This window comes from Oncorhynchus masou, chromosome 29 (assembly GCF_036934945.1).
Source record: "Oncorhynchus masou masou isolate Uvic2021 chromosome 29, UVic_Omas_1.1, whole genome shotgun sequence".
NCBI lineage: Eukaryota > Metazoa > Chordata > Actinopteri > Salmoniformes > Salmonidae > Oncorhynchus > Oncorhynchus masou.
In genome coordinates, this window is record NC_088240.1 from 72,293,794 (window position 1) to 72,436,765 (window position 142,972).

The following is a 142,972-nucleotide window of genomic DNA, read 5'->3' on the forward strand; positions in this document are numbered from 1 at the left end:
TTAAGCAGGTTGTGTCTGGAATCCAAGAGAGTACGATCGGTCCGCCAAACGGTCCTGATGGAATTTGAAGACCATCAAACATGAAACGATTCAACAACAATTCTAGGGCACCTTTCATGCCGTTCCATGTTCTACCCCGCCGCCATGTCACATTCCAACAGTGAATCGTCTGTGGCAATATGCTTGTCTTTTTTCATTCAGAAGCCAGCGCCCCGGGGATGATAAACAAGCAGGAATTATTGAACTGGAAAATTGTGTCACTGACCTGTTTACATACACTTAGGTTGGAGTCATTAAAACTCGTTTTGTTTTTCAACCACTCCACAAATTTCTTGTTAACAAACTAAAGTTTTGGCAAGTCAGGTAGGATATCTACTTTGTGCATGACACAAGTAAGTTTTCCAACAATTGTTTACAGACAGATTATTTCACTTATAATTCACTGTATCACAATTCCAGTGGGTCAAAAGTTTAAACACACGAAGTTGACTGCCTTTAAAAAGCTTGGAAAATTCCAGAAAATGATGTCATGGCTTTAGAAGCTTCTGATAGGTTAATTAACATAATTTGAGTCAAATTGAGGTGCACCTGTGGATGTATTTCAAGGCCTACCTTCAAACTCACTGCCTCTTTGCTTGACATCATAGGAACATCAAAAGAATTCAGCCAAGACCTCAGAATTTTCTTTGTAGACCCCCACAAATCTGGTTCATCGTTAGGAGCAATTTCCAAATGACTGAAGCTACCACGTTCATCTGTACAAACAATAGCACGCAAGTATAAACACCATGGGACCACGCAGCCGCCATACTGCTCAGGAAGGAGACGCGTTCTGTCTCCTCGAGATGAATGTACTTTGATACGAAAACTGCAAATCAATGCCCGAACAACAACAAAGGACCTTGTGAAGATGCTGGAGGAAAAAGGTACACATATCTATAGCCACAGTAAAACGAGTCCTATATCGACATAAACTGAAAGGCCGCTCAGCAAGGAAGAAGCCACTGTTCCAAAACCGCCATAAAAAAAACAGACTATGGTTTGCAACTGCACATGGGGACAAAGATCGTACTTTTTGGAGAAATGTCCTCTGGTCTGATGAAACAAAAATAGAACTGTTTGGCCATAATGACCATCGTTATGTTTGGAGGAAAAAGGGGGAGGCTTGCAAGTCGAAGAACATCATCCCAACCGTGAAGCACGGAGGTTTCAGCATCATGTTGTGGGTGTGCTTTTCTGCTGGAGGGACTGGTGCACTTTACAAAATAGATGGCATCATGAGGGTGGAAAATTATATGGATATATTGAAGCAACATCTCAAGACATCAGTCAGGAAGTTAAAGTTTGGTCACAAATGGGTCTTCCAAATGGACAATGACCCCAAGCATACTTCCGAAGTTGTGGCAAAATGGCTTAAGGACAACAAAGTCAAGGTATTGGAGTGGACATCACAAAGCCCTGACTTCAATCCTATAGAAAATATGTGGGCAGAACTGAAAAAGTGTGTGCAAGCAAGATGGCCTTCAAACCTGACTCAGTTACACCAGCTCTGTCAGGAGGAATGGGACAAAATTCACACAACGTATTGTGGGAAGCTTGTGGAAGGCTACCAGAAACGTTTCACCCAAGTTAAACAATTTAAAGGAAATGCTACAAAATACTAATTGAATGTATGTAAACTTATGATCCACTGGGAATGTGTTGAAAGAAATAAAAGCTGAAATAAATAATTCTCAACTATTATTCTGACATTTCACATTCTTAAAATAAAGTGGTGATCCTAACTGACCTAAGACAGGAAATTTGTACTAGGATTAAATGTCAGGAATTGTGAAAAAAAATAGTTTAAATCTATTTGGCTACGGTGTATGTAAACTTCTGACTTCAACTGTATATATACACACACAAGTATGTGGACACCCCTTCAAATTAGTAAATTTGGGTATGACAGGTGTATAAAATTGAGCATAAAGCCATGCGATCTCCATAGACAAACACTGGCAAAAGAATGACCTTACTGAAGAGCTGTGACTTTCAACGTGGCACCGTCATACAACAGGATGCCACCTTTCCAACAAGTCAGTTCATCAATTTTCTGCCCTACTAGAGCTGCCCCGGTCAACTGTAAATGCTGTTCTTGTGAAGTGGAAACGTCTAGGTGCAACGTCATCTTACCTGCAAAGTGGTAAGCTACACAAGCTCACAGAACGGGACCCCCGAGTGCTGAAGCTCGTAAAAATCGTTTGTCTTTGGTTGCAACACTCACTATCGAGTTTCAAACTGCCTCTGGAAGCTACCTGCCCCAATGCAGTGCCAACTGTAACATTTGGTGGAGGAGGAATAATGGTCTAGGGCTGTTTTTCACAGTTCGGGCAAGGCCCCTTAGTTCCAGTGAAGAGAAATATTAACGCTACAGCATACAATGACATTCTAGACGATTCTGTGGTTCCAATTTTGTTGCATGGCAATGCCCTCATGCCCAGAGCGAGGTCCAAATGGAAATGGTTTGTCATGATCGGTGAGGAAGAACTTGAATGACCTGCACTGAGCCCTGACCTAAACTCCATCGAACACCTTTGGGATGAATTGGAACGCCAACTGCGAGCCAAGCATAATCGCCCAACAGCAGTACCCGACCTCACTAATGCTCTTGTGGATGAATGGAATCAAGTCCCTGCAGCAATATTTCAACATCTAGTGGAAAGCCTTCCCGGAAGAGTTTGGCTGTTATAGCAAAGGCCTTCCATCACCCAATTATCAATAATCATCAAATACAATAATTTAAATGGCATTATTAAAATGCATTATTACTGCTACAGGAAGAACACTCATATATCATTGTTGTTCAACAAAGTAGAATTGGAAGAATAATGACTTGAGTACAATAAATACTGATTCATTGGGGCATCAGCCTCGACACACCAATAGCGTTTGCTGGCCGAGAGTACTTAGCATCTCAGGATGTAATTTGAGCACTGATTTTTTACATAGAATCGCGTGAAAAATGTTAGCATTCAGACGTCTACAGCGCGCTGAACGATCGGCAGACGAACGCTAGATCCACATTCGGTGCGATGTGATTGGCCTTGGTGAGAAAGATCGAAAGGTGAAAACTCGATTAAAAAAACGAAGTCAAATCATGACGTTAGTTATCTTCGGGTCGAAATGTCTTGAGTTGTAGAAAGACGCCAGAGTTTCCGAAATGATTTTCCAAGTCGGAGCCCGGCTTTTTTTGGGGGGGTTCACAATTGACTTGAGCGCACTGAAGTCGGAAGTCAGATATTTCCGACTTCCCAATAGTTTAGAACCACACCCACAACGGGAAAAGAAGAATGGTCTTGGATTCGCAGGTGGAGGACTTCTGTGAGAGGCCACTGTTATGCCTGAATTCGACCCCAAACCAACGAGGAAGTCTGTTCCAGTGTTGAAAGCGGTTGTATAAAACCAATTGGTATGTCAAGCAAAGCTCTTCACCGTGCCAGGCCGCTCTTAATTTCTATTCAGTTCGACTCGCCATAAATTTGGCGTCTAAACTGTCCGTAAGATAGCTTTAAGGAGAGGCAGCAGTGAGAAAAGCTCTCTCTCTCCTGCTTGCTCTCTCGTTTATGCGACTGACTTTCAAGGCCTCAAGTTGCTTTCTTATTTAATTCTGTGAAGTAGATCACAGAGGGAAGTGACTTGAGGCCTAAATCTGTCATCAGCTCACTGTGGTAAAGCTGTTTCTCTGCAGGATCATTCCTCTGGCTAGGGGCAGTAAAATATATTGGTATTCAATGTCAGTTGAAAAGGACCTGAAGCAAGTCAAAAAATATGTATTTTTTAACAAACACTTTGACCTTCACTAAGACATAGACAACAAGATGATAAAGCATCATATTTATTGCTCTGCAACATTCTCCAAATAATAAAGTTTCATTTAACAAATGTGTATAAAAATACATTATCAAGCCATCCACTTGCCACTGTACATGCACTCTATAAATTAAAAGTTTCCATTATCGTAATTAGATTCCAAATACATGATAGATCACCATATCGAGATCATCACATCAGTGTGTGTGGTTCCGTTACCACGGTTATGAAACATCAGCGCACATACTACCATAATATTAATAATAGATTTGTCTGCTATATTCAGAGAGGATAGGGTAAAAAAAATAGATGGCTGCAAAGTACAGTTAGAGTAGGGATATACACACCACTGATTATCACATCATGTACATGTCTCCCACATCAAATATGCCTGTACATTCATGAAGGGGCGGTGATTTCTGTTAGCAAAAAGGCACCATAACTAAAAGATGAAATCTCATCCTGAATTTAAAATGTTACCTGTTCTGTGGGTTACTTGTGATTTCCAGGCTCGTGGTGATGTCTCAGACAGACTATTGTTTCTGATATAATCATCTCGAGGTTCAAGCTGTACTTTGTCGAAATGAGACAGAAATGTAAAACTTCATAAATATGCTGCTTATAAATCAAGAATATTGCGTGAAAATGACATCCCTTTGCAGAGGGCTTAAATGCAGAGGGTGACTAGTAAGTTGTATGTACATTTTATTAGTATTTTTATTTAACTAGGCTAAGTCAGTTAAGAACAAATGCTTATTTACAATGACGGCCAAACCCGGACGACGCTGGGTCAATTGTGCGCCGCCCTATGGGACTCCCTATCATGGCCGGTTGTGATACAGTTGTGTAAAAGCAAAACTAAATGTAGAACGCAATGCGATTGAAAAAACAAAACCTCTTAACAATATAAGCTTATATCCATGGTTGGAACCTGAACGTCTGGTTAGACTTTTCCCACAAGGCCCTCTGCTGCCACCCGTCCACTGAAGATGACATCATTGACCGAGACGCCATCATAAGAGGACCCAGCCAGACTAAGGGGTAGATTGTGGTCTTTGATGTACTGTCTCATATTTTCTGTTGATAGAAAAACCATGCCCAAATCAACAGATATTCACAGTAGATAGGTATATTAAAAAAACTACACCTATTTTTCGATACAGGTCACAGAGATCAGAGATACCCAGCACAAAAGCAAAAGTCAAATCTATTAAATGAAGACTGTCCTCATCTTACCAAGTCGTTTCCAGTGTCCAAGGTAATATTGAGGAATGCAGTCCTAGAGAAGACAAATTACATATTAGCTGTCCTGATCCCAGACCTGTATGAGCTAAAGCCGTCGCTTAACTATCATCGTAATGCCAAGGAGTTAGCTAAGCACATACAGACCTGGAACCAGACGACAAATGGTGGGGGACGTTAAAACTAAGTGTGACTGGACAGGAAAGCAGGCACTCAGATCACATTTATGGAAGATAGCAGTGAAAGATGAATCCATCCTGTCAACAAATTTAAAAAATAGGACATTTGTTCCTCTACAGTGTCAGTTCGGAAGTGATTATCGCGTCATCTATCTATACAGACCATACCATTTAAATCCAACTCTTTTTCTTGCTCAAAACTTCCTGCTATTTCTGCTGCTTGGTTGTTGGTTGACATGAGAGTGCAGAGAGATAACACAAATGGAAAAGGATTTGTTGGTGCTGATGAAATAAATGACAAGACCATCTGAGCATACAACAGGGTGTATGACTTGGTGCAAGGGAAACATCAGGATTTGAGCTAGAATCAGGGAGACGCAACACTATGAATACTGATGTAGCTGACTTGGGGTAGTGTGTGTCTGTGAAGATGTGTGTGTAGGAGTAGGGGAAGAGGATCTAACATCCTAGTGCCTCTCTCCATCCTGCCTATCTAGTTCCATAGAAGGAAAGAGGGAGAAAGACCAATATAGAAACAGAGAGGAGCCATCTATCTGGTGAGATGGTGATCATCAACAGGCTTGTTGATCTGTTTGCTCCAGTCTTGCTCCCCTGGCACAGGGGTAAGTTATGACATAGTGGAGCTCAACTGAATACATCGGTGGTTGGTTCGAATACTAACTGAATCCAGGGCCCAATGAGGACCTCTGTTGACACATAGTGGTTAATAAATGAAATTGAACAAGAAGAGGCCTTTGATTCAAGTCTCTTGAAACAAACACACACACACACACACACACCACACACCACACACCACACACCTTACCTTGAGTAATGCAACGTTGCTCCAGATAGGTGGTTTGGTAACGCCCAGGTGTGATGTCACGGCCTGGGTAGCCCTATCCAGGAGGAGCTGCTCAGTCACTTTCTCTGGATTCCCAAACACTTCCTGGAACCAGGCCCCGCCCATCATCACCTAGGGAACACAGACAGTACACACACAGCGGATTAAAATCATCAAAGCTTGATGATGAGTTGGTTATTTTAATCAGCTGTGTACTGCTAGGACAAAACCAAAGCGTACACCCAGGGGAGGCCCCAGGACTGGGTTTGGGAAACCCTGATTTAGAAAACTGTCTGTCTGCCTGCCAGCCAGCTTAATAATAAATGAATCATCAAACATCCTTTGTCCTAAAGGACCTATAAGACCATCAGTGAAGAAACGGAACTACATTCCAACAACAGCCTTGTTCAGGGCTACTGAGTTGAGGTCCCACAGATGGCTGCACCATATTTGCCTTGGCCAGCAGCTTGTCTGTTTGCATAAACTGACGTGTCTAGAGAAACAGGCATCTGCCCAGTAAACAAATAATGTCTTAAGAAGGTGAGGAGGAACATCAATAATGGAGTGACATATGTTGTAGAAGTCAAGTCACATGGCACCAGAGGCTATTTGCAGTTAGTTATACAACATATCTTCCACACCAGGGTATTCCAAACAGAAACTCCCTCCACAACCTCCCTGTGACATGACCCAATAAGCCTAAATGAGGATGGGGCTGGACTGTGTAAGGGACATGGGGATCTGTCATCCTCACGTCTAATGCATGAATCATATACGCTGAGCGTAATCCTGTATATCTTGATGGGTTCCACTTTGGTTTATACATTGAAGGTTGGTCCCTGCCATGCTGTGCATTATTAACATAGGAAAGTATTATTGCAGGGCCTATAACACACACATTATGTAATTGTTTGTGTATGAGAGAGAATATAGTACATATATATATTGTGTGTCTCTTACTGTTAGTCTGGTGGTGTGTCCTCCAGTGCGGTTGTGCTGGGGGAAAGGCACAGAGTCATAGACCACCCCTAGGAGACCTCTGTCTTCTGAGGATGGCACCAGGTGGCCAAAGCCCTGAGGCCACACAAGACAACACTCATATTAGATACACACACATTCTGAAACACGCATACCCATACAAAATAACAGAGAATCTTCTAAAACAAATTGCTTCATTCTCATTGAGTGTTCTCACAGTGACAGGCAGGATGGAACCTTCATACTCCAGGTTTACCACGGCAACGGTCACTGTGGCGATCTCCAGTAGCTGCTGTGACAGGGGCTGTGCAGCAGAGGGCAGTGCTGAGGCCAGAGCTAAAACAACACACACTCACAACTGAAGACCAACACCACACAGGCTTCCAGGTCCACAGGCAGAACGGCAGGGACTGAATTTAGAATCACTGTTTGAAGTTAAAAGATGTAGGTTCAGAGGTCAAGTTTAGTAAAAGTTAATTTACCTTTTGCGGGTAGAGCAGAAATTATATGATCAGCTTTGATGGTGCCGACCTCCAGTTGAATCTTGGTTAAAAAATAAATTCCACGGACATCAGTTGATTAATTTACTCAATTTAATAAACAACTTAAAAATGCATATACAGTGGGGCAAAAAAGTATTTAGTCAGCCACCAATTGTGCAAGTTCTCCCACTTAAAAAGATGAGAGGCCTGTAATTTTCATCATAGGTACACTTCAACTATGACAGACAAAATGAGAAAAGAAATCCAGAAAATCACATTGTAGTATTTTTAATTTATTTTTTTGCAAATTATGGTGGAAAATAAGTATTTGGTCAATAACAAAAGTTTATCTCAATACTTTGTTATATACCCTTTGTTGGCAATGACAGAGGTCAAACGTTTTCTGTAAGTCTTCACAAGGTTTTCACACACTGTTGCTGGTATTTTGGCCCATTACTCCATGCAGATCTCCTCTAGAGCAGTGATGTATTGGGGCTGTTGCTGGGCAATGCGGACTTTCAACTCCCTCCAAAGATTTTCTATGGGGTTGAGATCTGGAGACTGGCTAGGCCACTCCAGGCCCTTGAAATGCTTCTTACGAAGCCACTCCTTCGTTGCCCGGGCGGTGTGTTTGGGATCATTGTCATGCTGAAAGACCAAGCCACGTTTCATCTTCAATGCCCTTGCTGATGGAAGGTTTTCACTCAAAATCTCACGATACATGGCCCCATTAATTCTTTCCTTTACACGGATCAGTCGTCCTGGACCCTTTCAAGAAAAACAGCCCCAAAGCATGATGTTTTCACCCCCATGCTTCACAGTAGGTATGGTGTTCTTTGGATGCAACTCAGCATTCTTTGTCCTCCAAACACGACGAGTTGAGTGTTACCAAAAAGTTATATTTTGGTTTCATCTGACCATATGACATTCTCCCAATCTTCTTCTGGATCATCCAAATGCTCTCTAGCAAACTTCAGACAGGTCTGGACATGTACTGGCTTAAGCAGGGGGACACGTCTGGCACTGCAGGATTTGAGTCCCTGGCGGCGTAGTGTGTTACTGATGGTAGGCTTTGTTACTTTGGTCCCAGCTCTCTGCAGGTCATTCACTAGGTCCCCCCGTGTGGTTCTGGGATTTTTGCTCACCGTTCTGGTGATCATTTTGACCCCACGGGGTGAGATCTTGCGTGGAGTCCCAGATCGAGGGAGACTATCAGTGGTCTTGTATGTCTTCCATTTCCTAATAATTGCTCCCACAGTTGATTTCTTCAAACCAAGCTGCTTACCTATTGCAGATTCAGTCTTCCCAGCCTGGTGCAGGTCTACAATTTTGTTTCTGGTGTCCTTTGACAGCTCTTTCGTCTTGGCCATAGTGGAGTTTGGAGTGTGACTGAGGTTGTGGACAGATGTCTTTTATACTGATAACAAGTTCAAACAGGTGCCATTAATACAGGTAACGAGTGGAGGACAGTGGAGCCTCTTAAAGAAGAAGTTACAAGTCTGTGAGAGCCAGAAATATTGCTTGTTTGTAGGTGACCAAATACTTATTTTCCACCATAATTTGCAAATAAATAAATTAAAAATCCTATAATGTGATTTTTCTGGTTTTTTTCCCCTCATTTTGTCTATCATAGTTGAAGTGTACCTGTGATGAAAATTACAGGCCTCATCTTTTTAAGTGGGAGAACTTGCACAATTGGTGGCTGACTAAATACTTTTTTGCCCCACTGTACCACCACAACTCCAGTGCAATGGCAGTACACATCCATGTGTCCCAACCCCCAGGTCTCACCTTCCAGCCGGTGCCATTAGTACTTAGCCCCATCACAGGGGTGTCTTTGTGCACCTCTACACGCCCCCCATTCCTCATCCTCTCCTCCAGGGCTTCTGGAAGGTTCTGTAAGCCCCTCTTCAGTGACCACTGGGCCCAGTTCTCCTGAGCGGCCCTCTTGGCAAGGGTAGAGGGGGATACTTCTGGTTCAGGGCCTGGGGTGACAGTCACACTTGTTATTCATCTACTCATTTAGACAGGTCAGCAATAGGACTGTTATGGGGACCTTTTAGACTCTCAGAATTCCTATGTAGCTTCGGTGTGGTGGCGGACTCTCTCTCACCTGAGCCCAGCAACATCCCCAGGACGATGGAACCTCTGGCCTTCTCTGCGTTGTAGAGTGGCGGGAGACAAGAGCGCACACTCAGCTTCCTGCAGTCCCCTGCAAACACTCCCCTGCACAGGCTGTCGATGGCAATGTCTGCAAGCTGCAGAGGGAAGAGGAGCATACAGTCACTCTGAACTGATGTGGAAGTTGTGTGGACATCATTTAGGGTCTTTTTTTAAACACAATCACACCTCAGTGCCCAGCCTTCTCGACACGAAGGAATGAACAGACTCATCCTCCTCCTTTCCTCTGCTGATCAATATCTCCTTCAGTACGCTCTGGACCAGAGGACGAGAGAATGGAGGGACTGTACGCACTACTCCACTGGATGGAGGGAGAGAGAGGGACAGAGGGTGAATGACTACCTACAGTTGATTCATTTCACCATGTTGTAAATGCATGAACATAGCTGTTTGTGTCTAACATGGTACTATTTTATCACTCATCCTTACCCCACCTTACCCTAAGCCAGAAGGCATCTTGTGTAGCTGGCCTCCCACGTAGAGGTAACGGTTCTTAGAGGCCACGTGATCATAGGTGACTGGCAGGACCTCGCTCTCCAGCCCCAACTCTTCCACCTGTAGAAAACAGACTTTGATTTTTACCTACTCTCTCTCTCACACACACACACACACACACACACACACACACACACACACACACACACACACACACACACACACCATGTTGAGTGTGTTTCGTCCCACGGCTCCTGCAGGTCGAATCCCTCTGGGTCCATGTTCAAACACAGCTCCATCCTCCCTACGAGTTGAGCTTAGCCAGCCTCCGAACCGTCCAGCCCTCTCCAGCAGCACTATCTACACAGACAGACAATGTTGAACCTGTGCAGGGCCTAGTGGGCATCTCATAATAGTGTAATAACAGCTTAATTACAGTATGTTTGGCCTTACAGTAGAGATGTAGTCTACCTGCATGCAGCATATGTGGAGATAGTTGTGGTAATGATATTTACCTTGGAGACCTGGGGGCTCTTGCTGAGGTGGAAGCAGGCTGACAGGCCCCCGATCCCCCCTCCCAGGACAGCCACTGTCTTCTGCATTTAGCCCTACGATGCCCAGCTCTGTGCAATGGGACAGAACAGGGCTGTAGTGTCTATTCTGTACCAGGCAAATGGCATTAAGAGCAACTGAGCAAGCCAAGTCATGTTAGTAGAAACTTCGGTGAAGGGACCAAGCTTGGCTTTGGTTAACGAGGGGGGAAACAAGGACAGCTGCACACTATCAGACCTGTAACTGTCAAGTGGCCTGGCCAAGCCTTCTTGACCCCATGAGGAAGTGTTTTTGAAGATGAGCTTCCCCACAGGGTGATGCAGTGAAAAGGATTTGTGAAATTCAGCTATGACTACATCGATTCACTCAAGGTCAATACTTCTAAAAAGTGTCATTGTTAAACACTTACCTTGTACCTATGTTTGTCCTCTGTAGTTCTGTGCCTGTTCGCTGAAATCCATACTTTTTAATAAAACGTTCATTAAATACAACCACCAACCGTTTCCTATTTTCTGTTGCTCTAAAATGGTATGTCATGTGCCAATTGAATCTCAGATTAGGCAGGATAATGTACGTTTTAGAGCAAGCTTTGAACAATATAACATGTGGAAATGTTCAGTGGTTGTATTTGAAAAAGTGTTTGGGTAAAAAGTATGGACAAAGGCACCCAACTACAGAGGACAAACATAGGTACAAGGTAAGTGTTTCATAATTTTAATTTTTGGCTGAATCGATGTAGTCAGTGACGGACTTCCACAAAGCCTGGTCCCTGCTCAACTCCATTGGTGGAGATATTCAGAAACTTCCTTCACCACGGATTTGAGTTTAGTTAGCTACAAGGGCCCGTTACTAAAACAATATGACGGTGTCTCTCACTCATTAATCAGATGACTGACAGAGAGTTGTAGCCTATGTCTCCCACTAATCTGAGTGGAGAAGGAGGGTTGGGTCTGGGTGGTGGCCCCTGATAAGATGACATAATGACAGTCCCTTTTAATCTGCTGTCTGGAGACTCAGTGAGACAAGAGAAATGTCCTATTGAAATAAATACGTTCTTGTACAGTCAGTGACAGTTTTCACTCGGGAAACAGTTGAGCATATGTCTAGCAGTGGCTGGATACAGCAATAGCCTAAATACAGCTAGCTTGAAAATTATATTTTTATTGTTAACACTTTTTAAAATAATGTTTTACTTTAGTTTATTTGGTAAACAATTTTTTTAAACTCTTCTTGAACTGCACTGCTTGTAAGTAAGCATTTCACGGTAAGGTCTACACTTGTATTCGGCGTATGTGACAAAGTTTAATTTGCTAGCTATTTATCTATTTTGATAAGTAAGGCCAGTGAACGTGCAAAGGCATGATGCCAAATTACACTAGGGGCCACAGGCAGTCATTCGGTTGTGTGCAGTTTTACTGTAAATGACAATACACCGGCAATATATCTAATTCAACAAAGTAACGTTAGTTGTTTTGAAGGAGTCTTCGCTCACAACACCTGTTGTCAGGTGTTATCCAATGCATTCAAAATAACCGTAAACGTTAGCCGGTTAGCAAGCAACACAACTGGGGAAAAGTGTAGCATACGATGCAAAGGAAGGCACAACTTCACGAGTGGTAAACATACATATCGATTTGCTTATTGGAATAAATGTAGAAATGTCTAGAATTTACCTTTTTCGGTCTAAAGTTGGAGTCACTACTCATATGAACCTCCGTGACATAACGTTGATGACAGAGGACTTCGTCGCTGCTTTGAACAACCAATTACAATCACCGATTTCGTCTTTTTTGCTGGAAATCCTTTGCTTGTTCTTTCTGTTTTCTGTATGGCTGCCATCTAGTGTATGGGAAAGCACTTACAACATGGCTGCTTTCTTTTATTGCTATGTGGAGTTCATAACCGTCCATAAATACAATGACTCATTTGAAAACCGGTAATTGTATTTAATGTATTTATTTTTATTTGCTTAAAACCACAATGACCCATAACTTCATAAACTGGATACAACTTTACCATACAATGATTATTTGTACATTTGTATTGTATTTGGGAGACATTCGAATGCACTGTTGGAGATAGTAACATAAGTGTTTTGCTGCACCTGCCAAAACACATGCAGATCTTGTAAGTAAGCATTTCACTGTAAGGTTGTATTTGGCATATGTGATAAATACAATTTGATTCAATTTTAAAATTCATGTACACTACCAATAAACTTAGATTTGATTTCGATTTTAATATAGAACATGGACCCAGTCATTCAGATTATCCAGAGCCTCTGACGTCTCACATCATGGCTTTGATACAACAGGAGACAGATAACAAAAATAATGTACCTAGCTATATAGCTAGTTAATTAAAGGTTAAATAAAACAAAACAAATTCAGTTTGTTGAAATTACATGTCACTGAAGCTTACAAGGGTCTGCCTGGTCCTTTCCCCCCCACACCTCTGATTCCAAAAGTTCTACAACATAATGAACAAGGGCAGCCTTTCTGTGGGAAGTCAGTGCACTACACAACAGCTCCTGCAGCCTGGGGAAGTCCAGCTCCCCTGGGTGGAGAGCTGACACCAGGAAAGTGGTATGTTTGAGGCCTAGTCGACCTAGGGCCTCCTCACTCCACCTTCTAACCTCTTCAACAGCTCCTTCCCCCATTAGGTCAGCCTTGGAGAGGACCAGGTAGCACATCCTCCCCTGAGCTGACAGACTCTGCAGCAGCTGGACACAGACCTGGCTAAGCCTGAGAGGCGAGACCAGGATGTAAACATCACATAGTGGGTGCAGAGGAGTCAGCGACATCGGAGGGAATGGAGATGGAGGTTGCGGAGAAGATGAAAGAGCCTTCTGATCTGTCTTGGTCGATGAGGGAGCCAGTTCCCCCACCCTGCCCATGCCTGGTAGATCCCACAGCCAGACATTAGGCAGCTCAGGGTGTGGGAACCCCAGAGCCTCCATGGTGGTTTCAGTGACTCCAGTGGGAGACGCCCTCTCGTCCTGGTTCTTCAAGCCCAGGAGGGAGTTGACTAGGCTGGAGCTTCCGCAACCCGTCTGCCCCAGGACCCCCAGGTCCAGTCGGAGGTGCTCCAAGGCCGTGAGGGCGGAGAGAAGTCTGGATGGGGGGTTGGTCAGATCTCTGGACTGGAACAGGTGTCCATTCCGATCAATGTCCCCCGGACGCACCTTATCCATTCTCAGTCCAGCTGACAGCAGAGACCTGCAGGGAAGGATACGAGCAAAAGGATGCAATGATACAAAGAAGTGTGATTTGGGTAAAAAATAATAATTATGGTTTGTTTTACAGTATCTCCTCAAGGTACAAACTTGATTATTTACTCTGAATCTGGAAAATTGCCATGTAGCTTCATTAATATGAATTATCTGTACACACACTGTTTGCACAATTAACCATAACATGAGACTAAACACACACTCACTGTTCGTCATTCCTCAGCAGTTTTGGAACTCTGTTTTCTCTGAAAACATCCACCATGAACTGACAGAAGGCTTTCTTTCTCAGCTCAGGCAGAGCTGTAGTCATGGTCGCTCCAATTTCCCTTAACTCTAGTAACGTTTGCTTCACATCCTCTGGGACTTCAGCATCTCCAGCTGTGGCTGCCAGCCTCTTCCTCTCAATCTCCATCTGACGGGCTCTCATTCTCTCCCAGGCACAGGTCTTACAGGGTCCTGTGAGCTTCTCCTGGACCAGGTCCCACTCCTGTTCAGCTCTGACTAAGAACAGCGGTTGGTCTCTGTCGCGGAGCTCCATGATAGGCCCTGGGAGGTTGTCCTGGTGCTGCACTGAGGTGAGGACCACCAACACATCAAAGTGTTCAATAGGGTGGTTTTGGCCATCGAGGCTTGGAATTGTCCAAATCCGAATGTTGGGGATTTTAGGGTGCAGGACCATTGGTGATTTGGGGTGCAGGACGATCGGTTGGTTCTCAGTGGGAGGGTCATCTCTCTTGTTGTCGTCCTGCTCACTTTCCTTAACCTGTCCTTTTCCTTCTCTCTCAAACACTTTAGTCAGAGTCCCCAAAATCTCAATTTCATCATCATCACTAGCTTCCTCATCCTCACTTTTCTCCTCCTCCTCTTCCTCCTCCTCCTCCTCATTTCCTAACCCACACAGTGCTCTGGTCAGTTGAGTGTTGGCCTCCTGGGTTCCCCCAGTAACAGCCACATCTAAAGGGAAGTGGTCATACAGTTCCAACGCCGCCACCAGCTTGCCCTCCAGTCCCATCGCCCGTGGAGACGATCGCCATGGTGCAAGCAGTAGCTCCACCATTTCTTCACTCAGTTTCCCAGTCATCATGAGCTCAGTTCATCTCCCTGAGACAAAACAAATGAGTATAAAGGTATTTGTCACAATTATGTGTTCCTAAGACTTGATATTGTACAAGATGCTCTTGTTACAAAACCAATAACGAGCCTACGAATATTGTTGCACTCTCTTTGTCTAGGGGTCCTAGGCTCTTGACCTCTTGGTCAGCCAGTCCAAGTGTATTATATATTTTTTCAGTTGGTGACTAAACATAAAATGTACCAAAAGGAAAAATACCAAAGGCATGCCCAAACTAAAGGCTAAAAACAAACAAAAGGCCTCATGGCCACCAAACAAAACCCACAGCCTTTATGGCTTGCTAGCTGGGATACTGACTGACAATCACCTTCTTCATATTCTTCTTCTTCTTCAATGAGGTTTAACAGCGGTTGCAATACCACCAACATAAACTATCAAAATAAAGAAAGTTGCACACTCCATACATAAACTCCCAGTAATTGAATGGGTATTTGCACACTCCATATATAAACTCCCAGCAATTTGTGTGTGACTTTCTTTATTTTGATAGTTTATAGTTTATTCGCCATTAGTCAGCACCTCCACACAAACTTTTTTTCTGGGTGTGCGCCAGCTCATGTTTTTTAATCTAGCATTACCACCACCAACAACAATACTTTTTTGGCGGTTGGCATCCAACTTTATGTTCCATTCCTGACACCGACTGAACTGACTATCACCTTCATTGACAGCACCTGCTGCCTCCTGGGGAAATGGAGTTTGGAAGTGTATTCTGTCAATGTGTTGCCTAACTGTGTGCTTACACTACACTACCTACTACATAACACTATGGAGTAAGAAATAATCAGATTTGAGGGTTGCATTTTACATTACAGCACTTTATTCCGTCTACTGTAATGTAAAGAGATACTGATTTAGTTGGATGGAGGATGGAGAATACTTAAGCATAAATGACAGACTACTTACCTTGCAGAGATAAAATAAAATTATTTGCAGACTTGATTTTAAGGCTAATATCACAGTTTTTTCCTCTTGTATTGAGTAATCCTTGTCTTCTGGAGGTTTGCCGAGGTGGTAAGTTCTTTAGGAATAACATCTGAACCCCATTCACTTCAATGTTGACCAAGTCAGTCACATGCTGCATTGCAAATAAACCACAGAACCTGCTTCCAGGATATAGATTTTTTTTCAGGTGGAGCAAGGTGTGTGTAGTCTGGCTGGCCACGACCCACGGGACAACACAACGAGCTAGAGAGGCTGCTGTTAGCAAGACTACGGTGTGTGAATACAGAGAGACAAACTGGTGACTTATTGGAAAACACAAGAACTGGCTTCTTTTATGACATGAATATTACTTGGTATGAAACAAGATTCAGATCATAATTATTACAATACAATTACAAATGCCACTTATTTCACTGTACGTTTAAGACAATAACCTACGAGTTCCTTCATAGGCCAAATGTAATGTAGAGCCAAACAAAATCATTATTATGACATGTGTGCAATGAAATGACTTTCTAGAGGTTTTTAATGATCCATTCATGAGAAACACCATTCTCAACAATGTAGCCTACTACCTAATAAAATTGTCCTGTATCCTGTTTGAGTGTGAACAGTTAAGAAGAGCAATGGCACTTCTCCCCAGCAGATGTCCGCATTGCTTTTCATTTCAACCTACTATTTTTTATTTTTTATTTTTTTATTTCACCTTTATTTAACCAGGTAGGCTAGTTGAGAACAAGTTCTCATTTACAACTGCGACCTGGCCAAGATAAAGCATAGCAGTGTGAACAGACAACAACACAGAGTTACACATGGAGTAAACAATAAACAAGTCAATAACACAGTAGAAAAATAAAAAAGTCTACATACATTGTGTGCAAAAGGCATGAGGAGGTAGGCGAATAATTACAATTTAGCAGATTAACACTGGAGTGAAATTATAAAATGGTCATGTTCAGGTACAGATACTGGTGTGCAAAAGAGCAGACAAGTAAATAAATAAAAACAGTATGGGGATGAGGTAGGTCAATTGGGTGGGCTATTTACCAATGGACTATGTACAGCTGCAGCGATCGGTTAGCTGCCCAGATAGCAAATGTTTAAAGTTGGTGAGGGAGATAAAAGTCTCCAACTTCAGCGATTTTTGCAATTCGTTCCAGTCACAGGCAGCAGAGAACTGGAAGGAAAGGCAGCCAAATGAGGTGTTAGCTTTAGGGATGGTCAGTGAGATATACCTGCTGGAGCGCGTGCTACGGGTGGGTGTTGCCATCGTGACCAGTGTACTGAGATAAGGTGGAGCTTTACCTAGCATGGACTTGTAGATGACCTGGAGCCAGTGGGTCTGGCGACGAATATGTAGCGAGGACCAGCCGACTAGAGCATACAGATCGCAGTGGTGGGTGGTATAAGGCGCTTTAGTAACAAAATGGATGGCACTGTGATAAACTGCATCCAGTTTGCTGAGTAGAGTATTGGAAGCTATTTTGTAGATGACATCGCCGAAGTCGAGGATCGGTAGGATAGTCAGTTTTACTAGGGTAAGTTTGGCGGCGTGAGTGAAGGAGGCTTTGTTGCGGAATAGAAAGCCGACTCTAGATTTGATTTTAGATTGGAGATGTTTGATATGAGTCTGGAAGGAGAGTTTACAGTCTTGCCAGACAACTAGGTACTTATAGATGTCCACATATTCTTGGTCGGCACCACCCAGGGTGGTGATGCTAGTCGGGCGTGCGGGTGCAGGCAGCGAACAGTTGAAAAGCATGCATTTGGTTTTACTGGCGTTTAAGAGCAGTTGGAGGCCACGGAAGGAGTGTTGTATGGCATTGAAGCTCGTTTGGAGGTTAGATAGCACAGTGTCCAAGGAAGGGCCAGAAGTATACAGAATGGTGTCGTCTGCGTAGAGGTGGATCAGGGAATCGCCCGCAGCAAGAGCAACATCATTGATATATACAGAGAAAAGTGTCGGCCCGAGAATTGAACCCTGTGGCACCCCAATAGAGACTGCGAGAGGACTAATAGTAACGCCACTCAGTCCATTCAGTCCACTGGAATAGTGTATTATTGAGCTATGTCAAATAGGCCTGTTGACAATAAATTCAATGTTGGAAACACCCCAATTAGTCAATATACAGTACACATATACAAAACAATGAAGATGCATGTAAACATACTATACAAAGATTTGTATTAATTATTTTTTTTAGGAACTTGGGATCAAGACATGTGCAGACATGCCCCATGACATCATTGAAGTAGACTACATTTAACAGCAAGCTGAGAGGTACTGAGCACAGCAGGCACAACAGAACTACAGCTGTTTGGTCAACAGAAAAAGATGCTCAGGGCCTGACATCACTGCAGGGGAGGTAATGTTTGTTGTGTGAAAAAATATATGATGTGGGGATTGCTCTAACTCTGACAGTCTTTAAACCTGCTAATTTAAGAGACTGCTGTAACCGAAAAAGGTCAAGAATGGTTAAATACCAGTTGCTATAGGTGTAACATTATACAGCCTAGGGGTAGACTGAAGATTGATGGCTTCATACAGAACTGCTCACTTTCTGTCTGGGCCAGATGTAGTCTAAGTTGATCATGAATTCATTTCTTTTGTCATATTTTGTAGGCAATATCTCAGTGTTTCCATTCAAAAGGACCACAATGCATTTTTTGCTGAGCCTAACTGGTTGGACCACTTCTGTTGCTGCTAGTATGAATAAGATCAAGCCCCTCCCTGGACACATTCCCATGTCAACAATACATTACATCCAGCCAGACCCTACATTCTCTTGGATCTGTTAGGAACACTTGTACTTGGGTCTGTTATTTCTTCACTGTCTTCTTCTCTGCTCAGGAGCAGTGGGTTTAGAAGGAGCTGACAGAAGGACTGCTACCATGGCTGATGGAAAGGGATTCACCTGTCTTATGGTCATTCTCATCCTGGGGAATATATTTGGAGCTGTAAGAGTTGCACTTGATTTGATTCCTATAGTAGCTGTATTTTGAAAGTATTTGTTTAATCATATGTAATCATATAGTAGACAAATGGTTAAATTAAAATCCAGAAGTTTACTACAGTACATTAGATTTCTGGTCCTTTTCAGCACTACACTGTACGGGTTATTGACACTTTCAATTGTAATGTAGGATCCTGTTATAATAATGTTTACAATTTGTTATAACAACTTTTAATATACATGTTATTACCTTATTATAGGCAGCAGGTCTTGCCCTTTGCGCTCTGGCCATCTGGGTTGCAGTAGATCAGTTCAAGCTCTACCCTATATCTGGTGTGTCGGGGAAAGATGACATCTTTGCCGGGGCCTGGATTGCCATTTTCACAGGCTTTGCCTTCTTCTGCATGTGTGTCTTTGGTATCTTGGCTGCTGCGAAGAAGAGCCGTGCCTTAATGCTAACAGTAAGACTTTGATACTAAATTCATCACAATCTCTTTGGTCACCGAAGTTCTTCATTTGTTCATCTGAACACTGATTCAAAATATATAATTCAAGTGGAATATATGGTATGTCTATATCTCTTTCCCTGTTGTTCTTTTCAAGTAAAGGATAATATTTATTTTGGAATTTTGACAGTATCTGATCCTGATGTTGATTATCTACATATTTGAGTGTGCCTCGTGTATCACTGCAGTCACCCACAGAGACTATGTGAGTACATGGGAAATGGGCAACTTGGGATACCTTCAGATCTTCACATTGCAGCACCATTCTAGAAACTCCACTTTGAAACGTATTCTCCTGTTTTGTCTCATCCTCTCCTATGTGCTGTTTGTAGCTGGTTGGAAACAGTAATCTGGTGAAGGAGCAGATGCTGAAGTACTATGCAGCCGACGGTGACTCTGGCAGTCGGATCACACTGACATGGAACAAAGTGATGAAAGAGGTGACTGGTCACCAAATCAAAGGAATCTGTCATAGGATAATCTGACTAATCAGAGCCACACCACACATTCCAAACAGACGACTAGCACGAAGACCGACTAAATCTAGGTTATTGTGTGGAGTATCTGTTCGGGAAAGGTATCACATTCCACTAACACACACACACACGGCAGGGAAGCCTAGTGGTTAGAGCGTTGGACTAGTAACCGGAAGGTTGCGAGTTCAAACCCCCGAACTGACAAGGTACAAATCTGTCGTTCTGCCCCTGAACAGGCAGTTAACCCACTGTTCCCAGGCCGTCATTGAAAATAAGAATTTGTTCTTAACTGACTTGCCTGGTTAAATAAAGGTAAAAAAAACAAAAAAAACACACGCGCACACACACACACCCTTGGGAGTAGCAGATGAGTTGTCAGCTCTGACATGACATAGCATGTCCCTCTCTCCATCATCGATGCCAGAGTCCCGATGTGTCTCTGCTGGGTGAACCGGTTTGGACAGCCCCATAGTGTGTGAAAGACAAGGGATGGGATCAGTTTGCTGCAGAAACAACCTCTGCAGGCTATGCTGATGTAGCTACAAATACTTATACAGTAGCTCGCTCAGTTTGAGTGAAGTGAGTTCAGTCTGTCACAACATCAGTTTGTCCACTGACTAACTAAACTATTCCTGTTTGATTGAAGAATATTCCTCACCCATGTATTGTTTCTACAACATCCTCTCCTCTCCTATTTCAGGTGGAGTGTTGTGGAACGGATGGCCCAGTGGACTGGATAGAGTACAACTCCACCTTCAGGGAGAAGTTTGGTACAGACTACCCCTGGCCCACCCACTGCTGCAAGAGGAAGAACAACTACGAGGTGGTGAATGTGGAGGCCTGCAAGAACGGCCAGAACACCACCGTGTTCACTAAGGTGAGAAAACACATTCCCATTGCCTAAAACTTAAGAGATTCTCTGGTTCTCTGATTCTCACTTGAAGGCTCAAGATTTAAGTAGCTCATATCCACAGATTTAGGATCTGATTATACAGTACCTGCCATGAATTATAACTGTACTGTAACTAATAACAGTATGGAAAATATCTGACCCTGTACAGTATCAGTGGTTAGGGGTCATTTATACCTCCCACTTGAAGTAAGCACATTGTTGCTTGTCCTTGAACCACCTTGGCACAGGCTATCCTGATTATACCATCTATCTTTCGACCCAGGGCTGCTTCAACCACATTGAGTCTGTGTTCAGTCGATATACATGGGCTATCAGCTGGTATGGTTTCGCTGTGCTAATGTTTATGGTGAGTTTTCAGTTGGTCTACTTAGGTTGGTAAATAGTTATGTATTCAGTTGCAAGATTTATTACCCGAAAACAATTTATCGGACACTTTTGTATACTCCACAACATACAGTAGAGACATTATCAGAACATAAAGTCCAACAACACTTGCACTTTCTTGCTGTAAGTCTAACGTTCCCTTGTCTTTATTTGATTCAGTTCTGGCTGTTGATCCTGGCCATGGTGTACTACCTGATGCTGTGAGAAGGTTATTGACACTTTCAATTGTAATGTAGGATCCTGTTATAATAATGTTTACAATTTGTTATAACAACTTTTAATATACATGTTATTACCTTATTATAGGCAGCAGGTCTTGCCCTTTGCCAGAAAGTCTGGAGGAGTGTCTCTAAACATGTTTTATACTTTCTGCTGAAGCAACACCAACCCTCACTTCAGCAACTACCTCATTTCTTAAATAACAAATGACTGTGGGAAGGATAACAGAAAAGTTTTCTGATATATAGAGAATGAACACTGTGTAGGGATTCAAGTGTGTGTATATATATATATATATATATATATATATATATATATATATATATTTAATGGGTTTATTGTACTGTAAATGCTAGATGAACAAATATGGATTGGCCTGAGAATTTCAATGTCCTAACTGCTTTGGTAATGGGATATATATATAGTTCTTGTCATTAATTGTACAGTACCACTCACACCTACTGATTCCAGGCTGTTTCTTTATTTGTACTATTTTCTACATTGTAGAATAATAGTGAAGACATCAAAACTATGAAATAACACATATGTATAAAAAAACAACACTTTTTTGGTTACTACATGATTCTATATGTTGTATGTAGTGTTGTATGTCTAGGGTTTTGTATTGCCTAGGGTTTTGTATGTCTAGGGTTGTTGTAGGTCTAGGGGTTTTTGCATTTCTATGTTGGCCTGATATGGTTCTCAATCAGAGACAGCTGTTTATCGTTCTCTCTGATTGGGGATCATATTTAGGCAGCCCTGTTTCCCACTTCCTGGTGTGGGATTTTGTCTATGTGTAGTTTCCTGTCAGCACTCGTTTGTATAGCTTCACGGTTAGTTTTATAATTTTGTTCAGTGTTCATTTTTTAAATAAATAAGAATGTACGCATACCACGCTGCGCCTTGGTCTCCTTCATACGACGAACGTGACAGAAGATCACACCAACAAAGGACCAAGCAGCGTGTTCAGGAGTAATGGACCTGGGAGGAGATTCTGGATGAAGCAGGACCCTGGACGCAGGAGGGGGAGTATTGCCGTCCGAAGGAGGAGATAGAAGCAGCGAAAGCGGAACGGCGATATTACGAGGAGTTGTACCAACGAGACAAGCATGAGGCAGCACACAGGGAGATTGGCTGAGTCAGGTTGGAGACTTGAGTCAACTCCTCGTGCTTACCGTGGGGAGCGTGTGACTGGTCAGACACTGTGGTATGCAGTGACACGCACGGTGTCTCCATTTCGCATTCATAGCCCGGTGCGTTCTATTCCAACTCCTCGCATTTGCCGGGCTAGAGGGGGTATCCAGCCAGGACGGATGGTGCCGGCTCAGCACTCCTGGTCTCCAGTACACCTCCTTGGACCAGGATATCCTGCGCCGGCTCTGCGTACCGTCTCCGGTGCGTCTGCACAGCCCAGCCCAGGCTCATTTGAGCATCCAGCCAGGACGCATTGTGCCAGCTCTACGCTTCAGATCTCAAGTGCGCCTCCACAGTCCAGTACGTCCTGTGCCTCCTCTCCACACTCGCCCTGAGGTGCATGTCATCAGCCCGGTGCCACCTGTACCGGTCCCACGCATCAGATCTCAGATCAACTTTGCCAGAGTGCTGAAAGATCTGATAGAACAGTTGTTTTTATTGGGGAATTTCTAATATATTATTTAGAGAATGTTTGTATTGATCTTCAAACAATTCTTAGTTTAGTATTCTATTCAATTACAAAATCTGCAGTTTAGGAGAAAAACAAGGACAAATTGTTTCATCTGTGATGTAACCATCAGGCTTTTAATTCACACCTTGGAAAATATTACAAAATAAGATTAACTGCCTTTGCCAAGTGCTATAAGGCTGAAAGGGATCGTATTGGACTGAAAATTCAGGTTACACCCACACACACCTGTAATACACACATAGGTAGTATAGCCATTTTAAGTATTTCCAACTTATATGGACTTCAATGTACTTGGTCACTGCATAGATATAGAAGAGGGAGGGAGGGAGGGAGGGAGGGATGCATGCTTGCTCACACAACAGGACCATACTCACACACACCCACACAGTAACAGAGAACACACATGCGTTCACACAAACAATTATCCTTCAAAAAGCCCAAGTCCAGAGTCATTAGGGAGTTCAATGAAAAATGTGCAATTTTCTTTAATCTAAGGAGTTTAGGGACACAAAGAGTACCAGGTCCTGTATGCTGCTTTGTACTGTCATAGTAAAGAGCTATAGTGCACGTGGCAAGATACCATTCACAATGTTTCCAGCCCGGACTTAAAGAGAGAAAGATACCGCCTTAACATGCTTTATGGAACCAAATGATTGTTCATCAAAAAGGCACATCAAACAAAAACCAAAGTACATCTCAGCAGTGGCACCATTTTTCACATTCTCACCCCCGTTACAAAACAGCTCTTCCTTCCCTCGCACTTCACTACAGTGGTATCACAGCATTAAAAACACAGTTGAGGAAACACCCCTGAAAGATGTATAGTTCCCAATGTTCAATGGACAGCACTGCTAAACTAGCCTAATAGAACCTTGTCCTTTGTTTAGCTCTCCTACAATACAACTACACTGGGACATTTGTCTATCTGTGATGGAAAAGTATCCACAAAGACATTAGTGAGACATACCAACGACTGGGAAAGGATTGAACCAGTTTTGTAACCGACAGTCATAGGGACAGAAGGGAAGTGATATACATGTGCGCACACCCAGTTCAATATAGTGGAAGTCTGTGCAAAAACCATTACAGTATAGGTAATGATCTACAGAGACGAAGTGTCTCCCCCTGTTGTCCAATAACAGTATTGCAGTCCCAACACCAGAATGGGGGAGATACATGAATTAAGACATGGTGGTTTGTTAATGGAATGAAATTGGTTTCTGCCTCCACTGAATCATCACATCACACCTTTAGTAATGTGTTGTACGTGTCAGGTATATGTTGCATAGGGGCAGGCAGTGAGTATAACTCCCAAAATGGAGGTAAGGACATCTGGGGTGCTTCTGTTGTATTCAACCAACACAGATACAGAAAAACAACCGAGGACCAGTGTGAGTGGTATTGTATTATCAGCGCAGTACATTGCTTTGGATAAAAGCATCTGTTCGACTTAACATGTACAAAAACATCCTTCAAGGATAAGTACATTAGATAAGACACACAGTACAAACTTTCTGCAGTCAGACAGGCAGACAGAGAGACACACACACAGCATTCAGAATGAAAGCACAAACTAGTGTAGTACCACTAATCCTAAAACGACAAAGTACTGTCTGTAAAAACAGATTCCCTAAAACAGAAGGCAATGTTTTGATTCAGTTTTTCATTTGCTGAATTATGTGCTTTTTTAGCTCACCATAAGAGACACTCGTCATTGGTTACATGGACACATTTAGACATGCGTACATACATTCACACACTCACATTCTGTCCAGGGATAAAAATTAAAACAATCAAATTCTACTTGGGTCGTTCCACGAAATAAGTGCCTTTTGCGTCCTTTTGATATTTTAAGTACAAAATTGTGCACCAATACTGAATTTTAAAAGCGTTATATTTAATGAAGTGGCCTTTAATATAGACCACATGGAGAATTCAATAAATATATTTTTTTATATGAATAAAGACTTGCTAAAGTGCCAAAATTCTGCATTTGATATGTCCCTCTGTGACTTCCAAGAAGATGAACATTTCTCCATCATTGTAAAGCCCTAGTCATTCTGTTGCTTTGACAGTCATGTATGATTAATATTCATTTAAAAATGTGATTAGTCATTCATTTAAGAAAAATATAAACCTTTCCCTAATTTTAAGCGCAACCCGGTTATGTGAACTGAACTCGTTTTAATATGGTGAAACTTAAAATAATATTCCTTTTTAAATAATAATAAACATTGAACATCTACTAGTCCAAATAATTGATTAAGAGCAGTTGAGCTGGTTCTTCTGAAAACATTTCTGGTGTTTTGTGGTGGAAAACTGAGCGGGCCGAGCAGAACCCTGTTAACTAGGCTAGATAATTGTATTATTTTGTGAAGTGTGCATTCAATTGCCCCTCCCTGTTGCACACAACAAGCTTACATTTCCTCTGCCACTAGGGGATTTATGGCCGATTTAAGATGAACTTGTCAACCATGTTACTATATTTGGCACTTGCTAGTCATTTAAAAAATATTTAACCTTGAGATGGGAAAGTTGAACATGTGCTCTTTATGACTATGTCTAAAGTAGGTGAAATCAACAAATAATACACATCTCAAAAGGCACCGAATTGGTGGAACGACAGACTTCTTATTTGAAACAAATTATTTATATTACATGCATTCCTCGAAACTAAAAATAAAATAAATATAACATGTAAAATCAAGCTTCTGAAAACCACTAAACCAACTCAGCAGCTTTTGAGGTTCTTCTTTTTAAAAAAGGAGACAGACTGAGGTTATTTCCCTGTGTAGTCCTTTTTCAGTACTACAACATTGTAAAAAATAAAGGCAAACCCAATCAAACCTGACCCACAGCCAGTCTAACAGCCACTGTGCAGAATACCTAATACTCTGTTAAAAAGTACAGCAGCCAGGGTTTTTTTCTGCATAGAAAAGACTTGGGCGGTCTGCCTAAGTGCTTTTCCAGGCCGCTTATGTAAAAAAAGACTCAAAATTATGATATATCCAGTCAAAAGTTTGGACACACCTACTCATTCAAGGGTTTTTCTTTATTTTTACTATTTTCTACATTGTAGAATAATAGTGAAGACATCAGAACTATGAAATAACACATATGGAATCATGAAGTAACCAAAAAAGTGTTAATCAAATCAAAATATTTTAGATTCTTCAAAGTATCCACCCTTTGCCTTGATGACAGCATTCTATCAACCAGCTTCATGAGGTCGTCACCTGGAATGCATTTCAATTAACAGGTGTGCCTTGTTAAAATGTTAATTTGCGGAATTTATTTTCTTCTTAATGCATTTGAGCCAATCAGTTGTGTTGTGACAAGGCAGGGGTGGTATACAGAAGATATGCCTATTTAGTAAAAGACCATATTATGGCAAGAACAGTTCAAATAAGCAAAGAGAAACAACAGTCCATTATTACTTTCAGACATGAAGGTCAGTCAATCCGTAAAATGTCAAGAACTTTCAAAGTTTCTTCAAGCTCTTAGTGGGACTATCTGTTGTTTTTCAACAGGACAAGGACCCAATACACCTCCAGGCTGTATAAGGGCTATTTGACCAAGAAGGAGAGTGATGCATCAGATGACCTGGCCTCCACAATCACCTGACCTCAACCCAATTGAGATGGTTTGGGATGAGTTGGACTGCAGAGTGAAGGAAAAGCAGCCAACAAGTGCTCAGCATATGTTGGAACTCCTTCAAGACTGTTGGAAAAGCATTCCAGGTGAGAGAATGCCAAAGCTGTCATCAAGGCAAAGGGTGGTTACTTTGAAATAACACATGGAATAATGTAGGAACCAAAAAATGTTAAAGAGATTTAAGATTCTTCAATGTTTCGATGTCTTCACTATTATTCTACAATGTAGAAAATAAGAAAAACCCTTGAATGAGTAGCTGTGTCAAAACTTTTGACTGATATATATACAATAAATAATTTTCGGAATGGAAAACATTTTCAATTTGTAAACTTAAATTACTAAAATGAGATGTGAAGTACGTAGAAAAGATAATGAACCTATATATATATATTTTAAATAAGATCATCTTTGAGAACTAAGCATCACCTAAATAAAAGCTAGACAATCAGGGAGAATCTAAAATTCCCAAAATGATGCATTCAGGAATTTTTGTCATAGCATGGGGACCACCAGATTTTTTTGAATTGGAGAAAATATGCTTTAAAACTGTCAGATTGTATCTCCGTCACATGGCAAAATGAGTAGAATTGCACAACATTTGCTTGAAAACCACTACATTTTGTCACTGCGGCCAACAGAAGGGCCTCTAAAATTGTCACTCGGCCACCGCACCATTGGCCACGCCCACCACTTAAGCCCCATGTTGATCCAGAAAAGACCCTGGCAGCTATTCGCCATTCTTTCTCAATGTTCACAACAACAGTCTGCTCTGGAATGTTTTCAAATCTAAGCCACTTTTCGGTTCATCTCTTTATCGCCTTCCATCATTGTTCCCTTCTTTCTCATTGGTCCAGTGGTTGCAGATGGGAAGTGGTGATAGGCCCCAGGGAATGTTCAAACAAGAAACTGGACTGTATGTCTAGCTACCCCAGAATGCCTTGCCCTTGGTTCCATTTCTAGACATGACCTGTTGTCTCACGTTTCCAGGAGGACTTTCTATCGTCCTGTTCCTTTCTCTGTGGACCATGAGAGTTTTACATGGTCTCTTTCTAGCTCTTTCTCTCTATTTCACATTCAGTCTGATAGGGTACCGTGTGTAAAAGACTACTTTGTGCTCCTCCTCAGCAGTAGCTGCGTGTCTGACCCTCAGTATGGATGGTCCAGTTGGGTGATGGTCCAGGTAAGCTGCCCTGCCGTGCCAGCCCTCTCGGGTTCCTCAGACCCTGCGGCCGCAGGACCGGCTCGTGGACCACATCTCTGCGGGGGGGAGGGTTGGGGTATTGGCCCAGCATCGGGCCAGGATGGAATGGGTACCGGCTGTACTGGAGGCCTCCTGGCTGGCCGGGGTAGGGCCTGGGGGCCCCCAGCGTCAGGTTGGAGAAGGCTGCAGACGGGGAGTCTGAGGGCTCCAAGAGGGGCTGGCTGGGGTAGCTGGAGGAGCAGGGGTCCTGGGGGCTCTGGATGGGGTAGGGGGGCTCCTGGTAGTGCTGCCATGGGGGGTAGGGGTTAGCGCCAGAGCTCTGGTGCTCTCCCTGGGTAAAGTCTTGGGTCCGGTAGTATTTGAGCACCTGATCGCCTGAGGGCATGACGTCAAAGGCCTGCCTGTACTGGCCCCCGGGCGAGGACCTCCGGAGCGGGTCTTGGCGTTGGAAGCCCCCTGCCCCAGCCCTCTGAGGAGCCCTGATCCGTGAGGGGCCCGGGGTGTAGACATTATAGGCAGGCGGGGACTGGTTGTGCTGCTGGCTGGGGTAGGGGTTGGCAGGGTGCTCCATGGCAGGGGAGGAGCTGGTGGAGGCAGAGGAGGAGGTGACTGTGGAGGGACCCTCAGCCCTCTCCTCCTCAGCCAGCTTCTCTATCAGCAGGGAGGCAATCTCCTTCCCCGACAGGCCTTGGATGGGCTCCGTACTACAGCTGGAGCTCTGGGGGTCTGAGCGGCTGCGGCAGTGGATGCCTATCGATGTAGACGCTGTGGGCGCTGGGAGGAAGTCGCTCTCCTGGATGCTCCCTGGGGTCGTTGCTGCCGAGTCATTGTGGGCGGCTGGGCTGTCTGGAGTGGAGGGGGTGAGGCTGACGCTGGTGGAGCCTGCCTGGTCAGGGGCCAGGTGGGGGGAGGACTGTCTCTGGTCCTCTGGGGGAGGGGGGTCGTTTGGCAAGGCAAGAGGTTCAAAATCGTGTGGAGAGTCTCCATCCAGGTCTGTGCTGGTCCAGCTCTTTTGGGCCCCAGTAGAGGGGCTGGGGAAAGGGAAGTTGACGTAGATGGGCTCAGACAGGTCCTTGGAGGTCGGTCTGTGGGCATGGGGAGGAGAGGGCTGGGATGGCTGGCCCTGGAGAGACTTGCCCTGGGGAGGCTGGCTCAGACTCAGAGGAGCCTCCTCTGGCTTACGATAGCACACCTTCCCGTTTTCAAAATAGGGGTGTAGCTGGGAGGCGGTGAGGTCTGTAGAGGCTGACCTGTTGGAGCGGTGGAGGTTGCGTTGGTGCTGGTGGAGCGCCAGGGGAACCATGGAGGAGGAGGGGAGGGGGTGCATCTCACTACGGGCCAGCCGGACTGAGGAGGAGGTCTGGCGCTGGGGCCGGGGGTGAGAAGGGTGACGGTGGTGGGTGGAGCCGTCCTGGGAGTGGTGGTGAGAGTGAGAGTGTCCGTGGGAGAATGAATGGGACTGGGAGTGGGCGGCTGCCCAAGCCCGCGTGGCTTCTTTGGACCAGAGTTGGGGCCCACTCTCCCTGGGTCCACCCTGGTTGTGGTGGAGAGGCTGGGGTTGGTGATGCCCCCGAGAGATGGGCCTTTTGTTGGCCTCTGGGTGGGGGGCTGGGCGGAAGTTACCCTCCAGGTCCAGCCTCATGTTCTGGTAGCTGTGGCGGGCGTAGCTGGGGGGGCCCTGCGGGTTCTCAGGCCCGGCAATCTCGTAGTAGAAGTTTTCCATCCTTCCCTGGTCCTCTGAGGTGGAGGAGAGGGGCACGGGCCGGATCTGGGCCTGCTGAGGCGGCTGCTGACCCGGGGATGGTTGGCTGGCTGCGAGGTAGCGGGTGAGGTGGTCTGGAGCTCCACTCAGACGCTCTGAGAAGGCCCTGGCCAGAGGAGGGTTCCCCTGCTGACCAAAGATCCGCCTGATGCGCTCTGAGTCCAGGGAGCGACGCATCTCAGTCTGGGCCAGTGGTGCTCTATGGGGACGCTCCAGATCCAGGGGCTTAGGGGGTACTTTGGGGCGGGTGGGCTGGAAGGCACGGACCTGAGTCAGAGGGGACTCTGACTTGGAGTGCAGGAGCTGGGGGTGGGCTGAGGACGGCTTGGAGTGGGTGGAGGTTGATTTCTGTTGGAGGTGAGGGGCAGAGAACTGGCGTGAGTAGGCTGGGGGCTTCCTCTGAGACTGGGACTCAGTGGGGCTAGGTTTCTCCCCAGACTGGCCTGGTTTGGCGGGCTGTGACTGGAACAGCTGCTTCTGGTTCTTGTAGATTGGGCTGGGGGTCTGGTCGTCTCCAGAGGCGCTCCCACCAGACAGCTCCGAGTTGGACGCCACAGAGTCAGACGTCTCAGAGGACAGGGTCCCCATATCCTGCAATAAAAAAAGTATAACCTTTTTACCGCCATAGAGGAAGTTACAGTCTCTTCATAACAATGACAGTTAAAAAAAGGAATCTAATTTTGCCCAGGCAACTGTAAACATTGTGCTTGTTATGGTTAGGAAATGAAGGCTCTGCTGAAAATGACCTGACAGCACTGCTGTTGCTCCAGCACAGTCAAAACAACATATCCACATATCCACCACTTACCACAGTACAAACGGACACAGTTTACACAAAGTTACACCCATACAGTGCCACTTACAGACATGTGCACACTCCCACACACCTGTCCTGGAGTCCTCTCTCCCTGGCCGTGTCCTGTATCTGCTGCAGTCTCTGTCGCGTTTCCCTCTCCCTCGGTCATCCACACAGACAGGGGGCGCACTGTGGAGTAGAGCTGATTGGGGTCAGAGGACAGCAGCTCTCCTGCGTCGGCAGACAGGGACCTCTGGTAGCGGGTGTCGGCTGCATCCTGGGACCGGGACTGAGGGGGGCGGTAGGGGGGCGAGGCGCCCTGTCTCAGGGCCTTGTTGGCACTCTCAGCCAGGGCCAGGGCCATGAGGCGTGCTGGGTTTTTTGGAGGGGGGAGGGGGAGGCTGGGCGAACAGGGGAGGGCCGGTGGGTCCCGTTATACCTGTAGAAGGGAGAGGATGGTTAAATTACATGACTATGGTCTGCAGTAAAATCTCAAATCATCATTGAAAACAAACACATTTTTGATGATGATTATAAATCAATCAACTAATACATTCAATCAATCAAACTTGTTGGCCGAGTCCATTCCTGTTTACTCACCCTGTCCTCTGATCTTGGCCTCGGGGCCCAGTTTGCTGCGGATCTCCTGCTGGCAGCTCTCCGTCAGCTGGAAGTCACATGACCTCAGCAGCATGGAGATCATCTGAGGAGGGTGCGACTGGGAGGGGCCACTGCTCGGGATGCCAGGCTGTAATTCACCAGCTCGCCCCCCAATCATGTCCAACACCTACGAGGGGAGAAAGTCAAGTTTGGTGAGGCAAATTTATCATACAGAGTATATAGCCAATCCTGAGATACAGAAATACAGGGACAGCAGTGACACAGAGAGGGAGGAAGTACCTTAGCTGGGACGCTGATGGATACAGGGTCAGAGATGTCCAGTGTAGGGGACTTGGGGGCTTTTTGTGAGAAGGCATTAACCATCTTCCGGGTGAAAGATCTTCTCTCTGGCGGGGGCTGAGCAGAGGTCACAGGTGTAGTGGGCTGGCCCTGGCTTTGACTGTGTGAGGTACTCAGGTTGGCACCCTCCCCTGATTGGCCGGCAGATGGGCTGGTATTGGCCGGTCTGTGTTGACAGAACACCTGAAGGGGCGGGGCTGTGGCGGCAATAATCAGACTTCTCCTGACGGCCGCATCCGATTGGTTGAGCACCGAGTCGGGGTCCTCTGTGATTGAGCGCTGGCTGCTGGAGTGAGAGTGTCCTTGGTGGCTGAGGCAGCGGTAGGGATGGGGCGTGGTAGTTGGCGGGGACTCCCTGCCGCCTGCGGTGACTATGCTGCTGCCCAAGCCGATTGGTCCGTCCTCCAGGAAGGTGGGGCTGAAGTCAATGACGTCCTCGGCCATCCAGGAAGCAGCCGGGTCCTGGTTGGAGAAGTCAGGCAGCATGTAGATGCCTTCCTCGTCTTCATCCTGCTCATCGTCTCCATCATCCCTGGGCCGGCGGTCCTCAGGCAGCAGGCTGTCATACGAGCGGCTGGAAGGCAGGCGGGACGGGGGGCGCTGGGGCAGGTGCTGGGGGTCCATGGAGGCAGCCAAAGACAAACCGTCACTGCTGGAGCGGGGCCGCCGCAGACGGATAGACTGTCCTGAGAGAGCGAGGAGGAGAGGTAGGGAAAAAAGGAAAAGTCAGGGTTTAAAATAAGTGTCTCTGTAGTTCTCAGTGACTAACACACAGCTCCACCAGCTCCCAAAGGACCCATTCTACTCCGACTGTCCCAAAATCACTCAAACTATCATCACTGCTCCCAGACATATTCCTGCTCTTCCACAGCCTCCACCGAAAGAGAAAGCTCATACTCTATACTTAACGGACAAGAAGAGAGAGGCTCTGCTATTGATCAGTCTGCGAGGACTTAACCTGCTGAGATGAGTATTAGTATTAGCGTTAGTGAGTTATGGCCTACTGTGGTGTACCTGCTCCACTGTGCTGGGATGATAAGGATTCCTCACTCTTAGCTGAACGCAGGGTCACACTGTCCACACGACAACCTGCAGGAGAGACCAGGGAAAGAGACAGCCAGAGAAAGAGATCTGTCATACAAAGAAAGGATCAAAAGGGGTGATAAACTGTGGAGTTGGTATTTATTTTCCTTCTACCTCCATCCATCCAGGTAAATTGACGGAACATAACCCTGGTGTATGTGTGGTCCAAATCAGACATGATATCTACCTGCATGTGAGGTGGCGGGCTGGAACAGGGAGCTGATCCTCATTGGTTTACGTTGCCCCGCCCCCAGGGGCTTCCCGATAGCAAAGAACGTCTTCCAGCTCCCTCCAGCTGCCTTCCGTACCTTCAGCCCTCTCTTCCTCCTGTAGGGGGAGGAGAGAGAGAGAGATTTAGGTGGGTGAGACTGCTAAATCAACTGCATGTGATAGTAAAACTACAGAAACTTGCATGGTCTGGAATAAGCCTGGCCTCCCACTCACCTGTCGACAGGGTGGTCCAGCACGGTGTGGAACTGGCCCTGGAACTGGACTGGCGCCCCCTGGAGGAGCAGAGGGGCCTGTGTCCTGGCCTGGGCCTCTTCTAGGGAGAGCAGCCTGGTGGACACAAAGGACTTGGGCCTGGTCAGAGAGTGCCGCCCTGCAAGCAGAGAGAGGACCTCCCGTTAGTAATAGATAGAGGGTGGGAGAGTGAGGAGGAATTGGTGACGGTGGCCAAAAGCTTTGTTCCAAATGAGATCCTATTCCCTGTATAGTAGTGCATTACCTTTGGCCAAAGCCCCTAAGTGGCATACAAATAAAAAGTGTACTATATGGGAAATAGGGTGTCATTTCAGATTTACCCAACGAGAGCGAATAAGACACAGACACGCTTGCAAATCCGAAATCACATGGAGTTAACAACACAAAGGGAGGGAAGGCTGAGGTATGCACAGGAAGTTGGACCTTTTCATTTGAAACTCCCAGTTAAAAGAGCAACCAAAGTAAAACAGGACACCCGTCAGGGGAGAGCAGTGCATGGGTCATCAGACAGGATTGACATCTAAACAAATATGTATTATAATGCAATTAACAGAGTACTGTAACAGTGTCTTATAGGGCAAGTCCATGCCAGGAAAGCCCAAAAATATTTCTCCCACATAATATACTGCAATACATTTTTTCACATTAAAATTACTCAACATTAAAGTATTCATATTAATATTTCAAAAGTACCCTTTTTGATTTAGCATATTTTTTGGACATATTGTTTGGAACAACAAGTCAAACACTCTTCAAATAGGTCAAATTTCCAGAGTCCGTGCTCTGCTACTTTTGAAGACTTGACCATTCTATACATAAAAACTGACAGGTCATTAAGCAATCACATTTAGCAAATCACCAGCAGAAGAAGTTTAATTTGAATCAATTTTCCCATTCACTGGTTGGGCTCACATAATTTATCATAACTTCAAAAGTAGCAGAACGTTGGAAAGTTTATGTACTTGTATAGTATATAGTTAAAACCAGGTCTAAAAATGTAAATGTACAAAATGTAAATGGTATGATATTCACTAATATGTTATGTTGAATTAATATGTTAATAAATAATATAAATATGTGAATAATAGAATATGTTGAATAAAAAAAAAATCAGAATGGCGACATAATCCATGTTTTAGAGCACACTATCATGTACCGTTCACAGATCATAGGGTCTTTTTTCCCTTCACAAATGGTTTGTGATACAAATGTAAAAACCATATCAAACAAACAGTCATCCTCCCAATTAAGTTTCTGTGAGAATAGCTAGAACAATCAGACAACCAAAATATTTGTTGACTTTCCTGGCATGGATCCGAGTCTGAGACACAAAGCAAGCATCTAACTGAGCCCTGGCTGGGACGCTGACAGAAACTCTTCAGCTGGAGAAGCACACAGATACTGCTGATCTGTAGACGATACTGAGGTGAAACATTTTAGCTATAGGGCCTATTGATTATTTAGCTTGCTGACAAGACAAAACAGATCATGGAAGCTGGGAATAATCAATGCAACATGGTTGTTTTACCTGGTGGTTCTGGCTCAATGTAATCCTCTTAAAAGAAACATCCACAGCATTTGTGACACATTGATCAAAACAACGTCTATTCTTTAATATTTTGAGCAATACAGCACAAAACAACCTACAAGTTACTTTAATAACTATTTAAAATGACAAAAACAAATATTGGAGTAAACACAAAATGTAACTGACCACAATTACTTCAAGATAGGATGAATTGGAACCAGGATGGAAGTTTATTGCCTATTCAACTGTCAATACAACCGAAAAATAATGTGAGTTCACGGTTGACCCTGAAGAGACACTGGGTTTATACAAACATATGTCAGCATGTGCGCACAAAACTTGGCTATATTAAATTCTTGTTTTTTTACAAATCCAGTTGGTAGTTACAGTCTTGTCTTATCACTGCAACTCCCGTACAGACGACTCGGGAGAGGCGAAGGTTGAGAGCCGCTTCAGAGAACGCACACAACCGCACTGCTCCTTGACACAATGCCCACTTAACCCGGAAGCCAGCCGCACCAATGTGTCGGAGGAAACACCGTACACCTGGCGACCATGTCAGCATGCACTGTGCCCGGCCCGCCACAGGAGTCGCTAGAGAGCGACTCCAGTGTCCATCCAGTTTGATTTCTATTTGTAACTGCTATTTCACAAACGTTCTGAACCTTTATACATTTAACAGACCCTGTATATTAAAAAAAAAATATCTTGCTATTAGTCACACCCTTCAGCTCCATTCAGCCTCTCCCATCTATCTATCAACATCATCCATTTTGGATTTCTATTTGCCATATATTTTTCATCTGTGCTGTGATGCTTCACAAACGAATTGAGCCTTTCTATTCATAGCTTCTACAGATTGTAAATTATAACACACACACACACACACACACACATATATATTAGTTTCAAGAATTTTGTATAGTAATTTAAATTTTTGTTTTGCATCCGGAGTTGTTTTGCGTATCAATTCATAAACCATGTGCCATGGAACGGGTACATCGAAAATATCTTCCCAACTATTTTGCAATTTATATGGCATAGCTGTCGTTTTTAGTCCATAAATGAAATTGGTATTTATTTTTATTTATCACACTTTTCTTTAACCATTTATGTTCTTTAATACAGGGCTGACATACAAGTTCCTTACTTTGTTCCCCTTTACTTGCCTCTCCCATTTTTGTGGTAATGCTGCAATTAGTTGGTTGTAATTTTGGGTAGAGCAGACATTTCCATATGTCTGTGTTAGCTGCATGTGTGACATAACTCCACCAGTCCTATTTATGATATCATTCACTAAAATTATAACTTTTTTAAAAATTTCTTCAAAAATAGTTTAAAAATAATAATAAATTAGTATATTTGAATTTAACCACAAAATTTGTTGTATTATTTGTTCTGTCTTTTCAGGTGGATTAAACTGAAATTGCAACCAACTTTCTAAGGTTTGTTAAAAAACTAAAGATATTTTAGAGTTTGTTTGAAAAGGAAATAATCTAAAGTGAGCAGGTGTAATCTGAATAAAGGAGAAAAGGCCCTTCTTGAAGATAGGACGAGACATTCGCACCAACTTACTAGAGAACCAGTTTGGATTTAAGTATAACTTTTGTATGACTGATGCCTTTAGTGAGAGGTCTAATGCTTTAATATTTAATAATTTCTGCTTGGCTATACTTACTATCTACTGGAAAACAACAGACAAAAAGCCCAATAGGATGAGACACATTCATCATGAACTCTTTCTTGTGCATATCGTACAGAGATCTCAGGACAAATGGGTCACACAGAAGCCAAAAGTAGACCAAGCCTAAACTAAACCAATCAACGCTATAGAGCGCTTGCAAGCACCCTACATTGAGAGAGAGAGAAGGCACGGACGGTCAGAACATGGAGTAGTGTCGCCTCGCTATGGTGACTTCCAAAAGAGGATGCCTGAGGGCCTTACGGACCTCCTCACCCCTGGCCTCCTCCGCCCTGGCCTCCTCCGCCCTGGCCTCCTCCGCCCTGGCCTCCTCCCCCCTGGCCTCCTCCACCTCCTCCCCCCTGGCCTCCTCCACCTCCTCCCCCCTGGCCTCCTCCACCTCCTCCCCCCTGGCCTCCTGCAGCCTGGTTCTCGTTGAATTGAAGTCTGTGCCCAGTGGGATGGCTACATCATCAGCGTGGCTGAGGGCTCACTTTATGTCAAGTTTTCAGTTTTATTCCATATTTAATACTGATGTTAATCAAGAGTAAAGAACAAAATGTTGCCAAATATTGTACTACTTTTTGGAGCAAATGGATACAGTGGAAAAATCTTTCCATGCTTAATTCACTTATATTACTGCCATTTTAGACTATTCATACACATGTTCTACTGTGCTGCGAGGCAAGACAAAGAGTGCAATGAAATATTAGTATCAGAGTCATTCAAGTAGAGTTGCTTTCATAGACTTACAGCATTTGCGGGGTAAAAAGCGGAGGACAGCGGGTGGTGGTGACAGTTGTAATGGCGGTAGAAGTGTCATCCATTATATACAGGGCTTTAACCAAAGCTCTCTGTTTAACCAGACTCCTAAAAGCATTAAGTAGAGGATAGAGGAAGCCTGGCTGGCTGAGTAGTAAAGCTAGTTACTGTAGGTACTAAAAAGAGGCTCTGAGGTAAATGTTCTGTGTGTGGCATTGATAACACAAAACCACAGAGCTGATACAGAGGGAGAGAGGACAGAGGGAGCACTCTGAAGGAGAGAAGACATTTTCAGTCGAATCCTAACTTGAAATCAACACACGTCACTGACGATTGCCGACTGATGCAAATCATGCATTGATTTCAATGGGAAATGTGTTTTTCCACACAAATGGAACTCAAGTTCAGAGGATTGTGTCCAGTGAGCGTTAGAGAAGCCAACGTTGGGGTTATGGTGATGTACCTGTGCCTGTGAAGCGTCCTACAGAGGTGAAGGAGTCACTGAAGAGCACGTCCACGTGACCGAGGAGAAACTCCACCACCACAGACTGGATCCGCACCTCCTTAAACGGGTCAGCACCACTCAGACCCACCGCCTCGATCTCCATAGACCTGCCATGGAGACAACACACAGCCACACCAGGGTCACCTCCAGGATGGTTTTGGAGACAGGAATGTCATGAATAGAGCTGACATGATTCCTCACTGTACATGTCAGAGGCACACCTGTTCTAAACAATATATTTCTATATGAACGATCCACAACGCACACATGTAGGTACAGTAGGTAGGCATAGACACACACCTGAGCAGGTTGGGGGCCCAGACGATGGCCAGGTTCTTGATATGCATGCTGGTCTCTCCGCTGCAGGTGGCCAGACCAGCCAGGTGTCTAATGAGGTACTCCAGGGTCCTGACAGAGAGAGAGAGAAAGACAACATTATTCCACAATCTAGGATGGCTGTGTATACCTGTAGTCTCTGTCCCCACGGCTGTGTATACCTGTAGTCTCTGTCTCCACGGCTGTGTATACCTGTAGTCTCTGTCTCCACGGCTGTGTATACCTGTAGTCTCTGTCTCCACGGCTGTGTATACCTGTAGTCTCTGTCTCCACGGCTGTGTATACCTGTAGTCTCTGTCTCCACGGCTGTGTATACCTGTAGTCTCTGTCTCCACGGCTGTGTATACCTGTAGTCTCTGTCTCCACGGCTGTGTATACCTGTAGTCTCTGTCTCCACGGCTGTGTATACCTGTTGTCTCTGTCTCCATGGCTGTGTATACCTGTAGTGCGGTGGTGGGAGCTGCTGGATGACATCATGTACTTTCACCATGCGCTCGTCGTCCGTCATCTCTCCCATACAGTCCTACGGAGGAAGACCAGGGAAAAAACAGATGGCAAGTTTAGCCTTTGACAATGGACAGCACTTTCAGTTGGAGGGAGTTGTATTGGGTTACGGCCATGTACTCACAGCAAACTTGTCGTAGAGCTGGTAGGTGAGCAGGGGGTTGGGCAGCTCTCTGAAGTAGAGTTTACACAGGGACCCCACACAGTGGATGTCCTGCATGTACATATCCTTGGTCAGGTCTGGAACATTCTCACTGTCAAACTCATGTCTGGTGGGGAGAGAGTGGGTCAAATAGGGTTGAATGCCAAAAAAGTATTGCATATTTGCCTATATGTACAGTGGGGCAAAAAAGTATTTAGTCAGCCACCAATTGTGCAAGTTCTCCCACTTAAAAAGATGAGAGGCCTGTAATTTTCATCATAGGTACACTTCAACTATGACAGACAAAATGAGGAAAAAAAATTCAGAAAAGTCACATTATAGGATTTGTAATGAATTTATTTGCAAATTATGGTGGAAAATAGGTATTTGGTCACCTACAAACAAGCAAGATTTCTGGCTCTCACAGACCTGTAACTTCTTCTTTAAGAGGCTCCTCTGTCCTCCACTCGTTACCTGTATTAATAGCACCTGTTTGAACTTGTTATCAGTATAAAAGACACCTGTCCACAACCTCAAACAGTCACACTCCAAACTCCACTATGGCCAAGACCAAAGAGCTGTCAAAGGACACCAGAAACAAAATTGTAGACCTGCACCAGGCTGGGAAGACTGAATCTGCAATAGGTAAGCAGCTTGGTTTGAAGAAATCAACTGTGGGAGCAATTATTAGGAAATGGAAGACATACAAGACCACTGATAATCTTCCTCGATCTTGGGCTCCATGCAAGATCTCACCCCGTGGGGTCAAAATGATCACAAGAACGGTGAGCAAAAATCCCAGAACCACACGGGGGGACCTAGTGAATGACCTGCAGAGAGCTGGGACCAAAGTAACAAAGCCTACCATCAGTAACACACTACGCCGCCAGAGACTCAAATCCTGCAGTGCCAGACGTGTCCCCCTGCTTAAGCCAGTACATGTCCAGGCCCGTCTGAAGTTGGCTAGAGAGCATTTGGATGATCCAGAAGTAGATTGGGAGAATGTCATATGGTCAGATCAAACCAAAATATAACTTTTTGGGAGAACTCAACTCGTCGTGTTTGGAGGACAAAGAATGCTGAGTTGCATCCAAAGAACACCATACCTACTGTGAAGCATGGGGGTGGAAACATCATGCTTTGGGGCTGTTTTTCTGCAAAGGGACCAGGACGACTGATCTGTGTAAAGGAAATAATTAATGGGGCCATGTATCGTGAGAATTTCCTTCATCAGCAAGGCATTGAAAATGAAACGTGGCTTGGTCTTTCAGCATGACAAACACACCGCCCGGGCAACAAAGGAGTGGCTTCGTAAGAAGCATTTCAAGGTCCTGGAGTGGCCTAGCCAGTCTCCAGATCTCAACCCCATAGAAAATCTTTGGAGGGAGTTGAAAGTCCGTGTTGCCCAGCAACAGCCCCAAAACATCACTGCTCTAGAGGAGATCTGCATGGAGGAATGGGCCAAAATATCAGCAACAGTGTGACCTCTGTCATTGCCAACAAAGGGTATATAACAAAGTATTGATGAGACACATAAGTCTAAGTTTGACCAAATACTTATTTTCCACCATAATTTGCAAATAAATTCATTAAAAATCCTACAATGTGATTTTCTGGATTTTTTCCCTCATTTTGTCTGTCATAGTTGTGGGAGAACTTGCACAATTGGTGGCTGACTAAATACTTTTTTGCCCCACTGTATTTCATGCATGCAGTCAATGATCTATGTAGTCTTAAGTCTTTACAGGTTCAGGGCCTGACATGCAGGGTTAGGGTTAGCATGAGGAGTGGTACCGGAGTTTCTGAATGTTGGAGGAGACTCCAGAGTGCCTGTAGATGCCGTCCACCACACCATGCTTCTCTATGAACTCTGAGCAGCTCTTCAGAACCTGTGGAACTGGAGAAGCACAAAGATCCATGTCACATGTTACAGTAGTACACCAAACCAGACCAGGCTCTCAAGGACACACAGAGATGACTCCCTGAGACTCTAGAATTAGAACTGTAGAACTCTAACTAGGGCAATGGGCCCATTTCATCAACTCTGAAGCACTAATGTGATCCTAAAATGGCATAATTGATTTTAATATTGTACTGAGTTCACTTGACACATCAAAACCGCTCACTCTCTGCAGCCAGCAACTCACTCTTACGTTACTATAACAATCACAAGCCCAAAGATACTGACAACTACTTTACATCCCCAAATGGTTACGTGAGGATAAGTGTGTGTTTTATGTACCATCCAGTCCTGAGTTGAGGAGGTGCTCTCCCAGGTCGCAGCCGAACACCCTCTCCTTAAGAATTCCTTTCTGTTTGAGCTTCTGCTTGGTGGGTCTGGACTTCATAAAGTTGCGCAGGAATCCCATCAGCTTGCCGTGCTTCTTAGAAACTGTCAGAGGGGGGCGACAGAGAGCTGCTGAGTATTGACACTACAGTGGGAAAGGGAGACTATTGTGGTGGGTGAGGGGTCCATCTCTGTGAGGGGCGTGAATGTTTAACATGAATGTCATCATCGTCATCGAATATAAAACATGTGAAAAAGACATCAGAAAATAGGAGAGTTTAGTGGGAGCTGGAGCATGGACACTAGTAGGAGGCTGGGTCGTGTTCTGGACCAATGAGCCACAACCACCAACATCATTATTAGAACAATAAGCAGCAGCAGATTACTTGGACGCATGGTGAAGATTAGGATTAAGAACAAGGAAATAACGATTGTCATTGGTCATAATAAACCTGTATCGTCTTCCTCTAAAACAACAACTTGCTTCTCATTTATACAACAAGCTCCATTGTGTTCCTATGATTTATGGGTGACTCTAAAATACATGTACACTAATTCTACTCTAAAAACATCCTCACCACTCCTGCAACATCCCTAGGCTTGGCCAGTTGTATAAATGGCTATTGTACGTTTCCTGGTTGGCTTAAGGGGAAATGTGTGTTATACAGGCCTTGCATTAAGGGGAGAGATGAGGCGTTAGAAAAGATAAGGACGGTGGAAGGACTCTGATTAGATGACAAATGGATTAATGAGAGTAATTCAATTTCAGTTGTTGTTACCAGCAAGTCTTAGGTACCAAGGCTGAGGAACTGAGAGAGAGAGAAAAGGAGAAAGGCAATAGATACAACAGGAAAGGCGGTTGGAACACCAGCTAAATACATTGTTTTGGGAGTGCGAAGTACAGAACAACAGAGATGTGGTCAGAGATACAAATATGAAGATTGCAAAGATGTTGTGGTGACCACATTAAGCAAGCAAAACAACCTATGGGCTGAGTAATTCTGAAACTATGTAATGTCACGTGATCCGCTGTGTGCATCTGGTTAACACCACAAGGTCATGTATCCTTAAATAAAAAATTGTAGAGAGAAAGATATCATTTTTGAATGTTTACAAGACGAAGATACAAGGGAGACGGAGGAAAAGTGGCTGTTATATACAGTTCAATTAAATATAATAAGTGATATATGCTGCATGCCAGAAAGAAAACAAGTAACCATGACAGTTAGTACTGCATGGTGTCAACCTCATTTCAAGCTCCTGCAAAACCTTCGACACACTCTGTGGAGACTAAATACTCATACAGCAGTGATTGGTTGATTGCGTCTGTTTACCGGATGTAGGAGAGGGAGGTCCTGGGGCGTTGGAGTTGGCTGGATCTCCATCTGGAAACACAAACGTCACTCAATACATCTGACATTGATCGGGGGACAACAGTGCAGGTGTACAGGACATTCGGAAAGTATTCATACCTCGACTTTTCCCCACATTGTTACGGTACAGCCTGATTCTAAAATGGATTTTAAAAATATATATATCCCTCAAACTACACACAGTCCCCCATAATAACAAAGCAAAAACATATTTTCATAAATGTTTACAAATGTATTAAGACAAAAAAAAAAAAAAAAAAAAAAAAAATATTTTTACTCAGTGCTTTGTTGAAGCACCTTTGGCAGTGATTACAGCCGAGTCTTGGGTATGATGCTACAAGCTTGGCACACCTGTATTTGGGGAGTTTCTCCCATTCTTCTCTGCAGATCCTCTCAAGCTCTGTCAGATTGGATGGGGAGCATTGCTGCACAGTTATTTTCAGGTCTCTCCAGAGATGTTCGATCGGGTTCAAGTTCGGGCTCTGGCTGGGTCACTCAAGAACATTCAGAGACTTGTCCCGAAGCCACTCCTGCGTTGTCTTGGCTGTGTTCTTAGGGTCTTTGTCCTGTTGGAAGAAGAACCTTTGCCCCAGTCTTAGGTCCTGAGCGCTCTGGAGTAAGTTTTCACCAAGGTTCTCTCTGTACTTTGCTCCGTTCATCTTTCCCTCGATCCTGACTAGTCTCCCAGTCCCCACCACTGAAAAACATCTCCACAGCAAGATGCTGCCACCCCCATGCTTCACCGTAGGGATGGTGACAGGTTTCCTCCAGATGTGATGCTTGGCATTCAGGCCAAAGAGTTCAATCCTGGTTTTATCAGACCAGAAAATCTTGTTTCTCATGGTCTGAGTCTTTAGGTGCCTTTTGGCAAACTCCAATCGGGCTGTCATGTGTCTTTTACTGAAGAGTGGCTTCCATCTGGCCACTTTACCATAAAGGCCTGATTGATGGAGTGCTGCAGAGATGGTTGTCCTTCTGGAACGTTCTCCCATCTCCACAGAGGAACTATAGAGCCCTGTCAAAGTGAATATCTGGTTCTTGGTCACCTCCCTGATGAAGGCCCTTCTCCACCGATTGCTCAGTTTGGCCGGGTGGGCCAGCTCTTGGATGAGTGTTGGTGGTGCCAAACCTCTTCCGTTTAAGAATGATGAAGGCCACTGTGTTTTTTGGTACCCTTCTCCAGATCTGTGCCTCGACACAATCCTGCCTCAGAGCTCTATGGACAATTCCTTCGACCCCATGGCTTGGTTTTTGCTCTAACATGCACTGTCAACTGTGGGACCTTTATATAGACAGGTGTGTGCCTTTCCAAATCAAGTTGTAGAAACATCGCACGGATGATTAATGGAAACAGGATGCACCGGAGCTCAATTTCAAGTCTCATAGCAAAGGGTCTGAATACTTAGTGCCTTGCGAAAGTATTCGTCCCCCTTGAACTTTGCGACCTTTTGCCAGGCTTTTGATTTCAGGCTTCAAACATAAAGATATAAAACTGTATTTTTTTGTGAAGAATCAACAACAAGTGGGACACAATCATGAAGTGGAACGACATTTATTGGATATTTCAAACTTTTTTAACAAATCAAAAACTGAAAAATTGGGTGTGCAAAATTATTCAGCCCCCTTAAGTTAATACTTTGTAGCGCCACCTTTTGCTGCGATTACAGCTGTAAGTCGCTTGGGGTATGTCTCTATCAGTTTTGCACATCGAGAGACTGAAATTTTTTCCCATTCCTCCTTGCAAAACAGCTCGAGCTCAGTGAGGTTGGATGGAGAGCATTTTTGAACAGCAGTTTTCAGTTCTTTCCACAGATTCTCGATTGGATTCAGGTCTGGACTTTGACTTGGCCATTCTAACACCTGGATATGTTTATTTTTGAAGCATTCCATTGTAGATTTTGCTTTATGTTTTGGATCATTGTCTTGTTGGAAGACAAATCTCCATCCCAGCCTCAGGTCTTTTGCAGACTCCATCAGGTTTTCTTCCAGAATGGTCCTGTATTTGGCTCCATCCATCTTCCCATCAATTTTAACCATCTTCCCTGTCCCTGCTGAAGAAAAGCAGGCCCAAACCATGATGCTGCCACCACCATGTTTGACAGTGGGGATGGTGATGAGCTGTGTTGCTTTTACGCCAAACATAACGTTTTGCATTGTTGCCAAAAAGTTCAATTTTGGTTTCATCTGACCAGAGCACCTTCTTCCACATGTTTGGTGTGTCTCCCAGGTGGCTTGTGGCAAACTTTAAACGACACTTTTTATGGATATCTTTAAGAAATGGCTTTCTTCTTGCCACTCTTCCATAAAGGCCATATTTGTGCAATATACGACTGATTGTTGTCCTATGGACAGAGTCTCCCACCTCAGCTGTAGATCTCTGCAGTTCATCCAGAGTGATCATGGGCCTCTTGGCTGCATCTCTGATCAGTCTTCTCCTTGTATGAGCTGAAAGTTTAGAGGGACGGCCAGGTCTTGGTAGATTTGCAGTGGTCTGATACTCCTTCCATTTGAATATTATTGCTTGCACAGTACTCCTTGGGATGTTTAAAGCTTGGGAAATCTTTTTGTATCCAAATCCGGCTTTAAACATCTTCACAACAGTATCTCGGACCTGCCTGGTGTGTTCCTTGTTCTTCATGATGCTCTCTGCGCTTTTAACGGACCTCTGAAACTATCACAGTGCAGGTGCATTTATACGGAGACTTGATTACACACAGGTGGATTGTATTTATCATCATTAGTCATTTAGGTCAACATTGGATCATTCAGAGATCCTCACTGAACTTCTGGAGAGAGTTTGCTGCACTGAAAGTAAAGGGGCTGAATAATTTTGCACGGCAATTTTTCAGTTTTTGATTTGTTAAAAAAGTTTGAAATATCCAATAAATGTCGTTCCACTTCATGATTGTGTCCCACTTGTTGTTGATTCTTCACAAAAAAAATACAGTTTTATATCTTTATGTGTGAAGCCTGAAATGTGGCAAAAGGTCGCAAAGTTCAAGGGGGCCGAATACTTTCGCAAGGCACTGTATGTAAATAAGGTATTTCTGTATTTTTTTTAATCTTTATTTTTTAACCTGTTTTTGCTTTGTCATTATGGGGTATTGACTGTAGATTGATGAGGAAAAACATGTATTTTATCCATTTTTGAATAACGTAACAAAATGTGGAAAAAGTCAAGGGGTCTGAGTACTTTCCGAAGGCACTGTATGTGATAATGTACAGTAAGTGGGATTTAGTATGTTGGTGTCATAACGTGTGTGTGTGTGTGTGTGTGTGTGTGTGTGTGTGTGTGTGTGTGTGTGTGTGTGTGTGTGTGTAAGCCACCTATTTTAGCGGCGGACTGAGGCTTCTCGTTGATGAGCTCCACACACTCACTGGGGAAGAAGCCCACCTAAAGTGGTGAAAGACCAAAGTAACTGAGGATGACAAGCATGGACACACACAAAAACTTGGACACACACACACACACAATAGCTTACACATAGGTTAAAAAACAAGAAAAAATGAGTTAAAAGAAAAAGTAAAAGCTCAGTGAAAATAGAGAACAGTGACAGAAAGAAATAGAGGGAACAAACGGGAAGGGAAGTACAGAAACATGGAGACGTGAGATAGTGAATGTAGCCATCTGGAGAACTGTTGTTCTGCAGCGGGACTTTTCAGAGTGGGTGGGGAAGACAGGCGTGTGCGTGAGGGAGACAGGCGTGTGCGTGAGGGAGACAGGCGTGTGCGTGAGGGAGACAGGCGTGTGCGTGAGGGAGACAGGCGTGTGCGTGAGGGAGACAGGCGTGTGCGTGAGAAAGGCAGGCGTGTGCGTGAGAAAGGCAGGCGCGTGCGTGAGAAAGACAGCCAGTGGTGGAATTCTCCTGTGATTGAATTGTGTACCTGGAAGCCATGCTTCCCCCTCCACCAGTTGGAGTCCTCTTTGGGTGGCATATCAATTACAGACAGGATATCTCCCACCTGGAGAGACACACACACACACACACACACACACACATTGGACAAAGACATTAAACAACCTCCGACTTCAGACAAATTCTACAGGCAAATAAGCCAGATGACTTCATTTAACACCCCCCCCCCCCCCCAAAAAAAAAGTACATCAACACACATAATACAGCCTCAGCAGTCAAAACACCAGCCCCAAAACTAAACATTATCCAGACACAACAAGCTGGATCAGGGCATAATGTAGTCCTGCCTGATTTGGCTGAACTCCACTCACACTTATTTCAGATAACAGATGAGAAACAGTTGCCATTGCTCACTGCAAGGAGGACAGGACAGAGAGGAGATGAGAGAGAGAGGGAGAGAAACAGAGAGAGTGTAGGGGGAGAGAGACAGACACAGAAAGAGAGAGAGCGCGAGAGAGTGAGATGGAAAGAGAGAGACAGAGAAGCGCTAAAATGTGCCTCAGTGTTTGGGTCACCCCATTCCGGGATGCTGTGGCCCAGAAACAGAAAGAGGAGCAGTATGTAGAGCAGTAGGAGGAGAAGAGGACAGGAATAGACAGAACAGGAAGATGGAGGAAAAAGAGAAGAAAAAGGAAGGTGACAGCCAAACAGAGAGACCAAGGCCCAGACAGAGGTGCCATAGAAATCTGAAAACTATGACTGCCACTAATGTAAATCTCATTTGGTTCTGTGTATCCCTGCAGCAGGTCCATACCTCAATGGAGATCTCGTCGCTGGCCTGCGCCGTGTAGCGCTTGATGACATGAGCAGCGGCGATGGCGGGAACGTTGAGCGAAGCTTCCTCTTTCAGGAGGAACCGATTCCCACGGTTGTCAATCTGGGAGGAACAGCAAACACAAACCTCTGTTGTTTAAGGAATAGACAGGCAAATAATTACACCACTTTCTCAATATCCCTTAATTATAGTAGTGGGGCTAATGCACAGGTGTTAAGACAAAGCCTGTCTCTCTAGCTGTCTTTCTCTCTCCCACTCTTCTTTGGTCTGCCCCAACAATTGTCTTCTTTCTCTGGCCAATTTCTTATGTTTCCATGTTTTTACAGCTTATTCTCACCTTCACTCTTTCTTTCAACGTCTTTGGGGGAGGGGTAGCCCCACTCCTTCAAAAGAAATGTAAAAAGCAGTCCCACTGTTTTATTTTTTTAGCTTTATTGAAGAGATCGTACTACTGTGTGAAAGATGGGGGAGGGAGAATCAAAAGGCAGTGGGCCAGATTCGAACCCATGCTGACTCTGGCATATATGTGAGCCGGGGTCAGCGGCTGTAACACTGGACCACACAGGCCCCGCTCTTATGTTTTCTAAAGATACTTAGTCTCACCTCCATCCAGGTGAGCACAGGCCCACAGTTGAGCTTGTTGTCCACGATCATGGAGAGGCGGCTCAGGTACTCCGACAGCAGCGGGGTGAAGATCTGATAAACAACAAAAACAACTGACACAGGGCTTTTAACACACAGCTACTGTAGGAGCCGACAGCCATTTACATACATCCACTCCCAGATACCATAAATGACAGGTGACCCAAATATTAACACCTGCTAGAATCAGAGAACAAATGTGCAGAGACAGACAGGTCACAGACAACGATGACTACATCACCTCAATGAAGGTCATTTCATGTCATTCTCAGAGATCCTCATGCTAACCTACAGCGGTACCATTGACCTCCATACAGTACAGAAAAACATTCTACAGCTAATTCAGCCAGAATGCTACATAACCACCTCAACAAATAAGCTCTCCCACAGTCCCCACTCACCTCTACCCTGTCCCCAATCTCGCTGAGGGGTGGCAGGGGCAGCAGCTGGGAGTAACGCCGGTCGTAGATACACTGGTGGAGGTGAGCGTCCAGAGTACGGAACTCCTCATAGGAGCGCCGAACCATCCACGTCTTTGCCTACATCACACAGACAGACGGAGAGAGAGAGCACGCGAGACAGCGAGAGGGAAAGAAGAGGGGACAGAAATATTCATGTGAGGAGGAGAGCAAGGAAGGTGGGGGGATAAGTCAGACAGGAGGAGAGAGGAAGAGAGACGGGGAAATATATTCCCACTCTGTCAAAGTGTACGTGCTGGTGTGAATGTGTCTAGGTTAGATATAGCCCTGGCAAGGAGATGTGTGAGTGTGTGTGCACGTGTTTGGCGAGGGTATGTGGCCGTGACCACTCACCTGGCAGGACACCTGCACCAGGAAAACCAGGTCTTTGGCAGAGCCTGAGATCCAGCTGGCATCGCTCTGCTCGTTCGCAAACTGCAACTGAGGAACAGAAACACACACATACTCAAGCATGGGTCAGAGGAACAGGAGGAGCAACTATATGTAACTATACAAAACATACAGCCTACTGCACACAGAATAAGCAAACACACATACAAGGATACTACAAAGCACTCTCCTATACCTACACACACACGATCGGGATACATTATATCCAGGGAAATGGCAATCCTTGCCTGGTACCTTTTACACAACCTCCCTCCTTATCGGCCAAATTCTGCATCTTCTAATAAAGCAGCCAACTAAATCAGAGGAGATCTTTCAAAATGGCCGACAACATCTCAGCCAACAAACAGAATAAATGTTTAATGGACTTAACAATGCAAAGAAAGCTGTGAAAAGATACACCTGCTAAACTAGTGACGTCAGAGCCATGTGTAGCTAATAGAAAGCCCCGGGTGGAGCCGTAGGACACCCATGGGGTTCTGGTGACCCGGATTAACAAACAAAATGGGCTTCTACAAACAAGCACAAAAGGAAAACGGTGTATGTTTTTTTGTCTTTTCTCTTTTTTGGGGAAGAGGAGGAAGAAGTTAGGGTGTTGTTGAGGCTCCAGGCAGATTAAAAGAGAAAATACTTTAATCTGAAATGAGACAGGCAGTGTTGTGTACCTCGGACCTTCACATCACATCCACTATGACTAACGCCTCAGAGAGGGGTACACATAGAGAGACAGGGAGCGAGGGATAAAGAGGAGAGAGACTCAGTGGAGAGAGGTAGAAAGAGGAGGAGAGGGATAAAGAGGAGAGACAGTGGAGAGAGGTAGAAAGAGGAGGAGAGGGATAAAGAGGAGAGACTGTGGAGAGAGGTAGAAAGAGGAGGAGAGGGATAAAGAGGAGAGACTGGAGAGAGGGATAAAGAGGAGGAGAGGGATAAAGAGGAGAGACTGGAGAGAGGGATAAAGAGGAGGAGAGGGATAAAGAAGAGAGACTGGAGAGAGGGATAAAGAGGAGAGACAGTGGAGAGAGGTAGAAAGAGGAGAGACAGTGGAGAGGTAGAAAGAGGAGGAGAGGGATAAAGAGGAGAGACTGGAGAGAGGGATAAAGAGGAGGAGAGGGATAAAGAGGAGAGACTGGAGAGAGGGATAAAGAGGAGAGACAGTGGAGAGAGGTAGAAAGAGGAGAGACAGTGGAGAGAGGTAGAAAGAGGAGGAGAGGGATAAAGAGGAGAGACTGGAGAGAGGGATAAAGAGGAGGAGAGGGATAAAGAGGAGAGACTGGAGAGAAGGATAAAGAGGAGAGACAGTGGAGAGAGGTAGAAAGAGGAGAGACAGTGGAGAGAGGTAGAAAGAGGAGGAGAGGGATAAAGAGGAGAGACTGTGGAGAGAGGTAGAAAGAGGAGGAGAGGGATAAAGAGGAGAGACTGTGGAGAGAGGTAGAAAGAGGAGGAGAGGGATAAAGAGGAGAGACTGTGGAGAGAGTTAGAAAGAGGAGGAGGGATAAAGAGGAGAGACAGTGGAGAGAGGTAGAAAGAGGAGGAGAGGGATAAAGAGGAGAGACTGTGGAGAGAGGTAGAAAGAGGAGGAGAGGGATAAAGAGGAGAGACTGTGGAGAGAGGTAGAAAGAGGAGGAGAGGGATAAAGAGGAGAGAGTGGAGAGAGGTAGAAAGAGGAGGAGAGGGATAAAGAGGAGAGAGTGGAGAGAGGTAGAAAGAGGAGGAGAGGGATAAAGGAGAGAGTGGAGAGAGGTAGAAAGAGGAGGAGAGGGATAAAGAGGAGAGAGTGGAGAGAGGTAGAAAGAGGAGGAGAGGGATAAAGAGGAGAGAGTGGAGAGAGGTAGGAAGAGAAGGATCGAGAGGAGAGACAGTAGAGAGAGGTGGAAAGAGGGGCAGAGGGATAAAGAGGAGAGACAGTGGAGAGAGGTGGAAAGAGGAGGAGAGGGATAAAGAGGAGAGAGTGGAGAGGTAGAAAGAGGAGGAGAGGGATAAAGAGGAGAGAGTGGAGAGAGGTAGAAAGAGGAGGAGAGGGATAAAGAGGAGAGAGTGGAGAGAGGTGGAAATAGGGGGCGAGTGATAAAGAGGAGAGACTAAGAGGAGGGAGGTAGGAAGAGAAGGATAGGTAAAGAGAAAGTAGCCAGAGAGACTTAAAAAAGAAAGCAAATGCAAGAAAGAGAGGAAGAATAGAGGATTTTGACGTGTGTTTGTTTCTGACTCAGAGAGCAAGGACAGTGAGATCTATTTTCTTCAGGGGCTTCAGACACTAATGAGCAGTGCTCCCTCTGCTCAACACACACACACACACACACACACACACACGCTCCAGCACAGAGAAAGAGAGCACTAACAGCTGTGCTGGGTGGGGAGAGACATGGAGGTGATGATGTCACTCACGACATCAGGTGTATTGGAGTTAATCATCATGATCGTGTTTAAAATGGCATTAAAGTTACAAAATCCTTGTTATAGGATGATGTTATATGATTTCTGTTGAAGTAGCGTATGTTTAACAGTGTGTGCATTTAGATTTGTTTTTAGGGGGGTGGAATTGTACACGGTGTGTGCTTGTATAAGTAATGACAAGTTTATGAACATAAGAGTGTGAATATGAATTAACCAACTACGTTACAATGAACAGTATCTAGAGAGGTATGAGAATGTGCTCAGTGTGAATGTCAGAGAAAAGGGAGAGTACTGCTGCTCTTCCACTCCGATGCCCATGGACAGAAAATCTGACTGAGTTTGTATTTGTGAGTCCAGTTGTGGTTGTGTGCCCAGTAGTGAGTGAGCGCGTGCGTGCGAGTGAGTGAGAGAGTGTGTAGGTCAGGCACAAAGAAAGAGAGCCAGCCTCAGCCCTGGAGATGTTGCTGCTCTCATCTCGCCACTGTGCCCACCCCCTTCCACATCAAGCCCACAGTCCTGACGCATTCTGACTGAAACACCCACAGTGCAGACATGCAGGAGCACACACACACAGTACAGACATGCAGTAACACACAGCGTAACCCACAGTGAGTCCTGTATTGTGAGGTCATTAGGAGAGTCTGTCAGTCCTGTTCACATGTGATAATTACTACAGTAACATTACAACATGAGGCTGGGGTTGTCGTCACTACAGTAATATTACAGGCATGAGGCTGGGGTTGTCGTCACTACAGCAACACTACAGGCATGAGGCTGGGGTTGTCGCCACTACAGTAACATTACAGCATGAGGCTGTCGTCACTACAGTAATATTACAGGCATGAGGCTGGGGTTGTCGTCACTACAGTAATATTACAGGCATGAGGCTGGGGTTGTCGTCACTACAGTAATATTACAGGCATGAGGCTGGGGTTGTAGTAACTACAGTAACATTACAACATGAGGCTGGGGTTGTCGTCACTACAGTAATATTACAGGCATGAGGCTGGGGTTGTCGTCACTACAGTAACATTACAACATGAGGCTGGGGTTGTCGTCACTACAGTAACATTACAGGCATGAGGCTGGGGTTGTCGTCACTACAGTAACATCACAGCATGAGGCTGGGGTTGTCGTCACTACAGTAACATTACAACATGAGGCTGGGGTTGTCGTCACTACAGTAACATTACAACATGAGGCTGGGGTTGTCGTCACTACAGTAACATCACAGCATGAGGCTGGGGTTGTCGTCACTACAGTAACATCACAGCATGAGGCTGGGGTTGTCGTCACTACAGTAACATCACAGCATGAGGCTGGGGTTGTCGTCACTACAGTAACATTACAACATGAGGCTGGGGTTGTCGTCACTACAGTAACATTACAACATGAGGCTGGGGTTGTCGTCACTACAGTAATATTACAACATGAGGCTGGGGTTGTCATCACTACAGTAATATTACAGGCATGAGACTGGGGTTGTCGTCACTACAGTAACATCACAGCATGAGGCTGGGGTTGTCGTCACTACAGTAACATTACAACATGAGGCTGGGGTTGTCGTCACTACAGTAACATCACAGCATGAGGCTGGGGTTGTCGTCACTACAGTAACATCACAGCATGAGGCTGGGGTTGTCGTCACTACAGTAACATTACAACATGACGCTGGGGTTGTCGTCACTACAGTAACATTACAACATGAGGCTGGGGTTGTCGTCACTACAGTAATATTACAACATGAGGCTGGGGTTGTCATCACTACAGTAATATTACAGGCATGAGACTGGGGTTGTCGTCACTACAGTAATATTACAGACATGAGGCTGGGGTTGTCGTCACTACAGTAACATTACAACATGAGGCTGGGGTTGTCGTCACTACAGTAATATTACAACATGAGGCTGGGGTTGTCATCACTACAGTAATATTACAGGCATGAGGCTGGGGTTGTCGTCACTACAGTAACATTACAACATGAGGCTGGGGTTGTCGTCACTACAGTAATATTACAACATGAGGCTGGGATTGTCATCACTACAGTAATATTACAGGCATGAGGCTGGGGTTGTCGTCACTACAGTAATATTACAGGCATGAGGCTGGGGTTGTCGTCACTACAGTAACATTACAACATGAGGCTGTCGTCACTACAGTAACATTACAGCATGAGGCTGTCGTCACTACAGTAACATTACAGCATGAGGCTGTCGTCACTACAGTAACGTTACAGCATGAGGCTGGGGTTGTCGTCACTACAGTAACGTCACAGCATGAGGCTGGGGTTGTCGTCACTACAGTAACGTCACAGCATGAGACTGGGGTTGTCGTCACTACAGTAACATCACAGCATGAGGCTGGGGTTGTCGTCACTATAGTAACATTACATCATGAGGCTGGGGTTGTCATCACTACAGTAACATTACAACATGAGGCTGGGGTTGTCGTCACTACAGTAACATCACAACATGAGGCTGTCATCACTACAGTAACATTACAACATGAGGCTGTCGTCACTACAGTAACATCACAGCATGAGGCTGGGGTTGTTGTCACTACAGTAACATCACAGCATGAGGCTGGGGTTGTCGTCACTACAGTAACATCACAGCATGAGGCTGGGGTTGTCGTCACTACAGTAACGTCACAGCATGAGACTGGGGTTGTCGTCACTACAGTAACATTACAGCATGAGGCTGGGGTTGTCGTCACTACAGTAACATCACAGCATGAGGCTGGGGTTGTCGTCACTACAGTAACATTGCAACATGAGGCTGGGGTTGTCATCACTACAGTAACATTACAACATGAGGCTGGGGTTGTCGTCACTACAGTAACATCACAACATGAGGCTGTCATCACTACAGTAACATTACAACATGAGTCTGTCGTCACTACAGTAACATCACAGCATGAGGCTGGGGTTGTCATCACTACAGTAATATTACAGCATGAGGCTGGGGTTGTCGTCACTACAGTAACATCACAGCATGAGGCTGGGGTTGTCGTCACTACAGTAACATCACAGCATGAGGCTGGGGTTGTCGTCACTACAGTAACATCACAGCATGAGGCTGGGGTTGTCGTCACTATAGTAACATTACAGCATGAGGCTGGGGTTGTCGTCACTATAGTAACATTACATCATGAGGCTGTCATCACTACGGTAACATCACAGCATGAGGCTGGGGTTGTCGTCACTACAGTAACATCACAGCATGAGGCTGGGGTTGTCGTCACTACAGCAACATCACAGCATGAGGCTGGGGTTGTCGTCACTACAGTAACATCACAGCATGAGGCTGGGGTTGTCGTCACTACAGTAACATCACAGCATGAGGCTGGGGTTGTCATCACTACAGTAACGTCACAGCATGAGGCTGGGGTTGTCGTCACTACAGTAACGTCACAGCATGAGGCTGGGGTTGTCATCACTACAGTAACATCACAGCATGAGGCTGGGGTTGTCGTCACTACAGTAACATCACAGCATGAGGCTGGGGTTGTCGTCACTACAGTAACATTACAGCATGAGGCTGGGGTTGTTGTCACTACAGTAACATCACAGCATGAGACTGGGGTTGTCGTCACTACAGTAACATTACAGCATGAGGCTGGGGTTGTTGTCACTACAGTAACGTCACAGCATGAGGCTGGGGTTGTCGTCACTACAGTAACATCACAGCATGAGGCTGGGGTTGTCGTCACTACAGTAACATCACAGCATGAGGCTGGGGTTGTCGTCACTACAGTAACATTACAACATGAGGCTGGGGTTGTCGTCACTACAGTAACGTCACAGCATGAGGCTGGGGTTGTCGTCACTACAGTAACGTCACAGCATGAGGCTGGGGTTGTCGTCACTACAGTAACATCACAGCATGAGGCTGGGGTTGTCATCACTACAGTAACGTCACAGCATGAGGCTGGGGTTGTCGTCACTACAGTAACATCACAGCATGAGGCTGGGGTTGTCGTCACTACAGTAACATCACAGCATGAGGCTGGGGTTGTCGTCACTACAGTAACATCACAGCATGAGGCTGGGGTTGTCGTCACTACAGTAACATCACAACATGAGGCTGGGGTTGTCGTCACCACAGTAACATTACAACATGAGGCTGGGGTTGTCGTCACTACAGCAACATTACAGCATGAGGCTGGGATTATAATGCAGGCCACTGGAACATCCATGAGCACCTATGACGTTAGTAATAGACATAGTTAAAACACACTTAATTTACAGTCAGCCAAGCAGGACATCTTTGTAGTTTACATTTCTAAAATGGGCATTTTAGTCCACACGCACAGTCTTGTGTCCAGTCTCGTTACCTGTCCCAGACCTGCTGTTTTCAACTCTCTAGAGACAGCAGGAGCTGAATACATACTCTGAATGATCGGCTATGAAAAGCCAACTGACATTTACTCCTGAGGTGCTGACCTGTTGCACCCTCGATAACCACTGTGATTATTATTATTATTTGACCATGCTGGTCATCTATGAACATTTGAACATCTTGGCCATGTTCTGTTATAATCTCCACCCAGCACAGCCAGAAGAGGACTGACCACCCCTCATAGCCTGGTTCCTCTCTAGGTTTCTTTCTCGGTTCTGGCCTTTCTAGGGAGTTTTTCCGAGCCACCGTGCTTCTTCACCTGTATTGCTTGCTGTTTGGGGTTTTAGGCTGGGTTTCTGTACAGCACTTTGTGACATCAGCTGATGTAAGAAGGGCTTTATAAATACATTTGATTGAATGATTGCGTCGAAACCTACCTCGATGGAGCCAAACTCCACATTGTCATAGTGGAAGTGGGCACAGTCAACGAGCTTAGGGAAGTGACCTTTCACAACAGACAGCCTGAGATAGAAACACACACAGCAGTCAGATTAGATTAAATAACAGCATTATACAGTCACAGAGTGAGAGTCACAATACAGAGAATGTATTTGTCTTGAACAGCAGCAGACCAACACTGTTTTAACGTTAGTGCAGCAGTAGAAGCCCTGTATACAGTCTGTCTATGTTTGGGTGAATTAGTAGACTTACACTCAGGTTAGGAGAAGCTCCAGGACAAACAAAGCTGTCGCTATGGGAGCTTGACAGTGACAATGGTTCTCGTGTGAACAGAAACCACCCTGGGCAGACTGCTTTGCATGTCCCTACTCTCAAATGCACACACTGACTGTGGCAGTTCCATTGCATGGTGATTTTTGCAGCTCGATGTTTGTCATGAATCTTGCCCTGCAGGCAAAAGTGAGCGACTTCTGCTAGATGGGCCAGCTGCAAAGTCAAATTTGGCTATATTGTAAAAAGGCACGAAAACAAAAATGTGCTTTTGGTCTTAAATTTAAGGTTAGGCATTAGGTTTAGCAGTGTGGTTAAGGTTAGGTTTCATGCCAACCTGCGGTGACCAGGGCCAGACTTTATCAGTGACACCACTCACTCCTCTAAGCTTCACATCACATCAACCTCCCACTATCAACTACCACATAATCTCACCACAGCCAGGGGGAAATGAAACTGGGGAACGTCCTGTTTCACAGCACTGCGTGGTCTGTAAGGGAAGTTCTGAGGTTCCCTGTATGTGTTTGTGTATAAACTTCTCTCCGACCCGTGTCTCCACAGAAGTGGTTTAATACCTGACAGCGATGTCCATACAAGGGCATTCATCACAGAGCACAGCTACAAAGTATAGTGAACCTGAAATACTACAATATATATATAATATACACCCTTCCTCTCAGTCTATGCTTGGCATCCCTTGTCTGGCACCAAAGTTCCATCGGTGCCTAATGGTTCACATTTCACACCACTTCTGCGTCCTGTAACTACACTGCAGTCACATTTCCCATGTGCAGGTCAGCAGTGTACTTGTTCCACCCTCTTTAAAATGATCTTTAACTGTTCCAATCCACCCTCAGTGAAATGATTAAGACCTGGAGGGCAGTGTGCCAGTCTTAGTGGCAGTATCACCTCTTGCTCATCTTCCCCTTCAAGTTGGCAGTGGTGCCCACGGAGCGGGTAGTGGGCTCCCCGGAAGTGTCCAGATTATCGGTGCTCCAAGCCTTCGGGAGGGAGAAAGAGGAAAAAGATAGTTAGTAAAACAACAGTCAACAGGCCACGTTACATGGTGTCTGTCTGTCTCTGGGGTGGTGGTCAAGACTGTACCTCAAAGGGAGATCGGGAGGACATTAACCAGGAGATATCTAGATATCTACTATCGTCAAAGTATGGTTTATAGGCTACACCATCTATAAAATCTCTTCCTTCTTGACAGTGATTTGACTTGGTCAAAGCAACTTCCTCAGCCCCATGATGTCACTCCTGACTACAGTACAGAACATGCAGAAGATATTTACACAAACACAGCACAACTAACACCACTGCAGAGGACAGAGCAAAGTGTAGTAGTGGTAGCTGTGTTTGATTCTACTTCACATGCTGTAGCATATATAAGCTGTTAGTTAGTAAATCCCTGTCCCCTGCGCGTATCCAGTCCTTCCTGTCAGAATCTGCATGACGATGCAGCAGCCGTCACACAGCGGAGCTGAATGCGCACTGACTCATACTGACTCAACAGCAGGTGGAAACATAGCTCTAACCATCACACGGTTCACACCTTCACAGGCCCTACGGCAAGCCAGACACACACCCCTCCTCTCCCTCTGGCTTTAGGTCTGCCTTCACTCATCTCTAAAGCCAGCATACAGCCATGTAATCGTCATCACAAATGAACGAAAGACAAATATTTGTCCCCATTTTCATTCATACCTCTCTTGCTCTCCCTCTCTCAATGTCAATATCCACCTCCTTTCCATATTATCCAGCTGATGAATGCAAACCAACACACAACACACCCACTCCTACACAAACAGGTAGCAGCAATGATGAGCTGTCAACCACCAGAGGGAACGAACATCAATCACTCAGTGTGTGTGTGTACATAAACAAGCCATTTTTCACACATGACCAGTGTATATTACACCCATAAGGCTTTGGTAGAGGCTAACTGAAGTAATTTGTCTGTTGTCAGGGAAATATGTCCCAAATAGACTCAGAGGCAGCAGGTAGCCTAGTGGTTAGAGCGTTGTAACAAAGTTTGCTGAATCGAATCCCCGAGCTGACAAGGTAAAAATCTGTCATTCTGCCCCTGAACAAGGCAGTTAACCCACTGTTCCCTGGTAGGCCGTCATTGTAAATAAGAATTTGCTATTAACTGACTTGCCTAGTTAAATAAAAATAAATAAGTAAAATAGGCAGGGTTGAAACCCCCATGAGATGAATTGGTGACAACCATCTCCATTCACAACATAGACAGTGAGAAATGGTTTTGCCCAAATGGAGGGAGGATGAGATGGGAATTAGGCTAAAAGTATGTGGATGAGTGACTCCCGAATCTCCTTCAAATACTCAAATGGGATCAAATATCAAAACCCCATGTTCAGACGCTAAAGGCCTCTACCTGAACAAGTGTAAGAGAATCTACTGCTTCTTCGGAGAGTTGGCCTATCTTACAATGTCTCACTCTCACATGCCAACAGACTGTGACAATAGCAGACTGGATACAGTTTGGAAGGGTGCAAGCCAGGTTGAAGATCAGATTCTCCACTACTCGGCCTGTCATGGGCTCCTGCAACACCTTTAAAGGATACAGCAATGAAAAGAACTGGGCTTTTAAAACCTTCCCAGTTGTGAATCAGTTGTGAATCAGTTGTGATTTGGGACAGCACGTCTGTTCACAGGTTATTCCTCAGCAGAAGCAGAGGATGCAGAGCTGGATAGAGTACTGCAGCTCCAGGGAAAAACATTACTCCTCAGAGTATTGGCCTAGGATCAGTACTACTCCTCCCGTGACTGACCTTACAAGCCCAAACTGGTCCTGGTCAATCGCTTAGGGACAACTGACACCCTCACCGTTCCTGGGTGAGTGAGTGGGAGAGTGGGCGAGCGAGCACCTGGCATAGGCTTGCTGTGGTAAATTGACTGTTAACAGTAAGCCTGGACAAACCTGCCTCCACCTGTGTGTGTGTGTGTGTGTGTGTGTGTGTGTGTGTGTGTGTGTGTGTGTGTGTGTGTGTGTGTACGCACTCAGCGGGACCCATAGAGGCTGAAAGCACTGGGGCTAAACTGGGCACAGCTAGGCTTAATCAGAATACATCAGCGCTGCATCACTTCAGCATTGAGCGTACCACACACCAAGATGTGTCTGTTCAGCCCTCAGTACAGGCCGGCCCCTTAGCCTCGACTCAATCCCTCTGACAACGTGGCAAGAGCAGAGAAACTCAACGAGCTGAGAGTCCATCATTACAAAGCAGGGGATGAGGTATTTAAAGACAAGAACCCTGGCCTGTATCCAGTCTGCACTGACTGTCTGCAACATGCATTCATTCCATCTCCAACATTGTAAAACCTTAGGTCACCACCCGACTGGTACATTAATGGATGCTAAAGGTCATTAGCGGACCACGTAGAGAACCACGCCATGTCGTTGCTCTTCCAGTAACTCCACACCCCTCTTCACTCTACACCAGGCTAGAGTTTCACGGGCAGCCGGTATGGCACAATAGACACCTGAAACTAGATCTGCCATGGAAGCCACCGCTTCCAAACAACAGTTAGCTAGACGGTCAGAGACACAGGCAGGCGGTCAGAGCAGGGCAGTATCCACACACAGCCTTCAGGGACAATAGCAGGAGTTAATCCTAAGAGACTAGGCTCTAGTAGGTATTGTTGTCCAGCAACAGGTCTTCTTCGGACCAAAACCAAAGACATTAGAATCCTAATGGCATTCAGGCAGGGTAATAACCCCAGCAGGCATTCACTCTCACCACCCTCATTAATTCCACAGCAGCCCACTTTCTCTCCACCTCCTGTTCTCTACCTTCTGCATCCTCCTCTTCTTGAACATATTGAGGAGCCCTTTCAAGGGGGGCGGGGGTTCTTTTTAGATGTTGGTGTAGTCCATCTCCAGTGCTATGTATCTCCTCTGTCCATCCATCTGTCTGTCACCATCGGTCTCCCATGGCTACCTCCGCCCAGCCATCACTGTCCCTTCTCAGTGCATTCTGCTCAGTGGGACAGGTAAGTGGACCTAGCATACCTGGCGGTTACGTCTGTGTGCGTGTGCACAGACACATGCTTGACTGTTGAATATTTCATGGTGTGAACACACACAGCGATCTGAACCCTGGGCCATTGCCAGAGCTCAGGCTTCTCAGCTGTTCTGTGAGGGGCAGGAGACAGACTGACGGGCGGTCGGTCGCTTTATATAAACGCTTGGTTTCCTTCCTAATCTATCTGGCGACAACTGCCAGTTAAACAGGGCAACACAACCTCCACATCATAGCAAAACCACATAAGGGGGCAATAAAAAGGTGTCACGTTTGATGCTTCGACAAGACCAAGAGGAGGGAGTCTTGGTGGTACAGAGAAGAACTCTATAGTAGGCTGACCTAGAAACCGTGTTCTGTTGAGTCTAGAGGATCCAGCATGCTATATAAACCCCCTCTCAGTTTAGACATCTTTAAATGATAAGCCCTGGTTCTCTCAGTAAGGCCGCTGTCATCAGATCTCACCTCATAGTTTGAATGTTTGTGCCCTGATCCAACAACAGTCCATGTAATGCATGCCTGGTATTCCAGCCTCTCTTTAGGGACCGGGAAAACAGGAACTCTGATCTTGTTTGGGAAGAGCGGCTGCAGTTGTTCAGCACCAGCTCTACCCAGCATCTACCCAGTGTTGGGGAGAAGTGAACTACATGTAGTTCAACAAGTAACTGAAACTACCACCAACTTCAAAATGTAGTTTACTAAATTCCAATCTTGGTAGTGTTTTAGTACATAGTTAATAACTTTTTTTGTTGCCATGTAGCGGTGTAGCTAACTACTGGAACTATACACTACTCTTCTTGCAAATAGAAAAGAAGATATGGCTGAAGTAGACAAGAATTTATCTTTTTTGGCATCAGCCCTTCCCCTAATTCTCATTTGAAAGACAGTTTGTGTTTAATATGCACATTCTGTTATCTTACTTCAGAAAGATCTGGTTTAACAAATTGTAGTCAATGACATTTCAGATTTTGATATGATAATTTATCACAAAGTAGTTGGATCTGGTGAACTACTTTTTCAAAGTAACTCTAGTGTAGTTTTTCTTCCTCCAGTGTGAAGTAATTGGTAGCTTGGTAATCAATATTTTCAGAGGATCCTCGCCAACACTGGTACAAAGTCATCCATTGCTGGGTAGTTTCTGGTCCATAACTACATGCCATAATGAACATTTCCCACTGTTCTGTGGCAAACAGTGCCACACAGAGACATGACCACTATGGAGACACAGGGGAATAAGACAAAACAAGCATGCATACTGTACAGGCCACAGAGATAACATAGATAGAATGTCTCCCCAGAATAGCAGATCACTCACACCACACTGGGTAAAGCCACACACACAGACATTATCGTGCTGACGACATACAGAGATAGACAATACTTGTAATAATTGTTGACCGCATGCACAAGTATGTATATTTACACACATGTGCAGACAGACCACCATACCACGCATAGACAGGCACAATAAGTACCCACAGACATAAAGAGGTGCATACAGACAGTTTGGGTAGACGTAGACTTACCAGACATGACTGTCCGGCTCATAGCGCGTATAAACATGGTGCATTTCCCAACCCACTGGGGTCACGACACTTCACACAGAAAAAGAAAACGAAGGAAGCACATTTAATTTCTGTCCCTTCATACAAGAGGCTTAATGTGTGTAGACAAGAGACAATACACTCTAGACTGCTTCCTTGAGGGATTTGAGTAAGTTGAGTTCAAAGTTGATTCTGGAGAGAAGGTCAGACTTTTGTTTAGCCTAATTGTTTGAGGGTAAAAAAATTAAATATAAATAAATAAAAACAATTCTATTGAGCTTTGCTGTAACACGAAGTGGCCTGTGTTGAGAGCTGGAGCGAGAGGACTTGGCTGACTGTTCACGCTCCATCAGAAAGAGCCAAACCTTAACCAACCAGCTCTGATCTAACGTAACAAGGCCATGCATCAATACCACTGCTCTGAAAGTCTTCTCCACTCTGACACAATTAAAAGGTCACTTGATTCCCATACAGAACCATCCCTACAATAGTGCCATCTAACCCATAACCCACAGATCTCAAATGCCTATGCTGGTTTTGAATACTCTTTGTTGACAACAACCCTTGGTATTTCGATAAGTCAGTCGCATACCATTTCTAACAGTATAACCTGTGAGGTTGTCAGCACGGACAGCATCATTGTGCTTGGGCTTCCCAGTATTACAGCAGAGTGAAGTGTCTGTCTGTCTCAGGGGAGTTGGCTAATCTAGTTAGTTGGAGGTGGGAGAGGAGCAAACAGACATGGGTCATACACAGGGGTCAACACGCTGAGGAAATGGGTTAAATGTGACAGTGTTGTTCCTTCTAAAGTATGCCTAAGTCGTGTGTGTGGGGGGGGGGGCTTGAGGTTCAAGGCACATTAGAAAAGTATCAAAGAGTATCAGTGAAGTTCTCTCTGGGAGGGGGAGTATTCTGCTGCTATGTAACAATGCCCCTAAAAAAAACATACAAAAACATTGCCATTGATTTGAATGTGTGTGTAGGAGGGAATTCTCTGCAAGTGAATCTGCCCAATGATCATTCTATTATAGCCTCTGCCATTCAACTCCTACAACAGTCCAAAGTCACATGGTTAGGCTTCGTAATTGTAGGGAGTTCGGCTAGGCCTACTCTACCCTATGAATCACAAGAGTGAGACTGTTCCTTACTAACCTTACTAAGTCACAGGCATCGAGTGTGCTTAAAATGTTGACTAGAGTCAGTGGGCAGCCTGTTGGTCTGTGCAGAGCAGACATTGGTGTTTATGATGTGGGAAGTGGCTTCATGCTTTCTAGTCAGCCAGAGCCTTACCAACAGTTGCCGAGATCTCCCGAGATCTCCCGTCATGTGGGCAGTGTCGCTATGGTAACGCAACGTATTTTTGCATGTCAGGCCGTGAGAGGGAGATTGTGTGCTTTCTCGAGCTTATAAAAGGACTGCATGGATAAGATTTAGGTGGACAGGATGTCAGAGTAGGATAAGTGTGTGTGTGGATGTGCATGCTAGAGTGTGTGTGTGTGTGTGGATGTGCATGCTAGAGTGTGTCACAGGGAATGAAAAATAATGGTGTGAGAGTCTGATTCAACTACTTCTATGCTTGTGCGATTGAGAGGGTTTAAGCAGGCTCAAATGTGCTCGACGATGTGGGGTGAACTGGACGGTGTGTGCAAGGGTGTGTGAGCTTCTCTCATTCCACTACAGACTCTGAACTTGACACAGATGTTGGTGTAGCGACAGTGGCAAGCAACTCTCTCATGCCTGTAGGTGTGTTGAGTGAAGTGGGTCTCACTCACACACACACACACACACACACACACACACACACACACACACACACACACACATATATATATATGACGACTGAAAAACAAGCTCAAAACCACTCTGCATAAATCAATCCTGACAAATCTCTCATAACTAAATCTCTGGCTGGCTATTATTACGATGATTGTTTTGTCTCTGCCTCTCTGCTCTCTGAGGCTCAGCAGGTGTCCTGGATCTTGACCCCAAAATAAGACAATAGGATAGAGGGTCAGTCAAGCAGAAGAAGAGCCATTTGTTATTGTCCCTTTTCTCCCACGGTCAGTAAACCGCCCCATTCCAAGCGACGCTGTCTTCACAGTCAAGGAGTCTTGGGTCTGTCCTCTTCAGGTCACAGCACAACGTTGGCTTGGGATGGTTGGCTGGGTCTGGCTTGCCAACAGAGAATACTACAGCCCAAAAGGTAAATGTCTGTTTGTGTAACCCAGCTGCTCCAACAGTTTTGCTTGTTGTCTAGAACTCCCCCTGCTACTCCTCCATGCCCCATCCCCTGCTTCTCTCACTCCTCCATTTCACACACTTTCTGTATGAAAGAGGACAATGAGAATCCCCTACACTTCTCCACCCTTCGTTCCTTCCTTCCCTCGTTCTCCAGGGGGAACAATAGGTTCAAAGAGTGTCCTTTCATGCTAACTCTCTCCCTCCTCCCCTCTTTCGTAGCGACCCAGTGTAATAGAAGTGTCAGCCCCTCTTTCTCTGAGGACTGAATAAGTGGGTAATGTTGGGAGACGGATCTTGAGACAATTCGGGGGAGGTGGGGTGAGGAGGATGGGCATCACAAATCTGCTCTTTTCGTTATTGTCATCATCTGCAAGTGGTCGCGGCTGGGATAATGTGACGTGAATGGGCCAGTTTGGGGCAAGTACAGTCGTGGCTACAAGTGCTGATCTGTCACGCCGGACAGACTGCACACGTGGGGGGGGGGGGGGGGTGTGACAGAGACAGACAGGGACTGTGTTGTTCAAATCCAGGGGCTACTACGGTGACAGGAGCTTGGGAACTGGACATGGGGGAGAAACATCAGCCTGGATCCAGACACAAGAGGCCAGGGGTCAAGTCATTCAGCAGGTTGACAGCCCAATGGCACATGTAAACACACTCAGTGAGGTACAGTTAGATAGTCACGTCACAACACTAGACTGCACATGATTACTTTTCATGTTTCACGCAACATTAGGCCCCTTGGTTATTGATGTAGTATGCCATCACTAACACTGTAGAGGTGTACCAGAGGGGTGCTTCTTATGTCTCCCAGCCTCAAAAACAACTTTACTGGGAGTGTGTTTCTAATGCATGAGCTCCGTTAGCCCCCCCCACTGCCCTTTGACCTTTCACAGAACAAAAACAGGCCTTCCCATTCAGCCATGCCCCACCATCCCCTCAACTCCTATAGATCCCACCCAACCCCCAACTACACCCCAAAAAAGGAACCGCACTCACCCATCCCTCCCTCCCTGTACTCCTTCAGGCTAATGCAACAAACACTGCCCCCCAAATCTTCTCCCATCTCCCTGAGTAAGCATGGGAAGCCATAAGCATGGAAACCATAGCGAAGGCTAGCTGAGATGGAAGACTGGGGAGGTTCTAGGCTGTGTAAGAATGGAGCAAGGTGGGCTCTACGGTGCCTTGCGAAAGTATTCGGCCCCCTTGAACTTTGCGACCTTTTGCCACATTTCAGGCTTCAAACATAAAGATATAAAACTGTATTTTTTTGTGAAGAATCAACAACAAGTGGGACACAATCATGAAGTGGAACGACATTTATTGGATATTTCAAACTTTTTTAACAAATCAAAAACTGAAAACTTGGGCATGCAAAATTATTCAGCCCCTTTACTTTCAGTGCAGCAAAAAGTTCAGTGAGGATCTCTGAATGATCCAATGTTGACCTAAATGACTAATGATACTAATAATACAATCTACCTGTGTGTAATCAAGTCTCCGTATAAATGCACCTGCACTGTGATAGTCTCAGAGGTCCGTTAAAAGCGCAGAGCATCATGAAGAACAAGGAACACACCAGGCAGGTCCGAGATACTGTTGTGAAGAAGTTTAAAGCCGGATTTGGATACAAAAAGATTTCCCAAGCTTTAAACATCCCAAGGAGCACTGTGCAAGCGATAATATTGAAATGGAAGGAGTATCAGACCACTGCAAATCTACCAAGACCTGGCCGTCCCTCTAAACTTTCAGCTTATACAAGGAGAAGACTGATCAGAGATGCAGCCAAGAGGCCCATGATCACTCTGGATGAACTGCAGAGATCTACAGCTGAGGTGGGAGACTCTGTCCATAGGACAACAATCAGTTGTATATTGCACAAATCTGGCCTTTATGGAAGAGTGGCAAGAAGAAAGCCATTTCTTAAAGATATCCATAAAAAGTGTTGTTTAAAGTTTGCCACAAGCCACCTGGGAGACACACCAAACATGTGGAAGAAGGAGCTCTGATCAGATGAAACCAAAATTGTACTTTTTGGCAACAATGCAAAACGTTATATTTGGCGTAAAAGCAACACAGCTCATCACCCTGAACATACCATCCCCACTGTCAAACATGGTGGTGGCAGCATCATGGTTTGGGCATGCTTTTCTTCAGCAGGGACAGGGAAGATGGTTAAAATTGATGGGAAGATGGATGGAGCCAAATACAGGACCATTCTGGAAGAAAACCCGATGGAGTCTGCAAAAGACCTGAGACTGGGACGGAGATTTGTCTTCCAACAAGACAATGATCCAAAACATAAAGCAAAATCTACAATGGAATGGTTCAAAAATAAACATATCCAGGTGTTAGAATGGCCAAGTCAAAGTCCAGACCTGAATCCAATCGAGAATCTGTGGAAAGAACTGAAAACTGCTGTTCACAAATGCTCTCCATCCAACCTCACTGAGCTCGAGCTGTTTTGCAAGGAGGAATGGGAAAAAATGTCAGTCTCTCGATGTGCAAAACTGATAGAGACATACCCCAAGTGACTTACAGCTGTAATCGCAGCAAAAGGTGGCGCTACAAAGTATTAACTTAAGGGGGCTGAATAATTTTGCACGCCCAATTTTTCAGTTTTTGATTTGTTAAAAAAGTTTGAAATATCCAATAAATGTTGTTCCACTTCATGATTGTGTCCCACTTGTTGTTGATTCTTCACAAAAAAATACAGTTTTATATCTTTATGTTTGAAGCCTGAAATCAAAAGCCTGGCAAAAGGTCGCAAAGTTCAAGGGGGCCGAATACTTTCGCAAGGCACTGTATCATGGACATTCCAGAAGAGGGTCCCTGGGAAACAAACAGTCCCTGTCACCCCCCACCGCCCGTTACCCAAAAATCGCCTCTCTGGGAGCCCCGTCCTCTTTCTTCCACGCGACAGGAAAGACACAGAGCCACCAGCAGCATACTAAACACCAAACACTGCCCTCATACCAGCTGCAGCCACGTGAGATAGAGACACACAAGAGAGGGAGAGAAAAGACTAAAAAGAAGAAAAAAGAGAGGTGGGGGAAGAAAGAAGTAGAGGAAAGAAAAAGAAAGAGGGTGAATTCATCAGAAGCCTGACTGTTGTGAACAAGTGTGTGGTGTGTGTGTAGCGAGACATGCGGGACAGTGGACGAGGGGGCCATTTGTGTTGGTACGGAACAATGTGGGCATGGCTTCAGAACAGATGTTTCTATAGGGGCAGACAGCTGGCACCCAGAGCATCTGACTGCAGCGGAGAGAGAGAAACACCATAAAGGAATTAGGGAAAGAGAGAATGGCTGAATGAAAACACTAACAGGAGAAAAACTACCCATACGTGGAGCCTAGGTCTAGTGGGGGGAAACAAGGTCGCTAGCCACAGTAAAGGCAGGGGGGGGGGGGTTCTGGAGACTTGCCTCAGCAAGTTGGAGGATGTCAAGGCAACATGAAAGATTTTAAACTATAGAGCTAGCATGTATAGTATATGGACAGAGGGCTACACTTCAGTATAGTGACTTGGTGGCTGTACTGCATAGGCAGGTTTGCTGTCTGTTAAGTCAGTGTCTCTTCAAGCTGCTGTATATGGGCTTGGACAAACAGGATATGAATCATAATGCAAAACCGGTTTGAAGGCACTGACTGTACTGTAAGTCATGGATAGAAGGGTGATCCATGAGGCAAAACAGATATTGGCATAGCACACATTCCAGCCTCCAGGCCAAAACAGACAGAGAGAGGGGACTAGTTAGAGGGAGAAGGGAAGAAAGTCATAGGTTTGTATACAGGTTAATGTACTGTAAATAAACCATATCTGATCGTACACAGTATTAGCACAGAGATCTAATGTTAAGCACCCATTAAAGAGTCTCCAGGGTGAGTAGTGTGTGTGGTGTGTGTGTGTGCGCACGTCGGGCGTGGCTGGTGCCGGCTGGCTTCTCCTCTATGAGGGCGTTAGAGGAGATGATGGGTGACAGGGCGTGAGGCAGTGCCCTCGCCCAGACCTTCTCTGGCCTGAGGCGGGACTCCGTGACGCCCCTTGCCCCCAAGCTGTCAGCAGCAGCGCTGTGAGCCCAGTTCCAGCTTTAGGCCCTGGGAAAGGGGTCAGGGACAGGGCTGGTGTCCCCAGTCAGGCCTCTTTAGCGCAGCTTATAGCTCACTTCTAGACCTACCAGGGATCAAAGATCCCTTTACTATTCACATGGCATGAGGTAATAACCTGGTAATAACATAGTGATGGCTCACATGAGAAGCAGCACCACTCTAAAGGGCCTGCTTTGAGAGCAGCTTGAAAGATGCTCAACATGTTAACATGCTCAACTAAACAGCCCCCTGGCTGTAGCCTAGCGTTAATTCAATTCACCATTATCACTGTAGGAAAAAATAATTTTAATTTAATAAATAAAACTAGCAGACAGCTAGTTGAGGTGATGACCTGCGTTGCATGTCGGTTAGGGTTATGAGTCTATAACATAGCCTACACTACGCTACATGGAGCACGCACATTTTGGCGATCTGCTTGAATAATATCCCACGGAATAAAGCACACAGGACAAACAATAGGCGTAGTAGTGCTCCGAGGTGGTCAAACTAGATCTTTCTAAACATCTGTCCTCACGGGGAGTCCACATGCAGGGGGAAGTAGAGACGAGCAGAGAGCAGCACTGAGCACACAGGGGGACTGTCTGACCGTCACCCCTGACAACGAGCTGTGCCCTGCCTAAACCAGTCCCCCCGTGCCGCTCTCCACATCCTCATTTCTGCTCAAACATAAACCGCTTGCTTTGTGACTGAACGTTGTTGCTAATGCAGCCAGGCTTGTTTCGTTTCTTATTATACGGTATGTGATAAAATAATGATTGGTCAGTGAAGAACCAAACCAGTGGCCAATGACAGAGGTGGTGGTGTGGCCAGAATGCCAGTGTTACAGAGTCCGTAAGCAGCCATTGATTTGTGTGTGTATTGTGTTTGTTCTCCATTACAGGCAGATCCACACAGGTGTCTATCTCTAGGGAAGATAGAGTGAGCAAGAGATGAGGGTAGAGAGGAAGGGAGTAGGAGGTCCTCACAGTAAACAGGAAGCGATGGAGAGGATTATTGGTGGGCGTGGCCCTGCTGTGCCAACTCTTTGCTTTTTACCTTTCCATCTTCCTGTCTAGGGTCTCTCTCTATCCCTACCAAATGTGTACATTGAGGGCATCTTTATGTAATTTGTGCAGCCCAAGTGGCAGAGGGGGGGGAAGGGAATAGTGGAATAGAATGTGAGGTTATGTAACAACAGCAGTGCTGATTCTGACAAACATCAAAATCAACCATTCCTCTCATGTTTTCTTGCGATAATAACGCTGGCGCACCGAGGACAGGGAGGGAGTGTGTGTGTGTGTACTGAGGCACTTCCCTTACCACTTCAACTCCTCAGGTCATCAATGGTAGCAAGAAGGGACAACAGCTGGGAACAAGCTTCAATAGGATTAAATTATCCAGAGCACATCAGGGCATGATGCATAAATAAAAAAGGATGTATTATTAGAGAGTTCCTTTCTGTACAGTAAGAGCCCCCTATCATTCAGCTGTTGGTAGCCACAGGCCAAGCATTTCATTCTCCTGTCGGCAAGTGAGCATCCTAGGGGAGCATTTACATTAAATCAAGTGTGTTGAAAACAACTAGCATTTGAGTTCAGTTGGGGCTGGGATAGGCTAATTTGTGTTGCAACGGAAGCCTAATCTTTATAATAGTCTTACTACAAATCCAAATGCGTACAGAGAAACTACACACACATTGAACTGCAGCCGGCTGCACACTGCGCCAACAACGCAAAGGAAGCAGAATAACTCTTGTTTGGCAAATGTAATGTCCAACCGTAAAAGGCACTTAACACAACATTACCATCAGTCTGCATTGATTTTCCTCTTACCGAACATTGCAAGTGACCATACATGAGACGATTAAATGGAAATCAATTAGGTATGTAGCCAGTGAGTCCATCCAACTGCTGTAAATAAACAGTCTGTTCGAAACAAAGACACAAACAGTATTTTTCTGTCTCCGTCTCAGTCTCAGTACAGTATACACACAGACACACACTCGGTCTCAGTCGCTCAGTCTCAGTACAGTATACACACAGACACACACTCGGTCTCAGTCGCTCAGTCTCTGTATGGTATACACACAGACACACACTCGGTCTCAGTCGCTCAGTCTCTGTATGGTATACACACAGACACACACTCGGTCTCAGTCGCTCAGTCTCTGTATGGTATACACACAGACACACACTCGGTCTCAGTCGCTCAGTCTCTGTATGGTATACACACAGACACACACTCGGTCTCAGTCGCTCAGTCTCTGTATGGTATACACACAGACACACACTCGGTCTCAGTCGCTCAGTCTCTGTATGGTATACACACAGACACACACTCGGTCTCAGTCGCTCAGTCTCTGTATGGTATACACACAGACACACACTCGGTCTCAGTCGCTCAGTCTCTGTATGGTATACACACAGACACACACTCGGTCTCAGTCGCTCAGTCTCTGTATGGTATACACACAGACACACACTCGGTCTCAGTCGCTCAGTCTCTGTATGGTATACACACAGACACACACTCGGTCTCAGTCGCTCAGTCTCTGTATGGTATACACACAGACACACACTCGGTCTCAGTCGCTCAGTCTCTGTATGGTATACACACAGACACACACTCGGTCTCAGTCGCTCAGTCTCTGTATGGTATACACACAGACACACACTCGGTCTCAGTCGCTCAGTCTCTGTATGGTATACACACAGACACACACTCGGTCTCAGTCGCTCAGTCTCTGTATGGTACACACAGACACACAGGCCCTCAGTCTTAGTCTCATTCAATCTCTGAAACACACAGCTCCTGCCAGACAGAGTTATGAAGATGCTGGGTTTGTAATTAAACACCTTGATCGCCCACTGCTGCTCACACTGGAGGCAGAGCTAATCCTCAAACTGACTATTGAGGAGAGCAGGCGAAGATACGCTACACCAGCTGGACATGGAATCTGAATGACAACATACAAGGATACTTGGAAAGGGTTCAGACCAAGGGAGGTCAACATAACCAATGGGTCTTGAGATTGTGAGATGGAGGCTAAACTATAGCCTTGAGCGACGTTTTAGACTCAGGACTGACAACACAGTAATGCTTCTCTAGAACATGGAACCAACTATCTATCTGAAGCCAGTGAGTCAATCCAACAGAGTCAGAATGAAGACCATAAGATTTAGTTCCATAAAGGAAAAAGCAGTAATGACACACATGCCTTGTTTGGCCAGGCATTAGAGAATACAGAAGCATAAAATAGGCCTGGCTGTTCCTAGTTTTCCAAGGGAAATGTAATGTACAGTCTGAGAATAAACATAGGTGACATAATCTGAAGCTAAGCACTAGTTCAGCCTGTTTCAGCTGTAACATACTGGGTCCACTGCGGTTGGGGAGATTAATGATGGATTGATCATTAATGACAGAAATACCCTATGCTGTGGCAAAGAGCCAGTCTTGGGACCTAACCCAGATTACTAATTGTCAGTCTTGAGAGCAGGAGACTCGTGGATGGAGGGGATTTGTATCCTCTGATCATAAACAACCATATTCTCTGGTAGAACGACCTGTTCCACTGGTATGCAAAACCCATGTCTATTGCAAACACAGCTGTATGTAAGAATAATGACACGTTCACATGCTAGTCAGATATAGGAAGTCAGACATTTCCGAGTTTCCTAGATCTGACGAGCACGTGAACGCGGCATAACTCCAGGGGAGTAGACACTATATCAAAATGGAGTTGGCAGGCCAATCACTCCATTCAATAAAAGACCATTTCAAGTTGCACAGCTATGACTAACCATCAAGTCTAAAGCGCTTTTACCTTAGGAAAACATGAAGTCAGTGAAGTGATGTTATAGCGCGAGACGACTGCATAGCGTTGGAACGGTTTGATGTGTTACTTCATCACGCTGACACACAGTTACCTGGAACCGATTGTAATCTACACGCCTGAGAGGGACATTAACAATATTATATCTGAAAACGTTGCAGCCCGATAATGGGAAACAGATTAGTTTTATATGCGCAACATAATACCATTCGTTTCTTTAGTACTAACTAATTTAAAATCATATTAGCTACATTAGTATCCCGTGCCTTTGTTATGAGAATGACGTTCGTTGGAAAAGAGCTGCACATCACTGTGGCTTGCGCGCAATTAATGAAATGGAAGCCCCAGCCGGAGTAGACAAAAGACGGTCCGTTTTCAAAACTGTTTTGAGCTGCCAATCTAGCAACTAACAAGGCAATCATAATATTAGCTAGCCTTGCTAGATTGTGTTAAACGATGACACGTTGTAGACAGCACGTAAATATTCGAATTAAGGCAAGTGACGAATGCCCAGTAAAACCGAATCACCCTGTCTGGCTGAGACAACACCGCCATTCATGCTTGCATTTCAAGGGAGGGGCGCGCGATGTGGCTAACTGGAGCTAGCTAGCACACTAGATTAAATAACGTAACTAGTTAGTTAGCTAAATTGAGCTAATAAACGGCATAGCCACATGGGATCTGGCTTTATAGCATTAGCTATACAATTTAGTTGGTCAGATAAAGACAACCATATCAAATGACTTGAGCGAAGCAGTGACAGGCCAAGGTTCAGCAGTGTCCCTGTAACTAATGGCAACAACGGACTGGACAGCATCTTCTGTTTCAGTTTGCCACACAGACTAGCCATATGTGACAGACATGGTACGAAAAACTAGCTATCACATGTTTTGTTGCCAAACTTTAAAAAAAACAACGTTTTATTCACTTGCCTCATGTTTACTGACATATGCAGCCTGAACTAAGACAAAAATGATGACTTACCACCATTCCGATATCCAGGTTCGGGGGAAAAGGGTCGGATGGGCTCCGTCTGCAAATTCCAATCTCACTGGTTTAAATTAATGTTTTGATGCATTCGTTAAAGTGGCCCTCCGCTTCTTGATATGTAACGTTCGCAAACTATGCCAATAGTTTACCTCACATTTAGAAAATATTGAAGCATCATTGCTAGTTGTGAATCTAACACGAAAAAGGACCTCCTAACCAGCCCTCCAAGACAGGACTGTGAGGAGTGACTGGAACAACGAGGGGGTGGCGAAATCTAGTTCGTTGCTTTGGCAAAAAACAAATTTTCAGCGAGATCCTGATGAAAATGTAGACAACTGTCTCCATATTATAGACGACATAATTTGCTAGTTAGAAATCTGAAGAAGTTCTCGGTTCATGCAAAATCGTCCTTTCTACATCGTTAGTAGGCTGCATTCATTGCCTCAGTTCAGGCAATGAGATGTTTCTACACACGTGTGGTTGAAATGTGGATAAGCAGTGTCTATCCGCCGATACCAAAACTCAAAGTGATGTGTATTTTATGGAAACGTAAAGATTGAGTGTAAGGCTCTAGTTAATCGTAAATAAGACAACATTATTTTAACGCCAACAATGATAAACACTTTTTGTATCTTCATTGATCAGCCAAAAAGACTCGTTTAGACAGAGCTCCCCTATTTTGTGTAAATGCTGAGGTCCAGTTGATGCCCCTGATCGGACAAAGGCGTAAGAAGCAGACTGGCTATCCTTTATTTATGCTTTCAAGTTAAATCTAAATATATTCAGCTAGCTGTCTTTTTCCTTGCATTATATTTAGATTGGTGAGACTTGATACAAGCATTATTTATCATCCAATTACTTCCCAAGACAGACATCCTAATCTGTTTTAACACATTGCTATTTCCTAGAAATTGTGCACTGAGGGCAAAAGGTTTTAGTTCCACAATACTTCTAATCTCAAATAGAATCCAACAGTATTATCCTATATTCTCCCCAATGTATGGCACAATTGAGAATGCCTCAGGCTATGGTAAAGTTGAATACTCCAAATGGTAGTTGGACAAAATATTCAATATCAGTTATCTTAAAAGCTGACCTTCTCGTCCATTTTGTATACCGTTACAATTTAAAGCAAGGTATGTATAGCAACCCTACCTTTCAACGGTCGGTTTATTAAAGAATCAAGATGGTATTGGAGCCCCATCTTGTGACCAATTTATGAACTACCCCACCTCACCTCACCAACCTCTTTCATTGCCTGGGCTGGAGGACAGGAAAGGTGAGTGCCAGGCAAATATGTCAAGACATTTGGTTTATTTTAAAAACTTTGCATTGGTTTGAATCCACCGCTTCAAAATAAGCCACTTTAATGTACAAACATTTAGATTTTACATTTAAAAAAAATAATGGTTTGCTGTATGAATAACAGAGGCTACCCGGAAATACATAATTGCCATTGGAAGTAGTTTCCACAATAGCATATACATAAATGAGATCACCAATCTCACATTTCAGACATTCGAGATGCATAGGAGACATACCAACTAAGAAAATCTGAGTGATGTTCAGAAATTATTTACAAATTAAAATGTTAAAATAAAAAAAATGGAGATCAGTAAATTCTAAACTTCATACGGGCATGGTTCATGTCTAACCATTGCAACCAGGGCCAGTGCCATGTACAGTGTTTCGTAGCCTAGTTTAACCATGTTCCATGAGTAAAATGACATCCCTACTCTGTGGTAATTGAAAACATGTCAGATAGCTGGATGAGTGGCCTGGCAACTGTATTAGGCCATCAGTGTGATTCTCACACACTCCCAGTCAAAAAACACTTGCACATACATACACAAGGGAAACATTGTCTATCTCAGTCCCAGTTTCTTTTTCTCCTTCTGTTTCTTGCGTACAACTTCCATGTTCCTGTCCTTCCACATGCTCTTTCTCAGTTTGATGGGTCTGCTGCCCACATACTTCCCTGTGAAAAAAATAAGAGTTTATGATCAGTTGAGAATTGGACTGGTGCCACCACACAGGTAGGTGTTAGGAAAGGAGAAGTCATTCTCAACACACATAACTGCTCACCATTCATCTCTCTCATGGTGTGGATGTAATCATTAGGGTCCTTGAAGCTGACAAAGCTGTAGCCCTTGGCCGTGCATTTGTCACCTTCCTTAGCTTTCTACCTATGCTTTCTTGCTAAATTATGCAGCTAATCCTGTGTTTGCATGAAAAAAGAAAAATCCATGTTCCCACGAGATATTACTTACTACAGAGCCTCAGAATTAAAAGCTTCAGATCAGGAGTTACTCCTCATTTTAAAATGACATCTTGGGGTTGGACACAAAACTTGTTGGCCATTTCACACATACTATTGCTCACCGTTCATCTCCCTCATGGCGCGGACGTAGTCATTGGGGTCCTTGAAGCTGACAAAGCCGTAGCCCTTGGTCTTGCCAGTGCGTTTGTCCCGCACCACCTTGGCTTTCAGGTAGGAGGGGTAGCGGCTGAATGCCCTTGCCAGGATGTCGTCATTCACCTCATTGCCAAGGTCGCCACAGAAGATTCTGAAATCATCTGGATGGAGGAGGAAAGTCAGATGAGGTGTGATGCTGAGCAAAGAGGGAGGGACAAAAAGGGAATGGGACAGTCGCCTGTTTGTAGTGAAAACAAAAATTATACTATTCTATATACAGGTAAGTAGGTAGCTGCTTTTAGCAATGCTAGTATTTTACACACTAGTGTTGCTGGGAATTAGCTTGCGAAAGAAATACAATTCCACGTACTCTGTTAATTGTCCTTATGGTCCTTATGCAGGGGGGAATTTGAGGAAGAAAAAAAAGCAGGGACTTATTTAACTGATCCACCTTTCGAAATTCTGTCAAACTATACATTCCTTTAGATGTTAATGGAAGATATAATTAAACAGGATTTCAAAATGTGGGTCTGTTGTAGACCCTGCAGTTCCTCAGAGGCCTCATTGCCTGCATCCGTAATGGGTCTGTGGTCAAACGCCCACCCCTCATCACTGTCAAACGCTCTCTAAAACACTTCAGCGAGCAGGCCTTTCTAATCAACCTGGCCCGGGGTATCCTGGAAGGATATTGACCTAATCTCGTCAGTAGAGGATGACTGGTTATTCTTTAAAAGTGCCTTCCTCACCATCTTCAATAAGCATGCCCCATTCAAAACATTTAGAACCAGGAACAGATATAGACCTTGGTTCTCTCCAGACCTGACTGCCCTTGACCAGCACAAAAACATCCTGTGTCGTTCTGCATTAGCATCGAATAAACCCAGTGACATGCAACTTTTCAGGTAAGTTAGGAACCAATATACACAGGCAGTTGAAAAAGCTAGCCTTAGCTTTCCTAAGCAGAAATTTTCATCCTGTAGCACAAACTCAAAAAAGTTCTGGGACACTAAAGTCCATGGAGAATAAGAGCACCTCCTCCTAGCTGCCCACTGCACTGAGGCTAGGAAACACTGTCACCACCGATCAAAACACTATAATTGAGAATTTCAATAAGCATTTTCCCACCTGGCTACCCCTAACCCGATCAAAAGACCTGCATGCCCCACAGCAACTTGCCCAAGCCTCCCCCATTTCTCCTTCACACAAATCCAGATAGCTGATGTTCTGAAAGAGCTGCAAAACCTGGACCCCTACAACTCAGCCGGGCTAGACAATCTGGACCCTCTCTTTCTAAAATTATCTGCCGAAATTGTTGCAACCCCTATTACTAGCCTGTTCAACCGCTCTTTCGTATCGTCTGAGATCCCCAAAGATTGGAAAGCTGCCTCGATCATCCCCCTCTTCAAAGGGGGAGACACTAGACCCAAACTGCTATGGACGTATATCCTACCCTGCCTTTCTAAGGTCTTCGAAAGCCAAGTTAACAGATTACCGACCATTTCGAATCCCACCGTACCTTCTCCGCTATGCCATCTGGTTTCAGGGCTGGTCATGAATACGGTGCAGCCGTATTCATCGACCTGGCCAAGGCTTTCGACTGTCAATTACCACATCCTCATCGGCAGACTAAACAGCCTTGGTTTCTGAAATGATTTTCCCCTCACCTGGTTCACCAACTACTTCTCTGATAGAGTTCAGTGTGTCAAATCGGGGGGCCTGTTGTCCAGACCTCTGGCAGTCTCTATGGGGGTGCCACAGGGTTCAATTCTCGGGCCGACTCTCTTCTCTGTATACATCAATGATGTGGCTCTTGCTGCTGGTGATTCTCTGTTCCACCTCTACGCAGACGATACCATTCTGTATACCTCTGGCCCTTCTTTGGACACCGTGTTAACTAACCTCAATGCCATACAACTCTCCTTCCGTAGCCTCCAACTGCTCTTAAATACAAGTCAAACTAAATGCATCCTCTTCAAACGATCGCTGCCCGAACCTGCCTGCCTGTCCAGCATCACTACTCTGGACGGTTCTGACTTAGAATATGTGGACAACTACAAATACCTAGGTGTCTGGTTAGACTGTAAAATCTCCTTCCAGACTCACATTAAGCATCGCCAATTGAAAATTAAATCTAGAATCTGCTTCCTATTTCGCAAAAAAGCATCCTTCACTCATGCTGCCAAAAATACCCTCGTAAAACTGACCATCCTACCGATCCTCGACTTCTGTGATGTCATTTACAAAATAGCCTCCAACACTCTACTCAACAAATTGGATGCAGTCTATCACAGTGCCATCCGTTTTGTCACCAAAGCCTCATATACTACCCACCACTGCGACCTATACATTCTCGTTGGCTGGCCCTCGCTTCATACTCGCCGCCAAACCCATTGGCTCCACGTCATCTACAAGTCTCTGCTAAGTAAAGCCCCGCCTTATCTCAGCTCACTGGTCACCATAGCAGCACCCACCAGTGGCACGCGCTCCAACAGGTATATCTCACTGGTCATCCCCAAAGCCAATTCCTCCTTTGCCACCTTTCCTTTCAGTTCTCTGCTGCCAATGACTGGAACGAACTGCAAAAATCACTGAAGCTGGAGACTCATATCTCCCTCACTAGCTTTAAGCACCAGCTGTCAGAGCAGCTCACAGATAACTGCACCTATGGACAATTGACAGAGTAAGTTGAAATTGAAATTGATTGAACTTCTGGAATTCGGCGGGCTATTCAGTTTTTTTGCACGCTACTTCCCAGCAACGCTAGTGTGTAAATACTAGAGTTGCTAAAAAAGAAATTGAACTAGGAATTAATCATCTCAGTGTAATCTGAAATCATTAGCTATCTTACCCGAGTCCCACTCCAGTAGACTCTGGTCCTCCCAGCTGGTGCCTGCGGCTGTACGGATACACTTCTTCGCCTTCTCTTGCTTACCCTTCTTCTTCTCTTCTGTTGTGCTATCCACTGACTGCAGAGAAACACAAGATTCTAGAGTCAGACATATTCTAGAGATTGCTGCAATACTGGCCCTTTGTAAGGTTTGGGTCAAGTCTATACCAACTAAATTGTACAAGCATTTTGAATGCAGAAAAGTTTAAACCCTTTAACTAGGGCCAGGGCTGAAAAACAAGGCAGAGTGTTCTGTACCTCAGTGTGGACGGGCTCGGGCTCTGGCATGCTGGGTCCGATAACGTTGTCATCTGCGGCGGCCAGGCTGGCCTCCTTCTTAGCCTCCAGCAGTCCGGCGGCCATCACCGCTGCCTGCTGTTCTGCTACAGACGCTGCCAGCTCCTCCTGATGAAGTCAGAGGGAGAACAGAGAGAGAAAAAAACAAATCAGAGATATGATGATAGATGAGATTCAGTGCGAATTTGCAGCAAACAGCAGCAGACTTGGAAAGTATGTAGAATGCAAATTTTAAGTAGTCGCTGAATTTATTTTGAATGCAAAGGGCATTCAACTAAAAAGAGTAGAAGTGAGTGTGCTTACCATGCGAGCCTTTCTCTGGGCATGGATGTCTGGTATCTTGGGTCCGGAGGGAGCCGTGTAGACAGTGGGGGCCGCAGAGATGATGGAGGGGGTGAGCTTGGGAGGGGCCTGGGTCACAGACCTTGAGGGTGCAGACACCATGGAGTGTCCCATGGGTGTACCATGTGTCGATCCCACCTGTAGATGGTAAGATATGGTAACAACATATAGAGAAATGGAGATAATGAAGCACAACAGAACGGGGTAAGATTGACCAAGCTTGTTCACATTCCTAATTGAAGACACAGTTAACGCTGAATTTCCTTAAAGGCCTTCCCACACTGTACGTTGGATTCAGTCTTCTCCGATTATTACATGTCACACTGTGCGATCTTACCGAATTTAAATCTTTATCAACCTGGCTAGATTGTACGATTTGCTTCAATACTGACGACACGTTCTGTGATTGGCTTGCGAGCCTACGTCAGCCGATGTATGCTATGTCAACTGCAGCAGTGTATTTGATCTGCACCTGAGCCAGCACAAGCCTCCCTCTGCTTATGAGTGAGTGAAGTGAGTTCGGAAAAACTGAAGGTATGCATCTTAGAAATAGTTTTATATACAAACTTGATATGTCTGTGATAAAATAATGTAAATGTTGAAAGATAATGATAAAATAATTCCACTCTGAAACCTTATAACTGTATGAAATTGATTAGAATCATAAAATTCTAATCTGATGATGTGTGTAGTTTTAGTCAGAATTAGATTAAACAATGTATCTGTATAGTGGAAAAACACAGACTGTCTGAGCAAGGCGTAGCTTAGGATTTGAACTTGTATGTGCGTGCCGAAGAAAAAAAACGTGAACAGTTCAACTGTGTTTGGACCGACCTGGCTAGGCCTCTGAGGAATTTATGATGGCATAGGGAGTACTTCTCAAGGTTTCCCTAATCTCGGGGGAATGGAACTGTCGGCTGGGTAGTGATACACAGCGGTGAGAACTATAGAGAAAGTTAAAACTCACCTACTGTTTGTATGGAAGTATGTGCGTAGGATACCTACTGTTTGTATGGAAGTATGTGCGTGGGATACCTACTGTTTGTATGGAAGTATGAGCGTGGGATACCTACTGTTTGTATGGAAGTATGAGCGTGGGATACCTACTGTTTGTATGGAAGTATGTGCGTGGGATACCTACTGTTTGTATGGAAGTATGTGCGTGGGATACCTACTGTTTGTATGGAAGTATGTGCGTGGGATACCTACTGTTTGTATGGAAGTATGTGCGTGGGATACCTACTGTTTGTATGGAAGTATGTGCGTGGGATACCTACTGTTTGTATGGAAGTATGTGCGTGGGATACCTACTGTTTGTATGGAAGTATGTGCGTGGGATACCTACTGTTTGTATGGAAGTATGTGCGTGGGATACCTACTGTTTGTATGGAAGTATGTGCGTGGGATACCTACTGTTTGTATGGAAGTATGTGCGTGGGATACCTACTGTTTGTATGGAAGTATGTGCGTGGGATACCTACTGTTTGTATGGAAGTATGTGCGTGGGATACCTACTGTTTGTATGGAAGTATGTGCGTGGGATACCTACTGTTTGTATGGAAGTATGTGCGTGGGATACCTACTGTTTGAATGGAAGTATGTGCGTGGGATACCTACTGTTTGTATGGAAGTATGTGCGTGGGATACCTACTGTTTGTATGGAAGTATGTGCGTGGGATACCTACTGTTTGTATGGAAGTATGTGCGTGGGATACCTACTGTTTGTATGGAAGTATGTGCGTGGGATACCTACTGTTTGTATGGAAGTATGTGCGTGGGATACCTACTGTTTGTATGGAAGTATGTGCGTGGGATACCTACTGTTTGTATGGAAGTATGAGCGTGGGATACCTACTGTTTGTATGGAAGTATGTGCGTGGGATACCTACTGTTTGTATGGAAGTATGTGCGTGGGATACCTACTGTTTGTATGGAAGTCTGTGCGTAGGATACCTACTGTTTGTATGGAAGTCTGTGCGCAGCTATAAAGTGGATGTCTTTGTATAATAGACTTTTGAACGTTCTCTGAATAAACTGTACTGTCTTTGACTAATTATTATTAAACCCATGGTCTTACAGATCTCGGGGATAGGTTAGAGCTATTGATTGTCAGTTATTATCTTTGGGATTGAAAATTCTTGTGAAAACTCAGAATCAAACACGCTTCCCAAAAATAACATGGCCGCTGTGGTTTATTTTGATTGCCGATTGTGCATTTATCAAAATCCAATTAAGGTAGCCCGATTTCAGATGTCAACATTTTCAGATGTAGCCTAAACAAGATTAGGGAAATTGTTCTTCTTGCAAAGCATTTAAATATTTAAATCAAACTATTACATGGACAGTGAAGCATGTTTTCTTCTTTTGGTTCTAAAATCCAAAAGTTTGGATTTGAAATCGAACAATGACTATGGAGGTTCAAGTGCAGACTGCCAGCTTAAATTTGAGGTTATTGGGTGAACAATTGAGAAATTACCACTTTTTGTACATAGTCCCCCCATTTCAGGGGGGCAGAAGTCTTGGGACAAATTCACTTGCGTGTTAAAGTATCAAAAGTTACGTATTTGTTCCCATATTCAAATCACGCAATGACTATATCAAGCTTCTGACTAAAATTTGTTGGATGCATTTGGTCTTTGTTTTGGTTGTTTCAGATTAGGTTGTGCCCAATAAACATGTATGGTAAATATGTAGTGTGTCATTTTAGAGTCACGTTTATTATAAATAAGAATAGAATGTTTCTACATACTTTAATGTGGATGCTACCATGATTACGAATCATCCTGAATGAATCGTGAATAATGATGAGTGAGAAAGTTAGACGCACAAATACCATACTTCCAAGACGAACCTCTCACCTTTACAATAACGGGAGGTTAGCATTTCTAACTCACTTCTTATTCACAATTCAGGACTTTCTGTAATCATGGTAGCATCCACATTCATGGGCACTCACTGTATATTAATCTGACTATTCACAATAATCCTACTGTTGTGTGCATACTCAGTGCCGGCCGTGTTCCTATTGGTAAGTCACCGGGATCGGCTCGTGACACCAGCCACACACACTACACGATAAAGGCTCAACATTTCTGACACTGCCAGAACTTTGTCTGAGCCTATGACTGCATGTAGTGGTACTCAAAATCGGCAGACCTAGACCATGTCACACTGAACGAGCTAAGAAAATCGTCTACGACTTAAGAATTTTCCAACAATTTGGAAATGTGGTCTGGGAGGGCCAAATCGTGGCATAAGATGGATAAAATCGTATAGTCTGTGTGGGCCTTTAGGGAGAACATTGATATTCATTGTCCTAAAAGCCTCGGAGGAAGAAAAAGGCACTGTAGCAACTAACCGGGGGTCCTCCTGAGCTCATATGCCCCATTGGGTCCATGGGATGCTGAGGGGGTCCTTGCATGGGGGGTGCCATCATCATGGGCGGGGGAGGAGGAGGGCGTGGCAGTGGGGGAGCCATCATACCTTGTGGAGGGGGACCACGCATCATAGGCATCCTTGGACCCCCTGACAGAGAGATTTGAAATTAGCTTCCTAATACATTGTTTTTAATTTGAAGACTAAATTGTCGTAGAGATTTGATCCTATTTCTTATTTCATTTAGCTAGCACTGAGGTGAAGTCAACAACAGTAGAGATAGATTACCTGGTCTCTGCAGGATGTGCGGCATAAACGCTGGTCTCATCATTGGCGGTGGCCTGACACCTGGGGTTATAGCTGAAGAGCAGAAAAAAAAGAACAGCATAAACTGAAGAGACCTGTAGACGTGGTGGTTTAAATGATCAACATTGTTTTTGGGTAAAATAGGTATTTTAAGTATGTCTAGTAATGTACTGTGTGGTCCTCTGTAGCTCAGTTGGTAGAGCAAGGTGCTGGCAATGCCAGGATCGTGGGTTTGATTCCCGGGACCACCCATAATGAAAAATGTATTCACGCATGACTAAGTCGCTTTGGATAAATGCGTCTGCTAAATGGCATATACAGTGCATTCTGAAAGTATTCAGACTTTTTACACATTTTGTTACGTTACAGCCTTATTCTAAAATGGATTAAAAATAAATCCTCAATCTACACACAATACCCCATAATGACAAAGGAAAAACAGGTTACACATTTTTTGCAAATGTATATAAAAATATAAAAACTGAAATATCACATTTACATAAGTATTCAGACCGTTCACTCAGTACTTTGTTGAAGGATCGTAGTCCTGTTGGAAGGTGAACCTTCACCCCAGTCTGAAGTCCTAAGCTCTTTGGAGCAGGTTTTCATCAAGGATCTCTACTTTGCGCCATTCATCTTTCCTCAATGGTCTCCCAGTCCCTGCCGCTGAAAAGCATACCCACAACATGATGCTGCTACCACCATGCTTCTCCGTAGGGATTTTGCCAGGTTTCCTCCAGAAGTGATGCTGAACAAGGCACTTAACCCACTGTTCCTAGGTCGTCATTGAAAATAAGAATTTGTTCTTAACTGACTTGCCTAGTTAAATAAAGGTACAAAATAAAAAAAGTCAGGCCAAAGAGTTCAGTCTCGGTTTTATCAGACCAGATAATCTTGTTTCTCATGGTTTGAGTCTTTAGGTGGCTTTTGGCAAACTCCAAGTGGGCTATCATGTGCCTTTTACTTCCATCTGGCCACTTTACCATAAAGGCCTGATGGGTGGAATGCTGCAAAGATGTTTATCCTTCTGGAAGGTTCTCCCATCTCCATAGAGGAACTGGAGCTCTGTCAGAGTGACCATCGGGTTCTTTGTCACCTCCCTGACCAAGGCCCTTCTCCCCCGATTTAAGAATGATGGAGGACACTGTGTTCTTGGACCTTCAATGCCGCAGAAATGTTTTCGTACACTTCCCCAGACATGTTCCGTGACACAATCCTGTCTCAGAGCTCTACGGACAATTCCATCAACCTCACGGCTTGGTTTTTGCTCTGACATGCACTGTCAACTGTGGGACCTTATATAGACAAGTGTGTGCCTTTCCAAATCATGTCCAATCAATTGAATTTACCACAGGTGAACTCCAATAAAGTTGTAGAAACATCAAGGACGATCAATGGAAACAGGATGCACCTGAGCTAAATTTCGAGTCTCATAGCAAAGGGTCTGAATGTTTAAGTAAATAAGGTACCAGATTTTTTTCCTACTTAAATTTGCTAAACTTACAAACCTGTTTTCATTTTGTCATTATGGGGTATTGTGTGTATATTGATGAGGGGCAAAAAGTATTAAAGCAATTTTAGAATAGGGCTGTAACAAAATTTGGAAAAAGGGAAGGGGTCTGAATACATTCCGAATGCAAAGTATATTATGTTAATAAACGTGAATCAAACCATGTCACCTGGGCCTACAAATGCAGGGGGTGGAGGTCCCACGAAAGTGGCAGCCCTTGCATCCAAGGTTTGCTGGACCTGAGAGAGAAAGGGGATTTGAAGGAGTTGGATGCATCCGGCTAACACCACATTCTGTTTGCTTTTAGCAGAAGATAGAATGAACGAACTGAAACCTACGATTGAACATTTATATAGGAAAGATCAATCTATCTTTCCTCAAGATCTCTGTACCTGTCGGTAGGTGTTGGTGCCGATGATGGGCCGGATCATAGGAACAGCCATAGGAACACCCATAGGGAGCACCTCCATCACTACAGGGTCTCCTGCAGTCATTGCCACTTGACCCCCCAGGACCTCCTGCTCAAACCTGGATCAGAACCAACACAAGAGTTACCAATAGATGACGATTGTCATGAGCTATTGTTTGCCTGTCCTGACAGAGAAGAAAGACAATTTCGTAGGGGTTGTTTTGGCATAGTTACACGTCATTGCAATCTTATTGAAGGTAACCGAAGTGTCATGCCTGAACTCTTGTACTCACAGAGCCATTTCAGCCTCCATCTCCTTCAACCGCTCCTCTCCGGATTTCATCGCCATACTTACTGCAAAGACAAACGTTTTGTTGGTAGTCCATTATTTGGTGTTAAACACATCTGGAGAGCTACTGAAAATATGTACAGTCATCGTTTGGCTAACACCACAGGCATTGATAGTTGGCTTGTTTACGTTATAACTACTGTATTGGCTAGTAACGTGAACTGTTTGCTAATAGTTATCGCTAGTTGTCTGGCTAACGTTAACCAGGATGTCACAATTTAAAATTCAGCAAGTTAGTACAGAACGTATACGTACAAAACGTTATTACCCTAAATCGTGACGTTCCAAAACTCTTGAATCTTAACTAGCTATTTAAATAAAGCATTAATTGTTGTATTTGTCTGTCCCTACAAACCGAGGCCAACGTTGTCCAAAATAGCTAGTCGCATTATTATGACGTGAGTGTCTTGGTTGCGTTACATTCCGACGGTGTGGTTGGGTCTGTTCCAGGGTGTCTGATCTTCTTCGTGTGGTTTTCCGGCAGACAAGACACTGTTGAATAGTTGCCTTTCACAGTTCGGAAAGTGCATTGCACATTTGTTCACAAAAAAAGGGAAATTGCACCACCATCTAACCCTATTTATAAACTGGGTGGTTCGAGCCCTGAATGCTGATTGACTGACAGCCGTGTTATATCAGACCGTATACCACGGGTATGACAAAACATTTTTACTGCTCTAATTATGTTAGTAACCAGTTTAAAATAGCGATAAGGCACCTCAGGGGTTTGTGGTATATGGCCATATCCAAGAACATCCCTTAGCTGTGGTATATTGGCCAAATACCACAGCCCCTCGTGCCTTATTGCTTAAATATATACCACTATCCTCAACGCACCCCACCACCACTCCCCACTACTTTGGCCCTCACAGATCCTACACCATGCCATTGGCCAGGGAGCCTGTGTCCTGTAGTTCTTCTGCAGTTCTTCTGCAGTAAAACTACTCTGCTAGTCCGAGAACTGTTCAAGTCATTCTGTACAGGCCTACTACTCACAGGGATCCTCTCACTCATGCTTTGTCCACCATCCTCTACTTTACTCACTGCCTCAGCATAATGCTTTCTGCACTGCTCTTGTAACAGTATAGCTTCCATCCCTCTCCTCCCCCCCCGAACCAGGGATCCTCTCACTCATGCTTTGTCCACCATCCTCTACTTTACTCACTGCCTCAGCATAATGCTTTCTGCACTGCTCTTGTAACAGTATAGCTTCCATCCCTCTCCCCCCCCCCCCGAACCAGGGATCCTCTGCACACATAGAAAACCGCCACCCTCAAAGCATCGTTACCCATCGCTCCACAAAAACCACGGCCCTTGCAGAGCAAGAGGAACAACTACTTCAAGGTCTCAGAGCGAGTGACGTCACCAATTGAATCGCTATTAGCGCGCACCCCGCTAACCATTTCATATCGGTTACACTCACCCCCCTTTTCCACAGCAACCAGTGATCCGGGTCACGGCCCCAATGTAACAGTATAGCTTCCATCCCTCTCCCCTACCTGAGCTCGAACCAGGGACCTTTTGCACACAGACAACAGCCACTCCACAAAAGTGATGGATTGTTCCCCTTGCTACTTCAAGGTCTCAGAGCGAGTGACGTCACCAATTGAAACGCCATTAGCGCTCCTTTCAGCAGAGCTTTGTTCCGGAGAGCAAAGTAGGTCACAGCTCTCATCCCGAGTGGCGAAGCGCGCAGGGCCCTCTCCCTCTGGGCAGCAGACACACACAAAAATCAACACAAGTCCACTTCTGGATATTTTGACTTCTTCACCCAGCCAGATACCACAAACTGATCGGCCTAAAGGCATAGATCCACTTTCTAAATTAATCATACTCCCACTGGGCCAGAGTCATCTTAGGCATTTTCCTGATCATTGGGGTGAGTCTCAAAAGCGTTCACCTAACGGTGCAGGTTCTTCCTCTTCACTTCTGTCAGGTTCAATTCAACTGCTCACAGTTTCAGGAGTGTAACATGTAATTATCTCTCCTGTACTTGAGTCAAAGGAGAAAGTACTCGGCTTGTATTTAGCTCGTCTTGGGTTTGAACCTCACCCCCTTCTTTCTGCCTCACGTCATCTCGCTCTTTTTTCTGCCTCGTGTCATCTCGCCATCCTCCATCTTCCCGCAAGTCCACTAGCTAGCTTGCTCCAACTCCAACTCAAGCTGTCCATGTCTAGACACAACTTTTTCCAGGGGATCTGATAATCACACAGAAAGCTGTCAAGTTCAAGATGTATTGATATCCACATGGCAATCAATGAAACATCAAACTGAAATACATGTTGCGGGTGTATACATAAACTAGCATTGCTCCCTATTGTATTGGGTTGCACAAAAAACAGTCCTTGGGAAGCCAGAAGTTAAATACATTCCTATACAGGCTCCGGGGCCTGTGTGGATGGAGCATTCATCGCCACGATTCCTTCTGTAAAATCCCTGAGTCCCACAAAACGTTCAGCCACACTCACAACAATGCCTATTTCCTCAGATTTCCTCTCCATTTGTGCAGTTGTGCAGTTGATGATAACCAATGCAATCAACATTACTACGTCCATCTTCTTTAACATGCAACATGTCAGGGTCCCTCTATTGACAAGGAATATTTTCTGGTGCCAGTACTCCTACTACCATTATTTCTTCAACATCACTCCTTTCTTATACTTTTCTCACCACCTCCGGATAGGAGACATGCTGCACAGCCCTTATTCTTGCCACCTCTGTCTCCTTCACACTAGTCTGGGTTGCCATTTGATTAATTGTTCAGGGGTCTTATGGCAAGAAGCTGTTAAGGAGCCTTTTGGTACTAGACTTGGTGCTCCCTGACAATTTCTTGGCCCTTCTTCTGTCACCGCTTAGTATATAGGTCCTGGATGTCAGGAAGCTTGGTCCCAGTAATGTACTGGGCCGCACGCACTACCCTCTGTAGCGCCTTATGATCAGATGCCAAGCAGTTACCATACCAGGCGGTGATAAAACCTCTAAGGATGATCTCGATGGTGCAGCTGTATAACTTTCTGAGGATCTGGGGACCCTTGCTGAATGTCAGTCTCCTGAGGGGGAAAGGTTTTGTCGTGCCCTCCTCACAACTGTGCTGGTGTGTTTTGACGATGATAATTAGTTGGTAATGTGGACACCAAGGAACTTAAAACTCTCGACTTGCTCCACTTCAGCCTCATCGATTATAATAGGGGCCTGTTCGGCCCTCCTTTTCCTATAGTCCATGATCAGCCCCTTTGTCTCGCTCACATCAAGGGAGAGGTTGATGTCCTGGCACCACGCTGCCAGTGCTCTGACCTCCTCCCTATTGGCGGTCTCATCGTTGTCGGTGATCAGGCCTACCACTATTGTGTCATCAGCAAACTTATTGATGGTGTTGGAGTCGTGCTTGGCCACGCAGTTGTGAGCGAACAGGGAGTACAGGAGGGGCCTAATCACGCACCCCTGGGTGGCCCCAGTGTTGACGATCAGCGTGGCATATGTGTTGTTGCCTACCCTTACCACCTGGTGGCAGCCCGTCAGGAAGTCCAGGAACCAGTTGCAGAGGGAGGTGTTTAGTCCCAGGGTCCTTAGCTTCGTGAGCTGTAGTCAATGAACAGGTTTCACACATAGGTGTTCCTTTAGTCCAGGTGGGAAAGGGCAGTGTGGAGTGCGATTTGAGTACACGTCCTGGTAATCCGTCTGGCCCCGCTGCTTTGTGAATGTTTACCTGTTTAAAAGGTCTTGCTCACATCGGCTACGGAGAGCATGATCACACATTTGTCCGGAACAGCTGGTGCTCTTATGCATGCTTCAGAGTTGCTTGCCTCTTAGAGAGCATAAAAGGCATTTAGCTCATCTGATAGGCTTTCGTTACTGGGCAGCTTGGTTTCCCTTTGTAGTCGATAATATTTTCCAAGCCCTGCCACATCCAACGAGCATCAGAGCTGGTATAGTAGGATTCAATCTTAGTCCTGTATTGACACTTCGGCAAGAATCTGCACAGATCTGGGGAAGGGTAGGTAAAATATTTTGCAGCATTGAATGTCCCCAAGAAGATAGTGGCCTCCATCATTCTTAAATGGAAGAAGTTTGGAACCACCAACAATTAACCTAGAGCGGGCTGCCAGGCCAAACTGAGCAATTTGGGGAGACGAGCCTTGGTCAGGGAGGTGACCAAGAACCCGTTGGTCACTCTAACAGAGCTCCTCTGTGGAAATTGGAGAACTTTCCAGAAGAACAACCATCTCTGCAGCACTCCATCAATCAGGCTTTATGGTAGTGGCCAGACGGAAGCCACTCCTTAGTAAAATGCACAACAGCCCGCTTGGAGTTTGCCAGAAGGCACCTAAAGGACTCTCATACCATGAGAAACTAGATTCTCTGGTTTGATTAAACCAAGATTGAACGCTTTGGCCTGAATGGCAAGCGTCACGTCTGGAGGAAACCTGGCACCATCCGTACGATGAAGCATGGTGGTGGCAGCATCATGATGTGGGGATGATTTTCAACAGCAGGGACTGGGAGACTAATCAGGATTGAGGGAAACATGAACGGAGCAAAGTACACAGAGATTCATGATGAAAATCTGCTCCAGAGCACTCAGGACCTCAGACTGGGTCGAAGGTTCACCTTCCAACAGGACAATAACCCTAAGCACACAGCCAAGACAACGCAGGAGTGGCTTCGGGACAAGTTTCTGAATGTCCTTGAGTGTCCCAGACAGTGGTGGAACTAGAATTTTATACATGGGGTGGCCAGGGGTTGGCTAAGGCTAATTCAGGGGGTCCATAGACCATGACAGAAAATGTGTGTGTAACCCTAACCTGGAATCTAAGTAGCATGAATGAATCCTATGATTGCTGAAGTGATAATTCACTTAACCCGGAGTTCTTCAATGTGGCAGATAGTAACCCTTTAGGACCAGACTTCGCTAGAATTCTTTAACATACTTTGAATAGTCAGTGTCTCTAACTTGAAACTGCAGCTCAATTTCTTTCTCTCTCTCTCACACGCACACACACACACACACACACACACACACACACACACACACACACACACACACACACACACACACACACACACACACCGGAGAGACTTGGGTCACTTTGTTTTCATGAATATATACTCTGGGTCTATAAGTGTTGAACATCAAAATATTTTCAGAAAATAAAGCTAAAGCACCAAGGAAATAAGATAGCATTTGTGTGTTACGTAAATTGCATAGTTTATTTACCGAAAAGTACATTTACAAAAAACACTGCAATTTGACATACCAGGTATCAATCAGAAATGGACTTAAAAATAAAATAAATAATTTTTTTGGTGCCCATGAATACTATAAACTTACAATATCATATTTAGGCTCATATATATTATGTTAACTAATAGCAAAGAAATGTTTTGGTTTTTGGTTTTGGTTTTAAAGCTGAGAATCTTCTCTTACAAGAAGCACCGCTGACTGGTGTAACAACAGAAATCTTACAAAGTCGAAATAGTTCATGGAAGACCTCTTTATAAGGTTCTAGAAACACAACAAAGTCAAGAAGAGTAGACGGTCTGTCCCTTACACTTTTCTCTATCCTATTAAGAAGCCGCGTGGTTTGATGAACCTCATGTTTGAGGTCCTCTAAATCTGACTCAAAGGTCTGAGCAAAGGCAAACAGAGGCTCCTCATTCAAGAATGTTGTATTCTTTGGGTTGAGAGACTGGACCCCTTGCATTATCTCGCAATTCTTCTTTGAAAAACTCCTCTGCACTTCAGCTGTGAGACTGTCAAGCATGAAGCACCTGATAAAAGATAGCTCTTTGGATGCTCTCACTACCACTGGTCACTATTTTTCTGTCCGACATTGCTCATCATCAATGAGTCGTGAAATTTCAAGCTCTTTTTAGGCTCTTTTACACACTGTTTGTACACTTATTTTGCAGTGCTCTGCAATCTCTTCAACCTCGTTCCATAGTTCTTCAAAGTAATCCTCACTTATGTAGTCCTGTAATGTGTCTGTATGGGCACCTACTAGGTCCACAGCCCTTACTAGGTCAAGAAAGCTTGATTGGAGCATGTCAGAAAGACATTTGGCATCACCAAGCACTTTACAAAAGGTCATCAAAAGTCCTATGAAATGTAAATCTGAGAAAGAAGGCCCCTTGCCTCCACTGATCTATCACCACTATTTTAAAGTGTGTTATCCTGTAACACTCTCAGAACTGCTGGAAGCCTGTCCTTCAGATTACAGCATGTTAAAGTCAGAGGTTTGCATACACTTAGGTTGGAGTCATTAAAACTAGTGTTAAACTATAGTTTTGGCAAGTCGGTTAGGACTTTGTGCATAACACAAGCAATTTTTCCAACAATTGTTTACAGACAGATTATTTCACTGCATCACAATTCCAGTGGGTCAGAAGTTTACATACACAAAGTTGACTGTGCCTTTAAATAGCTTGGAAAATTCCCGAAAATTATGTCATGGCTTTAGAAGCTTCTGTTAGGCTAATTGACATAATTTGAGTCAATTGGAGGTGTACCTGTGGATGTATTTCAAGGCCTACCTTCAAACTCACTTCCTCTTTGCTTGACATCATGGGAAAATCCAAAGAAATCAGCCAAGACCTCTGAAAAGAAATTGGAGACCTCCACAAGTCTGGTTCATCCTTGGGAGCAATTTCCAAACACCTGAAGGTACCACGTTCATCTGTAAAAACAATAGTATGCAAGTATAAACACCATGGGACCACGCAACCGTCATACCGTTCAGGAAGGAGACGCGTTCTGTTTCCTAGAGATGAACGTACTTTGGTGTGAAAGTGCAAATCAATCCCAGAACAACAGCAAAGGACCTTGTGAAGATGCTGGAGGAAACCGGTATAAAAGTATCTATATCCACAGTAAAACGAGTCATATATCAGCAAGGAAGAAGCCACTGCTCCAAAACTGCCATAAAAAAGCCAGACTACGATTTGCAACAGCACATCGGAACAAAGATCATACTTTTTGGAGAAATTCCCTCTGGTCTGATGAAACAAAAATAGAACTGTTTGGCCATAATGACCATCGTTATGTTTGGAGGGAAAAGGGGGATGCTTGCAACCTGAAGAACACCATCCCAACCGTGAAGCACGGGGGTGGGAGCATCATGTTGTGGGGGTGCTTTGCTGCAGGAGGGACTGGTGCACTTCACAAAATAGATGGCATCATGAGGAAAGGAAAATTATGCGGATATATTGAAGCAACATCTCAAGACATCAGTCAGGAAGATAAAGCTTGGTTGCAAATGGGTCTTCCGAATGGACAATGACCCCAAGCATACTTCCAAAGTTGTGGGAAAATGGCTTAAGGACAACAAAGTCAAGGTATTGGAGTGGCCATCACAAAGCCCTGACCTCAATGTTATAGAAAATGTGTGCCTAGAACTGAAACGGTTTGTGCGAGCAAGGAGGCCTACAAATCTGACTCAGTTACACCAGCTCCGTTAGGAGGAATGGGCCAAAATTAAACAACTTATTGTGAGAAGCTTGTGGAAGGCTACCCAAAATGTTTGACCCAAGTTAAACAATTTAAAGGCAATGCTACCAAATACTAATTGAGTGTATGTAAATGTCTGACACACTGGGAATGTGATGAAAGAAATAAAAGCGGAAATAAATCACTCTACTATTATTCTGACATTTCACATTATTAAAATAAAGTGGTGATCCTAACTTAGCCAAAACAGGGAATTTTTACCAGGATTAAATTAAGGAAGTGTGAAAAACTGAGTTGAAATGTTTTTGGCTAAGGTGTATGTAAACTTCCGACTTCAACTGTATCTGCGTGCCCACCTTACATCCGTAAGTCTCTGTTGTTCCTTGGGCTGCTGCTGTTGATACAGCTCTTTCTGAACTGCAAGCTACTCAAGATGAACGTACGAACCAGATACCAAGTTATAAAGCTTCTGCAGTAGAGTAAAGTTAACTGCCTCAGGCACTGATTTTACAGCATCGACAAGAACCAAATTCAAACAGTGTGCATTACTGTGCACATAAAATGCAAATCTTGTACTGTTTTTAATCCGTGCATACACACCAGAATGCTTTCCACTCATGACAGATGCACCGTCATAGCCTTGCCCCACAAGATTCTTTCTGTAGTCCAGACCATGTCTTTCAAGGCATTCAATTATCATTTTTGTGAGACCTGCTGCATCTCAGCTTCAGCTGACTGAAAGTGTAAAAGCTTTCGTGGATGTCCCCGCTGTAATAGTATCTCACACCTAAAGACATTGGTTTCATCAATTTAAAGTGAGGCTTAATCTGACAAAATCATCTATTACAAGCAGAAGCTAACCTTAAATTCTGAACTGGGCATGTTACTGACTGCCTGAAAGATGCTCTGACCTTCGGGTGGTAGACTGGGTCCTTGTGAAGTCTGACCACACTGACTCTGACAAGCGTCATGTAGGTAGCTGCTCTGGAGTCCGGTGGTGATGCAAGGCCTGGGGTCCTTTTGCACCTGATCTGCCTGTTTGTGCTTCTTTAAAAAGAAGTCTGATATCTCTCCCTTTCTTTTCATGTTTAATTGACCCTATGCAAAAATAAGACTATGTCTATGCATCCAATTACCCTAATTTTAGTCCAATATCAATCTTAATTACAAATCCCCATTATCATAACTGTACCTTAAAATCAACTACAAGTTACTAGTTAGATCATAGCTAGCCCTACTCTGCAGTAAGTAACTTAGCTAGCTATTATTTCTTACACCGTTACGATAGCAAACAGGCGATCTTGAAATTGTGGTAATCTTTTGAGTAACATTAACAGATTGATAATAACAATTGTTCGTTTTGAGTTCAAGTACGAAAATCTAACTGAGTTAATGGATTCCAAATTTCTGAATGTTCACTTGCTGAACACTGACAGCTGTAGCCTACTAGTTACCCCACATTAGCTAAACATTCATATACTGTAACTTACGACACTGCACTGTATATTTGTGTATTACTCGGACAGATGTAAACAATGTGAGGCTAAATTGGGAACCGATCTCTCTTATCTGATTAACTGTCTGTTAATGGAGCCAATGGTCTAACATTTAACTTACATAGCAACTCAACTTTCGTAAAAGTTGATCAGGAAACCTAAACCCGATACTAAACCTTAAAACTTACTTGAAATATGATGCTTTCGCCAATTGCGAAAAGAGCTTGTGGAGCTCCAACGTTAATATTCTCTCTTCCTCGTCCTCAATTTGAAAAATGCGCCGCCGAACGTCAAAATAAATCCTTCTTTCAAAAAGAGGTGAAATGAGATGTCAATCAGCATCATACTGCCAGTAGTGAATGAAATTTTGGGGTGGCACCCGGACACCCCTCAGGCTCCGCCCCTGGTCCCAGCCAGAACCAGGACTTGAAGCCGATCAAACATCTCTGGAGAGACTTAAATAGCTGAAAATAGCTGTGCAGCCACACTCCCCATAGAACTTGACAGAGCTTGAGAGGATCGACAGAGAAGAATGGGAGAAATTCCCCAAATACAGGTGTGCCAACCTTGTAGCATCAGAGTTTTATACAATTAATGTGCAATAATTTCTAATCCTGTTTTTGCTTTGTCATTGTGGGCTATTGTTTGTAGATTGATGAGAGAATGTAATCAATTGTACAAATAAGGCTGTAACGTAACAAAATTTGGAAAAAGTCAAAGGGTCTGAATACTTTCCAAATGCACTGTATATTGATTGATAAGTCACTTTGTACAAAATATTTTTTAAATCATAGACATTCTGGAATGGTATGTTGAGACTAATACAGTCAGGATAGTATAACGTATCCTATCATGCCTAAGACTTAAGACATTTAGCAAATTGTTCCAATACATTAGATTAATCAAGAGTCATTGACTTTATACCCATATGGTAATTGAAACTGACATTACCTCACTGCCATTACTTCAGAAAAAGTTGCAGAGTAAGGCTTTATAAGGCCACCGATAAACACCAACTTTTTGTCCAAATTCCTTTTTCATCAATATCATGGTTAACATTCTCTGTAGAAGTTGCAGAAACTAAAATACCTACTGTAGCTATGCAGGCTATCTTTTGTCACTCAAAAGAAAAAAACTGAATATGTACACTTCCGTTCAAAAGTTTGACGTCACCTAGAAATGTCCTTATTTTCCATGAAAACATACATGAAATGAGTTTCAAAATGATAGGAAATATAGTCAAGACGTTGACAAGGTTCTAAATAATGATTTTAATTGAAATAATAATTGTTTCTTTCAAACTATGCTTTCGTCAAAGAATCCTCCATTTGCAGCAATTACAACCTTGCAGACCTTTGGCATTCTAGTTGCCAATTTGTTGGGATAATCTTAAGAGATTTCACCCAATGCTTTATTTATTTATTCACCCAATGCTCTATTTATTTTGGGCAACAGACATATCCGAACACCTCAAACTTAGATTTGTCTGTCCATAACAGTGTTCGTTTGCCCATCTTAATATTTTATTTTTATTGGCCAGTCTGAGATATGGCTTTTTCTTTGCAACTCTGCCTAGAAGGCCATCATCCCTGAGTCGCCTCTTCACTATTGACGTTGAGACTGGTGTTTTGCAGGTACTATTTCTCAAACTAGACATTCTAATGTACTTTTCCTCTTGCTCAGTTGTGCACCGGGGCCTCCCACTCCTTTCTATTCTGGTTAGAGACAGTTTGCGCTGTTCTGTACACATCATTGTACGAGATCTTCAGTTTCTTGGCAATTTCTCACATGGAATAGCCTTCATTTCTATCAAGAATACACTGATGGGTTTCAGAAGAAAGTGCTTCGTTTCTGGTCATTTTGAGCCTGTAATCAAAATCACAAATGCTAATGCTCAAGATACTCCACTAGTCTAAAGAGGGCCAGTTTTATTGCTTCTTGTAACGCTCAATGAGTGAATGGGTGTGGAGTCAGACGCAGAGAGCAAAGGATGCGGGAAAAAACACGCTTTAATGTTCAAAAAAAACACAGGAACAAAATAGTACACCCAACACAGGTGTAACTATAAAACAAAATAGTACCCTACTGTGAAATACTAGGACAGCGAGAAAACCCAGCAAAACACTAACCACTCTCACAAATACAGATGAACAAGCCCGCACAAACAGAAGCGGGCTAAACGAACTTAAATAACCCCACCCTAACAACCAAACAAGGAACAGGTGAAGCCACCTTCGGTAATATTTGTGACACTTCTTTAATCAGGACAACAGTTTTCAGCTCTGCTAACAATTGCAAAAAGGTTTTCGAATGATCAATTAGCCTTTATAAATGATAAACTTGGATTAGCTAACACAATGTGCTATTGGAACACAGGAGTGATGGTTGCTGATAATGGGTCTCTGTACGCCTACGTAGATAGCCTCCTTTCAAAAATCTGTCGTTTCCAGCTACAATAGTCATTTACAACATTAACAATGTCTACACTGTATTTCTGATTTGATGTTATTGTAATGGACAAAAAAAAAGTTTAGTTTTAAAAACAAGGACATTTCTAAGTGACCCCAAACTTTTGAATGGTAGTGTCCAAATTAAACTAGTATATTATGCATTTCTCTAAGAACCTGGAGGTAAATTTCAGTGAGACAACTTAAAACGAAACCACTGAAATCCACAATCATTCACTTAGGCCAGCTCAACCATAAACCGTGGAGTATTGCAATATTATGACATTATCGCTGTACTGTTACTTTAATTACATTTTACTGTAGTAAAAAAAACTACAAGTAAAAGTGGAAAGTATCTAATTTACAAAAGTACTGAGTAAAAATAGTTACTTTTTAAAATTAAACATGGACATTGATATTTTCCCAATTTTTCTGTTACCTGAACATTGTCACACATGACCTTTTCCACACAAACTTTAAGCGACAAGTAACAAATGTGCTGTAGGAAGTAATTAAATTTGTTGCAACAAAGGCACATCTGTGTGTCCAAAAAAACTCGGAATGTTAATAGTACATTTGACAAATCCAAAGTAATATAATTTCAATTGCATGAACTACAAAGTTGAACTTTTCCCAAGTTATTTTTCCCTTCTAGCCGTGAAGATCAAAAAAACTTCAGGCTTCCATCATAAGTATTAATTTGAAAATATTAAAATATGAATTAAAGGGGGCAGTTTGGAAAAAACAAATCCAGTCCCAATCATCCTCTGGAATAAGGGACATTTTGGGGTAATAGTTACATAACCAATGTTCTCTAGTAATACTAGTCCTGTGCCAACAGGGCTAAGCCTAAAATTGAGGAGAGCGCAAACACACTTAATTAGTTAAATAATCAATAGCCTAACTGTTACATTTCTACAGAAAGACAGTTCTGGCTTCTGTTGGCTGTTTCAGTGTTTAATAGCCTACTGACTCCGTGAGCGCCAAGCCTCATGCAACAGCAAAATGATTTAATCAAACAGGGTGCTTAAGCATCAGACAAGCTCAAAGCATATGTAGTGGGTTTCTTCAAACACATAGGGCGTGTTTAAATACATTTAAACATTGCGACCAATTGATTGGTCGAAAGAACAGATGTCAGTCGACCAAGATTTTTTTTCTGTCGGTGACAGCCCTAAAACATCAATCAAATAGCCTCCCGGGTGGCGCATTGGTTAAGGGCGCTGTACTGCAGTGCCAGCTGCGCCACCAGAGATTCTGGGTTCGCGCCTAGCGTCGTCTGGGTTAGGGTTTCCGGTAGGGAAATCCTTGTCTCATCGTGCACCAGGTTGCCAGGTGCACAGTGTTTCCTCCGACACATTGGTGCGGCTGGCTTCCGGGTTGGAGGGCGCTGTGTTAAGAAGCAGTGCGGCTTGGTTGGGTTGTGTATCGGAGGACGCATGACTGTCAACCTTCGTCTCGCCTGAGCGATGAGACAAGATAGTAGCTACTAAACAATTGGATACCACGAAATTGGGGAGAAAAAGGGGTAAAAAAAATAAAATGTATTTATAAAGCCATTTTTACATACAGAAACCCAGAAACTCTTTCAGCATTGGGGTCTTTCTATGTTTACCAACAACGAAATGAATAATTAGAACAAAATAACATCCCCCAAGTTTGATTGTAGGCTGGTTGTTATGTTGGTTATAGGGCACTTAGGATTTATAATGTAGTCTGCCAGCTACTTTTACCTCCATGTAGGCTAAAATTACAAAACGTTGCCAGCCTCAAACATGGTAGGTAAAACAATAGTGCTATCGAACACTATTAATCGTCTATCAAAGTGGCGCCAGGACAATGTAGCAACAGTAAATGAGATAAGCCAGCAGTGACTTGGGCTTGACTGCTGCGCTGTCGCACCTTATATCCCATCACATGGTAATGACACAAGGAGCAGTGTATGATGTAGACTAGGCTACAATCCTTCAACTTTACATTGTCTATCACTTAAAACCTAACAATCTCACCTTTGTCCAGGATCTCTTTCGCCACCTCCATTCTGGCCACACTGATGTTAAATGCATTGGGACAGTTGGATCATTTAGTGCCTTCTCCCTCTACATTAACTCTCTGGCCATCTAGGTAGTACATAAACAGACAACGGGATAAATAATGTCTATCATCTATAGAGCCATTGGGAAATATAATATAATGTGAAAGAAGGCCTCCAACTGCCTTGTCATCTTAACAATAGCATTCAGCTGATTCATTGCGATAGTCTAACACTTTGGAAAACCTTTTGCTTGACTGTAACCATGAAAACAAGCCAGCACACTGGTGATATTGAAGCTCCACACATTTGACGATATTACACCAACATTTCAAAAGTCTAAAAGTGTTTGGTTTTAAACATACTTAAGTATCAAAAGCAAATGTAATTGGTAAAATATACTTAAGTAACAAATGTAAAAGTTAAAGGATAAATAATTTCAAATGCTTCAGATTAAGCAAACCAGAAGGAAAGATTGTTTTTTAAATTTACAGATAGCCAGAAGCACATTCAAACACTCCGACATAATTTACAAACAAAGAATTTGTGTGTAGTGAGTCCCCCAGATCAAAGGCAGTAGCGATGACCAGGGATGTTCTCTTGATAAGTGCATGAATGCTAACATTTTCCTGTCCTGCTAAGCAGGATGTAACCATCACTTTTGGGTGTCAATGAAAATGTATGGAGTAAAAACGGCGTTATTTTCTTTAGGAATGTAGTAAAAGTTGTCAAAAATATAAATAGTAAAGTACAAATACTCCAAAAAACTACTTTCAAGTGTTTTTACACAACTGGATTTACCAAACCTGATGTGCTTGACCAGGTTCTCGCTCATATGGCGCTCCGCGTTAGGGAAACCAGTAGGGTCCAGGACAATGGCAGAGTGGGTCCTTGTGATTGACATACTGAACGCAAGCAGTACCAAGCTTACCAAGAGTATTCAGTGGTAGTTTGCCACGTTGCAAGCTCCAATCAAGCAACTGTGCTGCTCCAGACTGGACTACAGGAAGAGGAATGAAGATACATTTATATAGTGTGGCAGGCCATTTCTTGTCAGGAAGGTGGCACCTCTCCACACATTGACCCCTCTAGCCTCTTATTTTGAACCATGACACAAAAGCAACTCTGCAGACATGCATTTACCTTTGACAATGTGTTCTTGCGCATCACCACCTTATCCTCATGCAGGATATTCCCTGCCAGAAGGTGATCCACAATAAAAACATCCCTCTACACTTGACAGTCAATCCTCTTCAGTTGGAGGTAGAAGTCAATGACCTAAAGCAGAATGGCATATGGTCGGTCAAAGTTGACATGATTCCCAGGCAATACAGTCTAATTGTACTTTATACCAACTGCATCCATGGAAATGTCATACAATTCAACCATAACATGTCGGCAACCTGAACATACCTCCCCACTAAGCCACTCATTGGGCTTCAACGTAAGGAAGTCATGGAGGTGCAGGATGGCAATGGATCCCTCCAACAAAATCCTTGTGTTTGCCCTGTCCACGCAATCCGACGACATTGTATAGGTGAAGAAACTGTGGGCAAACAGAATATGGTCATAAAAATGGTGTCCAAACTGCCTGGCTGTACAGATGCAATCAACATGCAATAGGAAAACATGCAGAATGTAACCAAAGCAGTCACATTTCACTTACTCTATTCGTCATTCCTGCTGGGTGTGTTTCAGAGACCGTTGGAATTGGTCACCCTATTGAATAATGTTGACAGTTCAGTTTGGGACAGGCCTGCATTTTGTGTTAATGGATATACATAAAACACATGAGGATCACATGGCTTAGTAAAATGGTCAACATTTTGTGACGTACCCAAATAAGACAAAATCTAGGAACAAATAAGACAGACCTATTGATCAACGGTTGATTGTTCTACCTGGCGTTTGGCGGCCATCTGGACATGCTCTTTGGTGGCACACTTATGGCCAGAGCGTTTTGCGCTCAGATGCCTTGTCCTTAGCTTTATTGGCATAGGACTGTCCACACTTCCGCCAATGGCCAGTACAGCTGCCAGTCGGTGGACACACCTCTGGGCACTCTCCGATGCAGAGCAGGAGCACAGCTCCATTGGTAACAGAGTAACGCTGTGCTGCTTGTCTGAGAAGCCCTGGTAGAGGAATGATTGGGTGCTTGGCACCAGGTGTCATCATCCCTTTGCCACAATCATCCTGGCCAAGGCCTCCGCTCCAGTTTCTGCCATGTCATACTCTTCCTGTGCCACACAGGACTGTATGCCTTCAGCAAAAGAAACCCTGTCGTCCTCCGACATGTGGTAGGGGAAACTGGTGGTGGGCATTCACCTGGAAAATTGTTCATGGCACTCAGAGGTCAGGTGGAAATTCCCTAGGTTACAGTAGCCCCGCAGCACTTCCCTCAAGGCATTGGTTTGGAGTTGGTAGAGTAGATAAACCAATTGATCTACTCTGAACTTCTTCCATCCAACCTTTGCCTTGAGGACAGCATTGAAGCTCTCTGAGCAGTTGTTTGTAATACCGTCTGACTGGATGCCCAAGCTGTTTAGCACATATTGTGGGCTCTTGTCCATGGTGTCGGACATCGACTGATGGAAATAAGCCCTGAGGTCAGGGCTCCAGTGGACACACACTCTCCAGTGTGCATTTGTAGTCACTCCTTGATTTCGATGCCAAGAGCTTTTTGATGGTCTGCTGGTAATCGGCCACAGTTTGGACACCCTCTGACCCCATCTTGTGCTTCACATTGTTTGAGATGTGGTTCCAGCAATTGACAATCCTGGCTTGCGGAATCACAGACTGGTTTACTTCCTCAATAGCCACCTCACGGTCTGTGCAGAAGATTGCTGTTGATAGTTGGGGAAGGAGTGAAAGGATGGCGCGAAAGAATTGTTTGTGGTTTTCCATGTGCCGGGTGATGTGAATGAGGAAGGCCAGGGGAAGGACAGGTGTCTCTTGAAACAGTACATGATGGAAAAGGGGTGAAACAAATTTCCCAGGTAAAATGTGGTGTCATAGTGAAAAATGTGTGCTCCTTGGTGTTTGCTTTTAATGACTGCCTTGGCCTCTTCAGTCATTTCTGGTGCTGCCACCACCAGAAGGGTTGTGGGTTGAGTCTCCATATGGGTGACAAATCCGAGGAGAATATCACCTCTCATGTATTGCCACAAACTCATTCCGGTCCAAAACAGTGACCTCCCTTGCACAACGAATTGTGTTCTTCACTTGTGCCAAGTTGTGAGGTTGGTACTCTGTCATGAATGATGCAATTGGGGGTGGTGGTGGGTTATTGGTCATTTCCGAGTGTACTTTGCCAGATGTTTCTGTCTTTCGCTTGGACATTTCATAATTGAGGGAGCCGATCAGATGAAATCCCTTGCTTGCTGCTGTTGGCGTGGGGGACAGCGGAGTGTGCCTCCTCATCAAAGTAGTGAATGAGCACAGTATGAGGCTGATGCAGCAACTCATACTCCCTTTATGAAGCCCTGGTGCTTCTTTCCCTGCATAGTACCGCACCCTTAGTTTTGGTAAACGGTGAGGAAGGCTGTGGGATCCCTTCTGAATCCATCGCTTTTGGTCTGTCTTCCGGTACTCACATGACGAGGAAGTACCCGCAAACATAAAAATGTCTCCAGGCTTGGGGTGGAGTGGTGGGATACGTTATCGGGATCAACCGTTTCAAACATTTCAGCTGCTTGTGCTGGTGTTAAAGGCAGCAGGCGTGTGATGTATACTTGCTGGGGTATTGATTGGGGGACCTGGGGGTAGAGATGGGGCAATCTGGGAGATGGAGGGGGGAGGTGCATTGGCTATCCTTCCCTTACTCCACATGTCGTAGAGTTGACAACGATAGCGGAGGGTGTTCAACCTTTCCAGTTCAATGACAAGCACAGAAAATACTAAATGTTCTTGATGGTAGCCCGCTGCTGTAACTTCGTCTGGTGAGAGGCCTAGCCTTTTAACAACTGAGGCAATGTCATCAACAGTTGGGGCCCTCTTCCTTTTTTGGTATTCTGATAAGGGAAATTACATTGGGATAAGTATGGAGAGGACAGGTTTTCCAGACAGTTACAGGCTAACTATATGTTACAGTACATTGAAAAATGTCTCCTAGTGCTTCAAATAGTTTACCAAGCCAGATTGGGGTCCATTCAGAATTAAATTGAGACCTGTTACATTCTACATCAGTTACTTAATTTTGAATGGAAATAATCCGTGTGCAGAATTTGACATTGAATGTAAAGAACATGGATTGAAAGTGAATGATGTTAGTTAAAAAAAATCCCCCCTGTAATCAATGATCATTTCTAAATACATGACTTGCCCAATCGTGTCTAAGCAATGATTACTTCCAGGGAGGATGGAATTGCACTATGACACATAACCACAGCGGGCTGCAGGCATAACCCACATAGGCAATAGCTTGGTGGCCACTGACTATTACTATAATTTATTTAATTTTTAACAACAGTCAGTTACTGTTGTGTTACAATAGTAATATACACAAGGTGCAGCAAAATGTTGGTTTCTAGCTCCAATGTTACACTACAATGTTTTGCCAGAGACGTGGAGAGCCCCCAAACCAAATATCGGTTAGGGCCCCCAAAAGGCATGTTAAGATCCAAATGAACAACATAACATGGACAGAGGGGGACCTGGGACTTCATTCACAAATCATATCAGAGTCCGTGCTGATCTATGATGTGTCTATAATCTTGTTCTTGCTGTAAACTTCAAAACTTATCCGAGAGGAACACTCCTACTCTGAGACAGTTGATATGTAAGGCCCCAGGTTAGATTGAATGTTGACCCTTGGCCCCTGGGGTTGAGTGGGGTCATATGGGAATCAAACTTCATGTAATGAATTTACCTGGAGTAGGAGTGATGAGTTATTGCCGACGTGGACGAGGTGCAAGTGTTTCTACTGTACGAGATATCTGTGGAATGGTTACAGACAGTATACAGGTCAGAAGTCAAAAGTATATTACATGCAAATAACAGGATTGGGTTGTGCAGCTGACAATAGTGGCTTGCTCAATCTTTTACATATTTTCCCTCGTTTCTTCCTGCCTAGAAGTAATCACTGACTAGAAATGACTCGACAGGTTAAAGCCGTGTAGTCGAGGCCCTGGTTTTACTTCAAGGAGGGAGAAAGGAGTTGCAGTAATTTGTACCAAACATCTCAGTTCTTCAAAGTGCCCCCTTTCAATTCTCTGCATGAACAGGAAATATGGTAGAAACTCTTTTGGGCCATGCATACGCCAATCGAATGCTTTTACATTTGTGGCGAATAGTGAATCATATTATGTGCGCCCTTCAGGAGAAGTGAGTGATGTCATAACACTAAAATTAAATAATGATCATCATAAGTGATTTCTTACAGACATCCCTCCAAATTATGTTGAAATATTTGCAGGCCACTCAAAACGACAAATTAAAAAGACTAAATGAAATGCTTCACCCAGATATTAAACATATTCAAAGTATGTCTACATGAACAAATATAGCGATGTGGCCACCATTAACATCAATGGGGCTGAAGTGGAGCAAGTCGAGAGTTTCAAGTTCCTTGGTGTCCACATCACCAACGAACTATCATGGTCACAACACACCAACACAGTTGTGAAGAGGGCCCGACAAAATATTTTCCCCCCAGGAGACTGACAATATTTAGCATGGGTCCCCAGATCCCCAAAAGCTTCTACAGCTGCACCATCGAGAGCATCCTGAGAAGTTGTATCACTGCCTGGTATGGCAACGGCTTGGCATCTAACCATAAGGAGCTACAGAGGGTAGTGTGTACGGCCCAGTACATCACTGGGGCCAAGCTTCCTGCCATCCAGGACCTATATAATAGGCGGTGTCAGAGGAAAGACTCCAGTCACCCAAGTCATAGACTGTTTTCTCTGCTACATTACGACAAGCGGTAAAGGAGCACCAAGTCTAGGACCAAAAGGCTCCTTTACAGCTTCTACCGCCAAGCCATAAGACTGGCTGAACATTTAATCAAATTTAATCAACCCACACTATTGACATTAATATCTATGCATAGTCACTTTACAAATGACCTCAACTAACCTGTACCCTGCACATTGACTCGGTACTGGTACCCCATGTATATAGCCTCTTTATTGTTACGTAATTTTCTTGTGTTACTTATGAATTTACATTTTTTTTTTTAACTTTTACTATTTAGGAAATATTTTCTTAACTCTATTTCCTGACCTGCATTGTTCCTCTTGGGGCTAGGGGGCAGAATTTTCACTTTTGGATAAATAGCATGCCCAATATCAACTTCCTGCTACTCATGCCAAGAATATAAGATATGCATATTATTCATAGATTTGGATAGAAAACAATCATGTCTGTGAGTATAACAGAACTTATGGAGCAGGCAAAACCCAGAGGACTAACTGTTCAGAATTTATTTTATTCCCCTCTCTGTTCCCTGAGTTGTCTTTCATAGGAACCTATTTTCAGTTCCTACCGTTTCCACTGGATGTCACCAGTCTTTGGAATTTGGTTGAGTTTATTCCTTTGTGCAATGAAGAAGTAGGCAAACTAGGAACTGGGGACACTTTTGTGAGTTGCGCAAGACGTGAAAAGCAGCGCTGGTTTGTTTTCTTTCCTGTATTGAATACAGATTGCCCTGTCTACAATTTGATCGATTATTAACGTTTAAAAATTACAAAAGTAGTTTGAAACATTTTGGCAAAGTTTATAGGCAACTTTTGAAATATTTTGTAGTGACGTTGCGTTTTTTGTAAGCTGTTTTTTTCTGGATCAAACGCGCTTTATAAATGGACATTTTGGATATATATGGATGGAATTAATCTAACAAAAGGACCAATTGTGATGTTTATGGGACATATTGGAGTGCCAACAAAAGAAGCTCGTCAAAGGTAATGCATGTTTTATATTTTATTTCAGCGTTTTGTTTTTCAACCTGCAGGTTGAAATATGCTAAATCCTTTGTTTACTGCTGGTGCAGGCTATCAGATAATAGCTTCTTATGCTTTTGCCGAAAAGCATTTTTAAAATCTGACATGTTGGCTGGATTCACAACGAGTGTAGCTTTAATTGAGTATCTTACATGTGTGATTTAATGAAAGTTTGAATTTATAGTATTTTATTTGAATCTGGCGCTCTGCATTTTCCCTGGCAATTGGGAAAAGACATTTGCATCCTCCCTATCCCTAAGAGGATTTATTAATTTTAAGGGCTTGTAAGGAAGCACTTCATGGTAAGGTCCACAGCTGTTGTATTCGGCACATGTGACCGATACAATTTTAGTTGTTTAGGTTTGGTTTTTTTCTCTGGCATGCACTGTCAACTGTGGGACCTTATATAGACAGGTGTGTGCCTTTCCAAATCATATCAAATCAATTGAATTTACCACAGGTGTACTCCAATCAAGTTGTAGAAACATCTCTAGGATGATCAATGGAAACAGGATGCACCGGAGCTCAATTTGAGTCTCATAGCAAAGGGTATGAATCATTATGTAAATGAGGTATCTGTTTTTTATTTGTAATGAATTAGCTATAATGTAAAAACCTGATTTTCACTTTGTCTATTGTGTGTAGATAGATTACATTTGAAATTTCTCTCTATTTTAAAATACGGCTGTAAGGTAATAGCGTGTGAAAACAGGGAAGGAGTCTCAATACATCCAAATTCTCTAAGTTAAATTTGTCTGACTGTTAGAGTAGTGGTTATGTTGGTTGATCTTCAAAGGAGGGTTTGAGAGTTTAAATCCCAGAGGAAATATTTATGGGGCAACATTTTTCTTGTTGTCTTGGTGTGTAGGGGGACAGGGGCTAGTTCCCATCAAATAGCACGAATGACGTATAGAATGTCATTCTAATAGAGTTGTGGTAACATATGTCGTGGAGTAACAATATAACCCTTCTCTGCAAAAGCCTACTTTTACCTGGGGGCATGCTTTGTAGACCATTCAAAGACCTTCCGATTCCTGGTCCCTGTGAAGAATCCCACATGTTATGATAGCTTAGAAACAGTAGTAGGCAAATGAAGGGAAAAAGGTACAATATTATGATGATGGTATAATATTTCGTGCGTCTATTTGCTGGTAATTGGAAACATGTAACTTTTGAATTATTTTTTTGAAATGTAGTGAAGTAAAATTAAAAGTTGCAAAAAAATAGAAAAAGTACAGATACAAAAAAATATATATACTATTATTACATCATGGGCGCTGTAGGGCGGCAGGGTAGCCTAGTGATTAGAGCGTTGGATTAGTAACCGGAAGGTTGAAAGTTCAAACCCCCAAACTGACAAGGTACAAATCTGTCGTTCTGCCTCTGAACAGGCACTGTTCCTAGGCCATAATTGAAAATTGGAATGTGTTCTAAACTGACTTGCCTAGTAAAATACATTTAAAAATGGCGTAAAAAGTAGATTTTCTTTAGGAGTGGAGTCCCAAGGCCAGTAGTTGAGAAGCATTTCCATCTAGCAATGTAAAAATATTGGCGCTAGCAGTCATTAGTTAAGTTACATGTTAACCATAGCGATAGCCTAATTGAGGCGCAATAGAGTTCATCCGCCGAATGCCGACACACCGGAAATAACTAAAACAAAGAACGAGAAATGGTGGCGGCTACCAGAATGAAGACAGATCTTTTTCGGAATAAACGTGGTTAAACTGAATTACATAGCCCACTCCCTATCCGGAATCTCATTCTACCGCTATACGACTTTGTATGCGTTGTTTGTTGACAACCTTGTTATTTCCGAAAATTTTGGAACGTTCCACAAATTATACCCACCCCCTTTTTAAATGCATTTATATCGGTTTAAATCTTATTGACTGTCCCTTTTAGCTTGCCTTCAACTCCAATGTCGTAGATTTTTCGTCACTCATCTTGAGGCTTGCCTTCAACTCCTTTATATATTTACTAATTCATTAAATTATGCCCAGTTTGTCATGTATTGATTTTAACAGCTCGGGATCGACCTTTACCATTCCCGGTGGTGAAAATAATACATCGCCCGTGTCTGTAGAAGAGTCACGTTTTGGGATTGGTTCCACTGTTTTACTCTACGTCATGTTTGGGTGTTGCTTGTTTTTGTAATATTTGTCGATACATTTCTCTAGTCTTATGACTTGTGTTGTTATCCAGATTGAAGGTTATAGCCCACCAGTTTGTGAAGTGCTACTAGTCTAACTTACCGATATTGCGTTTTTATCTTGAGGTGATCTACACTGCTATGTTCAGTCCGCCTGTCAAAAACTACTTAAGTAGTACTTTAAAGTATTTTTTCCTTAAGTACTTTACACCACTGGCTGTTCACGGTACATAGGTTTATGGTTCAGTTCCTCTCTCTTGAGGTTTCACTTAAGGGCCAATGGAATGGTTTAAAATGTGAGAAACCCGCCCACCCAGAGTAAAACGAACTCACCCACTGCAGTACTTCCTTTATGCTTCCTTCTCGGCACATGGGGTATGAGCTAAAATGTCATTCCTTCACCACAAAGTTGAAAGAAACTAAAGAATAAAGTCAGTACATGGATTATTAGAAGCCAGTTTCAAACAGTATGTGTCTCTGTATATATTTGTTTTTCAGGCTGCATGTGGTCTCAGTACTGTTTATTATCAGTAAGTAAAAACTACGTATTTTTATGTGTTGGTAAATGGCAACCCTCATCGACGATCACGTGTACAGTGATTAGTGCGTTAGTGTGCAGTACTCAAGTCTGTTAATTATTTACTACATATTCAACACTGTTTGATGAAAACAAATAATATATGCATAAACAAGCCCAGGACAACCGATATCATGAATTGTGTAATTTAAACCATTCTGTCCTTTCTTGGTTACACAGCAAAGAAGTAGGGATACAATATTGTAACAATGATTGATTTTCTGCAAATATTACTGTAATAAGAATGGCTGCGCAAAAAGTAATTTTGTGATACATGTAACTAATTTGCTCGATAACAATAAATGGCCTACATTGATGAAATAATTTTTTCAGCTGAGCTGAGACTGAGGGTTCTGGACCAGAGAAAAATGTTTTGCTCTTCATAGAATTGGCTGACATTTTTGTGCATATATACTATAGGCTATATATTATTCACCACCTGAGGAAGTGGAACCTCAAAAAACTTAGCTAGGCTGCTAATTCACAATATGTTGTTGCTATACATGTAGGATAATTGAACTATCAGTCCTACAACAACTTTCCAGCGCTAGGCCTATGCTATTGTATGTACAACAAGAGCTCAAGGTTTTACCAATTTGCATGTTATGTAATTTGCAAAGTGCTAGGGAGTTTAGTGGCTCAGGACAGCAGCCGACTGCCTCCTGGGCAAGTAGCAGGAGTCACTGCCACTCACCAAGTAGGCCTATAGACTGGGGTTTCCCAAACTTAGTCTCTAGAGATTGAAATAAATTGTGTTTCTTAAAAAAAAAACAGACATTTAATGCCTTCAGAATTGACTCAGAAAAGTAACATAAGTAGGCCTACAGTTGATTGTCCCAGCTCTATTAATAAGAGCGAGAATTGTAGGTAAGGAACAGTTAATTAGTAGGCTAATGCCTGGCATTTGTCTATGAATACTTGTCTTTCACCGAAATTATTGAGATGGTGGTTGCTTCTAGAGAATAAGACCCATTTTGTAGAGCTGGTCTTAATTTAGTCGATTAAACTCAAATCTACGATTTACGATGGAGCTGAGACTAGTGTGGGAAGACTGGAGCTCGATGTCACATCAAATGACGTTTTTATCAAAAGACTGATTTCAGGACCCCAAAAACATGCCGCAATTACACACAACATTTGTCTGTGTAATTGTGAGCTATTCTTTGGGTACTGAAATCAGTTGTTTTTTTAATTTAAAAAAACAATTTTATGTGTCGTCTGCACTCCAGTCTGCCCACACTAGTCGCTGCTCAACTCAGCTAGATAGCTAGTCTTAACTTTCATTATAGTTGACCTTCCACTCTGAATCCTCCAAACAGCGCATTACATTACCAATACCACTCTCCCTCTCTCAAACCTCTCTTTCCACCTATTCCATATATCAGTGATATCATCAGTGGTAACTACAACAAGTCTACAACCCCGAGAAGTGGCAGCTCCGGGCAGTGACTTCACCCTTAGCTGCTCTTTCCCTTCATCTAAAAATCTGAACCTCAACCAACTGGTCATCAACTGGCAGCGTGGAGAATCAGAGGTGGTTCACAGCTATTACCATGGGAGAGATCAGCTGGAAAGACAGAGTGGTGTTTACAAGGGACGCACTCATCTGTTTGAAGACCAGCTCACTGTGGGAAATGCCTCACTTAGACTGAGTGGTGTGCAGCCGAGTGACCAGGGCCAATACACCTGTGATGTGACAGATGAACAGGGAGGCACCCTGGAAAAGCTACAACTTCTAGTGGCAGGTAAATTTCATTGGTGCTGCATCTTTTTTATATAGATTAAATTATGATAACTGCCTCTACAAAATTATTTATAATATTTCAAACCAGCCCCTTATGATGAACCCAGGATATCTGCCCAAGCCACTTGTGGTGGCTTCATTGTCACCCTCCATGCCTCTCAGGGGTTTCCCCAGCCAGAGTTAGTGTGGAAAGGGGTGATGGACAGTAACACCACTATGGAGTTGGACAGCAGGGGGCGCTATGAGCTGGAGAGTGAAGTGACCCTGAGGCTGAACAGTACTCTGACTGTTACAGCCAAGCTGAGACTGAGGGTTCTGGACCAGAGTTTTACTAAGTCTCTCACACTCCACCCACCACCAGGTAAAATATCAGGGTTCCAGAGTTTGTTCCTTGACTCAATGTTGTTTTCAGATACTTTTAACATTTGTTTACAGTTCTTTTGGAATTGGGTATTTCGGATTATTGATCATACAGTACATGTGTTCTTATTATCATTCTTCTGGTGTAGTTTTTACCTAGTCCATTGGGATGTGATGAATGATGATACCATACTTGCACAATGGCCTTTGACCATGGGCTTCAAACAGTATGTGTCTCTCTGAATATATTTGTAAGTGGTTTTCACAATACTTTGTTACAGTTCATGATAAAACCCTCGTCAGATATAGAGGGGAATGTTGCTTATTTCAGTGACTGAGGTTGAGTGTTCCTTTCTTCTCACAGTGTGCTGTGTGATGCCTGCCGAGAAGAGGAGCAGATTTTTTATGTATCCCCTGCTGCTTATGCTGCTGGGATTAGTGCTCCTGTTGTCCTGGAAGAGGTCTGAGCAGGAGACCAAAAAGGATAAGAAAACACAAGAATAGAATGGCCTTCAGTCCATGGTCACTCAACAGGCATCATGCCAGAGCAATTATCATTGCTTGTTTACAGAGAAAACATAAAGGGAGGACAGCCTTGTTTACTAAAGTCCATTTTCATGGAACACCAAAATTTGGTACATTTGGTAAAATCTGAATTACACTATAAAACTTTATACACAAAGTTCAACATGATAGAGTTGACACACTGTATTGTCAAACAATACAGTTGATACACTCACTAAAGATAGACAATGGGAGTTGCACACCACACCACTAGATGGTCATATGTACCTCTACTCCTAATCTACTTCCTCTTAAGGTTTCTTCCATGTAGCGAGTTTTTGCTTACTGCTACTTGCTCAGGGATTTAGCCCAGGTTACTGTGTAAATCACCTTTTACATCTGCAGATGACTTACTGGGCTTTATAAATTACATGTATATATTGATTGAAATTGTGGCAGCTATAGCGTCTAATGAAAGTTGTTACATGTGTGTTCCAGTCAATGTATCATACTTTCCAGAATTTGTTATTTTGTAATAAAAGGAGATGAAACCCCAATTGTGATGTATTTTTGCTAAATCTATTTTACAGAAAAGAACTGACATGTTGGCAGTATACCAGCAGCACAGGGAGAGTGTAATCTTCTCCTGTCACATTTCTTATTTTAGTAGAGTCCTCTTGGTCAAATAATGACATGAAACTAGTTTTATTTCATTATACCCAGAGCAAATATATTTGTTTTGGTGTTCCAGTGGGATGCAGGGGGCAACATTGATCAAAGCCAGGGGATTTCTCATTCTCATGTGCTTATAATGCACAGGGGAGAATTCCAATTCATGTCGGGATGCCTGGATTTATTTTCCACTGTACCAGCATGATGTACAGTACCCATCATCTAAAAAGCAGAACGATAGTCCAACATAGCCTCCAACAGCTACTCTATAGTTGAACAGGCTACCAATTACTTCTCACTGGAAGAAGTTAAGCTACACCAATATTTCCCAGGTTTTGTTTTTTTGCCCTAGCACTACAGAGCTGGGGCCTGTTGCACAAAACTAGGATAAGGGATTAAGCCAGGATATCTTGGTGATCCTGGCTCAATTGATCCGTAATCCGGTTGCACTAAAGATGGATAGGGGGCAGGAGGATATGTTATGGTATAAATTACCATGGAGATTTATTCTGTGGAGCTAGCCTGCTCCAGACCAGGCTAAATTCCAGGATCTATTTAATCTCATCCCTAATGTCAGTCAGCAGTCACCACAAATGGAAACCAATAGTTATTTCACTGCTCACTATACATTGTTATCACATATAACTAGACCCACTGTTATTATTTAAACGTTTGTGATCATTAATTTCAATGATTTTGGATAAAAAATGATTTTTAGATGATGTTGCTATCATTAGATAATTTACAGTTTCCCATAGACTCTAAGGCTATATATAAAATTATAGAATATTAGGGCCACAGAGGGGAAAAAAACACAAGTCATAATATTGTAACCAGTTGTTTTAAAGGAGGACAGTTGTTAAAATGACAGATGTGGGGCATTTCGTGAAATTGTACTTCAGTATGTTTTCATAAACAAAGACATGCTGATGTGCCAGAATATTAAGTATCACATTGTCATAAGTATCAAAACTGTAAAAACAATATGTAGCTTTTCTGCAGAAAGAACCAGCCTCATAAATGTATGACTTTATCCTTTTTCTTCAGTGTGGCCCTAGTACTCTCATATAAACAAATACATATTCCATATGAATATAAAAACACAATGTGTAACATTATGTTCCTTTATTGAATAAGGACAAAACAAAGCAGGTAAACCATCAGCTCCTTTCGAAACTGAAGTCACAGTGACTCTACAAGATGGAAAGCACAGAATCCAAGCATATTATACAAAATGATACATACACATTCAAAGGTCTGTATATAACACACCCTGCATGTCTGCACACTAAAATAAATGCAGGACAAATCCATACACATCAACTGAACAGACAAATGAATGGATGCAGTAGCCTCCCTGCAGCCTTGTATTACACACAGTATACCGCACAAACATCATAAGAGGCCAAATTCGTCAAAAAACGAACCCAAAAAAAACCCAAATTCCTCTGCCACCGCAGGACATATTTAACCAAAATTGAAAGCACACATACTAACTAAAATAATTCAACACATATTGGTCCCTCAGCAGCCGACCACTGTCGTCATCAGGGAAGATTGCCCGATTGTCCCAGTCCATGGCTGGTGGCACTCTGGGGGCCCTCTCCTTCCTCAGGCAGGCCACATTGTGGAGGACAACACAAGCCACAGTAATATCACATGCCCTAACAGGGCTGACCCTTAATTTGTGAAGGCAGTGAAAGCGTGCCTTCAGGAGGCCAAAGGTCATTTCAACTCTGGCCCTGGTCCTGGCATGGGCATGGTTGTAGGCCTGCTGTGCTTCCTGGGGGTCTGTGAAAGGTGTCAGGAGAAAAGGCTGGCAGCCATACCCCCTGTCTCCCAGCAACACACCAGAGAATTCACCTGTCAACACAAAATCTCATCATTACTACCTCATAAACACAGTGATATTCTTGACACAGCCATGATGGTTATAAATAGGGGTTGTGTGGCTTACCTTGTGATAGATTTCAGAGGCCCGAAAGATTCTGGAGTCATGGACTGAGCCAGGCCATTTTGCCACAACATTGCTGATCACAGTCAGCATTGCAGACCATCTGAAATCATAAGATGAGGAATATTACACCAATCAATGCACATCACTGGCAATGCAGAGTGTTCGTCAATGGACAATATCAAAAAGTTATGTTCACCTGAACATTAATGCTGTGAAAGGATTTCCTCTTCACAAAATCGGCCTCATGGGCACCTGAGGGGGCTTTTATCCTTATGTGTGTGCAGTCCACTGCACCAATGACATTGGGGAAACCTGTCACACAAAGTAATGAGTATCCTACTATGTGTTAACAGTTGTCCTGTAATTTGTAGATCCTCTTACCTGCAATCCTATAGAACTCCTCTTTGATGTCACAGAGTCTTCTGTGGCCAGGGAAGGAGATGAAGACATCTGCTAATGCTTTGATAGCCAGACACACACTCCTTATTGTGCGGCAAATTGTGGCCTTGTTCAGCTGTTCTGCATCCCCACTGAGTACAGGAAGGCTCCACTAGCAAAAAAGCGCAAGGCCACACAAACCATTTGCTCCACACTCAGTGCATGGCTCCGTGCAGTGCGGTGCTTAATCCTGGGACCCAGTAGTCTGCATGCCATCTGATGCCATCTGCAGAAAACCTGTATCTTTCATATAGATGGTCATCAGGGAAGGCCAGTGGGTCCAACCGGTCCCTGAAGACCCTTTCTCGCCTGAAGGCTCTCCTCAGCACAAGTGCTTCTTCATCCACCACATCTCGCACGAATGGGCATGCCATTGTCAGAGCAGAAAGGAACACACAATTTTGGGCCTTCATATAGGCTAGTGGCCACACCTGGTGCTGGGGGGGTGGGCAAAAGAGGGCGATGCCTTATAACGATGACTTGGTTGTACTGATTGCTGGGAAAATAAAAAAAACCTTAGAAAGATGCCACCGTCCTGTGTGCTCACAATAAGAGCTCATATGTCATGGCTCACTTGACTTTACGAGAATATACCTAATTTTTATTTTGAGCTGTGTCATCTTCTTGGAGCTGGGGGAGGAAAGAAAAATAATGATTAATACATTTGTGTTACAGTTAGCATACAGTGTACATTGAAGGCATATCTCACCTCCCTCTCAAGTTTTTTTATTTCAAGGTCCAGTTTCCTAATTGTCCTCTTTTTTATTTCGGACTCCAGTGCAAGATTTTCCATCTTTTTCTTCTTGTACTGAATGTCTATGTCTGCCAGTTCTATTTGGCGCCGGAGGTGGTTGCCATACAACTTTCTGATAGCTTGTGAGCTCTGTGAACACAATACAATTAGCGCAGCTGGAATTTGGCAGGATGTGGTGTCCTTTTATTAATACGCACTATGTTGCCAGGCTGGTTTTCCCACTGTATAGCATCTGGGTCCTGTAAAATAAATTAGATTTTTTGATTTTGATGAGGACTCCTCACCATTGTAGAGTAAATAGTACTTTCACAGTCTTAACATGATACCTCATGCCTTCTGGAATCCAGAGAGATTGTCTCCTCCTCATCATCGTCTCCATCATGTGCTGTTGCTGCTGCACTGGGGCCTTCACCCTATCACATTTAATCGGATTCATATTGAAGCTAGTAGACAAGACATGCCAGGCCTACAGTATGCCTTTGATGGAGTACTCACTGGATCAGCATCGTCTGGTGCTTGTGCTGGTGGCTCTAACAGGAACACAGTGCTGCCAGACACTGCAAGGCAATAGGTAAACCAAAGTCAGACAGTCCAAATTGATTCAATATGAATGTGGTTGTATCCCATGTAGAGATGGAAGGACATACCTTGAATGAAGCGGGTGGCATCTTGGGAGGAACCTATGCTCGTCTCTTTCCCCCCAGGGATCCCCTCTAAGACGGGCCTGCCTTTATTTAGCTCCAAGGCCATGTCCTCTGCTGGGGTAAGGTCAGCCTTTTGTGACCCACCACCTGTGCCTTGTCTGTGGGTATTCTTTTTCACTGCTAAAACAGTACAGACAATGTGTGAGCAGGCACCTTCTGGGTACAATATATGCTTGTGCTTTGTTAAATATTAGTCAGGGACCATACCATTCTGCAGAATGTTCTTGTATTTGATTTTGACCTGCTGCCATGTCCGTTTTGGCCCGTTCATGTTTAATCTACACACACACACACACACACACACACATTTAATGGAGTCACACTGCAAAAAATTACTTGGTATTTTTGTCTTGTTTTCAGTAAAAATATCAAAATTTATCATAGCTTTATACAGTGTGATGGAGTTACTTTATACAATTTCACTCATATCTGCAGTGCATTTCAATTAAAAATTTAACCGTTTCATAATTACAGTACAACTGCATTTTTGGAGATGTGAATTAAATATTTGAATTGTAATTGTGATGTTTCAGCGGAGCGGTGAGTGTGTAATTGTGCACTACTTACGCATTCAGGCGGTCTGCAATACTTTGCCACGCTTTTTCTCTTTGCTTTATCACTGTGGCGGTGTTGCCTTTCTTCTTAATTATATCTTTTACCTCCTCGTATGCCTCCATGAGGATTTGTGCTTCCGACGGGGAAAAGTACGCGGCTCTAGTTGCCATGGTAAATCAGTTAATCTGTGATCTGTGGCGGGGTCTATTTGAGTGAGCCGTGAGCGCGCACCTATCCAGGATTGGTTTCACCTGGCTTAATGAATCCGTGTCTGCTCATCCTGGCTTGGTCTTTGTGCAACCAATTAAGCCTGGACGCACATGTTTTGGCTTCATTGAGCTCAGCTGAGTCATTTATCCCGGATGTCTTAATTCTACTTTTGTGCAACAGGCCCCAGGTTCAAATAATCAACGCTTGATGATTAGTTGATTATTATCCCCAGGACTGTCACGTGTGCTCCCTCTCCAGCCTCTAGGTCACCAGGCTGCTGATTATTATTGCGCACACGTGTCACCTTCGTAAAGCGCATCAGCACCTAATAACACATACCTGAACTTCATCACCTCCTTGATTACATGCCCTATGTATGTAAATCCCGTTGGTTCCTTCCACCGGTGTTATTGTTTCGGGTTTGTATTATGTTTCGTTGATTTATTCAATTCACTCCCTGAATTTGCTTCCCAGCGCACACGTTAGAGAATAACGCCTCACCTAAGGGAAGCACCAGGGAATTTTTTTGGGGTGTTGGGTCCGGGTGTCAGTAAAGGATCTACCGGGGAGTCCTCAGCCGGCTCTTTGGACTCTCAAGCCTCAGTTGGTTCGTCGGACTCTCACGCATCAGCTGGCTCGTTGGACTCCTACACCTCGTCAGGCTCTCACGCCTCAGCCGGTTCGTCTGGTTTCCGCGCCTCAGCGGAGACAACCGATCCACTCCTGATCCCCGGGATGGTCCCCTTGGTCAGCGTCCTGCGGCTGGAGCCACATGCCAGGGAGAGGTACTGTCACGTATGCTCCCTTTCCGGCGCTCTAGGTCGCCAGGCTCCTGCGCCTCAGCCGGTTCGACAGCCTCAGCAGAAGTGACCTGTCCGCTCCTGATCCTCGGGATCGCCCCTTTGGTCGCCGTCCTATGGCTGGAGTCATGCGTTGGGGAGGGGGTCCTGTCACATGCTCCCTCTCCTGCGCTCTCGGTCACCAGGCTGCTGATTATTGTGCACACCTGTCATGCGCCTCATCTTGCCTCAATCGCTTTCAAACTAGGGATTTCGTGAAGTTAGACAGTAAATCTGCTCATAGATTATGCATGTATGTACACATTGACACATCCAGCCCAAAGTGGCAGGTTTAAAAAAATACTTTCTTAGTCTCCAAAGTACCAGAGCAAGTCATTAAGAAAAAGTTCGTTTTATTTAACTAGTTACTTTGAAAAAGTAGTTCACTACATCAAAATGACCTTATAAACTAGGTTTCCGTGAACTTATCCAGTGATGTTTGTCGACATTTAGAAAGTTTGCATGGCTAGTAGATGCGATAATTGCCTGTTCACGGTGCATTTCCATTGAACTGTCTTGTCTATAAGAACAATTGGACGTAATTGCGTTACACCCCCCAAAATAAATTGTGCATTGATAAATGTCAACAGCCTGTTTGACCAGCCCGGCAATAGGTAACTGCCAAAGTAAAGGCAAAAACTAACATAAAGTGACATGATAGGGCGTTGCACCTCCAGGATAGAGCAGTTTGGGTGTGATGTAGCGAGCAGAATGGGGGATATGACAAGAATGGTAGATATGCAAAAGGTTGTTACATTTGTAACGGCAGCTATCAATTGCACAGAAAAGGGCCATCTAAGACTGAGATACAGATCATTGTGGATGAGGCTGTGAAATATCTTGTGATCACAGGACTGACATGGGAAAATGTACAGGATGACCTCAATGAGATTGAGAATCAGTCCACCTAGGAATCATGTATTGGTTAGTTTTATAATGGTATTATCCTCCAATAGAATGTGAGAAGTTTGATAGCCAATTGGCAATATTTCAAACAGTTTCTTGAGGATTTACCAGATAAACCATATGTGATATGTCTCCCGTAGACAGGGATTAAAACGACCCTAGATTTTTGTTAAATTGCAGTCCATAGAGATGGGATGGAGCGGGAGGGGCAGGGTGTGCTACCTTTTATAAAGTGGGGGATCCCATATAGGCTTGTGGGAGAAAGAGTTGAGCAGGAGTATGTAGTGGTAGAAGTGTGGTCGGGAGAGGGGAATCTGTTAATAGTAAACTTTTACAACCCACGTAAGAGTTGATGGCCATTGGGAGTGTAAAAGGTCAAGATATGAGATGGGTGATGTGATGAGGGGATTTCGGACTGATGTAAATGGACAAGTGTTTGAGGAACTCCTGGATGAGAAAGGGCTTATGTGCCTTAATGATGGCTGGGGAACCAGGATTGACCCAGTAACTGGAATTGAATCAGCTCTGGATCTTACTCTGATCTCAAGTTCAATTGCAGGCAGATGTAGTTGGGAGGTATGGGAGGAATCTACAGGGAGTATTGATCACTACCCTATCATTAATGTACTGTAGGAATGAGGGTGGGAGATACAACAGGACATTGATTGTGGAGATGGATATTTCACAAAAAGTGGAGTGTGTTCAGTTTCAGGAGTTGAGTGAACACGGGCTGTCTGGGGTTGATCTCCGTGCAGATATAGCAACAGTGAATGATGTAGTTAGACGAGCAATAGTAGAGGCCTCAAGGCAGGTGATACCCACAGGTACAGGGGGAGAAGGAGAAAGGCAGTTCCTGGTGGACTGAAGAGTGCAGAGAAGCTGCAAAGAGTAGGAATGATTCTTTCAAGATATTGAGAAGGTCCAATAACTACTAGCACCTGATATAGCAAGCACAAGCAGTAGTAAGGAGGACCATTAGGACAGAAAAGAGGGAGTATTGGCACCGGTTCTGATGAAACATAGGCAGGACTACCCCAGTGGGAGAGATCGTGGGGATGAATAAAAGTGGGGAGAGGGGACAGACGATATTGGAATCTCCCTGTGCTGACAAGTGGGGAAAACTGTTGCATTGAGAAACATGGGGAAGGCAGAGATTTTAGCCCAGGCATTTGTGAAGGTGCACAGATCAAATCATTTGGCAGAGAAGGGACAGTTTGTGTGTGAGAGAGAGGGTCAGAAGAGAACATCTGGGGGTCCTGGATCAGAGAGGTGGTGGAGGAGGCGCATTGCCTGCCCCTTTTACATTGGCTGAGATGAAGAGAGCGATAGTTAAAGCTGGTCTAACATCTCCTGGGAAGGATGAGATGTGTTACATCATGATGGCTCATCACAGTGACACTGTATTTGCGGAAAATATTGTCCCCTTACAATAAGGTGTGTCGGGAACGGACCAGGCTGTGGTGGTGCCGATACGGACACTAGGGAAAGACCCTACTAATCCATCAAGCTATAGGCTGATAGTGTTAACATCTCTTGTCTGTAAATGTATGGAAAGGATAATAACAGAAAGGCTCACTTACTTCCCGGAGAGTAGAGGCCTATTGTCACCAGACCAAAGTTGGTTCAGAAAAGGCAGGGGAACGACGGATCCTGTACTGTCCTTAGAGTCGGACATACGGAAGGATTATGATATGATGTGGAAGGAAGGTCTGCTTATCAAACTGGAAATCAAAGTCACATACACATGGTTAGCAGATGTTAATGCGAGTGTAGCGAAATGCTTGTGCTTCTAGTTCCGACAATGCAGTAATAACCAACAAGTAATCTAACTAACAATTCCAAAACTACTGTCTTATACACACAAGTGTAAGGGGATAAAGAATATGTACATAAAGATATATGAATGAGTGATGGTACAGAGCAGCATAGGCAAGATACAGTAGATGGTATCGAGTACAGTATATACATATGAGATGAGTATGTAAACAAAGTGGCAAGGTACTTCCGGCGCCGACAGAGATGGCCGCCTCGCTTCGCGTTCCTAGGAAACTATGCAGTTTTTTTTTTTTTTTACGTGTTATTTCTTACATTAGTACCCCAGGTCATCTTAGGTTTCATTATATACAATCGAGAAGAACTACTGTATATAAGATCAGCGTCAACTCACCATCAGTACGACCAAGAATATGTTTTTCACGACGCGGATCCTGTGTTCTGCCTTACAAACAGGACAACGGAATGGATCGCATGCAGCGACCCAAAAAACGACTCCAAAAAAAGAGGGAAACGAGGCGGTCTTCTGGTCAGACTACGGAGACGGGCACATCGTGCCCCACTTCCTAGCATTCTTCTTGCCAATGTCCAGTCTCTTGACAACAAGGTTGATGAAATCCGAGCAAGGGTAGCATTCCAGAGGGACATCAGAGACTGTAGCGTTCTGTGCTTCACGGAAACATGGCTCACTGGAGAGACGCTATCCGAAGCGGTGCAGCCAACGGGTTTCTCCACGCATCTCGCCGACAGAAACAAACACCTTTCTGGTAAGAAGAGGGGTGGGGGTGTATGCCTTATGGCTAACGAGGCGTGGTGCGATGAAAGAAACATACAGGAACTCAAATCCTTCTGTTCACCTGATTTAGAATTCCTCACAATCAAATGTAGACCGCATTATTTACCAAGAGAATTCTCTTTGATTATAATCACAGCCGTATATATCCCCCCCCCCCAAGCAGACACATCAATGGCTCTGAACGAACTTTGTTTAACTCTTTGCAAACTGGAAACCATTTATCCGGAGGCTGCATTCATTGTTGCTGGAGATTTTAACAAGGCTAATCTGAAAACAAGACTCCCTAAATTTTATCAGCATATCGATTGCGCAACCAGGGGTGGAAAAACCTTGGATCACTGTTACTCTAACTTCCGCGACGCATATAAGGCCCTGCCCCGCCCCCCTTTCGGAAAAGCTGACCACGACTCCATTTTGCTGATACCTGCCTACAGACAAAAATTTTAAAAAGAAGCTCCCACGCTGAGGTCTGTCCAACGCTGGTCTGACCAAGCTGACTCCACACTCCAAGACTGCTTCCATCACGTGGACTGGGACATGTTTCGTATTGCGTCAGATAACAACATTGACGAATATGCTGATTCGGTGTGCGAGTTCATTAGAACGTGCGTTGAAGATGTCGTTCCCATAGCAATGATTAAAACATTCCCTAACCAGAAACCGTGGATTGATGGCAGCATTCACGTGAAACTGAAAGCGCGAACCACTGTTTTCAATCAGGGCAAGGTGTCTGGTAACATGACTGAATACAAACAGTGCAGCTATTCCCTCCGTAAGGCTATCAAACAAGCTAAGCGTCAGTACAGAGACAAAGTAGAATCTCAATTCAACGGCTCAGACACAAGAGGCATGTGGCAGGGTCTACAGTCAATCACGGACTACAGGAAGAAATCCAGTCACGGACCAGGATGTCTTGCTCCCAGACAGACTAAATAACTTTTTTGCCCGCTTTGAGGACAATACAGTGCCACTGACACGGCCTGCAACGGAAACATGCGGTCTCTCCTTCACTGCAGCCGAGGTGAGTAAAACATTTAAACGTGTTAACCCTCGCAAGGCTGCAGGCCCAGACGGCATCCCCAGCCGCGCCCTCAGAGCATGCGCAGACCAGCTGGCTGGTGTGTTTACGGACATATTCAATCAATCCCTATACCAGTCTGCTGTTCCCACATGCTTCAAGAGGGCCACCATTGTTCCTGTTCCCAAGAAAGCTAAGGTAACTGAGCTAAACGACTACCGCCCCGTAGCACTCACTTCCGTCATCATGAAGTGCTTTGAGAGACTAGTCAAGGACCATATCACCTCCACCCTACCTGACACCCTAGACCCACTCCAATTTGCTTACCGCCCAAATAGGTCCACAGACGATGCAATCTCAACCACACTGCACACTGCCCTAACCCATCTGGACAAGAGGAATACCTCACAGGGCGATCCGGATGGAGACAGTGGAAATCTTGCAGCATGGAAGGATCCAACACGTCCTCCACCAGAACCTAGCATCTCCCCTCCGGACCATACCCCTCCCAGTCCACAAGGGTCTGAAGTCGTCCACCGCAGGAGCCTCGGTCTGACTCTGATGCCAAGGAGCCAGAACCGGGTGATACCCCAATACACACTGGAAGGGAGAAAGGTTGGTGGCGGAGTGGCAGAGCGAGTTCTTTGCCGCATACGCCGCCCACTCCCCCGGCCGGTCCTGGCAATAAGACCTCAGGAACCTACCCACATCCTGGTTAACTCTCTCCACCTGCCCGTTACTCTTGGGGTGAAAACCTGAGGTAAGGCTGACCGAGACCCCCAAATGTTCCATGAACGCCTTCCAGACCCTTGACGTGAACTGGGGACCCTGATCAAACACTATATTCTCAGGCACCCCATAGTGCCAAAAGACGTGTGTAAACAGGGCCTCCACAGTTTGTAGGGAGACCGGGCAAAGGGAGGAGACGACAGGACTTAGAAAAACGATCCACAATGACCAGGATCGTGGTGTTTCCCTGTGAAGGTGGAAGATCAGTTAGGAAATCCACTGACAGGTGCGACCACGGCCGTTGTGGAATGGGTAAGGGTTGTAACTTACCTCTGGACAGGTGTCTAGGAGCCTTGCATTGGGTGCACACCGAGCAGGAGGAAGCATAAACCCTCATGTTTTTAGATAAAGTGGGCATCCAGTACTTCCCACTAAGACAGCGCACCGTCTGACTGACCCCAGGACGACCAGAGGAGGGTGACGTATGGGCCCAATAGATCAGCCGGTCGCGGACAGCAGACGGAACATACAGACGCCCAGCTGGACACTGAGGGGGACCGGGCTCTGCATTTGATGCCCGCTCAATATCCGCGTCCAGCTTCCACACTACCGGCACCACCAAACAAGAGGAGGGGAGTATGTGAGTGGGATCCATGGGCCGCTCCTCTGTGTCATACAGCCGGGACAATGCATCTGCCCTAACGTTCTGGGAGCCTGTTCTGTAAGAAAGGGTAAAACAAAACGGGTGAAAAACATGGCCCACCTTGCGTCGCAAAGGTTCAGTCTCCTCCCCGCCCGGATGTACTCCAGATTGCGGTGGTCAGTCCAGATGAGAAAAAGGTGTCTAGCCCCCTCAAGCCAATGTCTCCACGCCTTCAGGGCCCTGACAACAGCCAACAACTCCCGGTCCCCCACATCATAGTTTTGCTCCACCGGGCTGAGCTTCTTCTTCGAGAAGACACAAGGGCGAAGCTTCAGTGGCGTACCTGAGCGCTGAGAGAGCACCGCTCCTATCCCAGCCTCGGACGCGTCCACCTCCACTATGAACGCCAAAGAGGGATCCGGATGGGCCAGCACGGGAGCCGAGGTAAACGGAGCCCTCAGGTGACTGAAAGCACAGTCCGCCTCAGCTGTCCACTGCAAGCGCACCGGGCCCCCCTTCAGCATTGAATTAATGGGAGCCGCTACCTGACCAAAACCCCGGATAAACCTCAGGTAGTAGTTGGCAAACCCTAAGAATCGCTGCACCTCCTTAGCCGTGGTGGGAGTCGGCAAATTACGCACTCCTGCAATGCGGTCACTCTCCATCTCTACCCCTGACATGGAAATGAGATACCCTAGGAAGGAGATGGACTGTTGGTCATGCTCCAACAGGCGACCAAGCACTTTGCGCACCAGGGACACATGCTCGGCGAGTATAGCGGAGTATATCAAAATGTCATCAATATACACCACTACACCCTGCCCATGCAGGTCCCTGAAAATCTCGTCTACAAAGGCTTGGAAGGCTGATGTCGCATTCATCAACCCGTACGGCATGACGAGGTACTCCTAGTGCCCAGAGGTGGTACTAAAAGCCGTCTTCCATTTGTCTCCCTCTCGGATACGCACCAGGTTGTTAGCACTCCTGAGATCTAGTTTGGTAAAGAAGCGCGCCCCGTGCATTGACTCCATCGCTGTGGCTATGAGCGGCAGCGGGTAACTATATCTCACCGTGATCTGATTTAGACCCCGGTAGTCAATACATGGACACAGACCTCCCTCCTTCTTCACAAAAAATAATCTTGAGGGGACTGGTGAAGTGGAGAACCGAATGTACCCCTGAGGCAGGGATTCGGAGACATATGTTTCCATAGCCTCCGTCTCTGCCTGTGAGAGGGGATACACGTGACTCCTGGGAAGTGCAGCGTCTACCAGGATATCTATCACACAATTGCCCCGTCGATGAGGTGGTAATTGAGCCGCCTTCTTTTTAGGGAAGGATAGAGCCAAATCTGCATATTCAGGGGGAATGCGCACGGTGGAGACCTGGTCTGGACTCTACACCGTTGTAGCATCAACGGAAACCCCTAAACACCTACCTGAGCACTCTCGCGACCACCCTGTGAGAGTCCTCTGTGGCCAAGAAACAGTGGGGTTATGACAAGCTAACCAGGGTAGGCCCAGCAACATGGGAAAAGCAAGAGAGTCAATAAGGAAAATACAAATTTTGACTCCCCTGCGTCACCATGCCCAAAGGAGCGGTGACCTCCCTAATTAACCCTGACCCTAATGGTCGACTATCTAAGGCATGAACGGGGAAGGGCACATCCACGGGAACAATGGGGGTCTCTAAACTGTGACCTAACGCTCTATCAATAAAATTCCCAGCCTCGCCTGAATCTACGAGCTCCTTATTCTGGGAATGCGGGGAAAACTCAGGAAAAGTGACAGACACAAACATATGTGCAACAGAGGACTCTGGGTGAGAATGGTGCCAGCTCACCTGGGGTGACGCCAGAGTGCCCTGCCTGATGCCTCGATTCCCAGAGGAACCAACCCGGCACCGACCAGCAGTGTGACCTCTGCGACCACAGATTGTGCACGAGCAGAAACCCCCTCCTGTCTCCCTGCGCACCGTCCCTCCCAGCTCCATGAGTATTGGAGAGGGGGTGTGGGAGGATGGAACCACCAGACCCCGATCTGGACGTCCGCGAGTCACCAGCAGGTTGTCCAGCCGGATGGACAGGTCCACCAGTTGGTTGGAAGTGAGGGTGGTGTCTCTGCAGGCCAGCTCCCGACGGACGTCCACCGCGCAGAATGCGTGGTAGAGGCGCCCGCCCGCTGCTCTTCCCTCGGGCGGTGGTTGAAAACAGCCATTTCTCTTCAAATGGTCTAATGCCGCTTCTTCCTCGCTCCACATAGCGTTTGCCCACTCCAGGAGTTTCCCGGTGAGGCACGAGACGAGGGTGGACACCCTCTTACGGTCCGATGGAGCTGGTTGGACCGTGGCCAGATAGAGGTTTAGTTAGAGGAGGAAACCCTGGCAGTTGGCAGCACTCCCGTCGTACTCCTGTGGCATGGAGAGACGGATCCCACTGGGTTCAGGCGGGAAAGGGGCGCTCAGGATAGACCCCGGTTGTGCTGGTGGTGGCGCTGGAAGAACTCCCTGTCTCTCCCAGTGGTCCATTGTCTGGACAATGCGATCCATGGTGGCACCCAGATGGTAAATCATTACCGCAGGCTCCACCTCCATGGTCGGGGTACCTTCTCCTGATGACTCCATAGGTGGTCGGAGATTCTGTAAGGTGTTCCTGTTGGTGGCAGGAAAGTCAGGCGCAGGAGAACGAACTTGGTATAAATGGAGTTGTTTTAATAAATGCTGACCAATCTCCAAAACAACCAAAATGTACAAAATAACAAAGTGGGTACAAAACCCGTCGCACACCAACATTAAATAGCACATCACATACAAACCAAAAAAATCTCCGACAAGGATATGAGGGGAAACACAAGATGTAATTGATGGGATTGGAACCAGGTGTGAAGGAAGACAAGACAAAATCAATGGAAAATGAAAAATGGATCAGTGATGGCTAGAAGGTCGGTGACGTCGACCGCCGAACACCGCCTGAACAAGGAGAGGGACCAACTTCGGTAGAAGTCGTGACAATGGAAGGTCTTTGTTGACCGATGATGGGGCACTGTGGAAGAGAGGGAGAAATATTCCCGATATAGCCGGAAGAGTTCAAGAAGCGATATGACAAGTTGATCAGTGGTGCCTCAGGTGGGTCTTCAAGTTCACCATTGAGAAAACACAATGAAGACTTTATAGAAGGAAATTTGGGGAGGAAATATGCCTGAAGCTGTATGGGCATTTAGGTTCCTGGGGGTCTGGTTTGACACTTCAATGACGTGGATGGAGCATATTAACAGAGTAGTTGTCAAAGGAAATAAAATATTGAATGTGATGCATTGTCTGTCAGGAATGGAGTTGGGGCTGGATAGAATGGCGTTAAAAATGCGATATATAGCGCTGAATATAATTTTGGGTGGAAAGGTAGGTGTTGTTATGGTGAGAGTGATGGGATTGTTTGAGAAGGAGTTCAGCCCCTCTGTGGGCCATACGCACTACCCTCTGTAGTGCCTTGATGGTGCCGCTGTAGTATTTTTGAGGATCTGGGAACCCATGCAAAATATTTTCAGACTCCTGTGGGGGAATAAGCGGTGTCGTGCCCTCTTCACAACTGTCTTTGGACCATGATAGTTTGTTGGGGATGTGAACACCAACATGAAGCTCTCAACCTGCTACACTACAGCCCAGTCGATGAGAATGAGGGCGTGCTCGGTCCTCCTTTTTCTGTAGTCCACAATCATCTCCTTTGTCTTAACCACGTTGAGGGAGGGGCTGTTATCCTGGCACCACACTACTAGGTCTTTGACCTCCTCCACATAGGCCGTCTCATCGTTGTCAGGGATCAGGCCTACCACTGCTGTGTCGTTGGCAAACTTAATGATGGTGTTGGAGTCGTGCTTGGTCATGCAGTCATGGGTGAACAGAGAGTACAGGAGGCACTGAGCTTGGACCCCTGTGTTGAGGATCAGTGTGGCAGCTGTGATGTTACATACCCTTACCACCTTGGGGCGGCATGTCAGGAAGTTCAGGATCCAGTTGCAGAGGGAGGAATTTAGTCCCAGGGTCCTTAGGTTAGTGATGAGCTTTGATGGCAATATTGTGTTGAATGCTGAGCTGTCGTCAATGAATAGCATTCTCACGTAGGTGTTCCTTTTGTCCAGGTGGGAAAGGGCAGTGTGGAGTGCAATAGAGATTGCATCATCTGTGGATCTGTTGGGGCGGTATGCAAATTGGTGTGGGTCTAGGATTTCTGGGATAATGGTGTTGATGTGAGCCAAGACCAGCCTTTCAAAGCACTTCATGGCTACAGACTTGAGTGCTACGGGTCGGTAGTAATTTAGGCAGGTTACCTTGGTGTTCTTGGGCACAGGGACTATGGTGGGCTGCTTGAAACATGTTGGCATTACGGATTTGGTCAGGAACAGGTTGAAAATGTCAGTGAAGACACTTGCCAGTTGGTCAGCGCATGCTCGGAGTACACGTCCTGGTATTCTGTCTGGCCCTGCAACCTGTTTAAAGGTCTTAATTACATTGGCTACGGAGAGTGTGATCACACAGTCGTCCAGAACAGCTGGTGCTCTCATGTATGCTTTAGTGTTGCTTGCCTCGAAGTGAGCATAGAAGTTATTTAGCTCGTCTGGTAAGCTCGTAGTAGGATTTCTTATAAGCGTCCAGGTTAGAGCTGCCGCTCCTTGAAAGCGGCAGCTCTACCCTTTAGTTCAGTGTGGATATTACCTGTAATCCATGGCTTCTGGTTTGGGTATGTACGTACAGTCACTGTGGGGACGACGTCATTGATGCACTTATTGATGAAACCAGTGACTGATGTGATGTACTCCTCAATGCCATCGGAAGAATCCCGGAACTTATTCAAGGCTGTGCTGGCAAAACAGTTCTGTAGCTTAGCACCTGCGTCCTCTGACCACTTCCTTATTGAGTGAATCACTGGTACTTCCTGCTTTAGTTTTTGGTTGTAAGCAGGAAAAGAGGATAGAGTTATGGTCAGATTTTCCAAATGGAGGACAAGGGAGAGCTTTGTACGTGTCTCTGTGTGTGGAGTAAAGGTGGTCTAGATTTTTTCTCCCTCTGGTTGCACATTGAACATGCTGGTAGAAATTATGTAAAATGGATTTAAGTTTCCTTGCATCCAAGTCCCCAGCCACTAGGAGTGCCGTCTCTGGATGAGCATTGTTCTGTTTGCTTATGGCCCTATACAACTCGTTGAGTGCCGTCTTAGTGCCAGCATCAGTTTGTGGTGATAAATAGACAGCCACGGAAAATATAGATAAAAACTCTCTTGGTAAATAGTGTATACACAATGGAGTTGCTGGCCATACTCTTGGCTGCAGAGTGGGTGGAGGATGTGAGGACACAGCAATATGCTACTGTTATTTTTCACTGTCTATTTACTGTTTATTTCTTTACTTATCTATTGTTCACCTAATACCTATTTTTTTTAACTTAAATTGCACTGTTGGTTAGGGCCTGTAAGTAAGCATTTCACAGTAAGGTCTACACCTGTTGTATTCAGTGCACGTGACAAATACACTTTGATTTGACAGACAGGCAGGGGAAGAGGTGAGGCCAGACAGGGTAGTCATCTTTTCTGACTTCTGTGCAGCACTGATGAGCTTAAATTAATTTATGTCACAGAGCAGACAAGATGTCTTGTGTGAGATTTTGCAGTGCCTGTTTAGATTGAAACACATGGGGGGTATTTGTGAGGTTCCTCTGGGTGTCAGCTCATGTGGGAGTAGAAGGGAATGAGGAGGTGGATGTTCTCAAACATCCTAATGTTGACATGGAAATGCCAATAAGAAAAGCAGAAGCCAAGGGACTAATAATAACAGTAGTCAAAAACAAATGGAACGGGGAGGGAAAGGGAAGACACCTGTGTAAGATCCAGGAGAAGGTGGGGGCAGGGAGGTACTCAGGTCGAGAGAGAACTTTTAAAAAGATTCGTTCCATGTTTATTTCACTTTTGTATATTATCTACTTCACTTGCTTTGGCAATGTTAACGTATGTTTCCCATGCCAAAAAAGCCCCTTGAATTGAATTAATGACAAATAAAACTCTAATATACCTTGATTAGATAAGTATTCACCCACCTCAATACATGGCAGAATCACCTTTGGCAGTGATTGCAGCTGTGTGTCTTCCTGGGTAAGTCTCATAAGAGCAGATTTATGTCAAAACTGTAATTTGGCCACTCAGGAACATTCACTGTTTTCTTGGTAAGCAACTCCAGTTTAGATTTGGCTTCGTGTTGCATGTTATAGTCCTGCAGACAGGTGAATTCCTCTCCCAGAGTCTGGTGTGAAGCATTACTTAAGCAAGTTTTTGTCAAGAGAATTATGTTCTCAGTGTTCATAAACCCAATTGAATTGATTACTCAGTCTGATACCCAGAATTTGTAGGAAACTGGTTGGAATGAATCAGATGGAGGCCCAGCTACAATTGTCAGGAATGTTTATTTAGAGAGCTCTGCCTATCATTTCAGGTATATTGGTCTATATACCTCACATTTCGTCATAAATGTCCCTCCTCCTCTCAGATACAATGGCAACATAGTTCACAAGTCTTCTCCTACTCATAAATAGTGTGCCACCTGTTAAACAATCTACTACAAGCCCAAGGTCTCTCCCTTCCCTGGGTGGGGACAGAATGTCCTGTAAGGAACACAGTATTCCATCCTGTCTGACGATAGCTCCATTTTATTTCTCACTTACACCCTGCTTACATACTAAAAAGGAACAGAAAGCCCTTGTTCTAATTTTTGACTAAAACTACACACAATAGATTTAGTTTTATGATTATAATATGTTTCATACAATCATACAGTGACAGGGTAGTATTCTGTTATTTTTAGTTCTACATGAAATGTATACTGAATTTAATCATTATTCATAAAATCATGAACTGTTTTCTTCTAGGATTTTGCCTGTGCTAGCGTCACTACATTTTTTTTTCATCCTGAAAAACTACCCAGTCTTTGCTGATGTAAAGCATACCCATACCATGCTTTTACATATCTACACTGCTTGCCGTTTGGGGTTTTAGGCCGGGTTTCTGTATAGAACTTGGTGACATCTGCTGATGTAAAAAGGGCTTTATAAATGTGATTGATGATGCAGCCACCACCATGCTTGAAAATAAGGAGGCAGTTACTCAGTGATGTGTTGTGTTTGCCTCAAACATAAAGCTTTGCATTTAGGCCAAAAAGTGTATTCCCTTGCCGTGCTTTTTCTCTCTCCCAATATTACTTTAGTGCCTTGTTGCAAAGATATGCATATTTTTGAAGACCTTTTCTGTATATTTGTATTCTTCTTTTCACTGACATCTGTCGTGGAATTTCTAACCTAGTGGGAGAGACAGTAATTTCAAGCAATTCATCATTATTTAATTATTGCAATAATGAAGCTGGTCAGCAGCACACTGAGGTGGGTAGGTGAGAGCTCGACAATACAGAGAACGCAAGGGGATTATATAGAAACTTCAAAACTACTTAGTCATAGTTGATTCTGGCCTTCCCTGGTGCATCTGAGCTCCACAATCCCTTTGTGTCAACCTTGTGGTCGAATGCACCGGGTGTGGATCACCCCACCTTGGCTTAGTGTCGCAGGAAGAGGATGCTTTAGAACAATACCGATTCTGTTTCTGCTCCTTGTGCTATCTATGGTTGCCAGATGTGTCCTTGGCTGTACGCTCAGAATGGCTGTGGGGAGTGAAAGTGGGAGAGAGGAACCAACCCTGAGGCAGGGGAAGTGGTGAAACTCTTGTAGTTACACCCCTCCATATGTGCACAGCAATATGCCTTAATTAAAACCTCTTACAGCTACCCCCTACTTTTTTCAATGTCCACCTGAAGACATACCCAAATTTAACTGCCTGTAGCTCAGGCCCAGAACCAAGGATATGCATATTCTTGGTTTCATTTGAAAGAATACACTCTGAAGTTTGTGTAAATGTAGGAGAATAGAACACAATAGATCTGGTTTAGATAATACAATGAAAAAAAACATACGTTTTTTTTATTGTTGTATCATTATCATCTTTAAAATGAACAAGACAAAACAAACATTCAGATAGGATGATGGGGACAATTTCAGTGAAAAATATGAGGGCAACAGTACTTGTGCAAAGTTTCAGAATGATAACTTCCAAAATGAGTGTGCGACATGACATTTATCATGAAGTCACCCAGGTGTCCCACACAAGTAGCCCAAATGTCCCCAAGTGAAGTTATACATTTTGAATGGAATAACTATATACAAAATATCAAAATGGTATTTTAACACCCACCCCCAAAATGGTGGGTAAAAAAACATGATTTTGTTTTTTACAAAATAACACTTTTAATATTTGGAAGACCCTCAGTCCTCTACACAATATTGTGCTGCTGAAGCTAGGTGTCATAGCAGTCTCTTTCTGCTGTAAAACAGAGGGTCACCAATCATGTGGTGCAGGTGATGGGGGACTTATTTTGCAAAGAACACAGCGACGCCTCCATGCTGTGCCCTTTTGGCCCTGAGGCACATCCATGCCTGCAAAAATAAATTTGGGCAGATGAACACCACTTGTGGCAGGAGCAGAAGGGACAGAGTTAGAGGGGACAGAACGTGGCGGAGTGGTGCTGTAGCCAGCAAGCTCCTTGATGAGCAGCTCTCTGAAGGCTAGCTGTGAGATGGGGGGGGCTTTCCACAGCTCTTAGCCATTTCCTTGTGTAGGATGAATGCATTCACCACAGCAATGTCGATGAAATGATAGGTCTTGTACCATTCATCGTCTTGGAGAACATTGTAATAGCCTATCAGCGCATCTGACAGGTCAACACCTCCCATGCTCTTGTTGTAGTCCTTTATTGCAGTTGGAATGGGGACATGTTTTGCGGTCCATGCCCCAGTAGAGCTGAGACAACTGGTGTCCGGCTGGATGGACACCTTGGCACTGGGGGCTTCCATTCGGAGTCAGTGTCACTGTGAAAGAAAATGTTCAGTTAGAATAGTTTCACATATGAGCCCTGTATCAACAGCTATAATAAACAGATATAGAGTACAGGGAACATAAGGTTGAATATATTATTATAGACCTGCTAGATCTACTGTCTCATTTACATTATGACAGACCAGCTAGATCTACTGACTATTTTATATTATGACATTTCAGCTAGATCTACTGTCTCTATTCCCGAAAAGTCTTTAGTCAGCCACCAATTGTGCAAGTTCCCCCACTTAAAGATGAGAGGCCTATGATGAAAATAGGTACTTCAACTATGACAGACAAAATGAGAAAAATAATCCAGAAAATCACATTGTAGGATTTTTTAATGAATGTATTTGCAAATTATGGTGGAAAATAAGTATTTGGTCACCTACAAACAAGCAAGATTTCTGGCTCTCACAGACCTGTAACTTCTTCTTTAAGAGGCTCCTCTGTCCTCCACTCGTTACCTGTATTAACGGCACCTGTTTGAACTTGTTATCAGTATAAAAGACACCTGTCCACAACCTCAAACAGTCACACTCCAAACTCCACTATGGGCAAGACCAAAGAGCTGTCAAAGGACACCAGAAACAAAATTGTAGACCTGCACCAGGCTGCAATAGGTAAGCAGCTTGGTTTGAAGAAATCAAATGTGGGAGCAATTATTAGGAAATGGAAGACATACAAGACCACTGATAATCTCCCTCGATCTGGGGCTCCATGCAAGATCTAACCCCGTGGGGTCAAAATGATCACAAGAACGGTGAGCAAAAATCCCAGAACCACACGGGGGGACATAATGAATGACCTGCAGAGAGCTGGGACCAAAGTAACGAAGCCTACCATCAGTAACACACTATGCCACCAGGGACTCAAATCCTGCAGTGCCAGACGTGTCCCCCTGCTTAAGCCAGTACATGTCCAGGCTCGTCTGAAGTTTGCTAGAGAGCATTTGGATGATCCAGAAGAAGATTGGGAGAATGTCATATGGTCAGATGAAACCAAAATATAACTTTTTGGTAAAAACTCAACTCGTCGTGTTTGGAGGACAAGGAATGCTGAGTTGCATCCAAAGAACACCGTACCTACTGTGAAGCATGAGGGTGGAAACATCATGCTTTGGGACTGTTTTTCTGCAAAGGGACCAGGACGACTGATCCGTGTAAAGGAAAGAACGAATGGGGCCATGTATCGTGAGATTTTGAGTGAAAACCTCCTTCCATCAGCAAGGGCATTGAAGATGAAATGTGGCTGGGTCTTTCAGCATGACAATGATCCCAAACACACCGCCCGGGCAACGAAGTAGTGGCTTCGTAAGAAGCATTTCATGGTCCTGGAGTGGCCGAGCCAGTCTCCAGATCTCAACCCCATAGAAAATCTTTGGAGGGAGTTGAAAGTCCGTGCGGGCCAGCAACAGCCCCAAAACATCACTGCTCTAGAGGAGATCTGCATGGAGGAATGGGTCAAAATACCAACAACAGTGTGTGAAAACCTTAAGACTTACAGAAAATGTTTGACCTCTGTCATTGCCAACAAAGGGTATATAACAAAGGTATTGAGAAACTTTTGTTATTGACCAAATACTTATTTTCCACCATAATTTGCAAATAAATTAATTAAAAGTCCTACAATGTGATTTTCTGGATTTTTTGTTCTCATTTTGTCTGTCATAGTTGAAGTGTAACTATGATGAAAATTACAGGCCTCTCTCATCTTTTTAAGTGAGAGAACTTGCACAATTGGTGGCTGACTAAATACTTTTTTGCCCCTCTGTATATGTTATAATAACACTTACAACAATACTGAATGAACAATTACATTTTTATTTTAACTTAATATAATACATAAATAAAATCTATTTAGTCAAAAATAAATAATGAAACATGCTAACTTTGGTTTAAATAATGCAAAAACACAGTGTTGGAGAAGAAAGTAAAAGTGCAATATGTGCCATGTAAAAAATAAAGTGTGAATGAATGCTTACGAGCCTGCTGCTGCCTACCACTGCTCAGTCAGACTGCTCTATCAAATATCAAATCATATACTTAATTATAATAAACACAGAAATACGAGCCTTTGGTCATTAATACGGTAAAATATGGAAACTATCATTTAGAAAACAAAACTTTTATTCTTTCTGTGAAATACGGGACCGTTCCATATTTTATCGAAAGGGTGGCAACCAGAAGTCTAAATATTGCTGTTACATTGCACAACCTTCAATGTTATGTCATAATTACGTAAAATTCTTCGCAAATTAGTTCGCAACGAGCCAGGTGGCCCAAACTGTTGCATATACCCTGACTCTGCTTGCACTGAATGCAAGAGAAATTACACAATTTCCCGTGTTAATATTGCCTGCTAACATGAATTTCTTTTAAATAAATATGCAGGTTTAAAAATATATACTTCTGTGTATTGATTTTAAGAAAGGCATTGATGTTTTTTGTTAGGTACATTTTGTGCAAAGATTGTGCTTTTTTTCGGCAATGTGCTTTTGTTAAATCGTCACCCGTTTGGCGAGGTTGAAGTAGGCTGTTATTCGATGGTAAATTAACAGGCACCGCATTGATTATATGCAACGCAGGCCAAGCAAGATAAACTAGTAATATCATCAACCATGTGTAATAACTAGTGATTATGTGAAAATTGATTGTTTTTTATAAGATAAGTTTAATGCTAGCTAGCAACTTACCTTGGCTCCTTGCTGCACTCGCGTAACAGGTGGTCAGCTTGCCACGCAGTTTCCTTGTGGATTGCAATGTAATCGGCCATAATCAATTGTTATGAAAAGTTGAAATCTGTCCTAATTAATTGGGCCGTGTCGATTAATCGGTCGACCTCTAATTATGACTCTTGGTCCATCTGACTGAGACCGGTATAACCATGCATGGTGTAACTCAAGCCATATATTATTTTCAATATATGGATGTGATCCCCATTGTTTTCCCACATATAAGCTTTCTTTTTACAGGTCCACTCAAAAGCATGTGGGATGAAAAGACAATTGTCATCTCAAAGCTTCTTCCAATTTCATTGCTTTTCTCAGGTAGCTAGTTATCATATTCCATCTTCTTATCATGTGTTCATTTGTATACAAACATTTAGTAAAGCATCATTTAGAATGCTGGTTTTACAACAACCATCACTATGAAGCACAAAAGTATCACAGTATCTTTGGTGATCAAATACAAGATAATTTAAGTTTCTCCCTAATCTATGGCTGTATTGTCTGTCTCCTTCCTTACTCATTATTGAGGTGCCTCTTGCAACTGGCGGCAGACCGGCTTTGGTATTATTAGGGATAGTTAGCAGCATTAGCAATGCCACTATTATTAGAGATAGTTAGCAGCATTAGCAATGCCACTCATATTGTACTTCAGACGCCTGAAACACACCAACACCAGCTGGTCCCACATGACCATAAAACAGGACAAGATGAGGCTCATGAAACAGAGACTTGATACATCAAGTACATACGGGCGGCAGGGTAGCCTAGTGGTTAGAGTGTTGGACTGGTAACCGAAAGGTTGCAAGTTTGAATCCCCGAGCTGACAAGGTACAAATCTGTCGTTCTGCCCCTAGGCTGTCATTGAAAATAAGAATTTGTTCTTAACTGACTTGCCTAGTAAAATAAAGGTACATTTTTTTTTTAAATAATGAACAAAAATTAGTTATAAAAGTCTAAGCTCACAGGACTGTTTCAATGTCACAAATATAGGTGTGTGTGTTGCTGCCTTCTGAAATATTTCCACTCCCTATTGGTAATGTATTATAGAGTACTGCTTGCAGTAGACTTTGCTACTCTCTGCAGCCCTATGTAATCCAGACTACTTTGTTTTTTTGGGGATGCGAAGGGTGGCTACTTTGAAGAATCTCAAATAAAAATATATTTTGATTTAATTTTTTTGGTTACGGCATGATTTCATACAGTGTTATTTCATAGTTTTGATGTCTTCACTATTATGCTACAATGTAGAAAATAGTACAAATAAAGAAAAAACCCTGAATGAGTTGGTGTGTCCAAACTTTTGACTGGTACTGTACATTTTGTCCACTGTCATTGTCAAACGTGGCTGGTAACAACAACTGGGAAAAGTACTATCCACCTTACAGTTGGGCTGGTTGTAAAGTTGATGCTACATGACGTTGTGGATGTAACTGCAACTTCTGGGGCATATTACAGAAATATTTCACGTTATTACATGGTACCTGGTGTCACTCTGTGAGACAGTTCATTACATTACCAATTTACTGTTGCTGCAACGCAGGCATTTTGAAAAGCAACTGTTCAACCAGCATATCAGCCAATAGTTGTTACAAGCTGTTGCAACAAGACATGTTTGACTAACCTTGAGCCACCCACAGAAGGTACATATACAAATACAACACACTTACTCCTTCATCACCACCTTAAGTATATTTGTTTTATAAAGCCATATGTTGACCCAACAGGAAAAGGTTACCAATAGGAAGTTGTGGAGGAATTGGGAGGAATTTGCATTGTAACTTAGATAAAGAATACAACCCTGGTGATAGCAGTTCAAAAGGATATCTTCTGACACATCACCCTCAGAGCTAGACTGTGAACCCAGATACCAGCCTCACCACCACCACTACCTGCCTTCGTTCCATCTAAGCCGGTTCGTGGAATACCCCTGTCCCTCTCAGAGCACTTTGACGGCGCGTTATTGACCTGTACCTCGCTCGCTACGCCGACGCTATCTCCGGGAGAGACAGGGTTGCCACGTCATCTCGGCACTGACCAGACGGGCCCTGAACTGTGGTGCCACAGTTTGGGAGACGGGCGGACCCGAAGTCGAGTACTATGATCACTTCACCCTCCTCTTCCGCTTGGAGTTCGATCATCCTGTGGAGGGCCGAGAAGGGGGTGAGCGCCTACTACGAGTACACCAGGGATCTAGGACTGTCCTGGAGTTCCGGACCATCACGGTCAGAGACGACAGTAGGGAGTGAACATTCCCCATAGTATATACAATAGGCCAGGGGGGAGGAGGAAGTGTCTAAGGATGGAGTAGGCAGGTGGGTATTTGGAAGGGCAAAGTGGGATCAGTTTCAGGAGCTGAGTGAGCAGGTGATGGCTCAGGTGGATATGAGAGGAGATGTGGATAGTTTGAATAACTGGGTGATAACAGCATTCGTGGGGGCAGCTACTGTTGCTAATCCTAAGAGTTCAGGGAGTAAGAAAGCAGTCCCATGCTGGACGGAGGAGTGTGGAGCATTGGTGAGGAGTAGGAAGAAAGCAGTAGATGTACCCAATCCGGAATCCAGGGAAGAACCCAATGAGATCAACAAGCTATCGGCCAGCAGCTTTAACATATGTACAGATGAAGTCGGAAGTTTACACCTTAGTCTAATAGGTTTAAACTCGGTTTTCACAATTCCTGAAGTTTAATCCTAGTAAAATTCCCTGCTTTAGGTCAGTTAGGATCACCACTTTATTTTAAGAATGTGAAATGTCAGAATAATAGTAGAAATAATTATTTATTTCAGCTTTTATTTCTTTCATCACATTCGCAGTGGGTCAGAAGTTTACATACACTCAATAAGTATTTGGTAGTGTTGTCTTTAAATTGTTTAACTTGGGTCAAATGTTTCGAGTAACCTTCCACAAGCTTCCCACAATAAGTTGGGTGAATTTTGTCCCATTCCTCCTGACAGAGCTGGTTTGTAGGCCTCCTTGCTCACACACGCTTTTTCAGTTCTGCCCACAAATCTTCTATAGGATTGAGGTCAGGGCTTGTGATGGCCACTCCAATACCTTGACTTTGTTGTCCTTACGCCATTTTGCCACAACTTTGGAGGTATGCTTGGGGTCATTGTCCATTTGGAAGACCCATTTTGTAACCAAGAATTTAACTTCCTGACTGATGTCTTGAGATGTTGCTTCAATATAATTTTCCACCCTCATGTTGCCATCTATTTTGTGAAGTGCACCAGTCCCTTCTGCAGCAAAGCACCCACACAACATGATGCTGCCATCCCCGTCCTTCACGGTTGGGATGGTGTTCTTCGGCTTGCAAGCCTCTCCCTTTTTCCATTATGGCCAAACAGTTCTATTTTTGTTTCATCAGACCAGAGGACATTTCTCCAAAAAGTATGATCTTTGTTTCGATGTGCAGTTGCAAACCGCAGTCTGGGTTTTTATGGCGGATTTAGAGCAGTGGCTTCTTCCTCGCTGAGTTGCCATTCAGGCTATGTCGATATAAGACTTGTTTTACTGTGGATACTATAGATACTATATTAGATACTATATTTTTGTACCTGTTTCCTCCAGTAGCTTCACAAGGTACTTTGCTGTTGTTCTGCGATTGAGAACGCGTCTCCTTCCTGAGCGGTATGATGGCTGCGGGGTCCCATGGTGTTTATACCTGCATACTATTGTTTGTACAGATGAACGTGGTACCTTGAGGCATATGGAAATTGCTCCAAAGGATGAACCAGACTTGTGGAGGTCTACAATTTTATTCTGAGTTCTTGACTGATTTTTTTTCACATGACGTCAAGCAAAGAGGCACTGAGTTTGAAGGTAGACCTTGAAATACATCCACAGGTACACCTCCAATTGACTCAAATGATGTCAATTAGCCTATCAGAAGCGTCTAAAGCCATGACATAATTTTCTGGAATTTTCCAAGATGTATAAAGGCACAATCAACTTAGTGTATGTAAATGTCTGACCCACTGGAATTGTGATACAGTGAATTACAGTGATACAATCTGTCTGTAAACAATTGTTAGAAAAATGACTTGTGTCATGCACAAAGTAGATGTCCTAACCGACTTGCCAAAACTATAGTTTGTTAATTATTAGACCAAGGCGCAGCGTGAATAGTGTTCCACATATTTTAATAAAACTGAAACTCACAAAAACAAAAACAATAAAGCACAAACGAAACATGAAGCTGCTGGCGTGCACTCAGGCAACTACATGTAGACAAGATCACACAAACAAAAATGAGGAAATGGCTACCTAAATATGATCCCCAATCAGAGACAATGATAAACAGCTGTCTCTGATTGGGAGCCATATCAGGCCAACATAGATATACAAAAAACCTAGATGACCCACCCTAGTCACTATCACGCCCCAACCAACATAGAGAATAAACAGCTTACTCTGGTCAGGGAGTGACAACAAGAACTTTGTGGAGTGGTTGAAAAATGAGTTTTAATGACTACAACCTAAGTGTATGTAAACTTCTGACTTCAATTGTACGTAAGATTATGGAACGTATTATCACAGAGAAGCTACATTTCTTCCTGGATAGCAGAGTGGGTTCAGGAAAAGTAGGGGAACTATGGACCAGTGCTCTGCTTGGAAGCAGAGGTCAGGAAGGCTCAGGTGAACAAGGAGACTGTTGTTGCTGTCTTTTTGATGTGGAGAAGGCTTATGATATGATGTGGAAGGTGGGGTTGTTAATCAAGATTGATATTATGGGGATAGGAGGAAATACGTACACCTGGATAAAGGATTTCCTGTTTGGAAGGTCTATCCAGGTGAGGGTGGGGATGTCTCATCAAGCAGCTACCTAGTGGATAACGGAACACCACAAGGGGCGTGATTAGTCCTCTGTTGTTCTCAATCATGATCAATGATGTTTACTCTCCAGTACAGCCGGATATGCAGGAATTTGGGGTGGATGTCAGGAAACATATTACAGATCATCTGGCTGTATATACGGCAGAGCTGATGGCCATACTGTTGGCCTTTCAGTGGGAGGAGGAAGTCAAGCCAGACACAGTAGTTATTTGCTCTGATTCATGTGCAGTGTTAATGAGTCTACAGTCATTTAGCTCACTTAGCAGACATCGCCTGCTGTTTGAGGTGTTACAAACCCATGGCAGGATTAGACAGATGGGTATACAGATAAGATTTACTTGGGTCCCCTTAGTAGTGGGTTTTGTTGATGTTGTTGTTTTTCTGAATTTTGTTTTTCTCAAAATTCAGCTAATCACAGGTCTTAAGAGTCTACAAAACATAAGTAGTATACGTAAAGGATCAGAGGACCAAAAGGATCAGAGGACCAATATGCGGCGTGGTAAGTGTCCATGGTTCTTTTAATACTTAAATGTACACATGAACAACTGAATACAAGAAACGTGAAAACCCCAAACAGTCCTATCTGGTGCAAACACAGAGACAGGAACAAACACACAGTGAAACCCAGGCTACCTAAGTATGATTCTCAATCAGAGACAACTAATGACACCTGCCTCTGATTGAGAACCATACTAGGCCGAAACATAGAAATACCCAAATCATAGAAAAACAAACATAGACTGCCCACCCCAACTCACGCCCTGACCATACTAAATAATGAAAAAACAAAGGAAATAAAGGTCAGAACGTGACGGGGGGTGTCAAAAGTAACAGTCCGTATCTGGTGTTGCCACCAGCTGCATTAAGAACTGCAGTGCATCTCCTCCTCATGAACTGCACCAGATTTGCCAGTTCTTGCTGTGAGATGTTACCCCACTCTTCCACCAAGTCACCTGCAAGTTCCCCAACATTTCTGTGGGGAATTATTTACTTATTTTATTTAACCTTTATTTAACCAGGTAGGCAAGTTGAGAACAAGTTCTCATTTACAACCGCAACCTGGCCAAGATAAACAAAGCAGTTCGACACATAGAGGTGGGTGATGCTATGGTGACCAGCGAGCTAAGATAAGGGGGGACTTTACCTAGCAGGGTCTTGTAGATGACATGTAGACAGTGGGTTTGGCGCCGAGTATGAAGCGAGGGCCAGCCAATGAGAGCGTACAGGTCGCAATGGTGGGTAGTATATGGGGCTTTGGTGACAAAACGGATGGCACTGTGATAGACTGCATCCAATTTGTTGAGTAGGGTATTGGAGGCTATTTTGTAAATGACATCGCCGAAGTCGAGGATTGGTAGGATGGTCAGTTTACAAGGGTTTGTTTGGCAGCATGATTTGTATTTTTATTTATTTCACCTTTATTTAACCAGGTAGGCTAGTTGAGAACAAGTTCTCATTTGCAACTGCGACCTGGCCAAGATAAAGCATAGCAGTGTGAACTGACAACATAGAGTTACACATGGAGTAAACAATTAACAAGTCAATAACACAGTAGAAAAAAGAGAGTCTATATATACATTGTGTGCAAAAGGCATGAGGAGGTAGGCGATTAATTAGAATTTTGCAGATTAACACGGGAGTGATAAATGATCAGATGGTCATGTACAGGTAGAGATATTGGTGTGCAAAAGAGCAGACAAGTAAATAAATATAAACAGTACGGGGATGAGGTAGGTAAAATTGGGTGGGCTATTTACCAATAGACTATGTACAGCTGCAGCGATCGGTTAGCTGCTCAGATAGCAGATGTTTGAAGTTGCTGAGAGAGATAAAAGTCTCCAACTTCAGTGATTTTTGCAATTCGTTCCAGTCACAGGCAGCAGAGAACTGGAACAAAAGGCGGCCAAATGAGGTGTTGGCTTTAGGGATGATCAGTGAGATACACCTGCTGGAGCGCATGCTACGGGTGGGTGTTGCCATCGTGACCATGGAACTGAGATAAGGCGGAGCTTTACCTAGCATGGACTTGTAGATGACCTGGAGCCAGTGGGTCTGGCGACGAATATGTAGCAAGGGCCAGCCGACAAGAGCGTACAGGTCGCAGTGGTGGGTGGTATAAGGTGCTTTAGTAACAAAACGGATGGCACTGTGAAAAACTGCATCCAGTTTGCTGAGTAGAGTATTTGAAGCTATTTTGTAGATGACATCGCCGAAGTCGAGGATCGGTAGGATAGTCAGTTTTACTAGGGTAAGTTTGGCGGCGTGAGTGAAGGAGGCTTTGTTGCGGAATAGAAAGCCGACTCTAGATTTGATTTTAAGATTGGAGATGTTTGATATGAGTCTGGAAGGAGAGTTTACAGTCTAGCCAGACACCTAGGTACTTATAAATGTCCACATATTCTAGGTCGGAACCATCCAGGGTGGTGATGCTAGCGAACGGTTGAAAAGCATGAATTTGGTTTTACTAGTGCTTTAGAGCAGTTGGAGGCCACGGAAGGAGTGTTGTATGGCATTGAAGCTCATTTGGAGGTTAGATAGCACAGTGTCCAAGGAAGGGCCTGAAGTATACAGAATGGTGTGGTCTGCGTAGAGGTGGATCAGGGAATCGCCCGCAGGAAGAGCAACATCATTGATATATGCAGAGAAAAGAGTCGGCCCGAGAATTGAACCCTGTGGCACCCCCATAGAGACTGCCAGAGGACCGGACAGCATGCCCTCCGATTTGAGACACTGAACTCTGTCTGCAAAGTAGTTGGTGAACCAGGCAAGGCAGTCATCAGAAAAACCAAGGTTACTGAGTCTGCCGATAAGAATATGGTGATTGACAGAGTCGAAAGCCGTGGCCAGATCAATGAATATGGCTGCACAGTAATGTTTCTTATCGATGGCGGTTAAGATATCATTTAGGACCTTGAGCGTGACTGAAGTGCACCCATGACCAGCTCTGAAACCAGATTGTATAGCGGAGAGGGTATGGTGAGATTCAAAATGGTCGGTAATCTGTTGGTTGACTTGGCTTTCGAAGACCTTAGAAAGGCAGGGTAAGATAGATATAGGTCTGTAGCAGTTTGGGTCAAGAGTCCCCCCCCCCTTTGACGAGGGGGATGACCGCAGCTGCTTTACAATCTTTGGGAATCTCAGACGACACGAAAGAGAGGTTGAACAGGCTAGTAATAGGGGTGGCAACAATTTCGGCAGATCATTTTTAGAAAGAAAGGGTCCAGATTGTCTAGCACGGCAGATTTGTAGGGGTCCAAATTTTGCAGCTCTTTCAGAACATCAGCTGATTGGATTTGGGAGAAGGAGAAATGGGGAAGGCTTGGGCGAGTTGCTGTGGGGGGTGCAGTGCTGTTGACCGGGGTAGGGGTAGCCAGGTGGAAAGCATGGCCAGCCGTAGAAAAATGCTTATTGAAATTCTCAATTATAGTGGATTTATCAGTAGTGACAGTATTTCATATCTTCAGTGCAGTGGGCAGCTGGGAGGAGGTGTTCTTATTCTCCATGGACTTTACAGTGTCCCAGAACTTTTTTGAGTTAGTGTTGCAGGAAGCAAATTTCTGCTTGAAAAAGCTAGCCTTGGCTTTTCTAACTGCCTGTGTATATTGGTTTCTAGCTTCCCTGAAAAGCTGCATATCACAAGGGCTGTTCGATGCTAATGCAGAACGCCATAGGATGTTTTTGTGTTGGTTAAGGACAGTCAGGTCTGGGGAGAACCAAGGGCTATATCTGTTCGTGGTTCTACATTTCTTGAATGGGGCATGCTTATTTAAGATTGTTAGGAAGGCATAAAAAAACAGGCATCCTCTACTGACGGGATGAGAGCAATATCCTTCCAGGATACCCCGGCCAGGTCGATTAGAAAGGCCTGCTTAGAAGTGTTTCAGGGGACGTTTGACAGTGATGAGTCGAGGCCATTTGACCGCTGACCCATTACGGATGCAGGCAATGAGGCAGTGATCGCTGAGATCTTGGTTGAAGACAGCAGAGGTGTATTAAGTTGGTTAGGATGATATCTATGAGGTTGCCCGTGTTTACGGCTTTGGGGAGGTACCTGGTAGGTTCATTGATAATTTGTGTAAGATTGAGGGCATCAAGCTTAGATTGTAGGATGGCTGGGGTGTTAAGCATGTTCCAGTTTAGGTCGCCTATCAGCAGGAGCTCTGAAGATAGATGGGGGGGGGGGCAATCAGTTCAAGTATGGTGTCCAGAGCACAGCTGGGGGCAGAGGGTGGTCTATAGCAGGCG

At 44.2% G+C, this 142,972-nt stretch overlaps 7 protein-coding genes and 1 long non-coding RNA gene across 21 annotated transcripts; 2 read left to right on the top strand and 6 right to left on the bottom strand.

Moving 5' to 3' along the window:
- Positions 1–3,861: 3,861 nt before the first annotated feature.
- Positions 3,862–12,523, bottom strand: ppox (protoporphyrinogen oxidase). Of its 2 annotated transcripts, none has more exons than XM_064946013.1 (13): positions 12,419–12,523; positions 10,709–10,816; positions 10,419–10,553; positions 10,198–10,313; positions 9,927–10,059; positions 9,691–9,835; positions 9,369–9,562; positions 7,578–7,638; positions 7,313–7,431; positions 7,078–7,191; positions 6,100–6,249; positions 5,089–5,131; positions 3,862–4,929 (listed from the first exon to the last, which is right to left on the bottom strand). In XM_064946013.1, the coding sequence occupies exons 2-13, from the start codon at positions 10,793–10,795 to the stop codon at positions 4,796–4,798; spliced, it is 1,431 nt and encodes a 476-aa protein (XP_064802085.1). In that variant the 5' UTR covers positions 10,796–10,816; positions 12,419–12,523; the 3' UTR covers positions 3,862–4,795. The 2 variants fall into 2 exon arrangements, 1 of the variants encoding a protein (XP_064802085.1); XR_010452377.1 differs by lacking the exon at positions 3,862–4,929 and adding an exon at positions 5,242–5,351.
- A 168-nt stretch (positions 12,524–12,691) lies between these two features.
- Positions 12,692–16,155, bottom strand: zmp:0000000951 (uncharacterized). The gene is made up of 3 exons (XM_064946014.1): positions 16,016–16,155; positions 14,184–15,078; positions 12,692–13,963 (listed from the first exon to the last, which is right to left on the bottom strand). Exons 2-3 carry the CDS (start codon positions 15,059–15,061, stop codon positions 13,153–13,155), a joined length of 1,689 nt encoding a protein of 562 aa, XP_064802086.1. The 5' UTR covers positions 15,062–15,078; positions 16,016–16,155; the 3' UTR covers positions 12,692–13,152.
- A 2,590-nt stretch (positions 16,156–18,745) lies between these two features.
- LOC135521304 (uroplakin-1a-like) lies at positions 18,746–21,796 on the top strand. Of its 2 annotated transcripts, XM_064947223.1 has the most exons (8): positions 18,746–19,012; positions 19,269–19,469; positions 19,645–19,719; positions 19,847–19,954; positions 20,691–20,867; positions 21,166–21,249; positions 21,447–21,495; positions 21,594–21,796. In XM_064947223.1, the coding sequence occupies exons 1-7, from the start codon at positions 18,947–18,949 to the stop codon at positions 21,489–21,491; spliced, it is 756 nt and encodes a 251-aa protein (XP_064803295.1). In that variant the 5' UTR covers positions 18,746–18,946; the 3' UTR covers positions 21,492–21,495; positions 21,594–21,796. The 2 variants fall into 2 exon arrangements, with proteins under 2 accessions (XP_064803295.1, XP_064803294.1); XM_064947222.1 differs by having other exon boundaries at positions 21,447–21,796.
- A 1,458-nt stretch (positions 21,797–23,254) lies between these two features.
- arhgap33 (Rho GTPase activating protein 33) lies at positions 23,255–73,077 on the bottom strand. The gene is given in 24 exon segments (XM_064946015.1): positions 23,255–30,380; positions 30,677–30,977; positions 30,979–31,024; positions 31,186–31,372; positions 31,486–32,231; positions 32,560–32,634; positions 32,816–32,955; positions 33,073–33,229; positions 37,546–37,694; positions 37,888–37,995; positions 38,364–38,446; positions 38,552–38,696; positions 40,364–40,466; positions 40,812–40,961; positions 42,191–42,241; positions 45,557–45,623; positions 46,115–46,192; positions 46,901–47,023; positions 47,525–47,617; positions 47,965–48,102; positions 48,376–48,462; positions 55,598–55,682; positions 56,799–56,890; positions 72,626–73,077. Coding segments are annotated over 24 exon segments (5,643 nt in total). The 5' UTR covers positions 72,632–73,077; the 3' UTR covers positions 23,255–27,947.
- Positions 73,078–73,928: 851 nt separating this feature from the next.
- On the bottom strand, positions 73,929–84,932 carry rbm42 (RNA binding motif protein 42). 2 transcript variants are annotated; one of them, XM_064946017.1, is made up of 11 exons: positions 84,791–84,932; positions 84,467–84,527; positions 84,157–84,292; positions 83,934–84,003; positions 82,237–82,308; positions 81,932–82,098; positions 78,535–78,711; positions 78,193–78,339; positions 77,896–78,013; positions 75,014–75,208; positions 73,929–74,609 (listed from the first exon to the last, which is right to left on the bottom strand). In XM_064946017.1, exons 2-11 carry the CDS (start codon positions 84,520–84,522, stop codon positions 74,497–74,499), a joined length of 1,251 nt encoding a protein of 416 aa, XP_064802089.1. In that variant the 5' UTR covers positions 84,523–84,527; positions 84,791–84,932; the 3' UTR covers positions 73,929–74,496. The 2 variants fall into 2 exon arrangements, with proteins under 2 accessions (XP_064802089.1, XP_064802090.1); XM_064946018.1 differs by having other exon boundaries at positions 84,778–84,932.
- A 13,406-nt stretch (positions 84,933–98,338) lies between these two features.
- On the bottom strand, positions 98,339–107,238 carry LOC135520450 (uncharacterized). Of its 3 annotated transcripts, none has more exons than XR_010452381.1 (7): positions 107,132–107,238; positions 105,872–105,920; positions 102,809–102,875; positions 99,816–101,951; positions 99,608–99,660; positions 99,355–99,487; positions 98,339–99,219 (listed from the first exon to the last, which is right to left on the bottom strand). It is a non-coding gene; the product is annotated as an uncharacterized LOC135520450 (long non-coding RNA). The 3 variants fall into 3 exon arrangements; XR_010452380.1 differs by having other exon boundaries at positions 98,339–98,941; positions 99,085–99,219; positions 99,608–101,951; XR_010452379.1 differs by having other exon boundaries at positions 99,608–101,951.
- A 149-nt stretch (positions 107,239–107,387) lies between these two features.
- Positions 107,388–110,770, top strand: LOC135520447 (CD276 antigen-like). 5 transcript variants are annotated; one of them, XM_064946020.1, is made up of 5 exons: positions 107,394–107,403; positions 107,527–107,558; positions 108,991–109,350; positions 109,438–109,710; positions 110,074–110,770. In XM_064946020.1, exons 1-5 carry the CDS (start codon positions 107,399–107,401, stop codon positions 110,211–110,213), a joined length of 810 nt encoding a protein of 269 aa, XP_064802092.1. In that variant the 5' UTR covers positions 107,394–107,398; the 3' UTR covers positions 110,214–110,770. The 5 variants fall into 5 exon arrangements, 4 of the variants coding, with proteins under 4 accessions (XP_064802094.1, XP_064802092.1, XP_064802091.1 ...); XR_010452378.1 differs by adding an exon at positions 109,859–109,960 and having other exon boundaries at positions 107,395–107,558; positions 110,074–110,163; XM_064946022.1 differs by lacking the exon at positions 107,527–107,558 and having other exon boundaries at positions 107,388–107,459.
- Positions 110,771–111,986: 1,216 nt separating this feature from the next.
- Positions 111,987–116,398, bottom strand: LOC135520448 (uncharacterized). Of its 5 annotated transcripts, XM_064946027.1 has the most exons (12): positions 115,306–116,396; positions 114,946–115,016; positions 114,682–114,858; positions 114,530–114,591; positions 114,361–114,447; positions 114,232–114,273; positions 113,990–114,163; positions 113,875–113,910; positions 113,224–113,776; positions 113,039–113,154; positions 112,843–112,942; positions 111,987–112,748 (listed from the first exon to the last, which is right to left on the bottom strand). In XM_064946027.1, the coding sequence occupies exons 1-8, from the start codon at positions 115,461–115,463 to the stop codon at positions 113,875–113,877; spliced, it is 807 nt and encodes a 268-aa protein (XP_064802099.1). In that variant the 5' UTR covers positions 115,464–116,396; the 3' UTR covers positions 111,987–112,748; positions 112,843–112,942; positions 113,039–113,154; positions 113,224–113,776. The 5 variants fall into 5 exon arrangements, with proteins under 5 accessions (XP_064802099.1, XP_064802098.1, XP_064802096.1 ...); XM_064946026.1 differs by having other exon boundaries at positions 113,875–114,163; positions 115,306–116,398; XM_064946024.1 differs by having other exon boundaries at positions 113,039–113,130; positions 113,224–114,163; positions 115,306–116,398.
- Positions 116,399–142,972: the final 26,574 nt, after the last annotated feature.

Excerpts from the sequence above, each read along its gene's own strand:
- ppox (XM_064946013.1), bottom strand. The coding sequence starts at position 10,795 with ATGCAGAAGACAGTGGCTGTCCTGGGAGGGGGGATCGGGGGCCTGTCA. Across the intron at positions 10,060-10,197 it reads AAGATGCCTTCTGGCTTAGG|TGGAGTAGTGCGTACAGTCC; the intron begins GTAAGGTGGGGT and ends CCCTCCATCCAG. Across the intron at positions 9,836-9,926 it reads CGAGAAGGCTGGGCACTGAG|CTTGCAGACATTGCCATCGA; the intron begins GTGTGATTGTGT and ends TTCCCTCTGCAG.
- zmp:0000000951 (XM_064946014.1), bottom strand. The coding sequence starts at position 15,061 with ATGATGACTGGGAAACTGAGTGAAGAAATGGTGGAGCTACTGCTTGCA. Across the intron at positions 13,964-14,183 it reads CTGCTGAGGAATGACGAACA|GTCTCTGCTGTCAGCTGGAC; the intron begins GTGAGTGTGTGT and ends CCTTCCCTGCAG.
- LOC135521304 (XM_064947222.1), top strand. The coding sequence starts at position 18,947 with ATGGCTGATGGAAAGGGATTCACCTGTCTTATGGTCATTCTCATCCTG. Across the intron at positions 19,470-19,644 it reads GCCGTGCCTTAATGCTAACA|TATCTGATCCTGATGTTGAT; the intron begins GTAAGACTTTGA and ends GAATTTTGACAG. Across the intron at positions 19,720-19,846 it reads CAGTCACCCACAGAGACTAT|CTGGTTGGAAACAGTAATCT; the intron begins GTGAGTACATGG and ends TGCTGTTTGTAG.
- rbm42 (XM_064946017.1), bottom strand. The coding sequence starts at position 84,522 with ATGGCGATGAAATCCGGAGAGGAGCGGTTGAAGGAGATGGAGGCTGAA. Across the intron at positions 82,309-83,933 it reads CCCTGCATTTGTAGGCCCAG|CTATAACCCCAGGTGTCAGG; the intron begins GTGACATGGTTT and ends TCTGCTCTTCAG. Across the intron at positions 78,340-78,534 it reads CCCAGAGAAAGGCTCGCATG|GAGGAGCTGGCAGCGTCTGT; the intron begins GTAAGCACACTC and ends TGACTTCATCAG.
- LOC135520447 (XM_064946019.1), top strand. The coding sequence starts at position 107,498 with ATGTGTCTCTGTATATATTTGTTTTTCAGGCTGCATGTGGTCTCAGTA. Across the intron at positions 109,351-109,437 it reads GCTACAACTTCTAGTGGCAG|CCCCTTATGATGAACCCAGG; the intron begins GTAAATTTCATT and ends ATTTCAAACCAG. Across the intron at positions 109,711-110,073 it reads CACACTCCACCCACCACCAG|TGTGCTGTGTGATGCCTGCC; the intron begins GTAAAATATCAG and ends TTCTTCTCACAG.
- LOC135520448 (XM_064946026.1), bottom strand. The coding sequence starts at position 115,463 with ATGGCAACTAGAGCCGCGTACTTTTCCCCGTCGGAAGCACAAATCCTC. Across the intron at positions 114,859-114,945 it reads CAAGAACATTCTGCAGAATG|CAGTGAAAAAGAATACCCAC; the intron begins GTATGGTCCCTG and ends GTACTGTTTTAG. Across the intron at positions 114,274-114,360 it reads TGGATTCCAGAAGGCATGAG|GACCCAGATGCTATACAGTG; the intron begins GTATCATGTTAA and ends TTTATTTTACAG.